At 35.5% G+C, this 144,179-nt stretch overlaps 4 protein-coding genes across 20 annotated transcripts in view; all 4 read left to right on the top strand.

The window, feature by feature from the left end:
• The first annotated feature begins 28,828 nt into the window (after positions 1-28,828).
• On the top strand, positions 28,829-37,521 carry LOC18436737 (ABC transporter B family member 9). Of its 7 annotated transcripts, none has more exons than XM_020668849.2 (13): positions 28,829-29,045; positions 30,280-30,584; positions 31,043-31,097; positions 31,321-31,496; positions 31,801-32,022; positions 32,143-32,381; positions 32,521-33,046; positions 33,562-33,835; positions 34,262-34,940; positions 35,030-35,258; positions 35,419-35,685; positions 35,909-36,172; positions 36,546-37,521. In XM_020668849.2, the coding sequence occupies exons 2-13, from the start codon at positions 30,324-30,326 to the stop codon at positions 37,191-37,193; spliced, it is 3,840 nt and encodes a 1,279-aa protein (XP_020524508.1). In that variant the 5' UTR covers positions 28,829-29,045; positions 30,280-30,323; the 3' UTR covers positions 37,194-37,521. The 7 variants fall into 7 exon arrangements, with proteins under 7 accessions (XP_020524508.1, XP_011624339.1, XP_006847022.1 ...); XM_011626037.3 differs by lacking the exon at positions 28,829-29,045 and adding an exon at positions 29,544-29,630; XM_006846959.4 differs by lacking the exon at positions 28,829-29,045 and adding an exon at positions 29,544-29,919.
• A 17,163-nt stretch (positions 37,522-54,684) lies between these two features.
• LOC18436736 (Cell differentiation, Rcd1-like protein) lies at positions 54,685-117,516 on the top strand. Of its 2 annotated transcripts, none has more exons than XR_016043952.1 (11): positions 54,685-54,893; positions 56,455-56,528; positions 56,906-57,254; positions 79,867-79,938; positions 91,431-91,520; positions 91,758-91,800; positions 103,646-103,752; positions 105,625-105,720; positions 115,897-116,031; positions 116,190-116,259; positions 117,190-117,516. XR_016043952.1 is itself a non-coding variant. In XM_006846958.4 (11 exons), the coding sequence occupies exons 3-11, from the start codon at positions 57,102-57,104 to the stop codon at positions 117,301-117,303; spliced, it is 936 nt and encodes a 311-aa protein (XP_006847021.1). In that variant the 5' UTR covers positions 54,685-54,893; positions 56,455-56,528; positions 56,906-57,101; the 3' UTR covers positions 117,304-117,516. The 2 variants fall into 2 exon arrangements, 1 of the variants encoding a protein (XP_006847021.1); XM_006846958.4 differs by having other exon boundaries at positions 115,897-116,087.
• On the top strand, positions 60,261-66,072 carry LOC110007503 (uncharacterized). Its single transcript, XM_020668871.2, has 3 exons — positions 60,261-64,989; positions 65,109-65,227; positions 65,376-66,072. Exons 1-3 carry the CDS (start codon positions 64,248-64,250, stop codon positions 65,496-65,498), a joined length of 984 nt encoding a protein of 327 aa, XP_020524530.2. The 5' UTR covers positions 60,261-64,247; the 3' UTR covers positions 65,499-66,072.
• A 23,589-nt stretch (positions 117,517-141,105) lies between the features above and the next one.
• SAG18 (senescence associated gene 18) overlaps positions 141,106-144,179 on the top strand; it is a 7,277-nt gene continuing 4,203 nt past the window's right edge. For 4 of the 10 annotated variants that reach the window (XR_016043948.1, XR_016043949.1, XR_016043946.1 and 1 more), the window contains exon 1: positions 141,111-141,268. Coding sequence is in view for 2 of the 10 variants with exons in the window: in XM_088851389.1 (XP_088707515.1) it covers positions 141,133-141,268 (136 nt within the window). In the remaining 8 variants the exon portion in view is untranslated. Of the gene's footprint in view, positions 141,688-144,179 lie in introns of all 10 variants that reach the window. The other 6 variants (XR_016043950.1, XR_016043951.1, XM_088851391.1 and 3 more) reach the window with 5 other exon arrangements.

Here is a 144,179-nt window from a genome sequence, read left to right as displayed (position 1 = left end):
AATCATATCATCATAAATACAATTAAATTCATTAGATGGGATAAGGATCTATATGGTCTAGGAATAAATATTTTGGGGCACTCCACCTTCAACCGTAGACTACGATCCGCACTTGCTTCATCAACAGACCCAATATTTCGCATGACCCACAGTCCATACAAGGGCTCATTAGTGGGTCACCAAAGTTTGGTTGATGAGCCAAGGGGTCGTAATCCCAGTTTATGGATTTCAGGCTCTCCCATATAGATGTGTCAAGGTCACCTAGATCTGATGCGACCACAGCTCATATGACGCATAGGGTTATCTCACGCACAGGCATAAGCTTCACCCTAAAAGGTGGTTCACTTTCTCGAAATAGCTATTATAATGCATGTTGTGTAATGGTACATAAATGAGGCTTTGACCCTGTCTCTGAAGGCCACCATCACACACAAGGGTCACACTGTCTCTCGGCTCACTCATCTGGGCATACTCCGACCTCATCAAGGATGACCTATTAGAACCATTATCGAATAGTTTTCTATGCCAAGGTAACATTGGTTTTTCCCAACCGACTGGCCTAGACCATCAAGCACAGTTCGGTATCAGCAAATGTTATTTGCTTAGTATGGTCTACGAGGGACGACACTCCCACTGAGTTCTTGTTCTATTATATCAAACATTTCATTACAAGCACTAATGGCCACACTCACCCAACAAGGGTGCAGAAGAAACAAAGAGAGAGAGATAGAGGTGTGGAAGACATAGAGAGAGAAAAAGAGGCAGGGGTGTGGAAGAAACAGGAGTGCAAGGGCCTTTCACTCCATTTCATTGGATTGAGCTTGAACATCAAGCCCTTATATTCAAACACTTGATAACAGGAGCTCCAATCCCACCTAATTTGCTGATTTCTCTGAGAAAAACACTCAATCCTGGTTTCCCAAGTTATTCAGCTGGATCTCTGAGACCCAATTCTTGTAAGCTCCTTTCTCTCTATAGAGAGACATTTTTCATAGTCGGATCTATGTTAATTTTGAAAGAATATTTGTCGTTGCTTTCTAAAAAGAGAAATTGGAGGCTTTCTCATTTGTTTTTTTCTGTTTCCACCTTTATTTGTGGATGAGGTTGTTACAAAATTGAGATTTTTTTTTTCTTTGTTTTTTTGTAGTTTATCTTTCTAGTGAGAGACATTGGATAGCTTTCTATTTTATTTTTGTTTGTATTTATTTTATTGTGAAATGGGTGCTTTCAAAATGGGGCAGAATTGTTTTTGTAGTTTTGTGTTTTGAGATGAGTATCTTTCATTTTATTTGTTTCTATTTCGTTTGTGGATAAGTTCATTTCAAAATGTGGAATAATGATGCATGAGGTTTATTAGTTTTTTGCTTCATAACTATTATTTGGTCTTAAGAGATTTATTTTGGCAGACGCAGGGAGGAAATCTCTCTATTTCACCTGCATTTGGAGGAAATTTTTTTCCAAATGGAATTAAATCCGAATCATTCGAATGTTCTATAAAATTTGGATTCAGGGTTTGGATGCGAATATTTAGGATCTGAAATGTACTATTCAGATCCGGATCTGGGATGATCCGGATCTGATCCTGATTATTCTCATCCCTAACGATTGAGCATCAACCATCATGCTCTGATACCATTATTGACACTAAAGCTATTGCACCATATATGCCCGGACTGCCTAATTTCTCTCATGCATGATCAAATTAGATCGTAACAAATATCTAATGTAGAAAAGTCAATTGTTGTCAATAGTTTACAGCACTGATATACAAAAAAATTTATTGAGAGCGTCAATGAATCAGGTGAAAAGACGTTCACCCCAAATTCTAAGATATCGCTTGGAAGAAAAGAGATCAAAGTGCTCCTCAATTCAAGCAATCAACTGCTCCTCAATTCAAGCAATCAAGTTTTAGCCTCTTTTTTGTCTTATTCAATTCAAGCAATCACCCAACAATTCAAGCAATCAACTGCTCCTCAATTCAAGCAATCAAGTTTTAGCCTCTTTTTTGTCTTATTCAATTCAAGCAATCACCCAACGTCCTTTGCTCATTTGAGTTTGACTTGCCCTTCGCAAATGTCCTTCTTTGCTCATTTGAAAGAGAGTTTTGAGTAGTTAACATATCTTTGACTTTTTTTGGTTTGTTGTAAATATTGATTGTAGAGCAATGATCTAATGCAACGGTTGTATCATAGTATAATGCAATGATATTTCTAAAAAATTATGTTTGTGGTATATGTATGATCCCAAATTTTGCACACACACTCTTTTCATCTCAATAATCAATCCCAAAAAAAATAAAATTCAATTTGAACCTTAGATATGGTCAAAATGAGTCCCCTCCAAAAACGAATCTAGACCATTCATTTTGTGAATTTCAAGATCTTAGCCTTTACAAACTAAAAATCATTTTTTTCTTTTTTAACATGGCTCGTCTAATGATAATAAAGCCATTTAAAAAAATTACAAATGAAAAAATCCTTCGAAGGACTAGATCTAAGCCTCTCACCAAAATGAACGGCCTATGTTAATTAGGCTAAAAAATACTTTCTAGGTTGTGTTTTCAAATTTTCCTTTTTTATGATTATTCATTGGAATGAAAATAGTGTATATTTCAAAATTTTGGATTAAAAAAATGGCTATAAGATGGTTTTTTAAGGTTGTTGCATCATATTACTATACAACGGTTGTATGAAATCATTGCCCCTGTAGAGCAATGCCATATCCTTGATTTATTCAGTCAATGATCTTTATCCAGTTGTTCTTGTAAAATGTTATATGTACCCTTGTTGTACCATTCACTCCATGGAAGAATGCGAAGAATTCAACAACTGGGAGTCCTGCTATTGGGCTTGATCCCAATGGATTGGAGCAATTCTTTGTTGGCAAAAGAGAGAGAGAGAGAGAAATAAAGAAAGCTCTCAAGAGACTAGTGTCAATATTCAAATCCGAAGTCTATCATGCTCTGATACCATGAAGAGAATTAATTGAATGTTAACCACTCAAGAATCTCTAAAATTTGATTTAGTTTTTCTATCTAAAATTTTAAGATATTCTCTCCCTAAAACTCAAAATTTGTGGTTGTTTTTCTTTCTATAAATTTTGAGTAAGTTTCTCTTACTAAAAATTTTTGGTACCTTCTTTCACTACAACTTGATATAGTTTGTCCCTCTAACATTTTAAGATACTTTTCTCTTTAGAAATTAAAAATATGAGATAGTTTCTCTCTGTAAAACTTTTCCAGGTAGTTTCTCTCTCTAAATTTTTTAGGTAGTTTTTCTCTCTGAAATTTTAAGATACATTCTCTCTCAAAATTAAAATTTGAAATATTTCTCTCTCTAAAAATTTTGAGATAGTTTATATTTAAAAAAATCCAGGTACTCTCTCCATAGAACTTCAAATTTGATATAGTTTCTCTCTCTAAGAATTTTTAAGTACTTTATTTCCATAGAACTTAAAATTTAAGATAGTTTCTCTCTCTAAAAAAATTTCCAGTACATATTTTCTCTCTCTAAAATTTTTGTAATAGATTTTCTCTCTAAAACTTTTTTGATACTTCTCTCTTTAAATTTTGATATAGTTTCTTTCTTTAAAATTTTAAGATAATTTCTCCCTCTAAAACTTAAAATTAAACAATTTCTCTCAATAAAAACTTTGATTTAATTTTTATCTCAAAAAATATTTGATAATTTCCCTCTCTAAAATTAAAAATAATTTTTCTCTAAAATTTTGAAGGATACTGTCTCTCTCTAAAATGTAATATTTGAGATAGTTTTTCTCTCTAATTTGTGGGGATGTTTGGGTAGAATTAATTGTATTTTATAAAGTAGACGTCTCCGTAATGGGGAAATCTGGCTGGAAATCAATTACGTAGGGTAAAGACAATGATGCAAACATCTTTATTTTTGGCTTGAAATGATGAAAATAATTACGGGCAGAAATACTTTTCATTTCCAAAATTTCAATGCAAATACCAGACATGTGCCATCTCCACTGAAAAACATTTCTAAAAATGTATTTCCAAGTATCTAAACGGCCCCTAAGTTTTGATTGATTGTGGCTACAAAAGCGATAGAGCAAGAGAGAGGGCAGTTGATTGAGTGGCACTCCCAAAAGCTCCGCGGCTAAAGGTACTCGGCTCCCAAACTTGGCTTTTCTTTAGGGTTTAGTAGTACTGTGATTTTCGGTGAAAGCAGCCCCTACAAAGGTACCCCTAAGCGGTAGCTTTCCTTAAAGGGGAGAAGTTGTGTTCTGACTTTTCCCTTTTTTTCCTATTCCCAAACAGGTAAAAATTACAGGTATGGGAAAGTGTCATGTTTTACACGGTTATCAAATGGCGCTTAAAAGTTGGTTCCCACCAAGATGGTGTACATACTAGTTAATATAAAAAATCAACGGGAGTACGAACCATAATATGAGCACGATAAACACACATATTAAAAAAATATAAAAATTTATATCGATAAAAATTACGTCATAGATATTGAGCCTCAGAGTAGCCTTGATAAAATATAGTCAAGCAACCATTTAAACGAGCTCTTCTCGCTATTGTCATCCGCAAAGCTCCTATCTCTATTCTACAGATAGAAAATAACAACAGTTTGAAAGAGGATCGTTGGGACCACAAATTACAGAGACGAGGGAATGCATCATTTTTCTTTTTCATTTATTCATGAAGAAAATCATGACATGTTCAAATATTAAACTAGTGCTATTATATCTTTAGCTTTCCCCCAAAGAAAAGGGGAAAATCCAGGCTCGGTAGGGGCACTTCATGACTAATTTGATTGCCATACCTATACCTTGTAAAAGTTTTCGGTGCTTAGAGGTTGTTTTGATGCTCAAATATCTTCAAATTGATCATCTTGACGTCAAGATGCATGGACTTGAAAAAAAAATGGATTTCAAGTTTTGGAAATAGCGCATCTTATAGCGCATTTTTAGACCGTCAATTTTTAAGTTATTCAAGTTTTCATAGTTCTGTTCGATCTACATAACTTTTTAAGCTTTAAATTTTACAATTACAAATGAAAATATATTTTAAGGCTAGTAAAAGATTTCCAATAAGGAAACTACATTTCTCGATACTATTTGAAGGTGGATTCTAATTTGATTGTTTAGAGACTCGGCTCTATACAAATCGTACCTATTTTTTATGGAAAAAATTTATACACAGCCGAGGCTCTAAACAATCAAATTTGAGCCTACCTCAAAAATTTCACTAGAAGAGGTTGTTTTGATGCCCAAATATATCATCTCGACAACAAGATACATGCACATGAGAAAAAAATCGATTGAGAGTTTTGGAAAAAATATATTTTACAACGCATTTTTAGATTGTCAATTTTCAAAATTTTCGAATTTTCGTAGATATATTGATCTAACTGTTTTTGAAGCATTCAACTTTCTAAATAAATATGAAAACATATTTTAAAGCTATCAAAAAGATTTCCAATATTAAAACTACATTTCTCGATACTATTTGAAGGTATCTAATTTGATTGTTTAGCTCTATACAAACGGCACCCAATTTTTATTGCTTAGTGTGTCAGATCTCTTGATGAGGAAAAGTTTTACATGAGCCAGCGGGCTCAAGAGCGCGCTAACCCATTGTGTAAAGTGCCGCGGACCAAAATGCCACATGGATGATGGCAAAAACTCCCGTAACAAGGTACATTTTGATTATTATTTTCCATAATCATGATTACCTTGGGTAAATCTTGAATGCCTAAAAAAGTAGATAAAAATTAATCTTTAATTTGGACTTTAGAGAGAGAAACCACGTGCACATATGCGTCGGCTCGCTCATAGAAATCCCATCCTATAAAATAAAGACATGGTCTCTATGCGGCCAGCAAGCATATTATAGACATTATGGCTTAGCAATAAATATATTTATTAAATATAATTTAATCTTAAATTTTAGAGAATATATAATCTTTAATATGGACATCATGGATAATGGAAAAAAGAAATTAAAAAATTAGAAATAATAATTATATTAAGAAAGCATGTACACCGTTAGTTACAATTAGATGAGCCACCTATTTGCATCTATCTTTAAGATGGACGCTTTATACGTCCGGACCGCATATTGTAGAAATGCGGTCCAACCCGCATGAGATAATTTTTCATAAAATAACATATATAATAAATAAATTATATATAATGAGACCATTTACCTTTAATACAAGGTGGTCACAATTACTTACAACCTTCCGATGTGAACTTTGATACCTTGGATGTATCATAAAGTTCAAAAAAATTTCTTTTGAAGCTTGAGCTTGGTCAATAGAATAATTACAACCATGATCAAGATTAATGCCTCACCTTGTACTAAAGGTAAATGGTTTCATTCGATACTTTCCCTATAATAAATAGGTTTAGTGGTGCCTTGGTCCTCAGTCTTCTAAGCAGTGGAACACTATTGGCATCCTGTAGTATTTACGAATTCAAGAATGGCGGATCTATTTATTAAGGGAAAAGTTTATATAGAATCAAGGCTCTAAACAATTAAATGAGAGCCCAAATATCATTAAATTGATCATATCGATATCAAGATGCATGGATATGAGAAAAAACTGGATTTCAAATTTTAGAAATAGTGCATCTTGTAACTCATTTTTCAATCGTTAATTTTCAATATTTTCAAATTTTCATAGATCTTTTCAATGTACATTATTTTTTAAGCTTTAAATTTTATAATTAAAGATGAAATTATATTTTAAGGCTATCACAAAGATTTCCAGTATTAAAACCACATTTCTGGACACTATTTGAATGTGTGTTTTACTTTGATTGTTTAAAGCCTCGGCTCTATACAACCCGCACCCATTTATTAATGTACATGAAGACGTTTAAAGGAGCAAAAGTGATTTTTGATACTAAGGAGTCCTTTGGATACCTTTATTTCTATTAACGAGAAATAAATTACAAGGAAATAGACCATTTCAATGTTTGGGTATGTACAAGTGGGTAAGGAATGAAACACATTACCTAAAATTTCCTCAAAAATAGTGAAATCTATTACCGAGCTAAATCAATTACTCGGATGCAATATAAGAGATCTTCAAAGAGAGGGACAGAGACATCGACAACACTTCAATTTTCAATGCGCAGTCCCCTTCACTATTTGTGCTTAGAATTTTGAAGCTTCCATTCTTCACATCTCTAACATTTTCTTCTTCTATCTTCTTTCTCTCTCTACAATTACAGTAGTGTGCACTTCCCTATGTATAAGCTTCTTTCTCTCTCTATGTGCGCTTCTTCCAGTATCGTTACTATTGTCTCTTTACTATTGAGCAAAGGGTTTCTCTCTCCCTTTTCAAAACCCTGATTCCCTTTCTCACTAAAAACCACAGCATAAAAATGGCGTTTCACAATCACACATTTAGAAACCCACCATTTGTTCTCTCTAAAAGTCTGATATCAAAGTATCCACTCTCTCTCTAGAATTCTGCTTTCAAGTTAAAATATTTTCTATCTAAATTTTTAGGCAAGAAAATTGATAAGTGGGATCCCTATTCCTTCTGCCCTAGCTATGTGCAATTCTCTTCCTCCCTTTACATTTCATTAGGATCTTCTGATTTTTTGGACTGCACAACTATGAAATCTTTATCACATTCAAAAACTCTCTCTCTTCCTAAAGTACACAGAACCATGAATATATGTAGTTCTCTTATCAAGTACAATTACTCTTATCAAGTACAAATAATCTTAGGCATCCCTTTAAAATTTAATGGATTGAGTGGGTTACCACATATTCTTTGTATTTCCGGGTTGTATCTAGATGTTATCCAAACAATAACAATTCATTTGCATATAATGTATTTCGTCACGTCAGTAATATATTACGTCAGTAATATATTACGTCAGTAATACATTTCCCAAACAATATATTTCCAAGCACCCAAACGACCCCTAAAGGTCAAGAAAGTTGTTCCCACTTCAAAAATCAGTGACTAAGGTGTCCCCTATGTATATGTGACACCATATATATAAGAAAAAGTTGGGATTAGCCCACTAGCTCATATGAACATAAGAGCCCAACGGCCCAGATTGAATCTGAGCCGATCTATATATATAATGGGCACTCGTAGAAATTCTCGCAATGAGAAACGCTCTCTTGATATAGTACCAGCATTACTTGAAAGTCCATCCATTTCACCTATACATCAAATAACCTATCCAGAATATAATACATCAACCCCAACGTTTACACCTGCTCAATCAAAGCCGTCTCAAAGGCCTAATCAAAATATTCCCCGGTCCACATTCATAGAAAAAACTTTTCTCATGGACATAACTATCAAAGATCAACATACCCAAGTGGATCCTACCAAACTTGCTCCTCTTTATCTGATCAACCATCTCAATCCCACAAATGGAGTTAAAACCCGGGAATACTATGAAGCCATATTAATGGAAACAGGGTCCATTTTCGTGGTCCATTATTATCAACAAAATACAAGAGTGATTGCATACTCTAAAATGCAAATAAAAAAGCTTTTATCTTATGAGGAGTGGGGTTGAGACCCCACCCAGGGAAAAAAATAGAATAATCCAGATTTTTCGTATAAATACTATAAATATGCAGAGTATATTGAAGCATGACATAAAATCTTTTCATATCAAAATCCAAATAATTCTCATAGTTGGTATATCCAATTCTGGATGCCTCTCTATGAACTTTTCCCGAGTTGGTTTAAAAATTGGTTTCTTATATGAGGCTCTACAAGTGCTAGTTTACGTTCTGCTTTTAAGAAAGCACAAGAGCAGTTTGATCTATTTAATAAGATTGATAATCATATTGATCCACACTTATACTTTGTCACTATATATCAACTCCCATGGATTATGAAATGGGAATACTCTGTGTCTTCTAATAATACAACCGACTATACCTATATCCCTCGATTTGGAAAAACCATCCTTGTAAAATACTGCCACTGCCAACACGTCATTTGACTTCCCTACATATCTTAGAAATATGCTCCAAACCAATCCGAGTGCTACCAAAGAAACTCTGGAACAACAAATGAAAGAAATATTTGCTGAAGCAGGTCGCAAACCAGTTTTTTCAGACGAAACAGTGCAATCATCTCCCAACCGTGCCAATAAATATTTTCCATTGGAAGAAACAGACCCAAATGAAGAAGATGAAGAAGAAGACCCTAATGAGTTCAGTCCAAAACCATAAAGAAGCCTGACCCGAAAAGCAGGTTTTCACCGACATAAAGATTCTTCGCCGTACCATGTCACCTCATGTCATCATCAAAATATTGTACCAGGATACTCTTCGTACCTCATGTCACTATCAAGCTACTGTACCAGGATACTCTCCGTACTAGATCACTGTGTTGCCGACATAAAAGACAAACCAGACATTGTGCTACCGACGTGTCAAAACAAATATGCTACTATTACAGATGCTTCTTTAAGTCAGGTCAAGCATCTTTCTTTTTCTTTTTGTCTTTTATTTCTTCTTTAAGTCAGATCAGGCCTCTTTCTTTTACGTTCTTATCCCTATCAATCATTTGCCTTCGTCTATAAAAGGAGGAATAACTCCTCATCATCCTCAAGTCTCAAAGCTCTCTCTCTCTTTCTCTCTCGCAGCCATACCTCTGCTCTCTTCTTCTCTGCTCTCTTTCTGCTCTATTCTTCTAAATCTTTTGTCTTAAGGTCTTTCTTACTAAACCTTCACTTCTGTCGAACTGCTCCACTTTGCTGTCCTAACCTCACAGCTTCCTTTGTTAGTTTGAACACACCTTATGTTCTTCAGGTCTTTTACTTTCCCTTTGCTTCATCAGAACCAGGTTCTCTCTTATTCTCTTTTCTTATATTTCTTTGTTTAATTATGTGTGACTGTAACTTCCACACACTCCCATCGTATTGTCCTCACAAATGGAAGTTGTTCTTCGGTTATTGTATATGTAAACAGTAAGTGTCTGTTTAATTCTGTCTTTATTCCTGTATCACTTATACAGACGGTTTGTACTCTATTATAGTTGGTTTAGTATTGTATACTAATGCAGTTTAAACTTGTCTTCAGTATTAAAGTAAGAAATCACACACACACATCATGGTTTGTAATTGATATCTATGTTGTTCCTTTCATTTAGATAATCTTATTCTGCCTAAATAATCTTCAGAGTTGGGTTTAGGAGGAATCCTAAAACAACAAGTTGATAATCAAACACAACTACTCAGGTATACTTCTAATGCCTGGAATTCTACGCAACAAAACTATTCTACAGTAAAAAAGAACGTCTTGCCACTGTTCATTGTGTAACAAAATTTCAAAGCGATATTCTAAATCAACGATTTCTTATTCGCACTGACTGCAAAGCAGCAAAGATATTATGCAAAGAGATGTTCAAAATCTTGTTTCCAAACAAATATTTGCTCGCTGGCAGGCGATTCTTTCTCCCTTTGATTTTACTATTGAACATCTCCACGGTTCTACCAATTCCTAACCTCTTACTCGTGAATTTTTCCAGGGGGGGCCACACTGACGCCAACGACGAAGAGACACCCCTCTCATTTGCAATACAGCTGTTTGAAGCTAATAAAAATAATACTTTTCCTGATTTATCCACTATAATGGGTACTCGTAGCAATTCTCGCAATGAGAAACGCCCTCTTGATATAGTACCTGCATTACTTGAAAGTCCATCCATTTCACCTATACATCAAATAACCTATCCAGAATATAATACATCAACCCCAACGTTTACACCTGCTCAATCAAAGCCGTCTCAAAGGCCTAATCAAAATATTCCCCGTTCCACATTCATAGAAAAAACTTTTCTCATGGACATAACCATCAAAGATCAACATACCCAAGTGGATCCTACCAAACTTGCTCCTCGTTATCAGATCAACCATCTCAATCCCACAAATGGAGTTAAAACCCGGGAATACTATAAAGCCATATTAATGGAAACAGGGTCCATTTTTGTGGTCCATTATTATCAACAAAATACAAGAGTGATTGCATACTCTATAATGCAAATAAAAAAGCTTTTATCTTATGAGGAGTGGGGTTGAGACCCCACCCAGGGAAAAAAATAGAATAATCCAGATTTTTCGTATAAATACTATAAATATGCAGAGTATATTGAAGCATGACATAAAATCTTTTCATATCAAAATCCAAATAATTCTCATAGTTGGTATATTCAATTCCGGATGCCTCTCTATGAACTTTTCCCGAAATCCAAATAATTCTCATAGTTGGTATATCCAATTCCGGATGCCTCTCTATGAACTTTTCCCGAGTTGGTTTAAAAATTTGTTTCTTATATGAGGCTCTACAAGTGCTAGTTTACGTTCTGCTTTAAGAAAGCACAGGAGCAGTTTGAACTATTTAATAAGATTGATAATCATATTGATCCACACTTATACTTTGTCACTATATATCAACTCCCATGGATTATGAAATGGGAATACTCTGTGTCTTCTAATAATACAACCGACTATACCTATATCCCTCGATTTGGAAAAACCATCCTTGTAAAATACTGCCACTGCCAACACGTCATTTGACTTCCCTACATATCTTAGCAATATGGTCCAAACCAATCCGAATGCTACCAAAGAAACTCTGGAACAACAAATGAAATAAATATTTGCTGAAGCAGGTCGCAAACCAGTTTTTTCAGACGAAACAGTTCAATCATCTCCCAACCGTGCCAATAAATATTTTCCATTGGAAGAAACAGACCCAGATGAAGAAGATGAAGAAGAAGACCCTAATGAGTTCAGTCCAAAACCATAAAGAAGCCTGACCCGAAAAGCAGGTTTTCACCGACATAAAGATTCTTCGCCGTACCATGTCACCTCATGTCATCATCAAAATATTGTACCAGGATACTCTTCGTACCTCATGTCACTATCAAGCTACTGTACCAAGATACTCTCCGTACTAGATCACTGTGTTGCCGACATAAAAGACAAACCAGACACTGTGCTACCGACATGTCAAAACAAATATGCTACTATTACAGATGCTTCTTTAAGTCAGGTCAAGCATCTTTCTTTTTCTTTTTGTCCTTTATTTCTTCTTTAAGTCAGATCAGGCCTCTTTCTTTTACGTTCTTATCCCTATCAATCATCCGCCTTCGTCTATAAAAGGAGGAATAACTCCTCATCATCCTCAAGTCTCAAAGCTCTCTCTCTCTTTCTCTCTCGCAGCCATACCTATGCTCTCTTCTTCTCTGCTCTCTTTCTGCTCTATTCTTCTAAATCTTTTGTCTTAAGGTCTTTCTTACTAAACCTTCACTTCTGTCGAACTGCTCCACTTTGCTGTCCTAACCTCACAGCTTCCTTTGTTAGTTTGAACACACCTTATGTTCTTCAGGTCTTTTACTTTCCCTTTGCTTCATCAGAACCAGGTTCTCTCTTATTCTCTTTTCTTATATTTCTTTGTTTAATTATGTGTGACTGTAACTTCCACACACTCCCATCGTATTGTCCTCACAAATGGAAGTTGTTCTTCGGTTATTGTATATGTAAACAGTAAGTGTCTGTTTAATTCTGTCTTTATTCCTGTATCACTTATACAGACGGTTTGTACTCTATTATAGTTGGTTTAGTATTGTATACTAATGCAGTTTAAACTTGTCTTCAGTATTAAAGTAAGAAATCACACACACACATCATGGTTTGTAATTGATATCTATGTTGTTCCTTTCATTTAGATAATCTTATTCTGCCTAAATAATCTTCAGAGTTGGGTTTAGGAGGAATCCTAAAACAACAAGTTGATAATCAAACACAACTACTCAGGTATACTTTTAATGCCTGGAATTCTACGCAACAAAACTATTCTACAGTAAAAAAGAACGTCTTGCCACTGTTCATTGTGTAACAAAATTTCAAAGCGATATTCTAAATCAACGATTTCTTATTCGCACTGACTGCAAAGCAGCAAAGATATTATGCAAAGAGATGTTCAAAATCTTGTTTCCAAACAAATATTTGCTCGCTGGCAGGCGATTCTTTCTCCCTTTGATTTTACTATTGAACATCTCCACGGTTCTACCAATTCCTAACCTCTTACTCGTGAATTTTTCCAGGGGGGGCCACACTGACGCCAACGACGAAGAGACACCCCTCTCATTTGCAATACAGCTGTTTGAAGCTAATAAAAATAATACTTTTCCTGATTTATCCACTATAATGGGTACTCGTAGCAATTCTCGCAATGAGAAACGCCCTCTTGATATAGTACCTGCATTACTTGAAAGTCCATCCATTTCACCTATACATCAAATAACCTACCCAAAATATAATACATCAACCCCAGCGTTTACACATGCTCAATCAAAGCCGTCTCAAAGGCTTAATCACCGCTCCACATTCATAGAAACAACTTTTCTCATGAACATAACCATCGAAAATTAACATACCCATATGGATCCTACCAAACTTGCTCCTCTTTATCTGATCAACCATCTCAATCCCACAAATGGAGTTAAAACCCGAAACTACTATGAAGCCATATTAATGGAAACAGGGTTTGTCTCTGTGGTCCATTATTATCAACAAATACAAGAGTGATTGCATACTCTAAAATGCAAATAAAAAAGCTTTTATCTTATGAGGAGTGGAGTTGAAACCCCACCCAGGGAAAAAAATTAAATAATCCAGATTTTCCGTATAAATATTATAAATATGCAAAGTACATTGAAGCATGGCATAAAATCTTTTCACATCAAAATCAAAATCATTCTCATAGTTGGTATATCCAATTCCGGATGCCTCTCTATGAACTTTTCTCGAGTTGGTTTAAAAACTGGTTTCTTAAATGGGGCTCTACAAGTGCTATTTTACCTTCGTCTTTTATGAAAGCATAGAAGCAGTTTGAACTATTTAGTAAGATTGATAGTCATATTGATCCACACTTATACTTTGTCACTATATATCAACTCCCATGGATTATGAAATGGGAATACTCTATGTCTTCTAATAATACAACCGACCATACCTATATCCCTCGATTAGGAAAAACCATCTCTGTAAAATGGTGGGATATTTTCAATATGGACCCCACTACTATTGTGCCCAAAAGAATACCACAAAAAAAACCCATTTATAATCCCAATCCTTCTGCATATAATACTGCCATTGCCAACACGTCATTTGACTTCCCTACATATCTTAGAAATATGCTCCAAACCAATCCGAATGGTACCAAAGAAACTCTGGAACAATAAATGAAAGAAATATTTGCTGAAGCAGATCGCAAACCAGTTTCTTCAAACGAAATAGTTCAATCATCTCCCAACCGTGCCAATAAATATTTCCCATTGGAAGAAACAGACCCAGATGAAGAAGATGAAGAAGAAGACCCTAATGAGTTCAGTCAAAAACCATAAAGAAGACCCGATAAAACACGCTGAAAAAGCCTGACCAGAAAAGCAAATTTTCACCGACATAAAGAATCTTTGTCGTACCATGTCACATCATGTAATCATCAAAATATTGTACCAGGATACTCTTCGTACTTCATGTCACTATCAAGCTACTGTACCGAGATACTCTCCGTACCAGATCACTGTGCTGCCGACATAAAAGACAAACCAGACATTGTGCTACCGACATGTCAAAACAAATATGCTACTATTACAGATGCTTCTTTAAGTCAAATCAAGCATCTTTCTTTTTCTTTGTCTTTTCTTTCTTCTTTAAGTCAGATCAGGCATCCTTCTTTTACGTTCCTATCCCTCTCAATCATTCGCCTTCGTCTATAAAAGGAGGCATAACTCCTCATCCTCCTCAGGTCTCAAAGCTCTCTCTCTCTTTCTCTCTCGCAGCCATGCCTCTGCTCTCTTCTTTTCTGCTCTATTCTTCTAAATCTTTTGTCTTAAGGTCTTTCTTAATAGACCTTCACTTCTGCCGAACTGCTCCACTTTGCTGTCCTAACCTCACAGCTTCCTTTGCTAGTTTGAACACACCTTATGCTCTTCAGGTCTTTTACTTTCCCTTTGCTTCATCAGAACCAGGTTCTCTCTTATCCTCTTTTCTTATATTTCTTTGTTTAATTATGTGTGACTGTAACTTCCACACACTTCTATCGTATTGTCCTCGCAAATGGAAGTTGTTCTCCAGTTATTGTATATGTAAACAGTAAGTGTCTGTTTAATTCTGTCTTTAATTCTGTATCACTTATATATATATATATATGTAGGAAAATTCTTCCCAACACCTATAGGTAAAAATAAATAGTGATTTCGCCTACTCTCATCACCGTCCAAATTTATTCGCTCGGTCACGATTGTCCAGCAATGTTTTATTTTTAATTTTTTTTTTTCTACAAATGGGAATGACCTAAAATTTGGAAAGTATGTACATCTTATTGAGGTGCATCTAATAAAAATATATAAAAAAAAAACATTATCCGTAAAAAACAAATTGACCAAAATATCCCCAAAACTTTTCAGGGGTATTTTGGTCAATGTTTTTCATATAAAATATTTTTTCTATATTTTTCAAAGATTCTCCTATTTTTTATGAATGTACCTTCCAAATTTTAGGTCATTCCAATCTGTTAAAAAAATAAAAAATAAAATACTACTGGACAATCGTGACCGCGTGATGAACTTTGGACAGTGATGAGGGTAAGCGAAAATACTATTCATTTTCGCCTATAGGTGTTGCGTAGTGTTTGTCATATATATATATATATATATATATATATATAGGTGTTGCGTAGTGTTTGTCATATATATATATATATATATATATATATATATATATATATATATATATATATATATATATATATATATATATATATATATCATTTTAAACGGTTTTAAATCAAAGAAACATATGTTTAAATCGAAGAAGAACAAAAAAGTGAGAAGGGAAAAACAACCTAGCTTAATTTTCTTCAATTTGGACACTTTATTTATAAATGCCTCATATCGATCTAGCAAAGTATTAAGTAAATAATAAAATGGCGTAATATTACAAAAAATAATTGAAAAACAAGATGGATATTAAAAAAAATGGGGGATGGGCATGAAAATTAGGGAGAAAAAATATTCAAATTTATACCTCAAATTTCATCTACTTGGATATTTTTTCTCACAAATCTTATATACATATGTGAGCACATGATTCAAAAATGAGGTGAACCTCTCAAACTTCACCGATGGAGAAATGAAAGATAAATAAGAAAAAATGAGAACTACCCTGATCAATCTAATTTTAAGCCTGGTGCTTTGTCACACCTCAAGAATTTACAATACTGATATTCTTGAGATGTGACAGTCAAAACATATATACAAATATTGATAGGACAAATTTATAGTGGCGAGGTCTTATAAAGTAAATAAAGAAAGTTTAAGCAAAACTACAATATCTTCCCAAAGTTGATGTTGACGAGGACACAAATGAAACCGCAGTCATTCTGAAAAATGTTTACCATAGTTTGATGAGTTTGGCTACTCAGTAAGTGATCATCATAATCCTAAAAATAATCATGGTTGAAAGATATCAATATTTTCCAAAATGAGATCTATTAACAGAAATGCATCAACAGTTTCACTTTCAATAAATGCATAATTAAGTATAATCCGAATAATTGAAATGCACATAACACTTTAACGGGTCAATCCATAATTCAAAGGATTTCACAAAATACCCTACTGGCGTCCCAAGTAGGTCACCTATATACCCCATCAGCGTCCTGATAGGTCCACTTAATTCCTATCGGCGTCCCAGATAGGTCCACTTAATCCCTGCAGGTCCACTTATACCTCACCGGCGAACCGGATGAGTCCACTTAATCCCTACCGGCGTCCCAGATAGGTCCATTTATACCTCACCGGCGAACCGGATGAGTCCACTTGCATACTTAAATTATTTCTAAATCTCTTTAAACATTCGAAAGCAGCAATATCATGTACTCAACATATCACTAACATCATTAATATGAATTTCACTTAAACCATTAATAACAATCACTCTATATAACATTTCAAAAATAACCAATCAGATATTTTGGGCTCAAATTTAGAAAGGTAGCCGTTTGTAAAGGCATTCTAGCATAATTGCCAATTTAATATGTATAGAAAAACTCTTATAAAAATTCAAGAATACGGAATTATCACAATTTATGAAATATCAATCCACAAATAAACATTTCACAACAATACTATAATCAATTGCAAAAATGTCAATTTTTTTAAATAATAAGGCAGTCATTTGCACATGAATTTTACAATGTCTAAATATTCAAAACAGTAGAAAGAAATATCACAATTTTATTAAAAGCAGAAATATCACATTTATTTCTAACAATAAAAAAGAAAAATAAATAAATTTATTTTTCTAATTTACAGCATTCAAAATTTCTAACATAGATAAAATATCACAATTTTTATCAAAAAGATTATTTTTCAAGATAATGAGGTCACGTGCGCATAAAATTTATCGCGCCTAAAATTCATGATAACAAGCAGAAATAATTATTTCATTTTATTTTTAAAAAGAATGAATTATTTTTCGAGACAATGAGGTCACTTACACATAAAACTGATAAAATAAAGATCCTAGACAAAAATATCACTATTTATTAGAAATAGACTATTTTTCAGGAAGACGATGTCACTTACCCACAAATACTTGAGAAGGAGTTTCCGATAAAAATTCGGCTAGAGAGAGGAGTTCACTGTTTTTTGACCAGAGAGAAAAATCTCATAAGTTTTCTAAGGTAGGAGTCCTCATCTCTCTGAATTTAAATTCTACTAATATATTATTTTATTCTTTTATTACGTTACAGGTGTGAACGTTTGCTTACACTTTAAACGACTAAAGCCCACGTCCTTTAGTGGACGTGGCAAGCGTAAAGAAGCAACAAAGCTTTTAAACGAAAAGCTTTGAAAAGTATAGATGGTCCCTAAGGACCATCACGTTCAAACGAATCATCACATATTAAAAGTTTATTTTCTTTTCTTTTCTTTTTTTTTTGTTTTTCAAAAGTTTAGGATTGTTACATTCTTCCCTCCTTAAAGAAATTTAGTCCTCTAAATTTGTGTACCTGATTATTGAAAAATATTTTTAAATTTCCTAAAAATCTTAAACCTGTTGCTCTGATACCATAATTGTCACACCCCAAGAATTTACAATACTGATATTCATGAGATGTGACAGTCAAAACATATATACATCTATTGATAGGACAAATTTACAGTGGCGAGGTCTTACAAAGTAAATAAAGAAAGTTTACGCAAAACTACAATATCTTCCCAAAGTTGATCTTGACGAGGACACAAATGAAACCGCAGTCATCCTGAAAAATGTTTACCATAGTTTGATGAGTTTGGCTACTCAGTAAGTGATCATCATAATCTTAAAAATAATCATAGTTGAAAGATATCAATATTTTCCAAAATGAGATCTATTAACAGAAATGCATCAACAGTTTCACTTTCAATAAATGCATAATTAAGTATAATCTGAATAATTGAAATGCACATAACACTTTAACGCGTCAATGCATAATTCAAAGGATTTCACAAAATACCCTACTGGCGTCCCAAGTAGGTCACCTATATACCCCATCAGCATCCTGATAGGTCCACTTCATTCCTATCGGCGTCCCAGATAGGTCCACTTAATCCCTGCAGGTCCACTTATACCTCACCGGCGAACCGGATGAGTCCACTTAATCCCTACCGGCGTCCCAGATAGGTCCACTTATACCTCACCGGCGAACCGGATGAGTCCACTTGCATACTTAAATTATTTCTAAATCTCTTTAAACATTCGAAAGCAGCAATATCATGTACTCAACATATCACTAAAATCATTAATATGAATTTCACTTAAACCATTAATAACAATCACTCTATATAACATTTCAAAAATAACCAATCAAATATTTTGGGCTCAAATTTAGAAAGGTAGCAGTTTGTAAAGGCATTCTAGCATAATTGCCAATTTAATATGTATAGAAAAACTCTTATAAAAATTCAAGAATACGAAATTATCACAATTTATGGGATATCAATCCACAAATAAACATTTCACAACAATACTATAATCAATTGCAAAAATGTCAATTTTTTTAAATAATAAGGCAGTCATTTGCACATGAATTTTACAATGTCTAAATATTCAAAACAGTAGAAAGAAATATCACAATTTTACTAAAAGCAGAAATATCACATTTATTTCTAACAATAAACAAGAAAAATAAATAAATTTATTTTTTAAATTTACAGCATTCAAAATTTCTAACATAGATAAAATATCACAATTTTTATCAAAAAGATTATTTTTCAAGATAATGAGGTCACGTGCGCATAAAATTTATCGCGCCTAAAATCATGATAATAAGCAGAAATAATTATTTCATTTTATTTTTAAAAAGAATGAATTATTTTTTGAGACAATGAGGTCACTTACACATAAAACTGATAAAATAAAGATCCTAGACGAAAATATCACTATTTATTAGAAATAGACTATTTTTCAGGAAGACGATGTCACTTACCCACAAATACTTGAGAAGGAGTTTCCGATAAAAATTCGGCTAGAGAGAGGAGTTCACTGTGTTTTGACCAGAGAGAAAAATCTCATAAGTTTTCTAAGGTAGGAGTCCTCATCTCTCTGAATTTAAATTCTACTAATATATTATTTTATTATTTTATTACGTTACGGGTGTGAGCGTTTGCTTACACTTTAAACGACTAAAGCCCACGTCCTTTAGTGGACGTGACAAGCGTAAAGAAGCAACAAAGCTTTTAAACGAAAAGCTTTGAAAAGTAGAGATGGTCCCTAAGGACCATCATGTTCAAACGAATCATCACGTATTAAAAGTTCATTTTCTTTTCTTTCTTTTTTTTTTTTTTTTTTTTTTTTCAAAAGTTTAGGATTGCTACATGCTTCAAGCTCGAGCCAAGCCCAAGCTTATCCTCTAATCATGCATGCCAAGATGAACCAAGCTGGACAAAGCTCCTCTCACATCCTTAACCACAGTTATTGCTCCCTCCCAGCTCAATGAAGCTCATTTCACGCTCCTTTATAGAATTTTGGGAAATTTTCAAAAATATACCTTAATCTTTGGATTGGATTATTGAAAATAAATCCAAACTTTCCAAAACTTCATCAATACCTCTTTTTTGGGTGAGTAGATGAAAATAGTCTTCGCGGTAGTCTATAACCATGAAGGCATCACAGTTTATTGAAAACCGTAATGGTCATAGCGGGTTATAAGTCAAATGTAGTTTTGAAGCATCACGTCACTTAAAGAATTGTGATGGTTTATTGGACTATCACGATTTTTATTCAACCGTTATGTTGGATTTAGTGATATCCAAAATCACTCACATAAGGATTGAGATATTCCCATATTATGTGGGACTGAGATATTTCCTTGTTATGTGAGATTGAGATATTTTCTTATTTTGTGATATTGATATTGGTATTTGATAAGTTTTCTAAAGGAAATAGAATTAGAAACTTAAGATATATCTCTTGATCTTTTGATATATATGTAAATCAATAGGAAATTTAGTATGGACTCATAATCTTATATATATGGGATGAAAGTGTAGAGTATATGTGTGCCCTATTTGGGTCACCATATGGGGAAATATAGTTTCTTCTAAAGATAGAGGGGGGTAGGGCCTCCTGTGCATAAGATACAAGGTTTCCTCTTAGAGAGAAGAGAGATTCTTATGGAGAGAAACATTGATGGTACCTCTTGAAAACTCTTACAGAGTAAGAGAAACATTGATTGTGCCTCCTAAAGACTCCGACAAAGTAAGGTTCGTTTCTTGTAAAGAAACGGTTCCCATAGAGATTTTGGGTTTTTTTCCCATTTTAATTAGAGAGAAGGTCAGTTTCTCATTGCTCTTGCGGTTCTATCTAATGTTATTGGAAATGGTCGTTAGAAGTAAAATATTTGATGTTGTTAGTAATGGTTGCCCTAAGTAAAGAGAATGAAGGGAGAGTGATTTAAAAGAGTTTGCTCGACTTATGTTTTTGTCAAGGTTTGTTCCAAAATCTATGATGTAACTTTCATTAGTATATTGGATTTCAGTTTATCGTGCCCGTGGATGTACCCCTTCTAGGGTGAACCACGTAAATCTTTGTGTTCTTGTGATATGTGTTTTATTTTTTATTTCTTCCTGAAGATTGAGAGGCTTGTTTCTTGTAAAGAGGTGATTCCCATAGAGATTTTGGGTTGTTTCTTTTTTTAGTTAGAGAGAAAATCAATTTCCCGTTGCTCCCGCGTTTCTATCTGGTGTTGTCGATATTGGTTGTCAGAAGTAAAGATAAGGAATGGAGAGTGGTTTAAAAGGATTTGCTCGACTGCATTTTTGTCGAAGTTTATTCCAAAATTTTTTATATAACTTTCATTAATATAATGGACTCATGTTTGTCGTGCCCATGGATATATCCCTTCTAAGGTGAACCACGTAAATCTGTGTTATTGTAGATGAGTGTTTCATGCTTTATTTCTCGTATTTTATTTGCAAAAAATCAACCCGTTGGGTTTAGAGCTTCCACGCAAAACAACTGGTATCAGAGCTAGGTTTTGAGGTTTTCGATATGGCAATAAAGGTTTTGAATGCAAGGTTCGAGATGGAGAAATTTAATGGCAAACACTATTTTTCAGCAATAATGATGAAGAAATTTATTTGGCAAAGGATGAAGAATTCATATAGCTACCCAATGGATGTTGGCATGGTGAACAAGTGATTTTAATATTAAGTTGGAGATTGTTGGATTTGGTACTATCCAAAATCACCCGCATAAGAAATTCTCATATTATGTGAAATTGAGATATACTCATATTATGTGGGATTGAGATATTTCCATATTATGTGTGATTGAAATATTTCCTTATTATGTAAGATTGATATTGATATTTGATAAGCTTCTTAAAGGAAATAGAAATCCAAAAGGATTATGAATCTTGGATATTTCTCTTGATCTTTTGAGATATATGTAACAGCAATAGAAAGTTTTCTATTTAGTATAGACTATGGGATGAAAGTGCAGAGAATTTGTCTGCCCTATTTGGGTCATCATATAGGAAAATGTGGTTTCCTCTAAAGATAGAGGAGGGGTAAGGCGTCATGTGCATAAGATGCAAGTTTTGGTTTCCTCTTAGAGAGAAGAGAGCTTTCTATGGAGAGAAACATTTATGGTTTCTATTGTAAACTCTTGAAGATTGGGATATTTTTTTCTTGTAGAGAAGCAATTCTTATAGAGATTTTGGGTTGTTTTTCTTTTTATTTAGAGAGAAAGTCAGTTTTTCATTGCTCTCGTGTCTCTATCTAATGTTGTCGGTAATATTTGCCAGAAGTCAAGAGAATGAAAAGATAATGGTTTAAAAGGGTTTGCTCGACTGCGTTTTTGTTAATGTTTGTTCTAAAATCTTTGATTTAACTTTCATTGGAATAGTGGATTTCTGTTTGTCGTGCCCGTGGATGTAGGTAGCTCTTCTGGGGTGAACTACGTAAATCTGTGTTCTTATATAAGAATGTTTCATGCTTTATTTCTCATACTATATTTTCCAAAACTGAATCCGTTGGGTTTAGAGCTTTGGTGCACAACACGTTATGCCTTCATCATGAGGCTTAAGAACTCCTAACGACTATCACAGCTTTTTAAGAGCCTTGATGCCTCTTAATGACTACCATGGCTATTTAAGTGTCATGATGTCACAAAACATTAAACCGTCTATGACTATCATGGTAGTGAATCTACCATGATGTCTTCATGGTCCTAAGACTATCGAAAAAAGCTATTTTGGTAAAAAAAATGCAAAAAGTGAAAAAAAGGTTATGAATGAGGTTTTGAAAAGTTTAGAGTTTATTTCTAATAATCTAAAAATTGAGGTATATATTTTGTTTATAACTTCCCTAAAATTTTCTATTATTGCTCTCTCTTCCTATTACTATTCCTATTACTACATTGAGTGACAAAATGTTTCGTTATTGCTCTCTCTCCCTACTTGCCTTGGTTTTTCTCTTTGAAACATCCTTTCTGTTAGGTTTGTTATCTAGTTTTTATAGTATATACTGTATATAATTTTCTATTTTTTGTATTAAAACATAGCATAAGATAAATATATCTAAATAGTATATATTGTATGTATTTGTATTATATATACTATTTTTATATTATTAAATTATATATTAGAAGTATAATATAATATATAAATATCATATAGTATATATATAATAGTAAATACTGTATTATAATTATATAGTCCAAATATGTATTAATAATAAAGATATAAAATTTATTATATTATATGTTATATGTTATATATTTACATTTATATTATCAATATATAATAAATAAATATAAAATATATTATATTATATTTATATGATATATAATATATAATATTCATATTATCTTATATTATGTTATAATATATGCAATAGTATAAATTATAATGTAATATATTATTTATAAATAAAAATATATTAGTATTTATAAGAGTAAATGTATAAAATACGTGTTTAATATAATAGTAGTATATACTATATTATATACTTTATGTCAAGGTATGTATTCTATATATAATAAATAGATATATAATATATTATAGAATGTATAATTACAAATGAATATATAAAATATGTATGGAAAAAGTTTACATAAGGTTGCAAACTTAAAATGTAGAATTACAAATGCACATTAAAAATCCATCAGAAAAGGTTGTTTTAAGGTTGAAAAACTTTCTAATTGATCATCTGGACATTGAGATGTATGAATATAAAAGAAGAAATAGATTTTGAGTCCCAGAAATAGTGCATCTTGCAACACATTATCTAGACCGTCCATTTTCAAGAGTTTAAAATTTTATAATTAGATATGAAAATAGATTTTTAGATAATCTTAAGAAAGTTTTAGACCAAAATTACATGTCATGATAAAATTTGGAGGTGTACCTTAATTCGTTAATGGGATTGTTTCAGGTTGCAACCTTATAGAAACCACACCCAATATGTATTTAATATAATAATAGTATATACTATATTATATACTTTATGTCAAGGTATGTATTCTATAAATAATAAAAATATATACTATATTATATTATATATAGCATTATATATATATATATATATATATATATATATATATATATATATATATATATATATATATATATATATAAATATATAATTATATTATATATAATATATATAAATATACATTAATAAAATACATTATATCATATATTATATTATGTTATTTTACATGTTAGTAATATGTGTGTGTGTGTGTTTATAACATATTTACTATATTTATACAATATATTTAAATACCAAACAAGTTACCAAACATATGAAAATGATGACACGATGCTTTTTAAATGTGCTACCAAATATGGTGAAAAGAAAGTTTGCAAAATATTTTGCTGCAAATTGTTTGCATATATAAATACTATACATATGTAAATATTTATGCGCGAACCAAGCGTACTCGTAGGGTTTTAGGACTCAACTGACCTAACTCGTCAAGCCTAGTTTGAGTCTCGACAATAATATTGTGAACTTCAATCCCTCTAGACCATACTCTCACTGGAGTTTATTGTTCCACAATACTCTTGCAATGCCTTTAACGGACCACAAAAACCCAACATGAATCATGGTATGATTATTGATAGAGTTGATTGGCGAAACATGATCCATATAGCCGGATCCCAAATAGTTGGGATAAGGCTTGGATGATGATGATGATCTAGTTTTTATTCTATATGCTTTAACATGACAGAATGTTCGGAGATCAAGAAACAACACATATGTAGAATGAGCATGGTTGAGATGAGAATGTTAAGATGGATAAGTAAGAGTAAAATTCTAAATGAATCCGTCTGAGGGAACTTAGGGGTGACTCCAATAGGCATAAAGAAGAGAGAAAATAGGCTAGATTGTCTGACCATGTGTAGCATCGACCTAGAAAAATATTGATTATGAGGAGCCACTTGGTTCAAGTGGAAAACTCTAAATGAATAAAGGGAAGGAGCAAAAGGACATGGATTGACGTAGTGAGCAAAAGGACATGGATAAGGCTCGAATAATGATGATGATAATCTATTTTTTGTTCTAGAACATGCTCATTTCGATTTTTGCTTACACTTATTTAAAAATGAACACATATAGTATGCTCTTGCAGAAGCATACTATACATTAACTCCTTTGGTTAAAAGAAATATTTTGGAATTTCCAATTTGAATTTTTCGAATCCAACTAGAGATGACTAGATGATTATTTTCAAACAAAATAACAAAGAATTTTGAGTTCTTCACTAACTAGATCTATTCTCCTAAAATTTGGTGTTCCCTATTCAATCTAGCAAAGTTATTTTTTCTTCAAGCTCATAGAACATGAGATTTGGAAAATTTTGGACGCTCATAAGGTCATCCTCGGGATCTGTGGTCGTAATTCCAAGTTTGAGATATATCTCATGGAGCAAATAGACATTATGCTCCCAAGGGAGTAGCATATCTTTTTGCTTTAAAAAATTGCAACATGGTACTTGCTTCTGCGTGTGCATTGCATGAGCCCTGGCCCTGGATTAGACCAAAAGTGTTGTCCTTACACCTCGCTAGGTTTTTCGGAATTTTTTCAGTTATGGTATTTAAACATTTTTATGTTATCATAACATGTGATTCTGATGAAAAAGATTCTTAAGATTATCTCAAAATCTATTTTCATATCTCATCATAAATTTAAAACTCCAAAAATAGTAAAAATCAAGTAGATCTATAAATATATGAATATCTTAAAAAAAGGACGGTCTAGATAATGTCTAGTAAAATGCATTAGTTTTTAGATTCAAAATCTTTTTTTTTGTTTTTTTCATATTCATACATCTCGATGTCTAGATGAGAGCTTTTTTATCATTAAAACGACCTTTTCTTATTGATGTTTTAGGTGCATCTGTAATTCTACATTTTCAGGTTGCAACATTATATAAACTTTTTCATTTTTTAAAATACTTAAATTTTCATACATTTATCAGGTCCTTCTACTCAAATTCCTCCTAATTTTGTAGGATAAGTTGTGATCAAGATTTCTATTTTTTTATTATTATTAAAAAAATTGCATGAGGTGGTACAAATTTTTAATTACAAATTTTTATATTGGAAAATTGTTTCATGCAGGCTGGGCCATTGACTATATATGCGGTCCAAAAAGTGTAAAGTGTCCATTTTAGATGCAAGTAGGTGTTCCATCTAAAAACAATAGAAACTATCGGTCTAAATGTTTTCTTACTAAAATTATTATTTTTAGTTTTTAAAATTTACTTATTTTTTCATATTCATGATCTCCATGTTAGAGATTACATGTCCTTAAAAACTAAGTCAAAAAATCCATCTCAAAAATAGATTTATTAATAGGCCACATTTCTATATATGCAGATTTGGTCGCAAAGAAACCGGTAGAATGAGAATCTCGATGGAAATAGATATCCTAGTGAGAGAATCCAGATGGAAAGAGAATCCATGGAAATAGATGTTCTAGAAAGAGAGTCCAGATAGAAATAGAGTTAATTGTTGATCATCATCCTCTTGGTCCTCCTATGTCGCTTGATTGGAGGGTCCTTAATCTCGGCTATATAATGGCATCAAAGTCTCTATGGCTTAACTTTCTTTTTATTTAAAAAAAGACATTTCTTGGTTTGAGCTTTGATTAATGAAGGTATGTTATAGACTGTATAAATCGGAAATAAAGGGTGATACTGAGTTGAAATTTTTAAATTCTTAATCAAGGAAAGTTAATAAAATAATAATAAATTTTAATAAAAAAATTTACGTGGTTCACCGCAAAAAGGTTACATCCATGGGCATGACAAGTAGAAATATATTATACCAATAAAAGTTATATCACAAATATTAGGACATAGAGTTACATATTTAATCATTGGGCATATAGAGTTACATCTTTAATCATCGACAAAACCTAGTCGAGTAATCGTTTTAGACCCACTCTCTTGAGTTGCATCACCACAGATCTCCTATATCTATTCAACAGCCAAACCATTGTCAAGAAAAGATACATCTTTGTTTTACAGCTAAACCATTATACAAGAAAAAAACTTTGAGAGCAATCGAGTATTTCTCTAATTAGAAAGAGAAACCACCTAAAATCTCTATAGTTCATAAACAAACATAATCGCTTCTCTACAAGAAACCGAACTCTCAGTCGAAAGAAGGCATTATTGTAAGGGCAATCTTTCTATGCTTCCCCTACAACATAAAACTTATTTACTTCTCCTTATCCAATCGTCTATTCTGAATGGAGGGCTAAGATTGCCCCAATCACAATGTCACATCTTTACATCATTTGATTTTTAATTTTTATTTTCTATAAACTATTTTGATACCAAATTTTATATGTCCAATCCTCTATTAAACTCGCACTATTGAAAATATATATATAAAAAAATTTAATAAATAAATGACCAAAATAGCCCTAAAATTTTTAAGGGGTATTTTGGTCATTATATTTTATCTAAAATTTATTTTTAATATTTTTTATAGGTGACCCAATGACAAGATGGTACGTACCAAATTTCATATCCATACAATTTGTATAAAAATAAATGAAAATAAAATATTTTGAGAAGTCGGATCTAAGATCAAACGGTGAATGGCTCTCTTGATCAAAATTAGACGGCTGGATGGTAGAAGCATAGATCTTTTATGTTGTAGGGGAAGTATATAAACCTTTCCCTTATTTGTAATGGCTCTGTCCATAGGAAGCTCTCGTCACTATGAAAGGAGGCATTTCCTCTCATGCACAAGAGGTCTTGACTCTCTGTCTTTAGAGGAAGCTAATCAAAATACGGCACATATATTATTTCTTCATAAGTAAGGCACCTATATTATTTCTTCTATTGTTTTATAGGAAACTTCTCATGGATGTTGTATAGATCTCAAAAATCAAGACATATAACCAATGGGCTAATCTTTTTGGATTTCCAATTTTTTTTAGAGAACTTATCAATATCGATATTGATTTAAATATCATCACAATTCCATATAATATGATATTTCATTATTTTAGGTGATTTTGGATAACACAATACCCAAACAGTTTTATCCTCTTTTTGGATATCTATCTTTTTTAATTGTGAATTGAATAGAAAAGAGCACTTTCAAGTTTGACCAAAAAAAAGACAGTTGAATAGTCGAGATTGAGAATTGGAAGTTTCAAATTCATAGAGTTATAATTTATTTGCTAACTGCATTTCATAGATTAGGACGTGGCGCTTTCTAAGAAAGTACACACGTCTTATATTTGCTCATCTCATCATAAATTATAGGAAATACATCTCCGTATAAATCAGTTTCCGAGGCTAAAAATACATCATGCAGTACAAAAATGTAAAAGAAAAGAAAGATGGGTGCAGTTTGCATGGAGCCGAGGCTCTAAACAATCAAAGTAAAGTGCACCCTCGAATAATGTGGAGAAATGTGGTTTTAATACTGGAAATATTTGTGATAGCCTTAAAATATATTTTCATATTTAATTATAAAATTTAAAGCTTAAAAAATAGTGAAGATGGAGAAGATCTATGAAAATCTTAAAAATTGACCGTCTAAAAATACGTTCCAAGATGCAATATTTCCAAAACTTGAAATCGATTTTTTTATCATGTCCATGCATCTTGAGATCCAGATGATCAATTTGAGGATTTTTTAGCATCAAAACAACCTCTTGTAGTGAAAATTTTGATATAGGCTCTAATTTGATTATTTAGAGCCTCGGTTCTATATAAACTTTTTCCAAGATAAAAAAAAGGATATAAAAAGCAAAAGGAAATTAAAAATTGCAAGGGATGGGTTGTTGATATGTGGACCATCTTCTTTCTCTTTTCCAGAAGGTCAACATTCACATGCTTCGCCCCCAAGCATCTCTCTCCCAAACTGTCTATAAAAACGTGTCATTTCATAGGTGGTGAGAGTCACTTTCCTCATAACATCTGAAAAATAAAAGGAGGTTTTTATTGTTTTTCCAATTATATAGGCAGCAAAGGCAATCAATCTAACGGTTAGTGTCAGTTTTTTTTCTGCAAATTGTTTTTTTTTTGCTATGCTGAATGTGGTTTATTTCTTTTCATATATAATTATGTACGGAAAGACATTTGTTTAAGTACTTTCCATTAAAAGCAATTGTTTGCTGTTTCTCTTATTGGCATACTCACTTATTTTTCTCGATCTACATTAAAGAGATCATTTCACAATTATTTTTATTTTTTAAATTTTAAAATGGGTGGTTGTCGGAGTGTGATCGAATAGACACAAATTTTCAAAATAAAAAAAAAGAATTTCTCGGATTTCATGACTCACCCCAAGCCTTTCAATTTGACATCTAATGGGTGGGAAATGATTGTGGCCATTTATGTATGAAAGATAAATGGTGGAGAATCCCATTTAGGATTAAATACCACTTTTTTTTCGATAAAAAAAAATTTATAAGCAATTCAATGAGAATTACCGCTTTTTTTAAAGTGTTGGCTGTAAGAATAAAAGCATCGAAGTGGTGACCGGGTGTGGGGTGTTCAGGATCATTGACTTAAAACATGGCGACCAGGTGTGGTGTGTTAGGTTCACGACTTGGGCCTTTTCCCATAGGGTAAGATGGTGGGGATTTAGGGTAAATGGAGTTAATCATTGCGCTCGATAGTGCTACCGCACATGCCCCGTCATGGGCGTTAGCTGCGCATTCAAAATGGTTTGCTATGCGTTTATAGAATTTTTGTCATCTACGCTACCAGGAGACTGCATTGCATTCTTTTTTTTCTCTTTTACGTTATTTTCCGGCGATCACGCATGGCTTGATCACCGGTAAAAAGGAGGTGGCGTAAGCAATTCCCGGCGATCACGCAGGCGTTGATCGCCGGTAAAAGGAGGTGGCGTAACAGGTGGCGTAAATACAAATAAAAGGAGTTCCCGTTGATGTGGTTTTCCATTTTTGCTCTGCACATTGTCGCATTTCAATATCACATATAATAGTCTGATTTGTTCTTGTTTAAGTAACCTTCTGAAAAGAAAAAGAAAATAAAATCATCATTTCGACTTAATTCTTCCAGTTGCAAGCGGTTTCAAGAAAAAACTTTGTGTAAATCACCTGAAAGAGCAAGCATTAAAAAAAATATTCAAATGCAGAAAGCAAGTATCTAGAAGAATCATTTTCTAGGTGTAAAGATAAAAATTCGATTGTACTGCAATGATTCGAGGAAGACAGATCCCTGAGACTAACCACCTCTGTTTCATTGAATCAGGCGCAGGAGATCCGTTTCAGAGATTGAGTCTTCAGTAAGCAAACATGAGTAAAGAGCTGCCTGGTGCTTCCGGTGGAGAAAGAGGAGGAGAAGGAGAAGGAGATGATGGGCGCAAGCAGCCATCGGTTGCGTTCTACAAGCTCTTCTCGTTTGCGGACCCTGTCGATATCATTCTAATGGCTGTGGGAACAATTTCAGCCATTGCAAATGGGCTCTCATTGCCCCTCATGATCGTCATATTTGGGCAGCTCATCAACTCCTTTGGAACATCCAACCAGAACAACGTGGTCCATGAAGTGTCCAAGGTCTCTCTCTCGTATTTGTTTTTTAAATGACTACCTTTTTTAAATGCTCTTTAGTTTACATGAATCAGAAAGTAACTCCAAGCCATTGTTTATTTGGGATCTCTTGACAATGTTATTTCGGAATTAGGCTTTGTGATATGATATTTGGAATTATGGGTGATTCTCTCTTTCCTTTTTCCAAACAATCACCACCTCTTCTTTTTTTTTTTGTAAACTGCATCTAGTTAAATCATGGACATGATTACTATGACTTAATTTCCATCCATTTTATTGTGTTGAAATTGCAATTTAGGTTTAACCAGATCCTTAGATTTAATGCAATTAAAGAATATGAACTCGGGGATTTTAAAATTATTTATTATAGTATTTCCTGATTTGGGTTTGTTTGCAATTTTCGTGTTCTGTTTCAACTGGTGCCTGTCAATATTGAAGCTCTATGGGTTCTTTATGTTCTGCAGGTTTCTCTCAACTTCCTGTATTTGGCTGTTGGGGCGGGTGCTGCATCCCTCTTACGTGAGTTCGCGTCTGTCTTTTATAACAGAATCTGGTTCTGCAAATTCCAAAGAACCAGAAACGAGATGGTTGACAGAATCTGGTTCTGCAAATTCCAAAGAACCAGAAATAGGCAATTATGTTTCTTCCGTGCATAATGAATTAGGGAAGAGTAAAACTTGTCTACAAGAAGCTGTGCGGTCTTCATCTGTCTCTTAGTTTCTGATTTGTATTTGTTTTGCAGAGGTGGCTTCTTGGATGATCACTGGAGAGAGACAGGCTGCTCGCATTAGGGGCTTGTACTTGAAGACAATACTAAGGCAGGATATTGCATTCTTCGACAAGGAAACCTCGACAGGGGAAGTTGTTGGGAGAATGTCTGGCGACACCATTCTCATTCAAGATGCCATGGGTGAAAAGGTGACAATTTTTTCCTTCTTAGAACTGTTTTGGCTATTCTTCCAAATCAAATTTAAGGTTACCACTGTTTTGAAGTGAGATAACAATCCTTCAAACACATTAGAGCAATAAGAACAACCACCACCCCCCCTCTCACTCTCTCTCTCTCACAAGTGGCTTGAAACCCATGCTTCCGTTAGGGTTAGTGCTGCAAGAATGAATGTTTGAACAGATTTTGTGACCTCTTTTTTTCATTTCCTTGAAGCTCGGAGTCCATCTTTGTGCTAACCTTTGTGTTCCAACTATTGCTTTAATTTTATATCAGGTTGGAAAGTTTCTACAACTTGTATCCACATTTTTTGGGGGCTTTGCTGTGGCATTTATCAGAGGTTGGCTTCTTGCATTAGTTATGCTGTCCTCTGTTCCTCTTGTGGTGGTTGCTGGTGGATTCATGACTGTCGTAATGTCAAGGATGGCAAACCGTGGACAAAAAGCTTATGCAGAAGCAGGCAACGTTGTAGAGCAGACAATCGGTGCTATTAGAACGGTATGCATCCTATTTTCTGCTACATATTGATGTCCTATATTTGATGAGATGACATTATTAGTCCATGGATCAAGCCTTTGGTAGATTCTTCACTAGTTGGTTTTTTCCTGCCACAATCAGGTTGTGTCATTTACTGGTGAGAAGAAAGCTATTGAGAAATACAAGAAATCTTTGAGAACCGCATATGTCGCCGCTGTTCATCAAGGAATGGCGGCAGGATTAGGCCTCGGTTCTGCGCTGTTGGTCTTATTTTCCAGTTATGCATTGGCTGTTTGGTATGGCTCTAAGTTGGTCCTTCATAAAGGTTATAATGGGGGACAAGTTATCACTGTAATGCTCGCCGTAATGACTGGGGGAATGTAAGTTCAATTTCAATGAAAATGCTCTCACTAAGGTCATACTTAAAATGTTTTTCTGAGAGAGAGAGAGAGAGAGAGAGGGAGAGAGGGAGAGATTATATTCAGCTAATCGGCTACCTTGCATGTTGTATTGAAACAGGTCTCTGGGCCAGGCATCCCCTTGTTTGAACGCCTTTGCTGCAGGTCAAGCTGCCGCATACAAAATGTTTGAGACCATCAAGAGAAAGCCTGAAATTGATGCCTCTGACCCAAGTGGAATGGTGTTGGAGGATCTCAAGGGTGATATTGAACTGAGAGATGTGCACTTCTGCTACCCCGCAAGGCCTGATGTGCAAATATTCTCAGGCTTCTCACTCCACATACCATGTGGTCTTACTGTTGCTCTGGTTGGAGAGAGTGGAAGTGGAAAGTCGACTGTAGTCAGTCTAGTTGAGAGGTTTTATGATCCACAAGCTGGGGAGGTTCTCATAGATGGAATCAATCTCAAGAAGCTGAAGCTTGGATGGATCAGAGAGAAGATTGGGCTTGTAAGTCAAGAGCCTGTTTTATTTGCAACTACTATAAGAGAGAATATTGCGTATGGGAAAGCCGATGCTACACTTGAAGAAATCAAAGTGGCAACAGAGCTTGCAAATGCTGCTAAATTCATAGACAAGTTGCCTCTGGTAAATCCTCTGTTTCTTTTTTCTTATCTTTGCACGGTGGGGATCTCTCTCTTGGCTATTTCCTTCCTGCCATGTTCTTTTCTTTCCTAAATTTATGTTTGTACATGCTTAGTGGCTCTCTCTCTCTCTCGGGATGGTCATCTTCATAGCATCAACTTTCACTCTATTCTCTTGTACAAATCATGAATTACCTCAGAGACTTTACAGTTCAAAGGGTTTGGGTAGTGGATGGCCATCTTTATAGCTTCTATATTCACTCTATTCTCGTTACACAAATCATGAATCAACTCTAAGATCACAGTTTTAGGTTTTTGAACTCATTCTGTGAAACTTGCTTTTTCAAAAGAATAAATATTTTCCTTTTAGTCAGAAAGTAGAGCAAAACTTTGGGTTTCACGTTTCCTAGTATCATGCTATGCATTGGCTAATGATGTCAATTTATTTGGTATTATCTATGGTTGAAAATCAAAATGTGACAAAGTATCAGAAAATTAAGTCATGAATGTATCTTACAGGGACTTGAGACACATGTGGGTGAACATGGAACCCAAATGTCTGGTGGGCAAAAACAGAGGTTGGCTATTGCAAGAGCAATATTGAAGAACCCAAAGGTTTTGCTACTTGATGAAGCCACGAGTGCACTGGATGCTGAATCAGAGCAGATAGTTCAGGAGGCTTTGAACAGGATAATGGTTGACCGGACAACTGTTGTCGTTGCCCATCGGCTAAGTACTGTGAGGACTGCTGACATGATTGCAGTGGTGTACAGAGGAATGATAGTTGAAAAAGGTAATAAACATACTTCTACTTCTTAGTTTCTCTGACTTCAAAGTCAAAAAATAAAGCCTGTATCTATTTCTTAGTTTTTCTCACATCAAGATACAAATTAACATCAACCTGATGTCTATTTCTTAGTTTCTCACTTGAATATCAAAATTACCAAGAGTGAATGTTTGTTTCATTGTTTTTCTCTATTCCTGCTTTGCAGTTTGAACTAATATTTCGTAGTATCCATCACTTCAAGACCAAGTTTATGACCAACCCAGATCTATTTTTCTCTCTTCATCTCCTTTCAACTGTGAATAAGCTGAACATACTTTCCGTACTTATCCTGACTCATTTCTCATGTCCAATTTGCTTTAAATATCATAATTAAACAGCAACCATTTGTCTATTTTCCTGCAAATGCCATAAATTGATTTGGTACTTTACTAGGTCCTCACTCTGAGCTCGTCAAAGACCCCCAAGGACCATACTCCCAGCTTATCCGTCTACAAGAGGCTAATCAAGTAGAAGAGGATTCATCAGTAGATCCCAACAAAGTGGAATCTAGCTTGGATTTGGGTAAGTCATCTACCAGATCAGGAAGCCACAGGTTCTCTCTCAAGCGCTCGGTAAGCAGAGGCTCATCCAGTAGGGGAAGCAGCAGGCATTCCTTCTCTATTTCCCTTGGCTTGCCTGGAGCTGTCAGCTTTCATCAGGAAGCCAATGATGCGGTGGGTGGCAAAGGAGAAGGTGGATCTGAGCATGTTCAAGAGATAGGGAATGAGGTTCCAATCTTAAGGTTGGCATGCCTCAACAAGCCAGAGTTGCCAGTTATTTTCTTGGGTGCGATTGCTGCGGCAATCCATGGAGTTATCTTCCCTGTGTTTGGGGTATTAATTTCAAGTATTATCAAAACCTTCTATGAACCACCCCACAAGCTTCGTAAGGATATTAATTTCTGGTCCCTTATGTACGTGGGACTAGGAGTGGTTTCTTTGCTTGTGGCACCAGCACAGAATTACTTTTTCGGCATTGCCGGGGCTAAATTGGTCCAACGAATCCGAGCATTATCATTTGAGCATTTAGTTCAGCAGGAGATCAGCTGGTTTGATGAGCCTGAAAACTCAAGGTTCTCTCTCTCTCTCTCTCTCTCTCTCTCTCTCTCTCTCTCATTGAAAAATCATTCTCACTGGGATGCATAATTGTCTCAATTTTCAGTGGAATGATAGGGGCAAGGTTATCAGGTGATGCTGCAACCGTGCGCAGCCTTGTGGGAGACGCCTTGGCACTTGCCGTCCAGAACATCTCAAGTATTACTGCTGGTTTGGTCATAGCATTTGTAGCCAACTGGCAGCTGGCTTTTATCATTCTGGCTCTGTTGCCTTTTGTTGGTCTACAAGGATATGTCCAGATGAAGTTCATCACGGGCTTCAGTGCTGATGCTAAGGTTGTTGCATGATCTTTAGCCTTTCTGTAAACACATGCATACACATACACATGTAGTTATTTAGTGAGATAGATGGATAGTTATAAAGAGCGAGAAGGAAAGAGATTGAGTAAAATATTGTGAATGTTTGGATGCTGAAGTTATGGGTATCTGATTGCAGATGATGTATGAAGAAGCAAGTCAAGTGGCAAATGATGCAGTGGGGAGCATCCGTACAGTGGCATCTTTCTGTGCAGAGCAAAGAGTGATGGATCTTTACAAGAAGAAATGTGAGGGCCCGATGAAACAAGGAATCCGTCAAGGTGTCATTAGTGGCGTGGGATTCGGTTTCTCTTTCTTTGTATTGTTCTGCACTTATGCTCTCTGTTTCTATGTTGGTGCTATTTTCGTGAAAGATGGGCGCACTACCTTCAGCCAAGTTTTCAGGGTGATTTACCATTTCCCATTACCATTATCATCATCATCATCAGTTGTAGTAGTAGTATTCCTGTTCTTTCATTTTCATTGACACATTACAAAATTGGTTACCTTCAACTATCCTTGTCACCTTCTTCAATTATTTACTTTTCTATTTTCTTCTTGTTTTTGTTATTGTAATGTTATGTGAATGGGTTTATTATATTCTTTAATTGACAATGTTGCACTTGCAGGTTTTCTTTGCCTTGACAATGGCAGCTATTGGAGTTTCGCAAGCTAGTGCATTAGCTCCAGACTTTGGTAAGGCCAAGGCCTCAACAGCCTCCATCTTTGCGATCCTCGACAGGAAATCAAAGATTGATTCAAGTGATGATTCAGGAGACAAGCTTGCAAGTGTAAAGGGAGATATAGAATTCCACCATGTCAGCTTCAAATACCCAACCCGTCCAGATGTACAGATCTTCCAAGACTTGTGTCTCTCTATTCCCTCGGGAAAGGTACTTTCTCTCTCTCACACACCTACACATAAAGTACAGGCATATATTATGGGTTCAAGAGGATATTAACTACGTACTGACTCATTATAAATATATCATGAACACTTTCAAAGCGTGAGATACTTTCGAGGCAAGCATTTCACGAGCCATTGTAGCCACTTCAGTTGTCTCTTGATCCTAGGGTCGTTATGGTTCTCTATTGTGTTGGAGTGAAAACTATTGATTTTGTTGTATATAAGAAGATTTGTTTTCTCTCTATGGACGACCCTCTTTGCTTTCAAATTTCCAACTAATGTGTAATAAAGAGAGGAAGCCATGATAGTATTTGACCCAAAACTAAGAGACTCTGGGTTGTGCTCGTTTATGAATGCAGACAGTGGCTCTAGTGGGAGAAAGTGGGAGTGGGAAGTCGACAGTGATCTCCCTTTTGGAGAGGTTCTATGACCCTGACTCGGGGCAAATTACGCTTGACGGGGTGGACATCCAGAGGCTCCAGCTAACTTGGTTGAGGCACCAGATGGGCCTTGTGAGCCAGGAGCCCATACTCTTCAATGACACCATTCGCTCCAACATATGTTACGGGCGTGATGGCCCCGTGCCTGAGGATGAGCTTATTCGTGTGGCAGAGTCTGCCAATGCCCACCACTTCATCTCGAGCCTCCCTCAGGGCTATGACACCAAGGTTGGGGAGAGAGGTGTGCAACTCTCTGGGGGCCAAAAACAAAGAATAGCCATTGCAAGGGCCATTTTGAAAGACCCGAAGGTGTTGCTTTTGGACGAGGCCACGAGTGCATTGGATGCGGAGTCGGAGAGGGTGGTGCAGGAGGCATTGGACCGGGTCATGGTGAATCACACGACTGTGGTGGTGGCCCACAGGCTGTCAACAATCAAGGGGGCAGACATGATTGCGGTGGTGAAGAATGGGGTGATTGAAGAGAAGGGGAGGCATGAGACACTCATCGGGTTGAAGGATGGGCTCTATGCATCGCTAGTTGCACTATACATGAGCTCCGCTAACTGATTTGAGGCGAGCGAGGAACTGAATTCCTTTCTTGTTTTATTGTGTTTGGCTTGACAATGGATGGCAAGGATGACAAGCTTTTCATTCATCCTCTCTTTTGTAGAGTAAAGATCAATAGTCTCTTTACCTCTTCTCTCATTACTCTTGGAGCTTTTTCCCTTTTTTCATGCTTTGACTGTAACAAAGACGTTTGTAACTAGTGCAAGTTTCAAAGCGGAAGTGTCTCTGTCCATATCAGGGAGGGACCAGTACTGGTACATGACGTTTGTGGCCAATATATATCAAGTGCGAGATCGAGAAAATAAATTGAATACGATAATTTTTTTCATTGATTACTTTTTTATGCTTTCTAATTGATAGATTTATAGCCTATATGGGTAATGGCTTCAGCAATAAGCTTAAAGGATTCTTAATGCCTGTAAATCTACATTTTTTAGAATAAGAAGTAGTGTGAACTTTGAATTCTACTAAGAATTTGTTTTTTCTTCAAATCTTTTTAAATCGCATGACTCAATTTAGAATTCCTAGTTCATTTCCTTGTTCATCCTTCTCATATTTCATACTCAATCTCCATTTGAAAGCACATTCAATAAATTTCTCTCTATTAATATCTAACTCAATCCGGTCCTTGTTTTCTCTCTTGTGGAAATAGAATTCCATCTCATCTATTTCTTAGAACTTCAAATATCTTATATTGAATTGATTTCAATCATTTTAAAAATAACGATAATCAGTAATTTATAATATTAAATTTTTATTTAAAAATATGTTGATTAAGTATATTTAGTTAAAAATATATTTATCTTATCATGGCTAAACTTTTATAAATAAATCAAAATAATATTTTAAAAATATGAGAAAGGGATATAGTAGAACCCCATTTCATGCGTTTCTTAAAATTTCAATTCTCCTATTTTGAATTATTTTAAAATAAACAATATACGTAATTTAATTTTTTAAAATTATTTTGTATAGTTGATATTCAAGTAGGATATTTTTAAGAATAATTGAAAAATCTACTTGTTTTATTTTGGAGTAAATAAATTAAAAATAAAATAAAATATAAAAAGTTGTTATATAGTATAATATAATGGAAAACGTTTATACATAGTGATGCATCTCTTGATTATGGAATGCATCTCTTGATTATGATAAGATTAGGTGTCCTAAATAAGCATGACAATTATCTATCCATAGTTATATATTTATATTGATCTTATACATTCACGAATATATCAATATAAGAGTTATCTGCATATAATATGAGATTTTATCAATAATATGCATTATTTTTAGGCATTGAAATCATTTATATATATATATATATATATTTAATATTTAATATGAAGATGGTCAATTAGAGGATTCTCCAAAATCAAAACCACCCGAGTTTTTGTAGTGACCATTACTTATAGGGTGCGGTTTGTATACTGTCGAAGCTCTAAACAAACAAAGTAAAGCGCATCTTCAAATAGTGTCGAGAAATGTGGTTTCAATATCGGAAATCTTTTTGATAACCTTAAAATATATTTTCATGTTTAATTATAACATTTAAAGCTTCAAAAATAATGTAGATCGAGCAGATCTATAAAAACTTGAAAATGTTGAAAATTGACGGTCAAAAAATGCATAACAAGATGCAGTATTTCCAAAACTTGAAATCCATTTTTTTCATGTCCATGCATCTTGATGTCAAGATGATCAATTTGAGGATAGTTTGACATAAAAACCTCTTCTAATGAATTTTTTGAGATGGGCTCTAATTTGATTAATTAGAGCTTCAGCTTTATATAAAGCTTTTCCTTACTTATATAATACAAAAGTTGACACCTTATGTAAGCCTTTTCCCTGTAGAAATGTGTGGTATGTTTGCTCTCCAGTAGGGGAAGCATATATCTTCTATGTTGTAAGGGAAGTATAGAAACCTTTCTCATAAATGTGTGAGTGTTGTGAAGTGGGTATGTTGTCCCCAGTGATTTAAAAAACGGATCGGTGCCATGAATCAGGCACCCGAAAAACCTATTTGAATCGGTGTTTCGGATCAGGAATCAGCCGAATCCTTGCTTAAAAAAAATCTAAAAAAATTATAGTGGTTTAACGGATCAGTGCCCCTGGATCAAGCACTCCAAAAACCCATTCGGATCAGTGAATCGGTGTTTCAAATCAGGAATCAGTCGGATTCAGCCTTAAAAAAAATCTAAAAAAATTATTAAAAATCATTATAAATGTTGTTTTTCAGGAATCCAATAAAAAATAAAAGTACTACATTAATAACTTTCATTTTTTTGCATCAACATGTGAATATTGAGATGTTCTTTCCCTGTATGAACTACTGTTAACCATTAAATTTAATACTATAATTTAATTTTGCATCAAAATGATTAAAGTTTTTTAAAAAATTCCATTTTATATGATTAAAAAAATAATACCCTTATTGATTAGTATCACATTAAATATTGATTACTTATTTTTACCCATCTAAAATTATAACAACTAACTAGTTACAATATTATATATAGAAAATTAGAGTTATCAATTTATATTTTATAATTATTTTACTATACAAATTAGAATAAATTTAAATTTTTTCTTGTAATATCATCTAAGTTAAAAAAATTTATTTAAAACCATAACAAAAAATAATATATTACATAACTATAATACAAAGAAAATAATACATTACATAACTATAAATAAGATACACGAGAGAGAGAGATTGTTAATAAAATAGGAGTTTAGTGAGAGACACCAAAGTTTAGAATTAAGATGAGAAAGAGGGAGAGACGGCGAGAGAGGCATTATAACCATAATAATTTTAATATAATAATAACAATTTAAACAAAATTATATTAAATATTTACATAAATTTATCCATTCAACATAATACTGTTTATATGATCATATTTACATAATTAGTATTTCATTGCAGCGAGCCAATCATGTATATATAACGCCGCATCGCGTATAGAAGGAAGGAGATTTTGCCAAAATAAACTGCAACGATGGAGAGCGAAACCCATTGCTTTTTATCTTCCCGTGATAGACCCTCTCTCTCTCTTCTCTGCCTATCTCTCTCCCCCACCACTCTCTCTCCTCCCGTTAGCGATTACCCTCTTTTTCTTTTCTCTCTCCACAAAAAGCATCGCCCTCTCTTGCCACTCCAATGAGAGCTCCCCTCTCTCTCTCTCTACTTTGCCCAACCCTCTCTCTCTCTAGGTTTGGCCAAAGAAGTTGCCGAGTCTCACCCAAACCGGTTGCAGAGCAATATCTATCAAACTGCAATTTCAACTTGCCCTCTCTCTCTCTCTCCAAACAGCAGCACAACAGAGCCCTCTTTTGCACTCTATTTTTCAGCAGCATTCGCTAGAGATGACTCTGCAACCCCTTTGGACGAAATGGAGATAGCAGACTCTGCAACCTCTTTGGGCGAAATGGAGAGAGAGTGGGTTGGGCAAAATGGAGAGAGAGAGATATGGCTGCTATTTTCTGCAACCTCTTTGAGCGTTGGAAGAGGGAGGGAGAGAGAGCAAGACAGGGTTGGGGGAAATAGAGAGAGAGAGGGTTGTTGTTTTATGTGAAGAGAGAGAAGAGAAAGAGGGTAACTACTGCTGGGAAAAGAGAGAGAGAGAGAGAGGGCTGGTGTTTTCTGTGAAAGAGAGAAAATAAAGAGGGTAACTACTGCAGCAAGGACAGAGAGATGGCTGCTGTTTTCTCTGAAGAGAGAGAGAAAAGATAAAGAGGGTAAGAGAGAGATATCGTTGCTTTACTTAGATTGTAAGGGTTGGGAGGAATGGACACGTTGTTCCCCATCGAAGAGGATACTAACTTAAACCAATATAGACACCCACAACAGATGAGTGGAGTGGTTGGCGGTGTGGCCTACCGGGCATCATGAGGTTGTTGGTGATTGATTTGTACGCTTTTTATTTTATATAAATTTTAAAATGATCTTCGTAAATTTCTCATTATATGATATCTTCACGCCATCGTCGAATTAGACTTAAATAATCATGACATCATCAAATTTGACTTACAATAGCCATCGTTCGTGACATTATCAAATCCAACTTATTAGGTTATCAAGTGTTTTTTTTTTGAAAAAAACAGTACCAGATCTAAAATAAGTACCGTACGATTTTAAATCAAATCACCGATTTTTAAAACACTAGTTTTTTTTTTATATTTTTTACTCTTTGGCTCTGAGTTCTCCCTCTCATGCACTCTCTCTACCCGTTTCTCTTGCTCTCCCTCTTTGGCGCTCAGTTCTTTCTCGTGCACTCTCTCTCTACCGGTTTCTCTCACTCTCTCTGCATTTGAACTTTTTACTCAGACGCTCATTTCTCCCTCTCATGCACTCTCTCTCTCTACCCGTCTCTCTCTCTCTAAATTTGAACTTTCTCACTCTATCGTTATTGTACTTTAGTGTAATATATGTGGTTGTTCACTTGAACAATCACTTCCCAAATGCACTTAGGGTATGTTTGGTTCGTGTGAAATAGTTTTCATTTAGTAAATTAATTTTTTAGAAAATAAATTTCGTAGATTTATATTTCACATGCTTTTTTTTTCTCGTGTTTGGTAATGCTGTCTAGATTTCTTATGAAATTGTTTTCCTTTGTTTGATAAACGATTGGGGAATATACCATCCTAGAATTTAGAATGTAAGCTATTTTTAACTTTTAATTGTTATTATAGATATTGTTGAGAAGGCCTTGATAATTATCTAAAAAATACGATATTTTGGAAATTACATATCGATAAGATGACTAACAAATTAGTTGACCATTAGATGCAAACATATTTTAATTTGTATTTCTTTTTTCTTCTCCCTCTGAGGGTATCAAACGTTCATATTTTAATTAGTGATGATTTTCTTTCCTCCCTCCATGTTCATTAGGTATTGATATGACTATTATGTGAACTATTAGTTTTAAAATCCCACACTCTCTTTAAAAACTCATCTCTCTTCCTCGCAACTCATTTTCTCTCTAAATCTCTGTCTATATAAAAACCCATTTTCTCGCTAAAAATCCAATATCTCTTTCTCCCACTAAAAACCTATTGTCTCTTTAGAAACCCAATTTTTTTAAAATGTTCATTTATATAACAAAAAGTAATGATCTTATAGGACCCTCCCCCACCCATATGTGTAGGACCCTAAAAGATCGCCATTAAAGTTGGTACGGATCTCTAGAAAAGTTATCACATCAGTGTGGGACTTGACTTTTCTATAGATCCGTACCAAATTTAATGGTGATCCTTTGGAGTCCTACACACATAGGTGGGGGAGGGTCCTATAGGATCATTTCTCTCTATATATAGGTAGTGATCTAATACAACAATTATATAGTAATATAATGCAACAATTTAGAAAAACCATGTTAGAACAATTAGTTTGATTCAATTTTTTACGTACACTCTTTTCATCGTAATGAACAATCACAAAAAAGAAAAATTTGAAAACGCAATCTAGAAAGTATTTTTTTAGCCTAGTTAATATAGGCCATCCATTTTGGTGAGATGTTTAGATCTAGGCCTTAGAGAGATTTTTTTTTCTTTTCAAATTTTTTAGATAACTTTATTATCGTTAGATTAACAATATTAAAAAATAAAAATATAATTTTGAATTCATAAAGGCCTAGATCTTGAAATTCATCAAATGAATAATCTAGATTTATTGTTGAAGGGGACTAATTTTGACCATATAAAGGGTGAAAATTAGTTTTTTTATTTAGATTATTATTGAGATGAAGAGTTGAGTACTAAATCTTGGGTCATACAAATACCACAAACATGGTTTTCTAAAAAGTGTGGTTGCATTATACTATGATACAATGGTTTAAAAAACAGATCGGTGACCCGGATCGAGCACCCAAGAAACCGATCCGGATCGGCGAATCGGCGATCCTAATCGGGAATCGGGTGAATCGGTCAGAATAAAGCTTCAAAAAAATCCGAAAAAATTATTAAAATTCATTATAAATATTATTTTTTAGGAATTCAATAAGAAATGAGGGTACTCCATTAAGAATTTTCATGTTTTTGAATGAATATGCGAATATTGATATGTTATTTCCCTGCATGAACCGTTATTCAGCATTTAATTTACATCACACAAAAGGATAAACATAGAATTATCATGAAATAAGTATATCAACATACATGGACTAGAATAAAGCATAAAATTAGTAACATACGATCTAAAAATAAAATGATAGACGACGTTGTTGTTCTTCTTGGTCACGCTGGTGCCATTGATTGAATTCGTTTGACAATTCATTAATTCGATCTAAAAACGAATCATCGATATCAGCAGGCGTCTGACTATTCCCAAATCCCTGAGTGTTAGTGTTTTGTTGTGTTCCCAATCCAAAATCCCCGAAGCTTGTCCATCCTTAATGCTCACCTGCACTGTCGTGCTCATCCCTACACTGTTGCTGTTGGGACTCGATATGTGAATAATATGGCTGGGATAGGGTGGCCTCAGAATCATCATCTCTCTCATTTTCTCTTAGACCCCCTTCTCACTCTCCCTCATTAAGTGCAATATCATCGACATCTCCGACGAATTGTGGATACGTTGGTTGGCTGCTTCCTCTTTTATGCTGCTCATCACTTTCTTCAATATCTTCATCACCGATAGCCTCAAGGAACGCTCTCTTGTGCAACACTGGCTCTTCCTCTTCTACTACCCATTGGTCTGCTGTGTCTGTGACAAATATTGTGTCTAAGTCTGTCGGCCCATAGTCTTCAAGCTTCCTTCTTATTTGTCGCTCTCTGATGTTTAAATTATAATGAACGTAGACTAGTTTATGAAGCTTCTCAGAAGCGAGTCGATTCCTCCTAGTAGTGTGCAACCATTGGAACATACTCCAGTTGCGCTCACAGCCAGTAGCAGAACATGTCTGGGAGAGCACCTTGATTGCTCTCCTCTTTAGGTGAGGTGCATCAGTACCATATATCTCCCACCATTCAGCTGGATTAAAATGCAAAAAGCATTGTAAGGGCAAGAACAATTCATAAGATTAAATATATGAATGAACAAAATATTAGCGAGGGGATAACCTGGATCCATCATAGTTCGAGAATTTCTGGCAAGTCTAGTTTCGAAGGATCCTATAGCATCCTTATACATTGCAAGCTAAAACAAATATATTACGTTTTAGTGCATTATTCCTCACAAATATAACAACTCAATGAAGTTTTTACCCAAATATTAAATAATACCTCTTGTATTACTGCTACTTGGTTTCGATGGCTTATCTCCAACCTTGTAATAATGTATCTGACCGCTTCCATAATCTTGTGGGGTTGTTCAGGTGTCAAATAGAAAAATTTTGGATTGAAGTAGTAACCTAAAAAATATATAGGTAGAAAAATGTCATTTACAATTTCATAAAAAATTGATTTAAACTGAAACATTGTAATGATATAAATATATATTTACTAGCATAATGAATTGGACGTCCAAATTTGGTGTTCCACCTCCTTTCTATTATCTCAATCACTTTGCTAGCAAAATTACACTTCTCCCCAATAGCCGATTTCGCCCTCTCAATACCTTCATAAAGGATACCCATGGTAGCTTTCTTTTCAGCATCCACCATTCTTAACACCGTGACCAAAGGGGCAGTGGCCTCTACAACACTGGAACATCGAGACCAGAACTGCCTATTTGAGATTATGTTGTCCACTTTTATACCGGTACTGGACTTCGAGAGGCGGTCATTTAACCACTCTTCATAAGTAAACAATCTCTTTAATGCACCTTCAGATTCTCGAATGGAGTCTACAGCTAAGTAATCGGTCGCAAAGAGGGTTATAACAGGCCTGATTATCTCTTTTTTCTTAGAGTGTTCTCTAAACAGAAATAAAATTTTAGAGTGGTTGTATATAAATCTCGACACCAACCTTGCTTCCTCTAGAGTCTCCTTCACAATTTTGATCTCACCGATCTCCTCTAACATAAGATCGATGCTGTGTGCAGCACACGGGGTCCATACTAGATGCTTCCTCTTATCCATCAACTTGTTGCCCGCAGAAACACATGCACGCGCATTGTCCGTAATAAACTGGACTACATGCTTATCTCCCACCTCCTCCACTATCTGATCATATAGTCGTACGTAGAAGTTTGCATCCTTCTTCATCCCTGATACGTCTTTGCTAGACAAAAAAGCTGTACCTTTTGGGGAATAGGCCAAGAAGTTTAAAAACTCCTTTTTGCTAACTTTATTCAACCAACCATCAATCATGAGAGTAATGTCTGTCCTTGGCCAACTCTGTTTATATTCTTCAATCCACTTTTTAACTTCTTCCACCTCTTCATCTAATATTGGCCCACTGAGCTCATATGCCGTCGGGGGTTTTACCCCGGGCCCGACTCTCTGGATTGCATTGACCATAGGTGGAAAATATAGGCTATTGGTTACATCAAAGGGAATCCCTTTATCGTAGAACCATTTACCAACATATCTCTCTAACATGTTTGTTGTACCTTTAACCATGCCTTTTAGGGTCATCTGTTGTGACTTAGGCTTTGAGAGAAATGGGTCTTTACGACCATGACCTGCAATACTGACACTCCTAGATAACCTAGAAACAATTTCTTCAACAACTGATTCTCCTTGATACATATTGCCACCAACCCCTCCATACATATTTGAGCTGGGCCCGCCATACATGCTCTAGCTGGGCCCGCCATGCATATCTAAACTAGGCCCACCATGCATATCTGAGCTAGGCCCACCATGCATGTCTGAGCTAGACCCACCGGGCATTCTAAACCTACATTCCCTCTGATATTGTTCATGTAAACTCAATCTTGTGGCCATGTCCAGCTCATTATTATATTGCTCTTCTAGGTCATTATTATATTGCTCTTCTGTATCATTCCTGCTTGATGGTGTATATAAACTAGCTATCTCCTCATTCATCCTATGTTTGACAATTTTTTTACCTTTGTTAGCATTAAGAATTGTCGCTATCTATTTTTTTACATTACTAGGGACACTAGTGCATGCAGAAACTTCTCCCTTAACCCCTGCCAAGTGTTGCTTGAACCTATGTACCCCACTACTTATCACTCTTTGACAATAATTACAAATAATTTTGTCTTTCTTGTTGGGATCAAGTCTGACCCCATGTTGCCATGCAGGGTCTTCTGCAGATCTTGACATGATTCAACTTTTTTAAGATGTAAAAAGTATAAAATTAACCTGACAGTTCAAAAAGAAAAATAATCACCATGTGTAGTGATTATATGTTGTGGTAGTTCATGTAGTCATATTTGTTGTTATTTGTTATTGCAAAATACCTTTATTGACAATAATATTTTCGTACATATCAATTATAAACATTCAGAATAATATAATACAAAATGCAAGCTCCAAACATGGCTACAACTCAATTATCAAGAACATACATTTTTTGCATTAAAAAATTAATAATAAAAACAATTCTTCACAGAGCCAGCTAACATCAGTCATTCCAACTAAAAAATCCATGAACAACAGACAAAAAAAATACAGTTTTGCATTAAAAATATAATAACATGCATTTTTTTGCATAAATAATCCATCAACATACAATTTTTTCAACAAAAACTTTAACAATAAAAATTTAAAATATGGTTTAATACCTCATGATAATTAAAACCTTGTCACGATTTTCACATCTTTTCGAAAAATCATCATCTTTCAAAAAATTCGATCATGGAAAAAAAAAAAAAAAAGCATAGCAAACTCAAACAATAAAAATTAAAAATTGGGTTTAATACATCATGATAATCAAAACCTTATCATGATTTTCACATCTTTTCGAAAAATCAGCATTTTTCGAAAAATTTGATCATGGACAAAAAGAAATAAAAAAAAAAAGTACAACAAATTTTCAAAAAATTCGATCATAGATTAAAAAAAAAAATTCGATCATGGATTAAAAAAAAAAATTAACAAATTTTTAAAAAGTTCGATCATGGATTTAAAAAAAAAAATCACAAATTTTCAAAAAATTCGATCATGGATTAAAAAAAAAAATCACAAATTTTCAAAAAATTCAATCATGGATTACAAAAAAATTCGATCATGGATTACAAAAAGTTCGATCATGAATTACAAACAATTCGATCATGGATTACATAAAATTCGATCATGGATTACATAAAATTCGATCATGGATTACAAAAAAAAAAAAACATAAAAAAACAAAAAATTCGATCATGGATTACAAAAACAGAAAAAAACAATTCGGTCATGGATTACAAAAAATTCAATCATGGGTTAAAAAAAAAAAAAAACAAACAAAAAATTCGATCATGGATTACAAGAAAAAAAAACAAACATTTCGATCATGGATTACAAAAAATTCGATCATGGATTACAAAAAGTTCTATCATGGATTACAAAATATTCGATCATGGATTACATAAAATTTGATCATGGATTACAAAAAAAAAAAAAAAACAAAACATTCGATCGTGGATTACAAAAAACGAAAAAAACAATTAGATCATGGATTACAAAAAATTCAATCATGGATTACAAAAAACTCTATCATGGGTTACATAAAAAACAAAAAACAAAAATCAAAAAATTCAATCATGGATTACAAAAAAAAAAACAAACATTTCGATCATGGATTACAAAAAAAAAAAACAAACATTTCGATCATGGATTACAAAACAATCGATCATGGATTACAAAAAATTCTATCCTGGATTACAAAAAAAAAAAAAAAAAAAAAAATTCGATCATGGATTACAAAAAATTCTATCATGGGTTACAAAAAAAAAAAAGGACAAAAAATTCGATCATGGATTACAAAAAAAAAAAACAATTCTATCATGGATTACAAAAAAATCGATCAAGTATTAAAAAAACATTCAATCATGGATTACAAAAAAAAATAAAAATAAAAAAATTCTGTTCTTCATAGAGCCATTTTACATAAGCCATTTTAACTCAAAGATCCACCTCTAAGTGAATAAATTACATCCAATTGAGTATATTTTCTGATAAACAATACTATAAGGAATCAAAACCCTAACTTTTTAACACATTATTTCTAATATATCATGAAAAAAAAAATCAAAAGGCGGAAAAAAAAAAAAAAAACAACGGAATTTTGGTTCCGCAGACATCTCTATGTTCATCTCAAATTTCATGCTGTAATTGACCAAATTACATAAAATTAAAAATTTTAAATCATAATAGACACAATAAAGATTAAAAACCCTAATTATTGAACTCATTATGTTCAAATTATGTCGTGAAGTAAATCATATGGCGGAAAAAAAACCCAAACTTCTTACCTAATTTTGTGAACCGAAGCCTTCAATCTCCAAAAAACTCTGTTTTTCTCAACGATTATCATAAACTAGTAACAAAAGGTTTTGATTCACAGCTTTACGATCAAAATGCCTACAAATTTTGAAAGTTTCATGCCCTATTTGGCATGAAACTTTCAGAAAAGGCGGAAACCCTAAAAATGCAAGTTTCGTGATCCAAAAACACCAAAATTTTCAACCATTTAATTTTTGTAAAAGCTGAATAAAGCTGTTTACAGCTTGCAAATTAGATCACATGCCAACAAAAACAAGAAAAGTGATAAAAAAATGACAAATTTCGAAGAATCCAGTGAAGAACACTGTGCAACCCGTGTTCTTCACGGACTCGCAGATTCCACACAGTGACTCGGCGAGTCACTGTGCAGAATCGTCCGGTTCTCTCTAGAACCGGACGATTCCCGATTTTTTAGCGGATACGATCCCCCCATGGCGAATTCCGAGTCGAACCGGGCGAGTCCGGTTCGACTCGGCGTTTTTTTAAACATTGCTATGATATAACTGCTGCATTAGATCACTGCTCATATATATAAAATATATAACATAATATAATATATAATATAATGTATTATATATATATTTTATTAATGTATATTTGTATTATATATAATATATAATATAATATTTACTATAATATATGATATTGTAGGGTAGTGATCTTATGCAAAGCTTTTATCATAGTATAATGCAACCACACTTCTAAAAAACTATGTTTCTGGTTTTTTATGACCCAAAATTTTGTGTACACACTTTCTTCGGGTCGTTTGGGTACTTGGAAATATATTATCTGGGAAATATATTACTAGCGTAATACAATTGGATTGTTACTGCGTTGGTAGTATCTAGATACAACCTGGGACATACATTGTTATTGTTTGGCTATGTCTAAAAGAAATCTGGAACACACATTATCAATATTTTTGGCTAGAAAATATTGTGTTAATTTTATCTATAGTAAGGAGGTTGCTTTAATATTTTTTTCTTTTTAAGGATAAATAATCAATTAAAACTACTTTGTTTTTTAATATATGAAAGTAATATCCGCGTGGATTAGTTTAATTTCTCTTCTCCCTATAATTATTCTGCTAAAATGCTGTAGTTGTTATTTGGCTATGTTTGAAGGAATCTAAGAAATGTATTACCGTCATTTTGGCTTGGAAATATTGCATAAAATTTGCCTATAGGAATGTAATTTTTTAATATCTCTTAATATTTTTTTTTTATTAAGGAAAATATCAATTAAAAATAAACAAAAAACAATTATAATGCTCATATTAATATAACAACAATATTTTGAAGACGTGAGTACAGTGAAAAAAGTACCAATACATTTAAATTTGCAGAGAACACTTACAGAAAGAAGGGCATTACGTAAAAAAAGGGTGAATATTTTAGAAAGAGAAAAGGGAGAGGAGCACTTAGGTAAAGTTAAAAAGTTATGGTCCTCAAATTTAGGCAAGGCTTTAGAGAGAGAGTCACACTTATATATCGACCTCAAATTTATGAGGTCTATTGTATGTTTTGTAGCAGGTCCATCATGCTCCACATTACCCGTCAACTCCATAATGCATTTTCCAGCTCTTGGGGCGGGTAATTGATTTCACGATTTGAAGGAAATTTTTGGTAATGCGTTTTATTTCCTGCCTACCATGTACATACCCAAACACCAGAATGATAAATTTCTTAATAATCTATTTCCTTGCTATTAATCTAAAAAAGAAGAAGGTAATTTGCACTCTATATATGGTCCAAATAAGTCTATTGATGAATTTCAAGATCTAGGACTTTATAAATTCAAAATCATTTTTTTCTTTTTTAATATTGTTAATCTAATGATAATAAAGTTATCTAAAAAATTTAGAATGGAAAAAGATTATTCTAAAGCCTAGATATAAACATCTCACCAAAATGGACACCCTATGTTAATTGGGCTAAAAAAATACTGTATAGGTTGCGTATTCAAATTTATATTTTTTGTGTTTTTTCATTAGAATGAAAAGATTATATATTTTAGATTTTGAATGAAACAAATGGCCCTAACATTGCTTTTGAAGGTTGTTGCATGATATTACTATTCAACCGTTGCATGAAATCACTACCCTATATATTTAAATTTATATTGTTAATGGGTGCGGTTTCTATAAGGTTGCAACCTTAAACAATCCAAATAAAGCGCACCTCCAAATTTTATCATAACATGTACTTTTTTTGTAAATTTTTTTTATGATTATCTTAAAATCTATTTTTATATCTAATTAGAAAAATTTAAATTCCAAAAATGGTTAAAATCAAGTAGATCTATAAATATATGAAAATCTTGAAAATGGGCGGTCTAGATAATGTGTTGCAAGATACACTATTTATGGGATTTAAAAACTTTTTTTTTCATATTCGTACATCTCGATGTCGAGATGGTCAATTAGCGGATTTCAAAATTAAAACAACATTTTCAATAGATTTTTGAGGTGCATTTGTGATTCTACATTTTAACAGTTCGGAAACCCGAGACTTGATATCGCTCTCTTGGAACCTTGTTTAAGAACAAGGGTAGGTATCCAACTAATGAGAGTGGAATTTTGGATGTGAGGTGGGGACTAACCTCACCTGGGTATGTGACTTACTCGGGCTAACTTGCGTGGGTGCCCTCTTAGATCACGATGGAAAGCCCCCTAGCTGTTTTAGCTGGTTCGGAATCACCTCCATTGACCTGCAATCTTCTTGTCTTTCTGCATAACACTATTATGGTTAATTTGCAAGACAAGTGGGCCGAAGGGCCCACCCTTATCTTAGGGCAATGCACATTCATACGACTAGGAATGTGAGGGGTTAGAGTGATAAAGTGGAAGGTTTGAACGTAGGTGAAGAGAGAAGAAAACTTGATGAAGGGACGAGACCAACTTGATAGTCGAACAGTGACCGACTCGGAGTAGTAGTAAGATGGGCATGGTACTTAGGACTAGCACGATGTCAATACTACTCGAAACCGTGGCTGATATAGTAGTGCTAGGCTAGGTCAACCTTCGATCAAGTGAGAAGAGGAGAGAATGGATAGAAGGCACGCGACGACAAAGGGATAGGGTCCCGTCGCTCGTCTCAATGAGACGAACACACTCCAACAAGTTTGAACGCGATCCGATCTCGGACGAGGGAGATATAAGCAACGCAAGTCATTGTTCGTGTAATATAGGAGATGGTTGCCACTGCCACAGGGGGTATATAAATTAAATTTGATGGCAGCTCGATAGGCAACCCGGGTGTATCTGACTTTGGAGGAGTGATTCGAGATTGGGATGGAAATGTGGTTCTTTCTTGTGCAGGTCCTCTTGGTGTTCGGACTGTTAACGTCGTCGAACTCTCTGCCCTTCTTTTTGGTTTTCGTACTATTGTGGATAGGAAATTGGGCATGAGTTCATTTTAGAGGGGGATTCTCTTAATGTGATATTGTGGTGCAAGAAGGAACTACTTCTCCCGTGGGAACTGAAACCGTTGTGTTGCAAATCTTGGATTTATCTGCTTCTCTCTCTGTTTCTTTTGTTCACGTTTATAAGGAGGAGAATGCCTTGGCAGATTTCCTTGCCAAAGGTGGTACTACTGTTTTTGATATATCCGTTTCAGAATCTGTAATTTCATTAAAGAGCAATAAAATTTAGTGAACTTTCTATCAAATAAAAAAGGTAGCAATTTTATACAAACTTTTTCCATTGTTAATATATGTATATATATTTATATTTATATTGTTAATATATATTTGTTGTTAAACAGAATATCCAAAATTTTCTAGCAAGATATCAAACGCATTACCGAGAACTTATTTAAATCTTCCAAAACGAAACATTCTACTTTCCCAAAAATAAATACGCCCTTAGAGTTATGACATAGTAAGTATAACTTTTAAAATAGAGGTGAGATATTCTACTCTAATTAGGATATTGTAGATATCTCTCTTTCTCTCTCTTATTAGGATATAGAATAGATTGCTCTCTCACTCTTTCCCTAAAATATATGCATACTTTATGTCTCTCTTAGCACGTAGTACTCTCTTCTCTGATCTCTCTCTCTTCTTTTAGTTAGGACTAATAACTTTAGGAGATTTGCTTTCTCTCTCTCTATCTTCCCTTATCACGTAGTACTTTCTTCCCTATATCTCACTTTCTCTTTCTCTTTTTCGTTAGGGTGAGGAATTATCCTAGAACCTCTATAGGAGATTGCTCTCTCTGTCTTTCTTCCTTTAGCACGTAGTACTTTCTTCTCTATATCTCACTTTTTCTTTCTCTTTTTCCTTAGGGTGAGGAATTATCTTAGAACCTCTATAGACTTAGGTCCTTATTTTTGTGAAAGGTGTCTGCCCCTTAACTCTGGCATAATACAAAAAATCTTTTCAACTCATAAATTAATCGCACTAAAATACATTTGTTATATATCTTCTGTGCACTTATTGACTTAAAATGACGAAAAAAAATAGGGCAAGCATTCTATGCTTTCCCTACAACATAAAACTTATATACTTATCCTTATCCAACCGTCCATTTTGAATGGAGGGCTAAGATTGCCCCAATCACAATGGCACATCTTTATACTATTTTATTTTTAATTTTTTTTACAAACTATTTTAACACCAAATTTTGTACGCCCAGTCCTCTATTCAACTCACACTAGCGAAAAATATAAAAACAATATTTTCGATAAAATAAAATGACCAAAATAACCCCTTGAAAGTTTCAATGGGTATTTTGGTCATTATATTTTATTGGAGAATTATTTATAATATTTCTTATAGGTGCACCCCAATGAGAAGAAGGCACACACCAAATTTCATATTCATACAATTTGTATAAAAAAAAACTAAAAATAAAGTACTTTGAGATATCAGATCTGAGATCAAACAATGAGTGGTTCTCTTGATCAAAATTGGACGACTGGATGGTAGGGGATGCATAGCTCTTCTATGCTGTAGGGGAAGTATAGAAACCTTTAATGTATCAAGATTCAAGAGAGACCATTTAATTTTGGAAAAAGTTTATATAATGTTCCAACCTTTAAATGTAAAATTACATATGCACCTTAAAAATCCGTCAGAAAAGATTGTTTTTATTTTGAAAAACCCTGTAATTGATCATCTAGTTATTGAGATGTATGAATATGAAAAAAAAGAAGATTTTGAGTCCCATAAATAGTGCATCGTGCAACACACTATCTAGATTGTCCATTTTCAAGATTTTCAAATGTTTATAGATCATTTTTAGAGTTAAAAATTGTATAATTAAATATGAGAATAAAATTTAGGAAAAATTATATATATATCCGTTATACTTTCCATTATTACCAAAATACCAAATATTTTCCGTTATTATTGGAATGTCCATTTTTTCACTTCATAATGAATTTTTTTTAAACAGACGTTTTTATCCTTTTTCGATTGTTCAACAACCGAAAGGGCTAGAATTTCGGTTGTTCAACAACCGAAAATGGCCCCGATCGTTTTATGGTTAATCTTCTTTGCTCTCTACATCTATGCTATGTGAATGCTTAAAACAGAGAGTTTTGTGAATGCTTAAAAAAGAGAGTTTTACCCATTTTCGATTGTTTAATAATCGAAATTAGGACTGTGTTTTTTAAAAGCTTGCTAGAATACGCAGTCCTAATTTCGGCTGTTCACCATTTCGGTTGTTCAAAAACCAAAAATGGGTAAAACTCTATTTTTTAAGCATTTACATAGCATATACGTAGAGAGCAGAGAAGATGAACCGTAAAACTATCGGGGCCTTTTTCTGTTATTGAGCAACCGAAATTCCAACCATTTCGGTTGTTGAACAACTAAAAAAGTGTAAAAACGTATTTTTTAAATTTTTTTGTTATGAAGTGAAAAAAACGAACATTTCAGTAATATCGGAAAGTATTTGGTATTTTAGTAATAACGAAAGATATAACGGATATATAAGTAATTTTCTCTAAAATTTAAGATGATCCTTAAAATGTTTTACACCAAAATTACATGATAAAATTTGAAAGTGCGCCTTAATAGGATAGTTTAAGGTTGCGGCCTTATAAAAACAATACGCTATAAGTGGTGAGATGTTAGAAAACTACACTCTTTTTTGGTAAGTAAATTTCTATTATCGTATCTGTAAAGGCGGGACTTCTAAGCGTGCAGGTTTAGAGAGAGAGAACTGGGCTACAGAGAGCGAGAGGAGAGATAAAGAGAGAGATTGGTATAACCGCAAATCGTGTAAGGGCAAATCGTGTACGGTTAAAGGGCAAAACGGGTTGAGGTTTTTCGAAGGCACTTGCTCCTCTCGTTTATTCTCTCTCAACAAAGCTGCTTTCAACTGGTTCGATTTGTTTGAGAAACCCTAACGGTAAGCGATGACTCCCTCTATCTCTCTCATTCTCTTTTTACTCTTCTGTTAACCACTATGAGTTCTGGAATCGACAGTATTGTAGTGAGGGAATTTTGATTAATTTTTTTATGGGCAATGGTACTCAGTAGCTTGAGGGATTCATGGTCTTCTTTATGATTTTGATCACCACACCAGGGCAATGGACGAATAATGATTCAAAAAAAGAAAAAGAATGTTGAGTAAGGCAATGATAAAGGTTGCTTTTTGTTTTAGAGGAATAATTTCCATCTTTATTTCTGACATAAATTTCCTGTTATTATTTAATTTGAATATACAAATGCATTTTCTTTGGAAAAATGGAGCACTATACTGAAAAGGAGCGGAGATCTTATCGTCATTGCATGCTTAAATATATTTAGATTTTCTGGTTGAGTGCTCAAATTTCCATATTTGATAATTTTCTTGTTATTAATCAAACAACTATTTTAATATGTTTGATTTCCCTGCAAAACTTAACCGCATTTTCATGCGTTTCTTTTTGCAAATTGGATCTTCTGCATGGACTATCATGAGAAAAATGTTTTTTTGTTGTCAAGTTTTAGTCTCCCTTTTCCAGTTAAATGCTTTCATTTTAGTTTTCTATACGAGAAAAACATTATTGGTTATTTTAGTTCATACATACATATCGATTATTTAACATGATTCATGAATATAACAAATTTGAGGCTACTATGGTGATCTGCTCTTGCACAATTTTTGGTCATGTATACGAACTAGAGGGGCTAGATCTTATGAAGCTAAGTGTATGAATATGTATACTGTTATTGAATAAACAGTAATTTATTGCATTCTCAACATGGGTCGTAAATTAGGTTATAGAAAATGAGGGGATTTGTCCATTCACATGAGGGGCACAATGTGAAGGACATAACCTCAGGCACGATTATATTTTTGATACTGCAAAGCTCGAGCATTTTTTGCATCATGCGTCTCCTTTACCTTGTGCAACCTACTTATGACCCATTTGACCATGAGTTCTCATAAACGTAGAAGAATCTTCCCTTTTGCATTTTATTTCATGTGTGTGTGCGTTCTTGTAGCGTTTGGTAATTGCCTAATCAGACTTTGCTTTGGAGTTCATGCCTTCTGAATGGCTCCTAATGGGTGAATCGCTAGCTTGCCCCAAAGTTGCCTTGTCAACTGTAGCAAACCCGGTGGTTTTCTAGTAAAAATGGGAATTAAATGATTTTGAAAAATGGCCTGATTGTCCCGAGCTCTATTATTTATTGTTGAGTATTTCAAAGTATGAGAAGGAGAATTTAAGATCATATATCTCTAACTAATGATCTAAAGCAAGAACAAACCATAGACATCAAAACCATCTGTCATAAGAACAAAAACTTCAAAATCAGTTGTGGTCTAGATAACATATTGTAATTTATACTACTCTTAGAGCTTGGAATCCTAATTTTTTTCACAACTATAATGGTTAAGGTCAAGATGATCGTTTTGAAGATTTTCGATGCTAACACTGCAATTTTATGAGAGTTTTGAAGTGATGCTTTATTTATTTTGATAGGATGGCATTTTTCATAAGCATAATGGTCAACGTGGAGATGAGGTGACGCTAAACTGCAATTTACGATTTTTGAGGTGAGCTTTTACTTAGTTGATGTGATTTGATAGAGCTGTAGCCCTATTAAAACATTTTTCTTTAGGAAAAGCAACGAGGCTAGATTACCTCTAGCACAAGATAGTCACAATTAATTTTGACTAGTGAATGTAAAATTGGGTGGTTGTATTTATTCCATTGGCTAATCTCAAACTTCAAAAGAAATTTTATTAAACTTTATAATACAAGCTATCAAATTTCATGTCAAATAATTATAATTAATTGCAACCTTCTTATACCAAAGGAAAATGCTATCATGTATATAATCGCTTTTAGGTAAGGAAAACGTTTATGTAATCCCTTTTCGTTATTTAAAAACGAAAACTCTGAGTAACCTTGCCATTTGTAACTTCCGTAGATTTGGAATACCAAGAAGGTGCAAGGGAGAGACCGGAGGCACTAGTCCATCAGGGAGAGAGAGATACTGTCACAGGAGGAAGAGACCGAAAGAGGGGTGACTTATTTTTCTCTTTGCTTTAGAGAGAGAAAGTAGAGAGTATCATTATCATCAGCCATATTGGTGGTTTATCTGTGTTTCTGTTGAAAATTTGATCATGGCTAATCTACCTCAACCGCTTTCCCTCAACCCCCCTTTCCCTTCTGGCCCTGCTGCCACCAAAGATAGGAAGCTGTCCATTCCAGAGCAGCTTGTACTCGAGCTTATTATTCCCGAACAGAGGGAGAATGCACTTTTGGAACTTTCCAAGGTACCCCATTTTCTCTATCTATCTACATTTGGCCTTATAATGATCTCTTCCATTATTTGTTTGGTTATCCTGTGGTTTTATCTCCTTTTATTTATATCAGTATATTGGGGCTTGGTTTTAATACCTGACCTGCCAAAACAGCTAGAAAAGATTTGAACTGGTGCCTTTTATGGTCACTAGAGCATAAATACCAGAGGATTGTGGAACTTATTGTATTGTAGATGACGCCCTATAGCTAGTGTGTATAGCTAGTGTGTCAGCATTTATTCAATTGTAGATTGTTGCGCTAAATATTTGTGATGATTGTTGCACTATCTATTCTTTGAAGACCTTTTAATTGTGAGCTATAGAAGAAGAACCCTCCTTTTTGTTTTGTTTTTTTTCTAATTTTGATTTGGTGGTCACACTGTGTATCTATTATTTGAAAACTTTTAATTGTAAGCTATAGAAGAAGAACCCTCTTTTTTTCTTCTAATTTTGACTTGGTGGTCACCCTGTGTTTCTTTAGCTGGACTACAAGCTGAGTTTAGGTGAATATTGTGGATATTGTTCTTTTGAGTGTTCTCTTATTTGGAAAACTTGTTGGGTTACTGAAACCAATAGAGACAACCATGCTTTGCCTTATTTTGATCTGTCTCCATCATGGACTAGACATGCGTTCTACGTAATTTTGAGGGGCATTTGATGCGCTATTATTGATATTCTCTGGTATGAATATGTATTCCTTTTATATTTTCTTTTTATACATGTAATCTATGAATTTGGTGTTGTTTTTTGAATGGTCGAATAAGATTTTTAGGTTCCATGTTCAAGGATTGCATATAGAACAACTGGTGAATCGTATATAGAATAACTGGTGAGATTCCATGGGTGTAATCACACATTACTTTGTTTCCATGTGTGGTAGTGAAGTTTACACAATTTATTTATGTTCTTTGGAAGCTTTGGGTTGGCCGGCTAGTTGTTGAGAGTGTCAGAATCTGTTACTTTTACATTGACTCTTGTGAGATCTTGGTGAAACAAAAACATTGACATGGATCGTGAAGCTTAGGGATCATTTTAAGAAAGGGCAAGCTTTCTATGCTTTCCCTACATCATAAAACTTGTATACTTCCCCTTATCCAACCATCCATTCTGAATGGATGGCTGAGATGGCCCCAGTCACAATGTCACATCCCTATACTATTTTATTTTTAATTTTTTTTACAAAATATTTGGACACCAATATTTGGGCAACCACTCCTCTCTTAAACTCGCACTTGTAAAAAGTATAACAAAATTATTCCTAATAAAATAAAATAACAAAAATCACTTGTCCTCTGGCCACACTGCTTCAGAAATTGGAGCCAACCATGCTTGAAATAATTTCCAGCGAGGGCCTTGTTGTGAGTTACTTTTGTACCAAAAACTTGTACTCTGGGTGACATAGTTGATAACGAAGCATGAGACTTGAGTGTCTCAATGTGTTCCCCCTTTGCAAAGTATGGATGAAGCCTGTAATAGAAAACCAGCTCACACAGTCTCATATCTGTAGGGATTGGTTCCATGTTCTGACTGTTGGTGAACTTAGAAGTTTGAAAAAAAAATGGAAAAAGGATGAAAAAAGATAAAATTAAGGAAAAGTAGAAAATATCTGAACAATCAGAAAAAAACAGAAAATTATAAAATTATTGAAAACAAAAATAAGCAATAAACATAAGCAATAAATAGTTCACAATCAACAATTCAACATTAGTACAACTTGTAAAAGCCCATAAATTTTAAAACCCATTCGTATCACATATTTTTAATGTACTTATTATACGATTGCTCTATTCTTGTTATTCAAGTATATCTTTCTTTATCATTGATAGTATGGTTCATAGTCCCATTCGTATTACATATTTTTAATGTACTTATTATACGATTACTCTATTCTTTTTATTCGAGTATAACTTTCTTTTTTATTGATAGTATGTTTCATAGCCTGTCTTAGGCTTTGAATATAATTTTCTCTTGGCAGTTTATAGTACTTGCATTGTCCTATAAAAAGCTTTCGGTTATAAAAAATAAACTGAGTTTACTCGATAGTTTGTTGTACTTGAGTCTTTTGTCTTTATTTTTTTGATGTACTTTGTACCAACTGTTTGTGATAAATACTATCTTTATCTTGATAAAAAGCTTGACGAGCAAAAGATTTCAACTTTATTTGAGAATATAGATTGAAATTACACGAAAGTTTCAATATCCATAAATCTATACGTAACACGCACACACATAAACCAATATATTTTATGCATTTGTCATGTCTAGATGACAATTTTCAGGGTTTACATCTTTGAAACTTGCATTTGTGTCACTGATGGACATGCGTGTCCGTTTTTATGTAACATATCACAAAAGAAATTTCTGTTTCATTTGTTTTTGTACTTTTAGTAAGTGCTTTGAAAAGTTTAAAAGTCCTTCAAAAACCAAAATAAAAAATACACCAAAAAATTAACTTGTGGTTTTTCTTTGTATTTTCCCTTTTCTTACAGGTTTTTGCCTCTTTCATTAGAGGCTTTTACAAATTGTAAAATCCTTTCAAATGAAAGCCTTTCAAATATCAAAACTAAAAATATAAAAAATTGTGTAACCACATTTTTTTTTTGAAGAAAGGTTAACTTATATTGAATAGTAGAAAATTACATAAGTAGAGTGAAAGAAGACGACAGCCTACAAGTTAGGTGCTCAGAGAACAAACTAGAGGGAAGAAGAAGTAAAGAAAAAAGAATGGAGGGAGAAAATGAGGACAATTTAAATACAACAAAAAACAATAAAAGGTAAAACATTGTCGGTATACTATCGGACATCCTCAGGGGGGTTTTGGTCGAGTAGCATGCAGATAACCATTGTAGATCTGTTGCACTTTCTGCTACGAGCAGTGGTTAAAAAAACGCCGAGTCGAACCGGACTCGCCCGGTTCGACTTGGGAATCGCCATGGACGGATCGAATTGGCGAATAAAACGGGAATCGTCCGGTTCTAGAGAGAACCGGACGATTCTGCACAGTGACTCGTCGATTCACTGTACGGAATCAGCGAGTCCCGTACGAAATTTTTTTTTTTTTTTTTGTTTTTGTTTTTGTTTTTGTTTTTGTTTTTGTAATCCATGATATATTTTTTTGTAATACTTGATCGATTTTTTTGTAATCCATGATCGAATTGTTTTTTTTTTTTTTTTGTAATCCATGATCGAATTTTTTGTTTTTTGTAACCCATGATAGAATTTTTTGTAATCCATGATCGAATTTTTTGTAATCCATGATCAAATTTTTTGTAATCCATGATCGAAATGTTTGCTTTTTTTTTCTTGTAATCCATGATCGAATTTTTTGTTTGTTTTTTTTTTTTTGTAACCCATGATAGAATTTTTTGTAATCCATGATCGAATGTTTTGTAATCCATGATCGAAATGTTTGTTTTTTTTTTGTAATCCATGATCGAAATGTTTGTTTTTTTTTTTGTAATCCATGATCAAATTTTTTGTTTTTTGTTTTTTTTGTAATCCATGATTGAATTTTTTGTAATCCATGATCGAATTGTTTTTTTCTTTTATTGTAATCCACGATCGAATTTTTTGTTTTTTTTTGTTTGTTTTTTTTTGTAATCCATGATCGAATTTTATGAATCCATGATCAAATTTTATGTAATCCATGATCGTAGTTTTTTGTAATCCATGATAGAATTTTTTGTAATCCATGATCGAATTTTTTGTAATCCATGATCGAAATGTTTGTTTTTTTTTCTTGTAATCCATGATCAAATTTTTTGTTTTTTTTTTTTTTTGTAACCCATGATAGAATTTTTTGTAATCCATGATTGAATTTTTTGTAATCCATGATCGAATTGTTTTTTTCTTTTTTTGTAATCCATGATGGAATTTTTTGTTTTTTTATGTTTTTTTTTTTTTTTGTAATCCATGATCAAATTTTATGTAATCCATGATCGAATTTTTTGTAATCCATGATCGAATTTTTTGTAATCCATGATCGAGTTTTTTGTAATCCATGATTGAATTTTTTGAAAATTTGTGATGTTTTTTTTTTAATCCATGATCAAATTTTTTTTTGTAATCCATGATAGAATTTTTTGAAAATTTGTGATTTTTTTTTTTTAATCCATGATCGAATCTTTTTTGTAATCCATGATAGAATTTTTTGAAAATTTGTGATTTTTTTTTTTTAATCCGTGATCGATTTTTTTGAAAATTTGTTAATTTTTTTTTTTAATCCATATTATTCAAAGAGAAAATGAGAGAGATGATGATTCTGAGGCCACCCTATCCTAGCCATATTATTCACATATCGAGTCCCAACAGCAACAGTGTAGGGATGAGCACGACAATGTAGGTGAGCATGAAGGATGGACAAGCTTCGGGGATTTTAGATTGGGAACACAACAAAATACTAACATTCAGGGATTTGGGAATAGTCAGACGCCTGTTAATATCGATGATTCGTTTTTAGATCGAATCAATGAATTTTTAAACGAATTCAATCAATGGCACCCGCGTGACTAAGAAGAACAATAACGTCGTCTATCATTTTATTTTTAGATCATATGTTACTAATTTTATGCTTTATTGTAGTCCATGTATGTTGATATACTTATTCCATGATATATGTTGATCCTTTTGTGTGATGTAAATTAAATGCTGAATGGCGGTTCATGCAGGGAAAAAACATATCAATATTCACATATTCATTCAAAAACATGAAAATTCTTAATGGAGTACCCTCATTTCTTATTGAATTCCTAAAAAAAAATATTTATAATGAATTTTAATAATTTTTTCGGATTTGTTTTAAGCTTTATTTTGACCGATTCACCCGATTCCCGATCCGGATCGTCGATTCGCCGATCCGGATCGGTTTTTTGGGTGCCCGATCCGGGTCACCAATCCGTTTTTTAAACCATTGGCTACGAGTGTTGGTACATCAGGAGGCAGGCCGACTTTGGTAGAGGCTAGAGTAGTATTGTGGGCCAGTTGCACGTTGGTACCTCAATAGACAAGGTAAATTAGGAAGTAGCTAGCTCCCCTGAGGTCAAGCCTTGTATGCAGTGTGGCAGCCAACAGTGGGTCAGCAGAGGTAAAAGTGACCTTCCAGAGAGGGCTTTCTATTACAACCCCAACTTCAGAAGATAAGAACTTGGGCATGACTATCTTCTGTAGGCACTGCTATTATGAGATGTTGATTGATTATGGAAAAGACTGTAGTGGCCTTCCCTGAGGAGAGAAAGCGTCCGTGAAGGAATTGGCAGCCAAAGAATAGTTGCTGTTAAGTAGAGGTTCTTTAGTGGAAAGGCGAGAGGGTCTTCAAGAGATTAAGTGTTGGGCAGTACTGTCTGCGATGAGTTCTGCATCTTCAAAAGGCTAGCTGCTTTTCAGTGGGTGGACCAAAGGGAAGTTGTAGAGATGATGGGATTGAAGATTTCTTTTGGTAAATGTTGTACTCCTTTTCAATGTTTAAAAAACGGACCGCCCTACACCTAGGCGCCCAAAAAAAATTTTTGCACACTTGGACCTGGACGGCCCAACACGGGCGACTGTACCTGAGTGGGCGCCCAGCATAGTTTACGAATTTTTTTGTTTAACTTCGCCCAAAAGGGCAAAGGGGGTCATTTTGACCCCCAAGTTTGTATAAAATAAGTTTAGGGGTTTATTTTGCATCCCCAAACTGAAAAAAAAACAAGAAACCCTCAATCTTAAACTTATTTATGAGAATCTAAAGCAATTGCGGAGAATCGAAAGTACTTCTTGTGGATTGAAAAAGTTTGTTTCTGATTGAAATTATTTTTAGGGTGCTATTGGTGGTATTAGAAGACTTTTAAGTTGATTTGTAGCTCGACTGAGATAGCCAACATCGAAGATCAGAGATTGGGTAGAAAAGGTCAGTCTGTAATCTTTATTTGAGATTTATTTTTTCAATTTGAGATGTCTTCTGCGGGGTCTACTAGGGGTGGAGATCTGGGATGGAAATATTGTGTTAACCCTGATAAGAATGACAGAAATAAAATTATATGCAATTTCTGTGGACACGTTTGTAATGCCGGCATAAATAGATTTAAGAAACATCTTACCGGTATTAGAGGTGATGTCGCCCCATATAAGAAAGTCCCAGATCTTGTAAAGAAAGTAATTTTGGAGTACATTGAAGCTGTGAAGAGTAAAAAAGGTTGCAAAAAACAAGGATATAATAGAATTGAAGTCAAGGGTTTATATTTTTTATGATAATATTGAAACTGAAGAAGAGGATGATGAAGAGGGGGAACAAGAGGTAGCCATGGTTGGTACTCAGAGCTCTAAGACCTAAGAGGGCTTTTGGGTCTAAGAAGGCTCGTACGAGAGGGCCTATAGATAGTTTCTTTACACTTAACCTTGGGACAGTAATTGAGAAAGGCAAGAGAAAGGGGAAAAAACAGGTGACAATTGAAATAGGTTTAAAAAAGAAGATAGAGCCCTGGTGATTCAGTAAATTGCTCGGTGGTTTTGCCATGCGGGCATTTCTTTTAACACTGCTATTTTGAATAGCTACCATACAATGTTGGAAGCAATTGGGCAATTTGGGCCAGGTTTGAAAGCTCCAATTCCTTATGAGATTGGAGAGCCACTACTGAAGAAAGAAGTCGAGTACACTAATGAATATCTCAAGATTCATAAGGAGGGATGGGCTAAATTTGGGGTTTCTTTGATGACAGATATGTGGAGTGATAGGAGGAAGAGGCGTAACATGAATTTATTAGTAAATTGTCCCACGGGTACAGTTTTTTTACGCTCGTTGCTTCCATTGATGTTCATGATGCGCATTATATATTTTCTTTCATTGATAAGGGTATTGAGGAGGTTGGGGAGGAACATGTAATTCAAGTGGTCACAGATAATGCTGCTCCCAATCTAGCTGCAGGTCATTTCCTTCGACAAAAGAGGGTTCGCATATTTTGGATTCCTTGTGCTGCACATTGCGTAGATCTTATGCTTGAGGCAATTGGTGAATTGCCTCCTATTAAAGGAATTATTTTTAAGGCTAAGGAGATTACAATCTTCATATACAGTCACATAATTACCCTTAGCATGATGCACAAGTTTACAAAAAAGAAAGAGCTGGTGAGGCCTAGGGTCACTAGATTTGCCACTGCCTACCTTAGTCTACAGAGCATGTATAAGAGGAGGATCGCATTAAGGTCTATGTTCGCTTCAGAGGAGTGGAGTAGGTGTAAATGGTTTAGAGATGCCAAGGGAAAGAAGACACGAGATATTATTCTTTCGAAATATTTTTGGCGTGGGGTGAAGCATGCGATATTAGTATTTCTTCCCTTAGTGAAGGTCTTGCGTTTGGTTGATGCTGATAAGCCCTCCATGGGCGTTATATATGATGCAATGGAAAGGTCTAACAATGAGATTGTAGAGAATTTGGGCGATGATGCAGCAAAGTATGCCCCAATTTGGGAGATTATAAATAATAAATGGGATAGGCAGCTCCATAGACCATTGCATGCAGCGGGGTACTACTTGAACCCCAAATTCTTTTATGCAGATGCAGATATTGAGTCAAAAGGGATAATTATGGATGGTTTTAATGAGTGCCTTGAGAAATTAGTTCCTGATCCAAATATCCAGGATAAGATATCAATTGAAGAGTTAATTTCGTACAAGTGTTCTTTGATGTCATTTGGGAAAGATATGGCATTAAGGCAGAGAAACAAAGATGAACCAGGTAATATTCTTTTAACTTATGTACTTTTGTTTTATAAAATATAAATTTATAAATTTTCTTTCAAGTTCTGATAATGTTAAATACCTAAATTAATTATAAAGGTTGCCCTCATATTGCAGCCCAATGGTGGAGACAACATGGGAGTAACGCTCCAAACCTCCAGAAGATGGCTATGCGGATCTTGAGTTTGACAACTACCTCTTCTGGTTATGAGCGCAATTGGAGTTCGTTTGAGATGGTATTTTACTATTTTACTATTTTAAAGGAATAAAATTTTATATGCTTTTTTTGTTTATAAGTTCATATTCATTTTGTAATATAGATTCATAAAAGGTAAGTAGATCATAGACCTATAGTAGTTACTTATGCATTATTTTTTCTTACAGGTGCATACAAAGAGAAGAAATAGGCTTGAGCAAAGGAAGCTCAATGACTTGAGGAGAAGAAAAACCAGCCAAAAAAGGGTCCTGTCTCTTCGAAAGACATGGAGAATGCTTCAAATTGGTTAGTTAGTGACCCTGGTACTGAGGAGGTCTTCCCTGGGGAAGGTTTGGCATGGGAAATGGTCGATGAGGCTTTAGGGCAAGCTTTTGATCCTAGTAGTGCCACTTGAGCAACTTCTTTTGCTGGTACTTCACGGAGGGAGATAGAGGAAGAGGAGGCAGATTCAGAAGGATCTCTGGAAGAAGAGGAATATGTTGAAGAGGGTGATGATTCTGATGATGACAACCTCGATTCTGATGCAGATGAAAGCAATGAAGATGATGATTCTGATTCTTATTGATGTCTTGATTGTCTTATCTCTTCTTTTGAAGTAACTTTAATACTTTATTGTACCATCTTGGTTTGGGCTTTAAACATTTGGAGTTTGAACGATTTTTATTTAGTTATGTGGTTTGTAATTTTTTTGTCTTTTTGGACTATGTCGTTGTGTGGTTTACTGGTTTTTCTATAGTTGTGGAAGTTAGTTTGTTGATGACTTGGAGAGTTGGAGACTTGGAATCTTGGATGTTATTGTGGTTTATTTTATGGATATGTAATATGGCAATATGGACAATTTATGAATTTGAGAGTTGGAGACCTTATAGTAGCCTATTAGACTTTTAAATGTTTTGTATGGTTCAAATTTTGGAATAAATTACAAATTTTGACACAAACATATGCATATCTGTGCATTTGGATAACAAATATATAAAAAAAACTAAGAATTTGCACCGCAGGGCGCTCGAGGTTCTGGGCGCCCGTCTAGGCACTGGGCGCCAGGCAGGTCGCCTAGGGGTCGCCTAGCATTTTTTGAAACCTTGCTCCTTTTTTTTTTGTGGGGGCAGGTAAGGGATAGAAGTTACGAGAGTATGAGTGGATGAAGTATAGAGATAGAGAGGGTGGGGGAAGCTTATAAAGGCAAGAAGAAAGAGAAACTGGGACAATGTTTAGATGGGGGGGAATAGAGGAGATAGGATATGATTGTAAAATAGGATAGGTAAGATGTAGGGATTAGAGAGAAAGAGAATGTGACTGTTGAAAAGAAAGAGAACGAGGAGATGGGGGGATAGGAGAGGAAAGAAAGTGTGGTTGCAAAAAAGAGAGATAGAGAGAGGTGAAGCTAGGTGAGAAAGCAGAGGAGGAAATAGAAACAGAAGAGAGATAGAGAAGGGGGGAGAAAGGGATGGGGGAATTAAGTCACATAATTGCGTACCTTTGTTGTCGTGACCGAACAAGGATCTTCATCTCCTAATAGAACGGAAAGGAATTTTGCAGCAAACTTAATGTTCTTTCTTTGTGATTGAGCAGCCATAGCTACTGTAATGGGCAATGACATCCGCTAGGATGGTGGACATGGGAGGAGGATTGAGAGAGAAAAGTGTATGGGGGGAGATATGAAAAGAACAATGGAAAAGATGTGACAGAGAGAGAAAACCTGGTGGTGAGTTTACCTTGGTTAAAAAAAGGTTCCTTAGGAGATGGTAGAGATGGGTTTAGAGGCTGAGTGTAAAGAAGAATAGCAAGGTCGCTAATGAGAATAGTAAAATGGGGTCCAAGAATATATACTTACAAAAATAACCAAGTCCTTTTTTCTTTTTTTTTTCCTCTTCAACTCCTTTTCCTTCCTTTCCCAGAGAAATCACAGTATGTTTACAAGTCAAGGATTGCTCCCTCCCTGGCCAGTTTGTCTGCCTTCGCGTTAGCCTCTCTATATATGTGGGTGTCAGACACTTGAGGAAGGGAATTACATAAGTAAAAAATATGATAAAAAATGGAAGAAAATCTCCATTGAGGTCATCGTTGTTGTGTGACCCAGCTAATGATGTTGAGAGAATCTGATTCCACTTGAATGCCTTGTGCTGCTGGTGCTAACAGAAGCACCTTGTTGAGGCCCACCAGTAGGGCCTTAGCCTCCGCATAGGTTGAGTGTTGGTGTCCTATAAAGTTTGAGAAGGTCTAGACGGTAGACGAGTGGTCCGACCAGATTCCTCCAATGCCCGAAGGGCCAGGGTTACCTAAAGAGGAATCACCTATATTGAGTTTGAGAAATCCAGGGGGGAGGAGGAGACCAGTGAAGTCTCAGTCTGTTTATTTGGGGTGCTAGGTGTAAAACACTATCCTAGTTGTTAAGGAAGTGAGAAATAGGTAGGGCTACAAATATGGGAATAGACTTCGCCCAGAAAGCTATAACGTGGCCCAGAAAGCTATAAGTGCAGTTAGGGAATAAAAAACAACTGCTATAGTTTTTTGTATGCTTCTGAAGGTTTTGGAATTTCTTTCAAACTACAAACTTCAAAAGAGACCTGCTACAACAATATGCCATAGCTTCCTACCCTTTTGGGGAAAATGGTGGTGCGAAATATATTTGGAAAAACTGGGTCAGGTTACCTGGGGTGACCCATTGAAGGTCAAATAGCTTGAGAAGAGAGGCCAAAAGGCATTAAGCCACTTCATAGTGGAGGAAAAGATGTGGTATAGTTTCCTCTTCTGGAGATAGAGGATGCAGCGATTGGGAAAGGCAAATCCCTTTTTTTGGAGTTGGTCCAGGATAAGGATTCTGCCCTACAGTCACACCCATATGAATGCTTGGACTTTGTGGGGTATGGATAGAGACCAAGAGAGGTTAATTAAGGGCTTGGGGTCTAGGTTGGAAAGAAGAGACTTGTAGAAGGAAGCTACCGAGAATTCACCTGAGGGGGAAGGGGGCCAAATCAGTGAGTTTGGTCTCGAGAGAGTACTATAACAATTTCCTAGAGATTGTAGCATAGAGAGGAGGGTGTTGGCTTCTTGATTGTTAAGATCACGTCTGAAGAGTGGAGTCCAGACCAAATTGGTGCCTGAGAAAGTCGCATAATCTGTGATGGTTTCGAGCTAATGGGAGCAGAGGGGGATAGGTTTGAGCAAGAGGTGAGGATCCAAACTAGGTATTGTTCGAAAATTTAATTCTCAGGCCATTACCCAGGTTGAATCTAGTTATGTTGGTGAAGTGTAATTTAGAGGATGAATTGCTTATCCAAGCACCTGAGGATCTGTGCATGGGGGATCGAGGCAGCCAATCGACCCTGTTCATTCCATATTTGGCTTGAATAACTTCTTTCCAAAGTAGGGGGTGGGGGGAAGAAACTTTCCACCACCATTTACCCAAAAGGGCTCGGTTCATGATAATGAGGTTCTTAATTCCTAGACCCCCTAGATTTTTGAGTTGCAGACTTTATCTCAAGCTACTAGATTAATTTCTTAATGTCATATACCCCTGACCAGAGAAAATCACGCATGAGTTTTTCCAGTGTTTTGAATAACTGAGATGGAGATTTGGAAGAGGGACATGCAATAGATAGGAATGCTAGCTAAGGTTGCACGAATGAGGGTGATTCTACCCCCAAACGAAAGGTGTCTGCCTTTCTAGGGGGCAAATTTCCAAGTGAATCTTTGTATGAGATTATTCCACATGTTTTTCTTCGGTTTTCCTAGGTAAAGAGGGAGGCTCAGATAAGAGGATGGTGTGGTTTCTGTGGAGCAACCTAGGCAAGAGGCCAAGCTAGTAAGAGAGGCGGAGTCAACATGAATTCCCATCATCTTAGTCTTCGAAAGATTTACTTTCATTCCAGTGAGTAACTTAATGGTTCTCAGAGAGGGCTGAGTCAACATGAATTCCCTTCAACTTAGTCTTGGAAAGATTTACTTTCATTCCAGTGAGTAACTTAAAGGTTCTCAATGAACGCCATAGACAATCTACCAGGGTCGAATTGACACCACAGAAGATGAGGGTATCATCTGCATAGAGTAAGTGGGAAATTCTGGGACCTGAGGGGGAGGATCTGAAGCCCAAAAGGGAGCCACTATCATGGCCTCGGTCCCTTCTTCGGAACTCGATCCTGTGGTTCCTCTAAGGGATCTTACAGCAAGTTGGGTTTAGAGAAATAGGGATCTCACTCCTTACAAGATGGGAAATTGATCTACATGCTTGTAGGATCCCTCCAAGGAGAGGACATACTATTAATGTACTCTTTAGAATTATAAATTTATTTCTTCAAAATACGTTGAATTGTGGTGCATATCATATTGTGGTAAGCCACAATTATGGTTTTAAAAAACTGCAATTTCATATTATAGTATGCCAATTTATGATATTATTGAATTGTAGGTTTGTATTGTTCTAGTAAATTGGAATATTATACTATGGCATTGATAACAAGCTAAGGTGTAGAAGATGGATCGAGCGGGCATTGATTTGATCCTAATTGTATTATATACTATTAATTGATTTCGTTTTATGCATAGTTAAGCTAAGATCCTCAAGTCAAAACCTCCATCCCAGTATCTTAGTCTCGGAAAGATTAGTCTAGGAAAGATTTACTTTCATTCCAGTGAGTAACTCAAAGGTTCTCAATGAATTCCATAGACAATCTACCTGCGTTGGATTGGCATCACATAAGATGAGGGTATCATCTGCATAGAGTAAGTGGGAAATCGTGGGACCAGAGGGGGAGGATCTGAAGCCCGAATGGGAGCCACTATCATGGCCTCTGTCCCTTCTTAGGAACTCGATCCTGCGGTTTCTCTAAGGGACCTTAGAGGAAGCTGGGTTTAGAGAAATAGGGATCTCACTCCTTACAAGATGGGAAATTGGTCTACATGCTTGTAGGATCCCTCCAAGGAGAGGACATACTATTAATGTACTCTTTAGTATTATAGATTTATTTCTTCAGAATACGTTAAATTGTGGTGCATATCATATTGTGGCTTACCACAATTATGGCATTAAAAAACTACAATTTAATATCATAGTATGCCAATTTATGATACTATTGAATTGTATGTTTGTATTGTTCTAGCAAATTGGAATATTATACTATGGCATTGATAACAAGCTAAGGTGTAGACGATGGATCAAGCGGGCATTGGCTCGATCCTAATTGTATTATATACTATTAATTGATCTCGTTTTATGCATAATTGAGCTAAGATCATCCAAGTCAAAACCTCCATCCCAGTGGCATGAAGTATCGCATTGAGGTATCCTAGGATCTAGCTTCTTAACTGGTCGAAGTAAGATTATAAAATTTATGGGGATTAAAAAAAAAAAAAAAATGGTCATTTAAAAAATTACAAATAGGTAATGAAGTAAAGATAATTGTTACATTGACTCTTTAATATATGGAGTTCTTATTAAGCGAAAAAATAAATCTAGGTAAATCATACACATCAAATTGCATAGATATAACACAAAATTGAAAAAACATATTAAACATGCAATTATTAAATAAGCAATTGTTAAACTAATTTTTTTTTATGGGGATTAAAGTTATGGTTTATGAATCATACAAGTAAACTCATGTTTAAAATTAAAAACAAGGTACAAAACAATATTCATTCAATTTGGGGGCAATGGACTTTTTATTAAATTATTTTCCAAAAGACCCAAAGTATAGATCAAAATGGAAAAATAATAATCCAAATAGACAAAAACATATCAAATATATATCACAAAGTATCACACAAAAAGTACAAATAGCAAAGAATAACATTATTAGACATTTGTCATCATCATCATAGCCTTTTCCCAATTAATTGGGAACATCATTAGACATTGTGGAAAAAAAATACATAACCTAATAAAAACTATTGAAATATACTAACCTTCTTGAAGTGGATTCGATATCGGGCCAAACTGAAATGTTTGGGTTCCCAAATCTCCTCTTTTACAACCACTATAAGCTTAAAAAGGATTAGGGATGAATATCCTTTAATATCATGACCACTCGAGGAGGTTGAAAAAAATTTCGATCTCGCAACAAATCTTTGAATCCAGTTTTTTTCAAATTGTTTCACTCTAAACTTCACTAAAAATGTTTTTGGGGGCAAGAATGGTCCCAATACCCCTTTCACCCCTTTTAAGGGTGTAAAATTACAAATTTTCACATTTCTTGATTTTTTCTTTCTGCCAAGGGTCGAGGCAGTGCCTAGGCGCCTTCCTTTTAGCCAAGGAATATCAATTGCTATCTATAATTCCACTGTTCCTTGAAGCTCTTTTCATTTATATCTGAGAAGCAATTTTGAAAATCTCGTCGCCTTCTTCATTTGATTGTTTTTAAGAGGAAGAAAAAGGGATCGGTCTCCTTCAGCTTTCTTTTTCTTATAGTTTTCTCTATGTTCAAATAGTTTTAAGTGGTTGGTACAGTGTTGGTGGGCAGTAGGTAGGAAACCCTCAGTCGCTTGGCTTGATTGAAAAGTCTGTTTTGCCTTCTCAGTTCGGAAGTAGAAAGATGTTAGTCCCTTGTCGGTTTCACTTGCTGTGGGATTGAAAACTGTCTGGTCTGGAGGGAAAGCAATATTGTCTGGTTGGATTAGAAGGAGAGTATCTGGTTGGATGTCTAGCCGTCAAGCAGTAAAGATCATGAATACTTATTATCTTTTCATTTTCTTTTAGAGCTTTTTGTTCTTTATGCTAATTAACATTTGACAAAAATTTAAGGTTTTTCTATATTTCTTTCAATTAATTGTCAATGGTAGATATATGTTTTTCAGCAAAAGATGTCCAATGAATTAAATAAACTTCATCTCTTTTGAGCCTTTTGATAATCCATACTGTGTAGCAGAAAATAACTGGCATTAGCTTTTAAATTTGGGGCTTCTTATTCAACATGATCAGGGGTAGTTGTGAAATAGGCCATTTTTAGCAGCCATTCCCCATCTACTATTAGATTTTCTTCGCTACCATTCTCCACTTTTACTGTTCTGAATATAACAGGCTGGATTAGGTAGTATAACTCTAGATGATGGAGGGTGTCAGGCTGGATTAGGTACTATACCTCTGGATGAAATAAGTCTCTATACTATTTTAGAGGATATGGTACTATTTTCTATAGAAGGGGAAAGACAGAGTATTCCAAAAAATATCTCCATCATTAAAAATGAGATAGAACAAAATTCATTGAAACAAACCTTCTATTTCAAAAATTACAAAAAGACCGCTGAAAATGGAAGGATCCCATGAAAAATATGAGCTTGTTAAACAAATAAGATGTTTATCCGTAGAAGTTGGATCTCAGATAACCAGTATTAAGGATATTACAAAAAAATTATGGAAATATTGTGTTGAGCACCCCATAGAAAAATGGGACAAAGATTCGCCGCTATTTTTTAAATAATAATAATAAAAATAAAGAACAAACCCTCAAAGAGACAGAGAGAGAGTGACGCAGGCAGAAGCACACTTAATGGTTTTTTTATCAAGTAGGAGAGATAGAAAGAGAAATAGATGAAACAGGCAAAGCTGTTTTGCAACTTCTTGGAAGAAATATCAGGGAGAGATATAGTTCTTTTTTTTTTTTTTTTTGATAAAGAGAGAGAAGAGACAGGAAGGAGATGAGAGTACAAAACCACCTTATCGTACCCTCCTACACAAGTGATTTTTACACGGAGGAGATTAGAAAGAATCCTATCTGGATGTCTTGGAAACTTACTCAGACTTTCAGGGCTGCTAGGTGTGATGCAATCTACTCCAATGGTCACGCTGAGTAGTTCCTTGCCGTAGTGGACTCACTCCTTTTAGGAACAGGATTAAGGATAATCGGACTCTCAGGTTAACGCACTCAGAAAACGGTGTCACTTAAGTGACAATTTTGTTTTCACAACTCGCTTGCTTCATTAGATGGCAAAGAGTACAATTTATAGGCCTTAGGAGGGAATCTTTCTTTCTCCTCTACATCAAATCGATTAAAGAAAAAGATACACCAAATCCTACTTTACATCCTATAAAATAAAAAGTAAATGAATAGTAACACCTTTATATCACCTCAAAAAAGCTAATGAACAGTAAAAAGCTAATAATAGTAAAACTTTACATCTTTTCAAGAAAAAGTAAATGAACAAGAAAAAGCTTATGAATAATTTCCATTATTCAAAAAGTAAATGTATAGTAAAAAGTCAAGGAATAGTAGAATTATGCAAATAATAAGAGTCACTTCAATGCTTTATGTCTTCTTCAAAGGGAATCTTCTTGCACAACTGTTTTCTTTGAGGACCCGCATATGAAATGTTTTTTTGGCAGCCCGACTTCTTCTGCTTCTCTGAACCATGAAAATTCTATTTGATGTGAAACAGATTCTTCTCGGAAAATTATCATCAATAAGCCCTTTTTCCTTTACCTAGCAAGATTAATTACTTCAGATATGAGCAATAGAATTTATTATATCCTTGACAGATATTGTTTTCAGTATTATTTCTGTCATATCATCTGGTAATGCTGCCAAGTTTGTTGTGTTTTTCAAGGGATTTCTGCGCCTTTTCAGCCTGTGACCATCATAAAAATTTTCAAACTCATCTATATTGATCAATAGTACCAAGTCCAATGCATCTTGGCCTGACTGTTTGGCCCCAAATTCTCCATAGTCATTTTCTCTGAGTTGTTTTAACACTATATTTGTCATAATCTTTCTCAATTTTAGATAAGCCATACCGACTGTATAGGGATTTGTCTTGTGGCATTTCTTGGATTACAACTTCAACATTTTCCTCTTTGCTGATCTTATTTTCAAAAGAACTCCCATGAATTAAGTGATTTAACTGTTGCACTTTATTTCTTTGAGCTTTCTGAAAATCAAGTTTTAAATTCGAGTCTTCCAATTCTAGATGATTCAGATAGAGTTGGTTGAATAGACCATCTTTGGTGACCATTCTCCATCTTCTATCAAATTTTCTTCAATACCAATTTTAGCTTTTACAGTTCTGAACATACTTGTTTGGGCTAAGATTTTATCTGGAGAACTAGTAATTAATTGTTCATTGGGATTCTGCTGAGCAATTTGCAATATGGGAAGGGCACAAGTTAAGAAGAGAGAAGATGAAAAATTTTTTGTGCAGTGAAGGAGTTTTGGAGGAACTAAAGATACTGTAGAAAATAATTTAAGAGGACCTAACTGAACATTAAGCAATTAAAAAAGAGAGAGAGAATGATGAAGAAGTTTCTATAGGACCTAGTTGAACAATAAGTAATAAAAGAGGGAAAATGGATAAAGGCGAATCTATAAAATAAAGGGTGTGGTTTGTATAGAGCCAAGGCTCTAAACAATCAAATTAGAGCCTACCTTCAAATAGTGTCGAGAAATATGGTTTCAATACTGGAAAATTTTGTGATAGCCTTAAATTATATTTTCATATTTAGTTATAAAATTTAAAGCTTCAAAAAGAGTGTAGATCGAAAAAATTTATGAAAACTTGAAAATCTTGAAAATTGACTGTCCAAAAATGCGTTACAAGATGCACTATTTTCGAAACTTGAAATCCATTTTTTTCTTATGTTCATGCATCTTGATGCCAAGATGATCAATTTGATGATATTTGGGCATCAAAACAACCTTTTCTAGTGAGAGTTTTGAGGTAGGCTCTATATAAACTTTTCCCAGAAATAAAAGGTTTTGAAGGAACTAAAGAAATTGTAGAGAACCTAATATCAGATTTATCAGGATCTTTTGAGAAAAATTTAAAGTTAGTTTTTCCTTTTGAAAATGTTTTGTTTTTAATTTTAAGTAAACCATATGTAATTACATAGGTTCCTATTTTATATACATGATATACATTATTTGGATTTTTTGAGAAAAAGGATTCCTTGAGTTATATTTAAAAATTTAATTGCTCTATCTTCTAAATGAAAATTACGCTCATCATAGTAGCATAAGCTGACCCTGGTAACAATTCGATACAGATAGGAAAAGATTTTGTTATAAACTCATTATTTAAACAAAGAGAGAAATTATGATGTATAGAGCATAACCTGTCTTTTTTAAAAAAGCCTATAAATAGACAAAGTAAAACTTTGTAGATATATTCATTATTTAAATAAAGAGTGATATAGGAGAAGTTGATGAATCATAAAAAGTCAGCAAGAAAGCACATTGACACAAGCAATTTTGGAGAACCCTTGGGTTTCCTCCCAGCCTCAAGCTTTAAGCTTCTTTTACAAGACAAAATCTTTCTTTTCTTAAAGAGGAATACATGAATGACTCTCCAGCCGATCTATGCCCTTATTTATATTAAAAATTATTGTTTTGGACAATATTTTGTCCATACAATGACCTTTTGACCAAAAGCTCCTAACCTAAGTATAACTTGAAACTAAACTCCCTGGTTTTAATTAAAATATCTAAAACGTCCCTAGAATTCCTAGAAATTAAAAAACCCTAGAAGTAAACCTTAAAACCTTCACTAAAAAAAAAAGCCCTTAAAACTAAAATTCAAATATACATCCTTTAAAATTGAATTGAAATTAAAAATAAGTATAATTTTCCCTCCATCAATATTTTGTCTATACAATTAACTTTTGACCAAAAGGTCCTAACTTAAGTATAACTTGAAATTAAACTCCCTAGCTTTAATTAAAGGATGCGGTTTGTATAGAGCTTAGGATCTAAACAATCAAATTAGAGCCTACCTTCGAATAGTGTGGAAAAATATGGTTTTGTCGAGATGATAAATTTGAGGATATTTGGGCATCAAAACAACGTCTTTTAGTGAAATTTTTGAGGTAGGCTCAAATTTGATTGTTTAGAGCCTCGGCTCTATATAAACTTCTCCCTTAATTAAATTATCTAAAAAGTCCCTTAAGTATAACTTGAAATTAAACTCCCTAGCTTTAATTAAATTATCTAAAAAGTCCCTTGAATTCCTAGAAACTAAAAGACCCTAGAATTAAACCCTAAAACTAAAATTAAAATATACATCCTTTAAAATTGAATTGAAATTCAAAATAAGTATAATTTTTCCATCCATCAAAGCGGAAAGTTTAAACATAAACCATATTTACCTAATAACCCCTAAATTGACACAGTAAAGCTTTATCCCTAGGGATATACCTAACTTCTAATAAAAACACAAAACACTTTGTGTTTACATTAAAATCAGGATGAGCCGAAATTGATATTTTTTGTTAACCCGCTTTTTAATCTGTTGTTTTTCAAAATTTATTATAAAGACTGGATAATCTTCTTACTCTCTTCGTGGGGACTTATTTCTAACTTGGATATTTTATACTCAAATTAAGGGCTTTTAAACAAATCTGTTTTCTGATCTTCTGGAAATTTGATATTATCATGTTTGTCTACAAAATCTTTTTGTTCCAGAATGAAAGAATGAAGAGAGGGAGTTTTACATAACTGAGAGAAAGAATTTGGAATTTGGGAGAAATTTGGATTTTTTGGGTTTCAGAATTTTTGAGAATTGGATTTTTAGTGGCCGAGGCTGAAGAGTGTCTACGACAGATCATTTTAATTTGAGAAGTAGGACACTTAACAGCTTCACTTTCAAGTTTAGAATTGGGAATAAAATTCAGCCACTATGTTTCTCTATTATCTTCGTATTTATCAAATACTGGAGGTTCTTCCCAAATAATATTTTTTTCCTTCTTCTTTTTCTGTTTTTCCTTTTCTTTCTCTTTAGCATAGTTCTCTAATCCTGGCAGATATGTTAAATCTCTTTTTGAGGACTCATTGTTTTTCTTTTCTTTATTAGCTCTTTGTTCTTCTTGTTTTTTGAGAGCTCGTTTTTCTTGTGCATGCACATATTCAAAATCTTCTGTATAATTTTTCCAACTGGGAAGGGAATTAAATATGCTGATATGTAAAGAGCCCAAAACCAACCATTTCTTTCAAGGGCTTCAAGATAGGCTAGTTTCTAGACTTTTCCACTCTTAGTATCGCCAAGCAAATGTCGCCATTGCATGATTTCATTGATTAGGAATGAATTTGCTTTCCATTTTGATGAATGTTTAAACTCAGATGATGGATACTGGCTCAAAGATTTATCAAGAACAATATATTTAATCCTATGCTCTGAAAGGTCATTGGGCATACAAATCCCAATTGTAAATTTACACTTCCTGGTTCTTCTTCAGAATAGTTCTGTGCTCCCAATGTATCACTCTTTGGTGGAATTTCATTGTGAAAATGGTCTTTAACAGTGATAAACCTGTTGCTTGACCTTATATCCCTTTTTCTCGAGAGGAACAAAGTTGTTGAAGAACTCAGCCATGGTGATACTTTGGATTGTGAGGAGGTGTGAATAGGACACAACACTCTTGATAGAGACTAACACAACTGGACTTAAACACTCTTAGAACACCCTTAAAGAAAACGACATCAAATTCCCACTACGCTTTTGCAGAGCGCATATGAGAGACTCAACGAGCAAACTAACTAGATAAACTGAGAGAGCCTAGGAACGGCCTGGGGTTCTGATACCATTCTTTCTTTTTTGTTTGGAAAAACCCAAAAGGTCAAAAGCGACCTTTTTGGCCCCCTGTTGAGACCTGCTAGTTTGGTCTCGCCAGGCTTGGTTTTATGGACAAGCTGGTCCAAAGGGCCAGACCAGATTGGACAAGCCACGTGTTCCTGGTTTGAAACAACTGATCTGGTCCGGTCTAAATAACATTGATATGGAGCACTTTTTAGGCTTTCGTGAAGAATGATAATGTACAAGGCCACCTGGAACTAAAACATAGATCTCCATCATCAAGCTCCCTTGAAACTCTTAAAGGCAAGAAACCAAACACTCATGGCCTCTGAGGTTTGAACAATCTTGGCTCACTATTGATCGACTTTATTTGTGATAAAATAACCCTGAAGAACCAAATCACCTTACCATACATCTCACCAAACATGAATTGTCACATTATCCACAATTGACAATACTAAACGTAATCATCTTGAAACCCCTCCCTTCCTGATCCACTCTGATATCACTACCTAGATCCTAGAATTCTGACTGAATTTTATGCTACTGTACTTCCCTGCAGTGGCTTTGTACTAAAGGATGTCTCGCTCTCTTTTTGACATAGGGATGCCAATGTAGGATACCTTTAGAAATGGACACATGTTTGATACCTAGCCCTCCATCTCATCTTATTTTGCAGTTCTCTTCACATTCGCACCGACTATGTCTTTCCTACTCCATCACACTGGCACAGAAATTCCCTTTTAAGTCCTCTCAAGTCTGTCGGCCATTCTAGTTGGGAAGTGAAACGAAGATTTTACGAAAACTGGAATGTTATATTGCATAGGCCTTGTCTGTCCATATTTGCCAACAAAGGAAACAAGTTGGCCTTTTCATGGAGCCAACCTCGTCTCCGTGCTCTCTACCCTTGGAACACAGATATTCCTGCTATGCTTCTGATGCAAATGGGAATATGTATATCTTTATCTGGAAAACTCTTCACCCTTAATCCTATCTTCTCTGCCAATCCATCCTATCCTTTCCCTTCTCTTTTATGTTCACTTCTCTTGTCATCTCAACACAAGCCTTAAAAATTTTTCTTGCTTCCTGGATGTCCCACAGATTTTCGATGCATCACTTGCATCTTGAAATTTGAAGGTCAGTGATTAGAACATCCTAGGGTCTTAGCAAAGCTTGATCTACCAACATATTTAATGCTTTTGTCACTAATATGAAAGAGAGAATCTCCTTTCCTAAACATATCTACTCAAATTCTCCAGGGGTTCCACAAACTAAATGTAGTGATGGAAACCATGGAAATACCTTTATCTATCAAGTGCCTTCACTTAGGTTCGAAGCCCATCCTTTCATATGCAGTTTTGCCCATTCTGCTTGTTTAGCATTTTCTGCTTTTGAGTAGTTATTCTTTTCCTATCTTTTTGTTTAGGGCCTCATTATCCTCTTCCTTTTATGTCCCATTGATCAATTCTACCCTTCATCTCTTTCAAGGCTGGACTTTTTTCATTTCTTTGAAGCTAGTGCACCCTTGACACTATCTTAGATTTCCCACCCAGCTACTTAATTTTAGAAACCAAGGTTCGCCAGCCACATATTCAAGAAATGAAATGGGGATGGGACCATAGTCATTCAGATGTATTGAAACAATTAGGCAATTGTTTGAGCCTGATATCTGCAACACCAATCAACCCAGAAAGTAGCCTCTAGTTTAATCAGGATCTTCGTCTGGTAGTGTCATGGATGGGCATCTTAATTATTGGAGCATGCAAAGAATGCACCTTAATGGGTACCTTCACCAGGTTGTGCTGTCCAACAAATTTCAATACTAGTATCATGGAAGTTATCTATGTGCTGCCGCTTTTTTTCTCAATAGGAAAATGAAGAGCATTAAAGTCTACTACATTACACCTGCTTCTGGGCATTTGTTTCTTTTGACATATAACTTTGGCTAGCTCCTCTCTTCGTGGTTGATTCAGACCTCATACACATGTGACTTATCATTGCCCTCACAAGGCCTTCAACATCTCATTCATATCTTTTGCTATGCAATATACTTTCTGGCATTATTGTGTTTTTTTGAAAACTAATATAATTGTTTCTCCCATATATGGTTTTAACATCTGAGATTTTTTTCCAAAGAGATTTAATTCACTTCCTCTTCTTTTGCAGAAACGAGAATTATTTCAAGATTTGGCCCCTATGCTATGGCATTCATTTGGTACTATTGCAGCTCTCTTACAGGTAGAAATTTACCTTTGTGATGTCTTCTATATATGGTCTTCCATTCTTGAGAATTTGATATGCTTATTTGGCATTTCTGTAATTGCTCCGAGGACTTAATCTTTCATTTATTATTGTCATGAAAGTAATTGCGTTATGTTCATGGTTTTATGTTTCTTTTTGATGTGTGTCTACTACAACAATGCTATGATGTCCTGATACCGTGTCAGTATTTGCTCTACTATACTACTTCCGTTGAGTTATTAATTTGTTGTTATATTATACATGTTACATTAGTTGTAGTAGCTGTCTGCTTCTTCTTATTCTTCTTTTTTTTTCTTTTTTTTTTTGGAGAAGATTGTTACTGTCTCGTTGATGATTTATGTGATTTCTTTTTATTGGTAAGTGAGAGCTTTGCACTATTGTTCACATGTGAAAATAAGTAGCTTCAAATGGGTTGGTTTTCTGTTCAGGATATACAACTGTTGCACATTATAAGAATTGGATTTTAATTGTTTGTCTCTTCCTTTTGATTTATATTTAAATTTTAGCGGTAAATGGAAATGACGAAATAAATTGAAATGGAGTGCACCAGAGGGAATACCCAGTTTTCATCTCAATGGACTCTAGAACACTACATGATACATCAAATTTCGTATGGACTGTGCTTGTGTATTGCTACTTAAACATTATACTCTATGTTATATTATATTTAATATGGACCATGCTATGTATTGCTATGTGAAAGGTGACTGTGTAGAATTCCAGGCTATGTATTTAAAACGCTTCTTTTCTTTTCTTTCATTAATTGCTGGAACTTCTACTTACGGATGCCACATATGCAATAGAGAAATGATATCATGTCACCATGCCATTATAATATAATGAAACCACACTTCTAGAAAACTATGTTTGTGGTATTTGTATGACCCAAAATTTTGCACACACAGTCTCTTCATCTCAATAATCAATCTAAAAAAAAACATAAATTTTGCATTCTATATATGGTCAAAATGAATCCCCTCCAACAATGAATCAAGACCGTTCATTTGGTGAATTTCAAGACCTAAGCCTTTATGAATTCAAAATCAATTTTTTCTTTTTTAACGTTGTTAATCAAATGATAATAAAGTTATATAAAAAATTTGGAAAGAAAAAAGATACTTCTAAGACCTAGATCTAAGCATCTCACGAGAATGGATGGCCTATGTTAATAGGGCTAAAAACATTATTTAGGTTGTGTTTTGAAAATTTTATTTTTATTTTGTGATTGTTCATATGAACGAAAAGAGTGCGTATTTTAAAATTCGGGTCAAACAAATGGCCCTAACATGGTTTTTGAAGATTGTTTCATTATATTACTATACAATCGTTGCATGAAATCACTCTCCTATACAGTATAATCAACCCTACTACAATCTAGGATCTTTACGACTTATTGCCAAATAATCTTTTATTTAAACTGAACACAATACTTGGACTTTAGGAAGCAAAATAAAACAAATACAGCAGCAAATAAAATTAAATAAATGAGGAACGACTTACTGGCCTTTGCTTAGGTTTACCCCACTAGGGCATGGCACACTCCCCACCCGATCACCTGACTAATGGTGCACCTGAATTCTGGATCCTGCTGAACTCTCAAATCTGAATTTTGGAAGCACATCTAAGACACCCTTGTTGTATTATTTGGGGCTAGAAAACAACTAGGGTTTCAGTAAGAAGACCCTATAAACTAGGGCAGGCCATAAAGACTCCAATCCTAAGCCTAGGGCTGGACGTGGCCGTCTCTTTCTCACTTCTAGATTTTGGGTGTGCTACCCTAGACACTTATGGAGGTGGCGTGGTCCCCTTAGAGACAGAGAACTAGAGAGAGCTATATAGAGATAGATGAGAGAGATGTTTAGAGAGGGCGTGTGAAGGAGAGAGAGGGAGAAGAGAGATGTGTGTAGAATGAGGGGGAGAACCCCCTATTTATAGACCACTAGCGCTTAGGGTGTCCTTGTCAAATTAAGAGTTCAACTTGATCTAGGATTATTTAGGTGATCTGTCAGGTTAGAGAGAAAATTAATCTGAGCCATTCGTCTCCAAGATTAGCCATTAGGATCTAGAGTGAATATGTAGAAACCTTATTCCTTGAGATTTGATCCAGATCTATTTTTATCCATCTAGAACTTTGACTAGTCAAAACTTTTCTTAGAGCAATCCGAGATAATCTAGGAATCCTATTATCTCACAAAGAGATAATTAGGACCTCTAATTAAATTATACTTGGTCAAGTATTCTTGAAAATACGAAAATAAATAAGATAATCTTATCCAAAATATTTCTACTAAGAAAATATTTTTATCATAATTGAAAACATTATTATTATTATTATTTTGAAAACATGTGGCACATAAAGTGGGCAGCCCTTTGAGTGGGACGTGTGATCCATAGTGGGTCCCATGTGAAGGCCATGTGGGTCCCACACGTGTGGAACTGGATTTGTAGCCTCCCACGTGGGTCCCACACGTGTGGGGCTGGATCCGTAGCCTCCCCACGTGGCTGCCACACAATTTAAAATGTAAAATCCGAAATTCCATAAATATCCCAATTATAAAAAATTATAGAAATACCCTTGGGGGTTTTTACACATTTAAATTCGTTTTAAAAATCTAGGTTCCCAAACAAGATAAAAACATATTATTAAAACCACAACCCCAACCCCAACCCTATGTGAGCAATATACTCCATGCTACAATATATTTAGGCTGGACTGTACTTGTATGTTGCTACACAAGTGATGAAATCCAGAGAGTCATACTCAACATGAAGGTATAGCCTCCTCCAAGTCATCAACGAGTGTTAAAGTGCTTTCTTTATGCTTGGAGTCAAAGGAGTATTGTGTAACAAGAGTGCCACTAAGGAGTTATCCGTGTCTAAGGAGAGCTCCCTAACATGTAAAGCTTCTTAACCCTTTTCTTTTTTGAAAGTTAAAGCCTCTAAGCCCCTAAAGAGCCATCATATAACATGTCTCAATGCTAGGGGAGCTCTCAAGCACATGCTCGACTAGGCCACAAGTCTGATACGACCTAGCAAAAAAATTGGGAGAAGCATACGCAATGTGAATAATGCAAAGCCATCTCCCAGTCAATTATGAGCATTAAAGTGCTTAAAACCTTCCCTCGTTATGCCTGCAATCAGAGGAGTCTTCAGCAACAAGAGTGCCACCAAGGATTTATTCCTATGCGCTTTGGGGAATATCATGTAGTCATCGGTAGGGCCTTTGCTAGGCAATCATACATCTACACGGTTTGAAGTCCTTCACATCCTTAGTTCCTTTGTTCAAAGGGTTGAGGGTAATAAATGCTGCATTAAGCCACATGCTCAACCTGTTGCTATTGTGAAACGCATGGCATATGCGTCTTTGAAGAAGCTACTAGAAAACCATCTTGACATAGTGCCTAGTCCCCACCCGAGGGTGTAGTGCCCTTCTTTGCTTCAACCTCCTTATACATCCTCTTCAACCAAACAACCATTTGAAGAGTGTTCTAGAAAGTGTTGGAAATAATCAAATATTATTGTGTTTGATGGGTATAAATATCTTTTGTTCTGTTTAGGACTTATATGTCCTATTTCATTAAGAAAGGGCAATATTATAATTAGGTCAACATATTAATATAACTACGTGGTCTGTGTTGGTTCTTTTAGACTAATACACCACACTCCTTTCTCTTCCCTGTCTCTCTCTCTCTCTCACGTCTCTCGCTCTCTCTCACTTCTCTTGCTTTCTCTCTGTCTCTTTACAATGTTTCAAAAAGCACTAGGTGGCACCTAGGCGGCCGTGGGGGTCCAGGCCGCCCAACGCCTTGGCGGCCGCCAAGGTGGGCGCCCAGAACTTGGCTGGCCCAGTTGAAAAAAAAAAAAGGAAGAAGATAAAAGTCGAGAAGAAATGGCCACAATCCATATTTTCGTACAATGCAAAAACAGTAAAACCATACATGCATACATTGATAGTCTAATACACGCAAAAGTTAGTACAAACTAGAAAGTAGAAACTAAAAATAAAAAAGAAGAACATATACAGAAATTCAGAAAATATACATCCTAGGACACAATAGTCAACACTCAACAGTCAATAGTCAACACTCAACACCAACAGTCAAGCGCTCAAGCATCTTCAACTCTTCATTCTTCAGTCATCATCATCATTAGAAGGAATAGGGTAAGCCTCATCATATGCATCATATTCGAGGCCATCATAATCATAGTCATCTCTTTCTTCAATGTAACGCTCGTCTTCCTCTGATTCTTCTGAATCTGCATCTTCCTCCTCTTCTTCTACCTCCCTCTAACTATGTGCAGATGAGGCCTTAAGAGTCTTGGCTGCTCTACCCTTTTCTATCTTTTTACGCTTCCCTGAACTCAAATATTGTATAATCTCCTCCCAGGTAGCCTCAAGAACATTTTTACACGGGACAACATCCCCTTTATTACCGGCAAGGTGTTTTTTGAGCCAGTAAATTCCCCCATTAGTACCCTTTCCCCAATAATTACATCTAATACGATTTTTGTCATTCGGATTCGGGTTATAACCATACTTCCAACCTGGATCACCACTTCTAGAAGAATCTGGAGAAAATATTTCCGTAGAACAGGGCTCATTTTCATCCTTTTCTGGTTCTTCTAAATTCAAAAATTGTTAAATCTCATCCTGAATAGCTTCAGGAACCTTCTTACAAGAAGCAACATTCCCTTTAATATTGGCAAGATGTTTCTTGAATCGGTTAATACCCCCATTGGTATCTTTTTCACAAAAATTACACCTTATGCAATTTTTATGGTTTGGTTTTGGGTTATGACCATACTTCCACCCCGTATCAGTTCTTCTAGAAGAACCAAAAATAGATCTATTCAAATGACAAGGATTTTGTTTTGCAAAACTCATATATTGCTTAATCTCCTCTCTGATTGCTTTAGGAACATTTTTACAAGGGGCAACATCCCCTTTAATACTGGCAAGATGTTTCTTAAATTAGTTTATGCCCCCTTTTTGTATCTTTTTCACAATACTTGTATCTAATGCAATTTTTATCATTTGGATTCGGGTTATATCCATATTTCCAACCCGGTTCTCCACTTCGTCTAGATCCTGAAGAAGACATCTAAAAATAAAAAAGGCAATCAAAAAAATAAAGTTTTGCACTTACTTTGATTGCTCGAACTCCAAACTCTTACCTTTGAGATGTTTTCTGGTGTTAAAATATTAAAAAAAACCTCTAATAAAATTAAGAAACTCCAAAACTAACTCTAGTCTACCTGGGTGATGTTTGGATCCATTTTTCGTTACTTTGAGAAGCACTTCGACCCAATGAAATCACAAAATATAGGTTTTTTGAGGTTTCTTTCTCTCTAAAATGGGTTCTTGTGGGTTTAGGTTTCAAATAAACCTAACACCCATCTTTAAAAGCTTTTATTTTAAAAAAAAACTCATTAGAATAAAATAAAAAACCTCATTTCCACCCCTTGGTGGGGCGCTGGCCCCGCCTAGGCGGCTGCCCAGGGACAGCTGCCTAGTTTGGCCGCCTAGGCTTGGGCGATTCACCCAAGCCTTCTGGACTGCCTAAGCGGCCGCCTAGGTGCTGGGCGGTCCGCTTTTTTAAACAATGCTCTCTTACTACTATAACATCTTACTTCTACTCCTCTCCTTTTCTCTTCTTTAATTTGCTCTAGATTGTTTTCAACTTGGTATCAAAGCAGGCTAAGGTTTGAAGAAAATGTGTGTGAGGATATGATTTAGGGCTAACGTGATCCGTATTATTAGATGAAGTTAGCAATGGATGGTTAGGGCTTCTCATCATACCTTAAAACTTAAGTTTGTCCCAGCAATGATTGTCTTGATCAAGGTGAGTTCTCTTGGTGATTTCTTGAGGTAGATCATATGTTTGATAGAAACCTAAATCACAAACAGATTAGGGCACCCTAATCAAGAAAACATTGGTAGTGCTGTTTTAATGTTTTTTAGCATTGACAAGAGGTGTGATTATATTTGAGGGTGTATTAAGATCTATAGATCCTTTTTTCTGAAAGAGATCTGATGAGGGTGTATCTTGATCTCAACTTTTATTAGATCTAAGGGTGTAACCAAATATCAACTACAATGGAAGATGTCTCAACGCACATCAAATACGGAGCATTTTGGACTCCAAATTACCGTAGCTAATTTGATAAGACAAATTACTTAGAATGGGCCAAGTCAGTTAGCTTGTTTCTTGGTGGAAAGAAAAAATTGGGATGCATTGAAGGTCATCTAGAAAAACCAGATCTGAAGGATTCGTAATGTGCAGATTAGGGGGCTGATGATATGGGAATTATCAATTGGTTATTGTATGCTACACGTCCTTCAGTATATCCTTGAGATTTGGTTTTTTTACACGACCTTCATTATATACCAATTTTTATTTCCACCAAAAAATAACCCAACTGACCTAGCCCATTCTAAATAATTTCTGCCATCAAATTTATCTGTGGTAATTTGGAGTCTAGAATGCTCCATATTTGATGTTTCTTGATGCATCTTCTTTTGTAGTTGAGATCTGCTTACACCCTTTGGTCTAATCAACATTAGAAATCTGGTTACACCCTCAGATCTCTTTCAAAAGAAAGATTTACAGATCTGGTGACACCCTTAGATCTAATCTTACCAATTTTCCATTATAAAAAACAACACTACCAATGTTTTTCTTGATTGGGGTTCACAAACCGTAATCCATATGTGACTTAGGTTTTCTATCAAACACATGATCTGCATCAAGAAATCACCAAAAAAATTCACTATAATTAACACAATCTTTGGGATGGGGGGACGGGTGAGGAAAAAAAAATAGTATTTCAGTGCTTGATGAGGAGCCTTAACCATCTATTGCTGACATCTATCCCCATACACCTTTTCTTTGATACTTGACTCTAATACCAAGTTGAAAATAGTATGGGGTAAATTAAAGAAGAGAAAAGGAGAGATGTTAGAGAGTAGTAAGAGAGAGAAGAAAGGAGCAGAACAAAGAGAAAGAGACTTGTGAGGGAAGATAAGAGAAGGAAGAAGAGAAAGAAGGTTGGTGTGTGTTAGTTAAGAGAGACTAGCACAAACCTCTTATTTATATTAATTTGTTGACCTAATTACATTACTGCTTTTTTTTAAAAATGAAATAGGACATTTAATCCCTAAACAAAGTAAAAGACATTTATACCCATTATATACGACCATAGTTAATTATTTCCAACCAGCAAAGAGAGAGGCGATCGAAGGTGTCAATGGGTTTATGCCAATGTAGAAGAAGAGAGACAAATGATCAAAATCTCAAACATTGCTAAAACCCCAAACGCTAAACCCTAAGTACAATAAACATCCATCCTTAACCCATAGAATTAAAAAAGCAAAACCTCAATTTAGCATTGTTTTAGAAAACGTTTCTCTCTCTCTCTCTCTCTCTCTCTCTCTGTCTCTCCCCCTGTCTCCCTCTTCCCCCCTCTATATTGATAGATGTTGTTTGCTGCGGTAAATAAAAATACTATTATACCTTTCGACATTTCATTGGTGATATTGTTGTAGTATGTACGTTGTACACATTTTTATTGCAAAGCCCCTAGAATATCGGGGCCTAACTTGGATTTTAAAAAAAAGGTTATAATTTTGATAGAAATTGATTCATTGTGTATTGTAGTCTAGCAACATATGTTTAATATGTTGTAGCTCTATTCTCATTAATGGACACATGGAGTGTAATGCTTTTATAGCAATATATAATCATGGTGGAACTTTCTCAAAAAAAAAAAAAAAAAAATCATGGTTGATATTGAAATTGTTGAAGAATGGAGTAAATTGTTTGTGCAGCAATGTATGAATATGATCCATGTTAATTATGTTATGGTGCTCCACATTATATGGAGACGTGGAGTAATTTGCATGTGCAACAATATACAGGCATAGGCCATATTAAATCTAATGGAGCATGGAGTATTGCTCATGTAGCAATGTACAAGCATGGCCATGACAAATATTCCGTGGCATAGTTGCATTATATGGACTCATGAAATAAAATGCTTTTGTAGTAGTATACCCAGTGAAAGAAAATTTGGCCTCCTTCTGCCTAGGCGGTCCAGGCAGCTTGTTGAACTGAACATTCTTTAGGTGGGGCCCTATTCGGGGAATTTACTAGGCGCCAGCCTAGGTGCCTAAATCCTGCCTATGTGCTAGGCAGGTGCCTTGGCTTAAAAGCCCCCCCCGGAGAGAGAGAGAGAGAGAGAGAGAGAGAGAGAGAGAGAGAGACCATTGAATTTATTGCAGTCTCCTCTCCATTGCATATTGCATTCTCTCGCACTCTCTTCACATTTATGGCACTCTTGTTATTTCTCTTTATCTCTTTTCTCCACACACCCTTCGCTCTTTTTCTATCTCTCCATCGTGTTTATTTCATTCTCTCCATTACATTAATGACTCTCTTTCCTTCCATCACTTTATGGCATTCTCTCTCTTCATCACATTTATGGCGCTCTCTCTTCATTACATTTCCTCAACAGCTCATGTTCTCTCCCCCCCTATATACTCCTCTCTCTCTCTCTCCCCATCACATTTATTTTTATTGCACTCTCTCCCCCCTCCATCACATTTATGGCACACACTCTCTCTTATGGGGAATGTTACAAGTTAGGAAGGTTATAATAAAACAAAATTTAAAGATTGAAGAAAATAGAAAAGTAAGGGAGAAAGAGAAAAAAGATAAAGAAGGAAGACCCTTGAGGAGTTCAAGGGAGGATTAGAAATAAGAATGGAAAAAATTAAAATAAAAATAAGAAAAGAGGAAAGAAGAGAAAGAAATGAAAGCGAAGAGAGAAGAAAAGAAAAAGAAGCATAGCAGGGAAAAAAATGAAAAAAAAAGAAGAGAAAAGAAATGAGAGGAAATAAAAGAATTAAGATGGAAATGAAAGGAAAGAATGAAGAAAGAAAGTAAGAAGAGAAGAAATTGAAGAGTGCCTTGAAATGGAGGGACCTTGGGGGGCGCAATCAAGCCTTCCCTATGGTCTTCAATCAAAGAGTTTAGAGGCCTTTTCTTTGCCTTTCCTCTTTTATGTTAGAAGCTTTCGGTTAACTCAAGGAGATGTGAGAGTATGATGTTGCACTGAGTTACACTTGATGTTCTTTCTGCTCCCAGAATAATGTTCTGTGCAATCTCTTACAGTGGTTTCTAATGGAAAATCATCTAGTTGCCTAGTTCCACACTAGATGCCAGTGATGCTACCTTGATGCTTTTGATAACTAATACATCTCTCATCTTCATTGTGCAGCCAACACTTGGCATGCAACCAATCCTTGAGTATAGGAATCTTGGGCGTATCTTGTGATGCTATGATATTGAATCTGGGCATTGAGTGAACTTTATCAAGAGCTTAGGAATGACCATTAGCACCACCGACCAATGGAGCTGGCATTCATTATGAGTAGTGAACTGAAGTTATTCCGTTTTGGTGTCCTTTTTCCCCAAATGTTACTGAACATGTGAAAAGTCTATGGGACCCAATATAAAAAATGTTTAGAGCAGAGAATGACTCAGTTGTTAAACTCACCGGAACAGTTACACCTTGTGGGTTGCAAATGTCGTCGAGGAGACATTTGCAACAGGTTGTCCATCGCTTCCAACATCTTCTGGGTAACACTAGTAAGGAGGATATTGCCACATGTCAGGGAAAAAAAAAGGAAGAAGAAAAAGAAAAGACAAGAAAAGAAAGGAAAAGAAAGAATGAGGATATTAAATCCATTATTAGTGATGGAGTGAATACAATATCTCTTTTGTGTCATTTTGTTTGCACATGTTATATGTAACTATGTTTTAAAGGGCCTAGTCAGCCACAGGGACTTGGTGGCCTAGCCACTGTCTCAGCTGCCTAGGTGGACACCTCAAATTTGAGGTTGTTGGAGTTAAAGAAATAATAGTAAAAATTAAAAGATATTCTATAAAATTGGGCTAGGCAGCAAACTAAGACACCTACATGACTGTTTGGGCGGTCAAGGGCAGGCACTCCGGCAGTCGAGGCGCTTGCCTTGGTGGGTGCTTGGATGTGATTAGATCCTGGCAGGCCACTTGGGCATAGCTCGGTGTGATTTGCGCCACTGTGCCTCAAAGCAGTACCAAGGTGGCCTTCTGGGCCTCTTTTCACTAAATTGGTGCTGCTTGATTTATACCATCTTAAATCAAGGAAATTGACAAATTCAGTTATGCATGATATCATGGGGAGATTGGTATTTTTATGAAAGTCTAATTTTAGGCATTTAAATATGTCATGACTGTCTCCTCTATGGAGTGCGATGCATTTTTCACTCAGAATAATCTTGTGTAATCTTACTTGTTTGAATTTGAGATCATTGTCAATGAGTGCTGGATGACCCCCACTAGTGATTCAATTGTTTTAGTTGTGTTTGTACTATCTTGTCCGAAGGTTCAATCTCGATAGTCTCAGGTGCATATGATACATTGCTTTGTCTGTGGTGGCATATTGACAGGGAAAGGTTGGGTATTCTACTAATGTGAAACTTTCGTCTCTTTTTTTTCGGGTGGTTCAGTTGTAACTAGATGTAGAACTGCTGAAACCTTTTGAAATATTGACTTGGTAAGTGTGCCATCAACCATGAATACTTTTTAGATTTAGAATTTGACTTCTTTCTATAATCTTGAGAATGATTAACATTAGTCTTTTTTTTGATAACTGGTAACGTTAGTATTGAGAATAATGATTAACATTAGTTAGTTGTCTGATTTGAGCTTTCTGTATGAACTGGAATGTTTGATCAAAGTTTCTAGTCGGGGTTGTTTTTTCATTAAATACTTCTTGCTATAGTTTTGTCACCTTTAAGAACCATGAAGATGTGGGCATTTTGGATTGAATAAAATGTACTTATCATGATCAAAGTTCTACTTCTGCAGTGATCATTGAATATTTGAAACTACTCAGAGCTGCATGTTAATAGTGAGACACTAGGTTTGTACGAGGGATTTGAACCTACTTTCACAAAACAAATGACCTTCCCATAAGAAAAATAAATATTAAGAGCCACATTTTTTAGTGTAGTCTATATATTTATCATGCTATATATTGGAGGAACTTTATGGTAAGTCCATAAGCTACTGTTTTATTTGAATCTTCACTCTGTTTTCAAAAAGAAATTATTGAACTAAGAATGTGCCAGTGGCGGAATGAGAATCCCTTGACTACAGTAGTGTTTCATTTGTTAGGACAATTTTAAGGCAATATTATAGCTGATCCAATAATCTGTAATGCACTTGGTTTCTAGCTTAACACTTTGAATTTTGGTCTATTGTGTTGTTATTGTGCCTCTCTCAAATCCCATGCCTTAAAGGGCATTGAATATCCCTCTATTAGGATCAGCATAGTGCAAGTTATATGTCCAGTCAAATTTTGTTTTATTTCCATGTAATATAATCTTATTGCTAATGATAGTGCAATGGTCTTGTCTGCAGGAGATCGTTTCGATCTATCCAGTACTTTCTCCGCCTACTCTCACTCCAGCTGCATCTAATCGTGTCTGCAATGCCCTTGCTCTTCTTCAGGTTAGTAATTTGTGGTTAGTCTAATTTTTCTAGGTAGTTCAGCTGTGGGTTTGCGTCAGATTTTTCTTAATCGCTTTGCATTGAACACATGGGGGGATGCATTTTTCAGTTATTAAGTTTTATTTTTTAATGAAAATGAATAATCTGACTTTCTGTTGTCATTGTTCTGCACGTTCTGCCTCTCATATGCGATTTGCCTTTGATCTAATGTTCGTTCCGGTACTTTGTCTTGTACAGTGTGTTGCTTCACATCCAGAAACAAGAACTCTTTTCCTCAGTGGTACCCCCCTACCCCTAAAAGATTCTGCTAGATCTGAAAGTATTAAGTGCTTTGATTGAAGCACTGAACTGCATTTGTTTTTTGAAGTTCAATTAGCTGTCCTCTTGCATAAATGCCACGCGAGATTAGTACACGTATCTTGGGAACCTTTTATAGCAAATATATATTTCTCGAATACGTGTTGCTTAGGAATGAGGGGCTTTTTGTTACACTGCAATTTTGTATTCATTTCTCAATCGTTTTATGCATTACAATGTAAGCTCATTTGACCATCCTGAGCGAGTATGATCGCAAGTTCCCTGTCTATATCTTTCTGATAAATTCATCTGTCTATTTATGTGTATGTATTCGTCTATTGTCTTATGCATGTATGTATGGGAGTACAGTACACTGCATTAAAATATGGAAATAGTATTGTATAATATATTGGTCAATGATGTATACTTGATTTTGCACAGAGATAAAATGCTAGATAGATGTACGTTGCATGGTTATACACGGGGACCTTTTTTTTGTTTTTTGCACAGAGATACAAGTGCGCAGGGACATTATTCTGTTCATACTATGTACAAAAGAGCCTTACTCCTCGCATTGTTAGTGTCCAGCTCATATTTGACTCTTCCATGTCCTAAAGACTGCTGCAATATGTTTTAGTAGTTCTTTACATTATTATACTAGTACTAAAATGTTTTATGAATTTTGTACTGGAGGCCGTTATTTTCACATTGATTGGAGAAGCATCTGAGTTGAGACCTTTGTGAGGTTTTGTTCTACCGTGTTTAATTTGAGATAGGGCTTGGCAGGATGCAATTGGCAATGAGCGATTCTTTTAATTGTTTGTTTCCAGGCGTGTGGATGAAGTCCCAACTGTTCAGTTGTAAGGTTGGCTTTCTTCTCTGCACTTGTTGAAGTGCTTGGAAGGAAATAACCAATCAAATTTTTGGAAATACAGATCATGTTTAATGGGAGTTTGTGCTTCAAAAGAGACATCACTGATGGGGTTATTAGACTATTAATCATGACAGATGTTAGTTTTGGATTTTTAGATGGCTGGTTGGTTATGAAGCGAAAGTTTAGAGTGAGACAAAGGATTACTGAAGTGCAATATCTTCAATAAATTTTACCTAGAGAGGTCTAAAATTCATTTTAGTTGTCTGAAAATTAATTAAAACACATTTAAACATATCTAAGTAGATTTGATGGGAATTGAATCAATATAGTTAGGTTTACGACAAATATACTTTATATTGAGGACTCCATCCTCTCTAGAGATCGTATCTCACTGCAGATTCTCAAACTGACCCAATAGATCCCATGACCCACAGCCTCTCACAGGGGTTCATGATTGGACTATCAAAGTCAACCAATTAAGTACAGGAGATACGATTCTCGACCATGGATTACAGGTCCTTCCTTGAGGACAAGTCTAGGCTCCATTTCAGCAGTAAGCTCTATGGGTCCTTCCAACACAGTCCAGTGTTGCAGGGAGTCATCTCTTCTACATATGTACGCATCACACACCCTTATCCATAAAGGGCGGCTTCTCGGACAGCTATCTAGTATACATGCCGTGTGATGGTAATGATAATGATTTAGGCCCTTGTCCTCTCAGGCCTTCCATCACACACAGGGGTCAAGTCCATGTCCCTTGGCCAACTGTCCTTGGCACAACTTCAACCTCATCAAGGGATCTACATTGAAGCCCTTATTGGTAGTGTTCACACGTGCCCAGGACTGCGGGTTTTTGGACATCACATTTGAGCCATAGCCAGTCAAAGCTCAGGTGTGTTTAGGCATTAGAGATGCCTCAGCGTCCAATGTGGACCATACTTCCACTAGAGCCAACATTTCACTATATGTTTTTCAATACATGCTCTCATAAGTCCTTTAAATCGCCACAAAACCCCAACACATATGGTTTAGAAAGTGAGAGTGGGATACCTGTAGAATTTATCCCTTTCTTTAAGGTTTATCCATTTATACCTATTCTCAACTTGTCTCTCCCGCTTTAGCTTTGTCATCCTCTATCCTTCACGTTCCCATAGTTTTCATGAGCAAACCTTGCACATAATTAGGAGTGCATATAATAACAATTATCTCCAAGTTTCATTAGGAATAGTGGATGCAAGTTGGTGTATCAGTTTCAATAAATGAATTCTCCTAATTGATAAGTTGGCTTAAGTGTGTGTCCATATACATTGAAATACAACATAATATCATATTTAGATGCTTCGGAGTAATAAAAGAATTGACAAATATATGCCTTCAGTAGTGATGACATAAATACTGTGAAATATTACATGCCTTGTGCAACCTGTGTAAAATTAAGGTGCATGAGGTAAGAGCATTGACTCAAAAAGCATTCTGCTCACTGCCTAGGTGGGCAAGGGGCAGACCAACTGGCGCTGGGCGCCCGCCTAGGGACCCTAAGCGCAAGCCTAGTACCTTGCCTAGGCGACGTCAGGCTCTTGGGCTGGTGGTGCCCAAGGGACTGCGCCTGCCTAGGTGCAAAAATACCCACGGGCGGGTCTTTTTGGGGTTTTTTTTGGTGTTTGGATTTAAAAATACATGAATTTTGCTTTTTTATACGAAATTTTTACCTAAAATAGGATTACTGGACACCCCTTGCCCCTTTTTGGACCTTGGCGGCCGCCTAGGCTCTCGTCTAGGCGCTGGGCGGCCTAGCCCCCCATATCATCTAGGCGCGCCTAACATTTTTTGGAACACTGGTTAAGAGGGATCATTCTAGTACTACTAAAGTTTAAAAGAATGAAAAAAATAAAATAATGGACACTCCAATGCTTCAACTGATTCTTGTACAATTTGTGAATTTCTTCTTCACATGCCTATGTTACACCCCTTTAGCCTTGGTTAAATGATTTGAGACCTTTTGATCTCTATCTCTATTTTTATTCACAATATAAGAGGAGCCTTAGTTTCTTTGTTGAATCTTTCCTTCTAAAATCACACCAATGCTTATCTTTGAGGTTTTTAACCGCCTTCCATCGAACCTAGATGGTCTTTCTTTTGTATTATGCTTCCTTGCTGTACGTCAGTGTTCTAATAAGGCGAACCGCCCAGCACTTAGGCAATCCAGAGGGCCTGGGTTCCTCGCCTAGGCGTAGGCGGCCTGCATATAGGCGAGGGCCTAGGCATTAGGGCACAACCCATCACTTAGCCTTGGGCGGCCGCTCAGAGCCTGCATGCTGCTCAGGGGTGGAAATGCCCTTCTTTGAGAGGCATTTTTGGGCTTTTTTTTGAATAAAAGAAGGGGATAAGGGTTGGTTTTAGGTTCATTTAAAACCTAAACCCCATTGGAGCCTATTTTAGAGAGAAAACAACCTTAAAATGCCAATTTTTTGTAATTTTCATAGGATTGAAGGGTTTCTCAAAGTTACGAGAAATCGGTCTACACATCACCCATTGAGATTAGATTTAATTTTGGAGGTTTTATAGGTCTACTAGAGGGTGTTTTAGAAGATTTTGACACTAAAAAACATCTCAGAGGTGGAAGTTTGGAGATCGAGCAATCAAAGTGAGTAAAAAATTTTATTTTTTAGATTGCTTGTATTATTTTGAGATTTTCTCTTCAGGATCTAATCAAAGTGGTGATTCGGGTTGGAAATGTGACTATAACCCGAATCCTTTGGATAAAAATTATGTAAGATGCAATTATTCTGAAAAGGATACAAAATGGAGCATAAACTGGTTTAAGAAACATCTTACCGATATTAGGGGGAATGTTGCCCCTTATAAAAATGTTCCTGAAGCTATCAGAGAGGAGATTAAGAAATATATGAGTTCAATAAAACACAAACAAGAACATATGCTTATCAATTGGATAGGTCAATTTCTGATTCGACTACAAGATGTCATTCAGGTTGGAAGTATGGTTATAACGCGAAACCAAACGATAAATATTCTACAAGGTGTAATTTTTGTGGAAAAGATACTAATAAGGGTATTAACCAATTTAAGAAACGGCTAGCCATTATTAAAGAGAATGTTGCTTCTTATAAAAAGGTTTCTGAAGCTATTAGGGATGGGATTAGGCAATATCTGAGTTTAGTAAAACCAGAAAAGGAAGTAAATAAACTTTGTTATATGGAAATATCTTTCCGAAGTTCTTCTAGAAATGGTGATCCGGGTTGGAAATATGGTCATAACCTGAATCAGAATGACAAATATTGTATAATGTGTAATTATTGTGGAAATGATTCTCGTGGGTGAAAATGATTCTCGTGGGCGTAAATAGCGGTTCATGAAACACCTTGTTAGTATTAAGGGGGATGTTGCGCCGTGTAAGAATGTTCTTGAGGCTACTAGGAGGAGATTAAAAAATATTTGAGTTTAGTGAAACTCGAAAAGCAAGAAAAGGGTGAGGAGGCATCAGGTAGAGGAGTCAAGACTCCTAGAGACTCATCTGTATAGAGTAAGAGTGGGATAGAAGAAGAGGAGGAAAGATGCAGATTCGAAAGAAATAGAGGAGGATGAGTGTTGTGTTGAAGAGGGCAATGACTCTGATGATGATGGCCTCGAATCCGATGCATATGATGGGGCTTACCCTTCTCCTTCTGATGATGATGACGATGATTGAAGACACTTGACTCTTGGTGTTGAGTTTTAGACTGTATATTTATTTTTTCTTGTTTTCTAGTTTCTACTATCTACTCTTGTGCATATGTGTGTGTGGTTGTATCATTGTATGAAAATATGGAATATGTAATGGTATGATTATGAATTATGGAGCATGGAGTATGGTCTATGGAGTATGGATTATGAATTGTGCTGCTTGTATTACTAATTTATTAGTTACTAATTATATTTTATTTTTGTTTGTGCTAGTAGTCTATCTATTACGAACATACAAGGGTTTAGAATTTTTTGGATTTTGAGATTTTTAATATTTATGATGGATACTCATATTCCCCTGCCCCCCATTCCTCTTCTTCAACATAGGTTTCAGGCCCCCCTGCCGCCTAGGCGCTGCCCGGCATTTTTTGGAGCTCTACTATACATTGATGCCGTTCTACATATATTACTTGAACACCTCTCTTGACAAGCATCTTCCTCATTACTCATATGGCAAGGCCACCTAAGCATAACAACATTTTAATGCTATTCTACTGCCCTACTCAAATCTTGAGCCTCCATACCTCTTGCTGTTGAACAAGATAAAAAACTGTTTATATAGGCCCCTCTCTAGAAGTGAAGTCCCATTGCAGATTTTTGAATTTCCTGTTAAAAACTTTCTTTAGGTGACATTGCTAGATCAAAATATCTTCAGGTATACTAAATTGTTTTTTTGAAGAAAGTTACCTTTATATTAATAAAGTAGAATGAACGAAAACTAGAAGTATGCATCCCACAAATTGGGTGCTTAGAATACAAAAGTAATTTCAGAGAGAAGAAAGACGAAGAAGAGGTAGAGGAGAGAGACTTAGAGAATGGAATAATAGAGCCTGAAGCAAATATAAGTAAGAAATACAAAATCATCAATGCTGCTGGACAGTCCTTAGTAAGCTGTGAGTCTTCCATCCTTTGCCCTAGTTGCCATTGGTGAGAAGGCTCAGGAGAAGAGACTGATGATAGATAGATATGAGAGAGAGAGAGAGAGAGAGAGAGAGAGAGAGAGAGAGAGAGAGAGAGAGAGAGAGAGAGAGAGGTTAATGGAGAGCAGCAGAGAGACAAAGAAAAGGAAGTTGAGATGAAAGGAGGGTTTAAAATCTCCATTTTTTTTTAAAAGAAAATGATGAAAAGCGGGGTAAGGAATGATAGATGGGAAAAATAGTAGAAAATAGGATTGAGGCTTCATTATGTAGCTTGATCCACGAAGAAACGAAGATATGCATGCTTAATTTGGATAGAGAGAGGATTGACAGAAGTGAGAGGGGCTTAGAACAGAAAAGAGAGACAAAGCGGCAGAGAGATGAGAAAAAGTTTGAAGAAAAAGGAGGAGACGATACATAGGGTTTAGGGATAGAGACAATGTTAAGAAGAAGAGACAAAGTTATATGTAGAGGGGTGAAGCGAAGAGAAAAAGAGAATAGGTCGGAGACTATATTTAAGGGTGGCAACGGATCGAGTCCTGCTGTACCTGGACTTGGACGTGCCAATTCCAAAATAATCGTACTTGTACCTGTAACTGAGAAAATATTTTGGACCGGGGTCCCTGACCGGTACCCGTACTCGACCCCAAAGCTATTAAACCGCTTTGTGTGCGTTAACCCGACCCGAAACCCGGCCCGAGAATATAGGACCACCCAAAAAAAGGATAAATTTTTTTGTTCTATGGTAAAAATTATAAAAAATTTCTTCACTCATTTTCACCCTCAAATAAAACAAAAAAAACATTCATCATTCAACATCAACAAAATAATATAAAAAAAATAACAAATTAACAATCAAACAATACCAACCTATAACAAAAAAATGAAAAATGTTCATTCATTTTCACTCTCAAATAAAACAAAAAAAACCATACATCATTCACCATCAACAAATTAATATAAAAAATATATAACAATCAAACAATACCAACCTATAGCAAAAATTCTTCATTCATTTTCATCTCTCAAATAAAACAAAAAAAACCATGCTTCTTAAAGATGGATGCAAGTAGGTGTTCCATCTCCCAATGTTTTCTTGCTAGAATTGTTATTTATAGTTTTTAAAATTTACTTATTTTTTCATATTCATGATCTCCATGGTAGAGATTACATGTTCTAAAAAATTAAGTCCAAAGATCCTTCTAAAAAATAGATTTATTAATAGGCCTACATTTTTTGCATATGTTGGCATGGCCACATAGAATATATATATATATATATATATATATATATATATATATATATATATATATATATATATATATATGTTATTGAATTTTAATTTTTTTTTACAAATCCAAATCACTTGAAATTTGGAGCATCTATTTTTCAAAAATAGTGGAATTTAATAAAATATCAAAAAAAAATTCGCATAAAATAAATTGACCAAAATACCTTTGAAAAATTCCAGGGATATTTTGCTCAATTTATTTTATTCGAATTATTTTTTTAATAATTTTATTAGATGCGCCTTGATGAGAATAATTAAGGCTCCAAATTTCATGTTATTTGGATTTATATAAAAAATATTAAAATTATATTACTAAAATACAGTCTTGACTGTCAGATTGGCCTAGATTCAATCTGGGTCGTTGGGCTTATACTATTCCATCAGCTAGTGGGCTGACCCTAGCATCTTCCTATATATATATATATATATATATATATATATAACAATTAAACAATACCAACTTATAACAAAGCTTACACTATTAAACTTCAAAACCTATAACAAAGCTCACACGGCTAACAAAAAAAAAAAAAGTGTTTGCTCATCATCTCTCTTTAATATATTTCTCTATGACTCTCTGTCTCTCTCTCTAAACCAGTTCTCATCTTTGCTCAATATGCATTTCCACATTTTGTATCTCAAAAATAATTTGTTTGCTGTCCACTTGCTATGGTCCCATTCTTCCATTCTTCCACCTCCAATCAAACAATAAGAAAGAGAAAAAACAAACCACCATTAGCAACACTACAGTGTACAGGAAAAAACAAGTATCCTAATTTCTAGATATTTGTAACAACATAAACACAATTGTAATCAAAGATAATCAAGAAACATTTACGGATTATACAATGCATTCTCTTTGAAGCCTGAGGAACAATGGTAAAAGCTGCAAGTATATACGAACTAAAGCTGCAAGTACACCATGGTGGTTACATGGAGAGTAAAGACAGGCCACTTTTTGGTCAGTTTACTAGAAGCTCTGTTAATTAGTGAATAATATCTCTAGAAACCTTGCATATATAAAAATCCAATTCCATAAAGAGCTGTGTTACAAAATACTTCTTTGGACAAGCACTCAAACTGTGCATCCACGGCATATAATACCCAAATCACTAATTTTATGCATCGAAGCTATAGCATGCTGCAGCATCAATTTCACAAAATGTGGAGAAGTTTCCTTAAAAATTGCAGACTCGTATGCAAACACAGTAACATAGTTACTGTGAATACAGTCCACATATGCTTTATCTTAAGCATGGGTATACATACAAGTCACATGTGAAGACAGTCGACTTTTTGGCCTGTTTACTCTTCCTGTTTGTGGACGAGAAGCATGGAAAATAAGCCAAAACCTTTTTGCATAAAGCAATACACAGTTAAGCACACATACACGGTTAACACACAGTTAAGCACGTACACACAGTTAAGCTTAAGCACACAGTTCATAAAACAATACACAATTAACTCACAGTTAAGCACACAGTTCATAAAACAATACACAATTAACACACAGTTAAGTAATCAGTTAAGCACATGCACAGTTAAGCTTTAGCACACAGTTACTGAGTTACACACAGTTAAGCAATCAGTTAAGCACATACACAGTTAAATACAGTTCAGCTTAATCACACAGTTACACACAGTTCATAAAGCAATACACAGTTAACACGCAGTTAAGCACATACACAGTTAACACACAGTTAAGTCTAAGCACACAATTACTGAGTTACACACAGTTGCACACAATTCATAAAGCAATACACAGGTAACCCACAATTAAGCAATCAGTTAAGCACATACACAGTTAACACATAGTTAAGCTTAAGCACACAGTTATACACAATTACACACAATTCATAAAGCAAACACAGTAACATTAAACAGTGAAAAGTATTTGAGAATTGATACCTGCTGAGATGTCGATCGCAGTCCTCAACTTTATCATCAACAAGAGCAGCAGGAGTGTTAAAGATGACGCTTATGCACCCCTTAAGACTGAAACACAATAGTAAGAAAAATTTTAAGTTCTGGAAAGCAACAAATGTGGAAAATAATCAACCAACAACAATTTGGAAATTAAAATTATTTTACTTTTATCATTCTGCAGCCAATTTTGTGTACACATAAATGCTTGCACGGTTGATGGAAGCAAGGAACTGCGATACCGGTCTTAGCCTCCTCCCCCAGTCTTAATGCTGACTCAGATGCTACTGTGGATACATGAATCACCAAAATATCTCTATCCATTTTTGAGAGAATGGGGAACCTTGGTGCATTGGCTCGCCACCAAATTAAGATATTGAAATCTTCAATCTCTTGTGGATAGACAGATTCCTCCATATATATGTCCAATTCTGATCTTCTTTGCATACTAGTGGAATGTTCTGAATCTTTTATATTCCTTCTCTCTCTTGTCGAGATTCATCACCACTGTGGGAAGAAGATTGTACTCCAACTGCACTACGTCCAATATTGGAACTAGATGATTCATTTGATTCAAACTCCTTAAATAGGTCATAAACCTCTTGTCGAACCATCATAATTGCTTGTGCCGCCTCATCACCATATATTTTCGATAGTAGAAACGAACCAATGAAAGTTTATACCGAGGCTCAACACACATGCAATCGCCAAGGTTAAATTAAATATCCTCCTATATTTGTCAAATTTCTTTTTTATGTTGATGGCCATAGAACTAATATACTCAATAGGGCTCAAACATAATTCCATCAAACACAAATGAATCTCTCATACTTCGGGGAAATAGAGATTACAAGTTGGATACTTGGGCCCCGTAAAAACATTTGTAGCATTATATAAAATTTTCAAACATTTACAAATATGTCTTGTTCTCTCGCAATCAGCCTCAGATGTAACCAAATTTGGCATTGATTCCCGTTGAGCAAAGCGATAAATTGCCTCTTTTAGCTCGAAGGCAACCTCTAGCATTTTGTATGTTGAGTTCCATCGAGTTGGAACTTCAAGACATATATTTATTTATTTTTTTTTTTTGGGGATGGGGGGGTGTGGCTCCCACGGAACCCCTCAACCCCAACCGTTCCTTACCATGGGTGGCTCCCATGGGTAGAGGGTTAGTTGGTGCCACACTTGAGAACACGTGCACCTCGTGAACCAAAGATATGTTCAGTCCATTTGTGGATGCTTTAATGGGGGGGGGGAGGGAGGTGGAAGGGATGGCACGTTACCCAAAGGTGGCGACAGTTCAGAAGGATTAAATGCAGGGAATTGCTGAGTACGAGGAAGGCGCCTCAACAAACCTAAGAGTTTACTTTCTACGGTGCACCACTGTCCGGCGATCGTGGTCTGTAGGAGTGGAGCAGTTATGGCAGTTGGAACCTTGGATTGAGGCACTAATGGGGTATGATAGTCTGTTGCAATGGACATTGAGAAGATCTGGGATAAGGTCCAGGTTTTCTGAAGCAACCAAGATAACAAGATTTCCTAAGGGGAGGATTCTAGGGACTTCCAGTGAACCGATAAGAATTCCCCACAGCAGTTTCCTAAGGTTTTGAAAACCTATTGCGTCGAGAGTTGAACTTGGATACCCTATAAGATATCCTGAACTTAACTTTTCGTTGAGCGTCCTCTGATTCGTCCCACCTCTTTAAGGGTAAGAGACCACCATATAAGTTGAGCTTGGACCACGGTTTAAAGGGAAGGGGTGAAATATGGTCAGGTAGGGATATGAGGTGCGAACTGTTATGCAAGGGTCTGCTAATGACTTGGGGGGAGTTGAAAACTCTCTGGAACCATTTGGCAATGGCCTTGGTATCATTTCACTGGGGAGAGAAAGAGTTGATGAAGGAATTTCTCAGAGATAATAGGTGGTCTGAAATTTCAGAGGTTAGGGGGGAGCCAAACGTGGCGGATGGAGTTTAAGTATGAAATGTTGGTTACAAAGCATGGGTAAGAAGGGGAGGAATCGGGGTGAGAGATGGGCTTAGGGGGGGTTGAAGGGGGGCGGGGATACGAGGCAACATCTTGGGCGAAAGATTTCAAGGGTGGTGGAGGTGGAGAATGTTCAGGGTGGATGGAGATTAGGAGGCTAAGGTGAGGGGGGTAGAGGAGGAGGCCTCTGGGTAAATTAACTGTCAGTAATGGCGATACAAGGGAGGGGAGTGGACATGGGTGTGGTTAGGGGGGGATGGGGAGAAGATGCAGGTGGAGGCATAAGATGATGTTCATGAAGTTTAAGCTCAAATTCCGGAGTGCTAACCTCTACGCCATAGAATTCTTGGTTCTGTCATTTCTTCATATCCTCAAGGATGCCCGTGTGGGATTTGCAGAAGCAATTTTGCATAGATAGGGTTCGATCCATATTACCTGGGTTAACCCCTTGTGAATGCTTAGCCTATTGTATCAAATTTCTTGTGAATTAGTTGCTGATAATAGGGGAAAAAAATCACTTAGAAGTGTTCAATCCTTGGGGTTGATAACCTTTATTTCAAATTTGCTCATTCATTCTCTGTCTAATTGGTAAATGCCTTCTTGGGGAAGTATCCTATGAATTTTATACTTGATGTAGTTCCACTTCATCTATTGAGACGGCCACTGGATCAGGTGATGCCTTCTTGGAAGTTTATATGGTATGTCATTAATGCTCTGTGGATGTGATTTGACTTGAGAAACTTGGGTTGGTTTGGATGCAGTCATTTCCAATTTTTATTTTGGATGGATTAAATACTGAATTGAAATATTGACACTTTTAGATCACATTTTTCCCAACTTTGTCAGTAAGTCCCTGTTGATATGAAAATATTCTAGCAGTGAACAAGATCTGTTTTATTTCCTAAGATCACTGCATGATTTTTGTTTGCTCATCATAAACTATTTTAACATCTCCTGAGTATTGTGGTCGTTAACTTCCATGAGATAAACTATTGTTGAGTCTAAGTTTCAGAAAGCAATAAGAATACTTGATGTATTCTGTTTTCTTTTTGGATGGTCAGTAATGCACGTTTTTTGCTATATTTGTTTTTTTTAGCACACATTCCGTTATATCTCTACCCCTTCCTGAATACCACGAGCAAGACAAGGCCATTTGAATATTTGAGACTTACCAGCCTTGGAGTTATTGGTGCACTCGTGAAGGTATTTTGTTCATTATTATTTTTATTGTCTATTTGTTGTTTTAGTCCTTTGTTATCCTGAAGCATGTAAGGATCTCAGGCTGCAGGGGGTTGCTTCCAATTAAGTAATTGTCCAGTAAAAGTAAAACTGTCTTTCACGTTCTTGGGCTTGATTCAGACATTGGAAATATCTTGCTTTCTACCTTACTCTTGCCTATCCTTGTGGGGCTTGATAATCTGTTCTGAGGGCCTTATCACTTGTTCCTTGTGGTAATATAGGTTACCTGATTTAAAATGGGCTCTTGGCAGAGGTGTCAGGATGGCAGGTGCCACAACGTGCCGTCTAGAGTTCCATTCTCTCCATGTCCTGAGTAATAACATTCAGGAAAAAGAAAAGAAAAAAGGAAAAGAAAAGAAAACTAACTTTAGTTTACTTGTTTGTGCCTCAGAACTAAAGAAGGATTTAAATTTCAGGTTTTTACTTCATATCCATGCTATTGGATGATATAATATTCTCTATGTAGAAAGGTGCTTTAACCCAACAAAATTGGGCGTTCAACCTCTATGTGTTGTCATGATTAGCTCAATGAGGGATTGCTGTATGCCCAGATGGTTTTTCAGCAATTAACTGAAAAACCACTTTGCAATGTACTTACATACCTTCTTCCTCTCTTCTTTCTTGTATCAATTTCCAATTTCGGTTTGTTTGGTTTTATTCCTCCTCTCCTGAACCATAATTTTGGGGTCAGGGGTGCAACATGTATCGATTGGCCCCGTAGAGGCGTTTTATCTCCAACACTACGACCTATATTTATATCCCTCTCTCTTGACCTTGGAGTACCCCTTTGCCTCATACCAACTTTTGACATATCCTCATCGTCTTCATCATCATCAAATAATTGAATTTCATCAATTAATTCTTTTCATTGGATTCTCTTCTTTTCTTTTTGTTTTTTCAAGCCATCCATATATTCTCTTATTTCCTTTTTGATACCTTCGGTAGCTTGTGGGCATGTTCTTTCATTCCTAGAAATACCGGCTAAGAGTTATTTGTTTTAAAAAATACACCGGCCATATAAGTGTATTTCCATAAAGAGTACAAATAACACAATTTTGGCCTTTCGGATTTTTTAGTTTTACATATTTCCAAAGCAGATCCTTGTTACTAGAAGATTGTGAAGAAGACATTGCGCGCCCCCCCCCCCAAAATAAAATAAAATAAAATGAAATAAAGTGTACTAGAAAATAAGAACTTACCGATTACTTGAAGACAATATCAATATCTTCTCGGCCCCTAAGACCCTCGATTTGTTGTTAAAACTTTGCTAAAACTTCCTTAAATGAACACTCAAAATAAACCAATCGACAACCATTGATCATCCAAGACAAAAATCCAAGATTTTCAAAAAAAAAAAATTTCCGCCACTTTTTTATTTTTTTTGCTTGTTTTGATATCCTAAAGGCCACATATGTGGCTGATTTTGGTGGTTGTGGGGTTTAGTAACCCCCAAACCCTCCCCCTTCCTTTTTCGGGGGTTAAAAAGACAAAAATACCCCTTTTCAAGGGGTATTTATCATTTTGCATGCGGGGCGCATATGCGCCCTATGTGGCTGCATATGTGGGCGCATCCCAACAAAGTTCATATGCGCTGTTTGGAGATGCAGTTGCCAATGCATGATGCGGCCGCATTTAAAAGCACTCATGTCATCTATTAAATTTTTTTTTTGGTCTATTTTCTAAGAAAGAAGCTGGCATAAAAGGATTATTTTACTGTATTTGCATCGACGCAGTGAAAAGAATGCAAATAAATATGTTATCATGTTAGTAATAATAACGATGCTCCCTGTAATTTGATTTGCTTAAACTCATGTCGTTATGTCTTTTTCTTCCCAGGTGGATGATACCGATGTTATTAATTTTCTTCTTTCAACAGAAATAATTCCTCTTTGTCTCCGCACCATGGAGATGGGTAGCGAACTCTCAAAAACCGTGAGTTGTCACTCGCTTCTCCCTTAGATAATTTTTATGGGGAAAGTTACCATGTTAATTTTTATGTGGAAGTTACCATGTGATCTATCTAAAAAAAAATGCTTCTTGTCTTTTTATCACATGATCGTGGGGAAAGAAAAAGAAACTTTATTGCATATGAACGATTGTTGATTTTGTAGTTTTTGTAGGCTCTTGTTATGCCCATAGTTGCCGCAATCTCTCACCCTAGGTGGGAATTCTGCTTTAGAATCCTAATTCCCTGATTCTTTCAACAATCCATTTTCCATGAATCTCGATTACAGATTTTCAGAATCTCGATTCCACTTTTTTCGAATCTTGATTCCAACATTTATCGAATCTTGATTCCACATTTGTTGAATCTCGAGTTCACATTCTTTGGATCTCGATTCAATCTTTGTGGAATACAGATTTCATAATGGTAATTTTTTTAATTACATGTAATATTGTGTTATTTTGAAATGTCAAAACCTCTATTACCCTCTTCCTATGAGTGTGTGTGTGTGATGTCTAGACTATGTTGCACTTTTTCTCTACAACACAATGTGAATGTAAACGAAAAAAGTTGTTTTATTTCTCTCAATTAATGTGCTCACTCTCATTTCATCATGTCAAGCAAATGGTATTTTTGGAAGATGAGGCTAGGGATTCTTTCACAATTGCTTTTTGAATAGTGGTAGAACTTGTTGGCTATTTTTTAGAGATAAGCAGGAAAGATATTTGGGTTCGATATGGATTACATTTCTGATAGTGTTAGAATTGGTGGTTATTTTTTAATCATAATTGGGAAAGAAATTTCGGTTCAATTGAATTTTTGGATTGCAATACAGAGTAACTTAATGGCATAAACAAATTCCCATTTTCAACTATAAATATGGAATCAAAATCTCAGTATGAAGTATTCGTGAGATAGTATTTGTATGTTTTGTAAACACTATCACAAATTCTCTAGTTGACTATGGGCATCTGTTAATTGTACTTAACCGAAATCTAATATTACAACCAGTCGACCGTAATACATAGAGGCTCAATACACATCTTGTAAAAAAAAAGGCTCAATACATTGCTCCTTGGCTAAGAATATTCAATACATAGAAGTTGGAATTTCGATTCCATTTGGTTTGAAACTCAATTCCATAGATGTAGGAATCTTGATTCCATTTAGGTCAAACTGCATTATGATAAAGTAGGAATATCATTTTCTGCAATTCCCCATGTACGGACAATGATTCCGCAACATGAATCTTTTAGCCACTTGCAACTCCCCAATTTCAATTCCTAAAGCGATTTGTAAACTCTGGCGTTTCCAGACAACTATGGCTATGCCAATGCAACATTGTACCTGTTAATCTGTTAAGTTCTCCAATTTGACAAATGGATCTTTCCCAGTCCTCTCAACGTCTAGGTTTGAGTAGGAGCTAGCTTTGGTTTGGACTCAAGGGGTCTCGCTTGAAGTCTCGACAAGTTAGGATTCCAGCAAGGTTTTTTCACTGGGGAAACTTTCTACACTTAACCTATTGTATGGAAGTTGTATACCCCCTCTAGTTCTAGTCGTCCAATTAGATCAAGTGAGCCACTGACTGTTTGATCTAGATCTGACTCCTCAGAGTATTTTTAATTTTTTTCTATGAATCATATGTATACGAAATTTGGTACCTAAAAAAATATTAAATTTTTTTTGATAAAATAAAATAACCAAAATACCTCTGAAAGTTTTAGGGGTATTTTGGTCATTTTATTTTATTGGGAATATGTTTTAGGTTTGAGTTTAAGAGAGGAGTAGATGGCCAAAATTTGGTGCCAAAATGTTTTGTAAAAAAAATTAAATATAAAACAATGTAGAGGCGTGACATTGTGATCGGGTCCATCTTAGCCGTCTATTCAGATTTGACAGTTGGATAGGGGGAGGATATAATTGTACTGTAGAGGGAGTATAGAGAGCTTGCCATTTTTGACCGCATCAGTTAGTTCTCTGCTAGAATGCTAAATCTTTGATTCTTGACCTTGTCCACTTAGTGCTCAACATTTTTTTGGCCGGGCTAGTCTAGCTGATATTGTGTTTGGAATATTGATTATTATGATCATGTCATCGAACCAAGACTTGCAAGAGAGCTTTACTTCTCACATCTTCTCTGCTTCTCTTCACATTTTGTTTGTGTTCACCCGTACCAAGAAGAAGATGCTGAACCAAATCTTGGGAGGGTCTATTTATCAATCATCTACTTTGTTACTTGGGGATTTATTTTACCTATAACCGCCTTTGTTTTTATGTCTCCTTCTGTGTAGAGCTAGAAGGCCCCACGAATATTGAATTAACATAGAACAACCTAAGTATCCTTTAAGGACTTTAAACATGGTACTGGGCCCTACTACCTAGTATTAATAATTTTCAATGTGTTCCCCCTTGCACATGAACTAAACTTACCCAAGAAAGGTTCGAGTTGTCTTGGACTGACACACATAATTATGCCATGGACACGATATGTGTGTTTGATGCTAATGTTATTTATTTTTTTGTTTTAAAAGAAATATTTTATTTGAATACTTTTGAAGGACCATTTTTCTATAGGTGGTACATAGGGACCACATAAATCCTTTTAAATTACTGTTGGTTGAACCTGTATACATTTTCATATAATTTTATTGCTATGGGTGACAAGTGGCTTCTTTTTATCTCTCCTTATTTAAGTTAATTGTACTCTGACATATTATTAATGGTGTTACCATCACATGAACATCATCTTTTTGCATGTGGTGATGTGTTGCATCAACATAAAATAGACCTTCTTCCACCGAGAAGACCATCCGGACCTTACTTTCTCTTTCAAAAATAATTTCTTCTTCTATTACATCTATATTGATGCCAAAAAATCTTGTCAAGACCTCATGGTGTTTGCCATGAGGATGTTATGTTGATTATTTGCTAAACGAGTCCATTGCACCCATCATTGGTTTTTATTAAGTCATTGTTTTGAAGATAGAGTTTCACTATGATTACACATAGAGGATGTGCCGGCTTTCGTAAAGTGTAAAAATTTTCGAAATAGTTTTTTGCAGTCTTCAGTCACTATGTCTTTTTAATTTCAGAACATGTTAGTTTGAGCATGCAACTCAGAGATGCAGGAAGAGTTTCCTAATCTGGCTGTATTGTGGGGGTGTTCTCACCGGTACCATTTGCATCTCAGTTTCCAGTTGAATCGAGGGCTTTAAAACACTTCGAAGAAAGTGAACTCCACTAGTGCCTTTAGATCCCCGCTACTTTCATCATCCTATAACATCCGAAACATGATCTAATTCCTACGGAGTCTAACTGCTACTAGGAGTGTTTTTGTTATCATAAACTCTCAAACCAGATTTAATCCTTAGAGGGTCAACTGGTAGTAAAGTTTTAAGAGATCTGTACAGTCATTAACTCCATTCAGGGGAGGTTTTGGGAAATTACGGGGCAGGGGTGTCACTAAAACTAAGTGTTTAAGTTTACTAGATGGCTACTGGAAGCTCACTGAAATCCATGACCCAAGAGGCTTGATTGTTTTGAAGGAATTCATTTTAGAAGGTGGTAGTGGAAGCTCTAGTTTTTGCTGAGGAGCTTAGAAGTGGACTCTGTATTGATGAAACCACGACTCTTTGCTTTAAGAACAATCCTAGAATCCACTGTTGATCAGACCTCAAGTGATCTGATTACCGAAGAAACGTAACAATAACAATGGGCTGAAGGTGACTACATATGTAAAGGGCATATCATGAATGCTTTAAGTGATATGTTTGATCTATACTCAGGGATTCTGGTAGCAAAGGATTTGTTGGATGCTCTTTAAGCAAAATACAAAAAGGAAGATGCTAGAAGGAAGAAGTATATCATCGGTTGATACTTAAATTTTAAGAAGGAAAATTGATGCAGTCTCAAATTCATGATTTTCGGATAAATGCGAATGAATTAGAATTACATGGTATTAAATCTGATTAGTACTTTCATGTTAGTGTAATAATAGATAAATTGCTACCCTCTTGGAACGACTATAGGCATAAATTGATGCACAAGTCGGAAGATTTGAGTCTAGAACAATTGATGACTGATTTGAGAATTGAAGAGGAGACTAGACTTAGAGATATGAAAGAGTACAATTCTCAGATGGTCGTCAAAGTCATGTAGTTGAAGGTCCAAAAAATAAAAAGGCACAGACAAAACAAGAAAATCAAGATTCCAGAGAAGAATGAAGAGAAGAAGGAAGAAAACGACAATAAAGACAAAGATAAGAAACCATGGAACGCTACTTTTGTGGCAGACCATGTATAGAAATTTTGTAGAATTTGAAAGAGGTAGCTGGCACAAGCCAAAGTGGCTGAAGAAAGATTTATTGCCATGATATCCGAAGTTAATGCAGTAGTAGGCAACTACAAAGTGGTGGGTGGACACTGGAGACACTAGACATGTCTATAATAATAGAAACATATTTAGGACTTATGACATGGTGTGGGAGGACACTGTCCTTTATATGGGCAATTCTTCCTCCTCTACAATACTTGGTAAAGAGACAATTGAATTGAAATTCACATCCAGTAAAGTTCTCACCCTTTTGGATGTTTATCGTGCCCTTGAAGTCCGAAGAGATCTGGTGTCTGTCTGCATACCTTTTTGAGTAAGTGGGGTTTCAAACTTGTCTTTGAGTCCAACAAGTTTATCTCGTCGAAGAATGGAGTCTTTGTAAGAATGGGATACGCCTTTGAAGGCATGTTCAAGCTCGGTGTACGTAATGAAACATGTACATCTTCTGTGTATTGCTTAAATCTTCCTCCTCGTGGCATGGTAGGTTAGGTCATGCTAATTATCATGCTTTAAAGAAAATGAGTACTTTTGACCTTGTTCCCAAGTGCGGAAATTTGCAAAATACTTTATGTTATGTATGTGTATGATCAAAGATCACAAGGAGACCCTTTCCCAAAGCAGAAAGAAGTTCCAGGTTACTAGGATTAATACATAGTGATGGCTGTAATCTGAGAGAAGTAGAAAATCATGTTGGGAAGAAAGACTTTGTCACTTGCATTAGTGATTTCTCAAAATTAACTTATGTTTATTTGATTAGAAGCAAAAATTAAGTATTTGTGAAATTCAAAGTTTATAAAACTGAAGTCGAAAACCAATTGAATTTTAAAATTAAGACTTTAAGAAATGACCGAGGTGGTGAATATTGATCCACCGACTTCACTTAATATTGTGAAGAAAATGGAATAATTCACTATGTTACTGCCCCATATACAACACTACAGAACGGTTTAGCTGAAAAGAAAAATTATATATTAGTGGATATGGTGAGTGCCATGCTTATCAATTCAAACCGCCATGCTAATTTATGGCGACAAACTTTAATGTCAGCTTGTTTCATTTTAATTGGATACCATTTTCAAAATCCATTGCTACACCATATGAACTTTGGAAAGGAAGGGAACCTCATTTAAGATTCCTCAAGGTTTGGGGTTGCATAACCTTGATAAGCTCCCTGACCTTAAAGAGGCCCAAACTTGGACTTAGATATGTAAAGTGTATTTTTGTGGGCTATGCTGAACGTAACAAAGTATATAAATTTTTGAATTTGGAATCTAATGTGATTATAGAGTCTAGAGATGCAGAATTTTTTGAACACACATTTATTGGTGAGCAACATAATAAATGTGAAGAGCGACAAGGTAAACGTAAATTGATGAGCATGAGAGTCCTAAGGATTTAAAACCTAGAAGAAGCAAAAGAATCAAGAAACCAACTAATTTAGTCCTGATTTTCATATATCTCTCTTGGAAGATCCTAAAAATTTCCAAGATGCCATGTCCTAACCATGGTTTTAAAATGTGGCCGCATCGCCGCATATGCGGCTGCATCATGCGGTGTGCGGTGGGCTCCTCATCAGAACTAACCGCATATGCGCTTTTGACCTATGCGGCCGCATATGCGTCGCATCAGGCCGCATCCCGCATCGCATCGCATCCCCATCTGCAAATTTTTTTTCGATTTTGCCCCTCGGGAACGGGTAAAATGGTATTTTTGACCAAAAATGGGGGAAACTGTGTGGGGGGTATTAAACCCCCTAAACGATGATTTCCAGCCACTTTTGTAGCTTTTTTTGCATCAAATTGAGGGGAACAAAAATTTGGCGGAAATTTGTTTTTCATTCAAATCTTCGATTTGACAGTTGTTTGATACATGGGGGCCGTCGATGATGATATTGATGATGCACATGATGACTCTCAAGATGACTTTTCTGATTGGTATTTGAAAAATTGACTCTCAACCATAAGCCCTTAGGATGTAAGTAGATTTTCAAAAAGGAAGTTAATAGGGATGGTACCATTGGGAGATATAAAGCGCAACTGGTTGCAGAAGGATTTAAACAAAAGGAAGGTGTTGATATCTTTGACAATTATGCTCTAATCACTCAAGTAGCTATCATTCGAGTACTCATCACCTTGGTTTCTTATACCATCAAGAGATTCATCAATTGGATGTCAAAACAACTTCTTTCATGATGAGCTAGATTAAGAAGTTTATATTGAGCAACCTGCGGGATTTGTCCTTAAGGGACAAAAGCATAAGGATTGTAAATTGTGAAATCCTTGTATGGTTTGATGCAAACACCCAAACATTGGCGTGAAAAATTAAATAGAATTTTTTTATCACACAGATTTCAGATTAGTGTCGTTGCTACATGTGTATACACCACAATTTGTGATGGTGCAGTAATTATTTGCATGCATGCACGATTTAAAAATAAAAATAACAATCGCATGTATGTAAATTATATGCTCATACTAGGTAGCAATACTATATGCAAGGAGACCAAGAAACATTATCTTCTAGTTCAATATGAAGGACATGGGGCAAACTAACTTGATTCTTGGAATTCAGATAGGACTACAACTGGATATTTCTTTGACCCAGGACCACTATAGAGAACAAGTGCGCAAAAGATTTGATCACTTTGAATGTAAACCAGTTTCGACCCTTATGATAACATTAAACTTAGAAAGAACTGTGGTGCTCCTATGCTCCTATTTCCCAATTGGACAATGCAGAGGATGTACAATGTATGCAAAGTTTTTTGCCTGATGTAGCCTTTATTGTGGGTAAGCTGAGTAGATATACACCAATAACCTAGGCCGAGAGCGTTATAATGGAGTCTATAGGGTCTTGAGATATCTCAAAAGAGCCATAAACGATGGACTACATTATGTGGGTGAGCCCGCTGTATTAGAAAGATATAGAGGCGCAAATGGGGTTATGGAGTCTGATAAATCCATGTCTACTAGCGGATGTATCTTCACTTGTGGCGAGAGTGCCATTTTTGGGGGTTCCAAGAAGAAAACTTGTATATCCAAATCTACGATGGAATCATAGTTAATAGCCTTGGAAATTGCTAGTAAAGAGGTTGAGTGGTTGAGGAACTTGTTGGTAGACATACCACTTGTTTTTGGGCCCATGCCTGCAGTTTCAATCCTGAGTGACTGCGAAGCTGCAGTATACCAATCCCGGTGATTGCGAAGCTGCAGTATACCAAGCGAAAAGTAAAATTTATTATAGAAAATCCAGATATATTCTCTTTAGGCACAACCAGTTGAAAGTTTTGTTGGAAGATGGAGTCATATTAGTACTCCATTTTTCCTCTAATCAGATCACTGTGGATCCACTAACGAAAGGCCTTACAAGGGACTAAGTGACAGCTAGAGGAATGAGATTGAAGCCCATCTGTATTTTTCCATAGAGTGATGGAATCCTACCTAAGGACAAGGAGACCCCATGTCCAAGGTTCAAATAGAAAAACAAGTCACTTATGTAATGTCTGATGCTATATGTACCAAAATATATTTAATGTCGTCCCTGCTTTATGGTACTACTAATTGCAACAAATGGAGAGTTTGAGCATTACTTTTAATGATTCCATTTACCTAGATGATGTAAGTCCTAGTTTGGGATGTTGCATTGTAGAACATCCTCCATTGACTCACCTATATGAGTGTGGAAGTGGTGGTCGCTTTCTATGAGAACTGGGCATTTCCATAGAGCGCTTATGAGAACTAGGAATGGCGCAGGGCCTTAAATGCGCAAGCCTTTAAGACAATCCAACATTTGAAGGAAAATTTGCGGTATGTGAGAGACTTATCAATAATGGACATAGTGTCCACTAACTGTCCTGGTAAGCATTCTGTATAGCACTAGTTGGAGCTTCAAGTCCATAGACACCTTCACTTATGCGTTCTCTTTCTTGATTTTTTTTTTGAGAGGGTCTTTTTGTTTTGAAGCAAGTGGGGGATTGCTAATTTTATTTATTTTGTTATTTTAAAATAAGTATTTTGTTTAAATACTTCTCAAGGAACATTTTGCTATAGGGTACCCAGGGAACACACAAGAATCCTTTTACATTACTTTATTGTTGACGGAACCTATTTACATTTTCATATTATTTTATTAAAATGGCTGACTAGTGGCACCTTTTTATCTCTCCTTATTCAAGGTATTTGTACTTCGACGTATTGTTAATGATGTGTTACCATCACATGAACATCACTTTTCTCATGTGATGATGTGTTGCATTCATCCACATGACATATAAAAACCCTATTTTTCAATGAGACTTCCACCGAGATGACCATCCAGCCCTTACGTTTTTTTCTCAAAAATCATTGTTCTTCCCTTACACCGTAAAAATGTAATCAAGACCCTGTGATGCTTGTCATGAGGATGTTATATTGATGATTATTTACTAAATGAGCCGATTGCTTGTCATGAGTCCCTGTTTTGAAGATAGAGTTTTACTGTGATTACACAAAGAGGTTTTACCTTCTTTGCAAAGCAAATATATTTTTAAAATAGCTTTTTGCAGTCGTCAGTTGCAATTTCTTGTTAATTTGAGAACACAACAATACTTTTATGCTGTGATTTTCAGCGAGTCTTTGAGTGTACAACTTATAGACTCAGGAAGAGTTTCCTGATGTGGTTGTATCTTAGGGGTGCTCTGGCCTGTACTGTTTGCATCTCAGTTTCCAGCTGAGTGGGGGGTCTTCACTCGTGCCTCCAAATCCCAGACTAATTCCTATGGGAATTTAACTGGGACTAGGAGCGTTGTTGTTATCATGAACTCTCGAAGCAGCTTTAATCCTTACATGCTTAACTGGTATAAGAGTTTTAAGAGATTTCTATAGACATTGGCTTCGTTTAAGGGTAGGTTCTGCCAAAATTATGGGATGAGTGTGTCAGTAAAACTAACATTTGAAACTGTAGGAAACTTGGAAATTTTTGTTTAGGTTTCAGCAATCTGATGTGGGAGGCCGTGCTTTTGAACTGTTAGATACTTGGATGTAAAATGTCTCAAGTGTATACCTTGGAATTGCCTAGAGTTGAGGCGAGATCATGGTGCTTCGAGTGGTGAATCTGGTCCCTCGGTTCACGCGGTGTTATCTTGAATACTTGATAACGTTTCAGAACATAACAGTTATTATATTACGCTGTATATATTTGTTAAAAAAAGTTAATGTGGGAGAACTTTTGGTTTCCAACCGGAGCATCATCATCTCAAAAACCACTTTTCGCTGTGATTGAGGGACCTAGAACAGCTGCTAATAAGTTCTTCTTTACAAGAACAATCTCCTCAAAATCTATTTGATTTGGAGTTCCAAAAACGCTCCAAACTCTATTGCTTCCCCGAAATCAGATTTGGGCAGTCCATTTGAATGGACAGTGTATCTAATGGATTTGGAGCTTTTTGGTGCTCCCAGTCAACTCTTATTTGAAAAAGAACGGTTTGAGTGAAATGATACTTTTCTGGGTCAGTCATCCACCTCAAAGGTGGTTATGATTTGCAGTTAACAGCGTCCATAAAGAAAAAAGGTGGTTATGATTTGTTGTTTCTGAGTGCTCCTGTTGGAGCACTATGAGTTTTTCGTTTGTGTTATTTGTGAAGTTTGGAAGAGACGAAGTCGTTAATATCAGACAAAAAAGGTTCTATTATTTTACCATATTCATTTATGCATATTTAGGTCATGTTTTTATGTGCTTATTTTCCAACACCATCCAGTTAACGGTTAGTTTTAAAGATTTCAAACAGTTCATATGGACAGAGATGGGAAGATATTGATGTGTATTGTTTTATATTTTTTCTCATTTTATTGTAGGTTGCTACTTTCATTGTTCAAAAAATTCTCTTGGATGATGTTGGGCTGGCATATATTTGTGCTACTGCTGAGCGTTTCTACGCCGTGGGTCGTGTTCTGGGGACAATGGTTGCTTCACTTGCAGAACAGCCCTCTGTACGATTGCTAAAACATATAATTCGTTGTTACCTTAGGCTTTCAGACAATCAAAGGTTTATTCTTGAACATACCTATGACATATGTGACAGGTTATTATTTGCTGTGTCAGATCCTACCATATCTTGATCGTCCTTTCTTCTTTTCCATGTTCACAGGGCTTGTGAAGCTTTAAAAAATTGCCTTCCTACCATGTTGAGGGATACAACCTTTCATGCCGTTTTGAGGGTGAGTCTCTACTTATTGAATCTTTTTGATATATTAGAAATACTAGTCTCTGTATTATTTAAGGGAGTATTTCTTAATATCTCATTTTCAGTGGCTCATAGTTAGGTTTTCTGAGCTAGAACTTCCAATTGCAGGTTTTGTATTCCATTAATTCTTTACAAGTTTGTCACTAGCTTAGATTGGATGCTTTTATTGGTTCTTTTTATTTGTATGTTTCCTATATATCATAATACATCAGAGATGTGTAGTGTATTCTCATCCTACTTGGAGGAATCTTGTATATTAATATTTGTCCTGCTCCAAAAAAATAATGCTCCTCGGGACTCCTCAGCAATTCCTTAAAAAAGAAGGGAGAATGATTCCCATTTCCACCCACGGATGTTCCCGAGTCGTTTTTGCTTATTTTGTATCAAGTTGACAGTATTGAGTCTAATCCAATTAGTGGTGGAAAAAAATATAATGGAGAACAATTTCTTCATTGGATCAATATAATGTATACTTAAATAATTAAATAGAGAACGCAGACCGTCATTTTGGTTTCTATTGGTCATTTCATGCAAAAACAATTAGACTAAACCTAGTAGCTTGAGTAGTGGTGGAAACTTCTAAACATCAGTTCTTACAAAAAAAGCAAAAAGAAGAAAAAAGGGGAGAGGGGGGGGGGGGGGGGGGTGTTAAAATTCTGGTAAATGTGAAACCAGTTTCAACAAGTGAGCCATGCAGGAAACTGTGAATAGGCATGCTGACGGAGGCACATGCTCTTTTTAAGAAGAAATGGTTTAACCTTCCTGGGAAGACTCTTGCAGAGCCTTCCTATTTAGATGCTGCAAAGCTGTATGGATATGATTTGCTGTACTTGAAGTTGAATCGACTATGTTATGCTATTCTGGGATGGTTATGACATTTGTTTTGATCTTTCACTGTTAATAGGATGACCAGACGACAAAAAGATGGCTTGTACAACTCATACATAATGTGAGCAATGCAGGAAACCGTTTGCAGACACTTCAGCCTGGGCATCTTGATCCTCTCTTGACTGGCTGAGACTTGGCTCTCAATAAGTATCTACTGTGATCTGTAATTATCTGCATCATTTATAATTATCACAGCCATATTACTTTTGTTTATAAATTTTGCAATCCTTGAGATGGTTCAAGCTGTTTATGCCATTGTAAAGTTTAGTGTTGTTGTTATCAGTCTTGTGGTCTGTAGTCATAATTGGTGAAGGAAAATTTCATTAACTTTTTTTCGCATAAACTTATGCTGAATCACCCTGGGCTTGGCCGAAATGCCTACCATTGTCCCATCACGAATGGTGTTGGTTAACGCAACATTGATGAGCCTAGTACAAATTCTGTTTTGAGTTTTGAGTTTTGAGCTTGGGTATTTGCATCTGATTTAGGAGGACGCTGTTCTATTGTCTCAAACGTTACAGAGTGAATGTATGACTCCTCTCATTTTTATGGAGCACCATATTTTTATAAGAATTTCAGGGTGCCTTTGATAATTGGGGTTTAAATCAGCGTAAGAAAGTCCCTAAAGACCGAAGACTGAATGTTGGTTATTGGGGCTTATTATAGGGGGATTTTGGCGCTAAACTTGCATTTTCAAACAAGATTTAGAGGTGTCTTACTTGTTCAAAGTTGGCACCTTATATAAAAGGCAACCATTATATAAATATAGATTGGTACAAACACGTGGCTTAATTTAGTAAAGAAATTCAACTTTCCTGAATGGTAATAACTATGGCGTTTTGTTTACATTGGACATCATCTTTAAACAATCAAAGTAGGTGTAGCTCCGAACCATGTTAGAAGAGGTATTGAAAGCTTTATAATAGCATGAGCATTTTATTCTCACCCTAATTATGGAATTTAAAGTTTTGAAAATGGCGTTGATGGAATAGATCTTTAGATCTTGCCATCATCATCAAAACATTTTTCTAATTAATTGGTTTATGTTTTATTAGAGGTTAGAAAAATTACGAAAGAAAATATACTTTAATTTTTGGATTATTAAAAAAGCTTCAAACTTTTTAAAACCTCTTCCATACTTTTTTGATGTGTGAGTAGACGAAAATAGTTTTCACGGTAGTTTTAGAACTGTGAAGGCATTACGATATACTGAAAACTGTGATGGTCATGGTGGGTTGCAAGTCAAATGCAGTTTTGAAGTATTGTGACACTTAAACAATTGTGATGGTTTATTGGACTATCATGGTTCAAATCTAACCGTTATATTTTCATCACGGGGCATAAGAGCCCTTAACGACCATCATGGCTTTTTAAGTATCGTGATGCCTCTTTAACGACTATCAAAGTTGTTTAAATGCTGGGATGTCTCAAAACATTAAATCGTCCATAACCATTACTGTAGTGAGTTTACCATGATGTCTTTACTGTCTTAAGACTACTGTGAAGGCTATTTTACTAAAAAAAATATAAAAATTGACGAAAAAAAGTGTGGATGAAGTTTTGGAAAATTTGAGGTTTATTTTTAATAATACAAAAAGGGTGAAATTTGTATAAAGTGTCAACTTTAAACAATCACGGTAAGGTGCACCTCAAAATCTAATTAAAAGATATATTTTTGGTGTCAAAACTCTTATCAGGGCCTAAAAGTTTATTTTTTGCTTCTATAATGAAATTAAAAGCTCAAAAAATGAAGTTTATTTTTTGCTTCTATAATGAAATTAAAAGCTCAAAAAATGGTGCAAATCTAGCATTTCTGAGTACTAAAAAATCTTAAAAATAGATGGTCTAGATAATATATTACGAGATGCACAATTTTTAGGACTTGAAATTCACTTTTTCTTTCATATTCATGTATATCAAGGCTAAGATGATAAAGTGGAGGATTTTCTAGTGACGAAACAACTTGTTTTGATGGGTACTTGAAGTGTACCTTACCTCTACAGTATAAGGTTGGTACCTTATATAGACTTTTTCCATACAAAAATTAAAGTATATTTTCGATAATTGACACTTTATATAAACGTTTTCCATATAAACTTTCAGCATGTTCTTTTGGCTTTTTCCCTTGCCATTTTTTAGCTTTCTATGTGAATTGACTCGCATATCCCAATAGGTGTTGTACTGGGTATGTGTTACATATTTCCAACCTATCTAAGTTTACTTTCTCTCATTTTATCATCTGTTGGTACTATACCTAAATTCTTTTGAATATATTCATTTCGAATTCTATCCTTGCTTGACTTGCCACTCATTTATCTCGACATCTTTATCTTAGGTATATTCATTCTATGGGAATATTTCTCGACTGTCCAACTTTCTGCATATAATTGATGGTCTAGATAAAGAATACTTAATAATTTTAGAAATGGATGGTCCAAGATGCATTGATTTAAGACTTAAATATATTTTATTTTCATATCAATAAATCTTGAACTCAAGATATCAGTTGGAAAGTTTTTCCATAAATAGAACAACTCTTTTGGTGTCCTTCACATGCGCCTTGCCTTCCTTGCATAAGATATTTCCATAACTATTTTCAAGATTTTTTATTGAGAGAATTTCCTTTCTACTTTCTCTCATTAGACCTTCTCCCTGTCTCCCTTTTTCTTCTTTCTAATGGAACACACTACCCCGTCCATTACCGGCGATGTGATTTTGGGCGGTGGTGCGTCAGACGGTCGACGACACCAGTGGCAGCATTGGGCATTCCCACTAGTAGCTCCCGTTCAAATTTGGCCTGGGTGTTACCAATTGTAACGCCAACATTTGCACCCCTATCGTCAAAACAATGGTGGTTACTTTCCGCCTCAATCCTAACATTCCAAAATCTGACGTCTACCGATTGTTTGGGCCATGAGAGATCGACGTTGCTAGTCCTAGCACTCAACATGGCTACCCCCATCGTTGGGCTAATCATGAACTTCTGCAATCGCATTCCAAGGCATGATGTCCGGCTTGCAAGCTTGTAACTTGAGCCACTGTTTTTTTGACGTTGCTCCTCATGTCGCTAGCGTTGTTACCCCCGGTACTTGTTTGTGTCTTGGCATGGACACCCGCAACTCCGGCGTTGCTACCCCTGAAGCTATTGCTAGCAGGCTTGTAATTTGAGCCATTGTTTTTCTAATGTTGCTCCTCATGTCGCTGGCATCACTACCCTAATGCCTAATTTTGTGTTGACATGACTATCCCTAGCTCTAACGGTTGATTTTTTGTTGACGTGGCCATCCCTAGCTCTAACATTGCTGCCCCTAGAGCTAGCACTGCGGGTCATGGTGTTGGTTTCTGGAGGCTCAATTTGTAGGCTTTTGACTTGAGCTAATGATTTTGATACGTTGCTCCTCTAAACTTTGGTGTTGGTAATCCCATTGTCTGTTTTTATACTGACGTGGTCATCGACAACTCTGACATTGCTACTTGTTTTTATGCTGATGTGGTCACCAACAACTCTGACATTGGTGCCCGGAGAGCTTCAAATTGTTTCTTCCAGATTGTTGGTTGCCATGTGGTAGTTTTTAACCTGTTGGGGGTCCTTGATGAAGTTCCTGATTTGATTTCGGGCAGACGGTAAGGGGTTCTATATTTTTGGGTCCTGATTTTTGGGGTTTTGGGTGATCCTAGGGTTCGTAGTGGCTAGCCTGGGAGCCTCCAGTTTTTTGGAATTCCCTCAGCTGGGAATGGGGTGTCTGCAACGGTATATTTATGTGATGGTATAAAAAGAATTTAGTAAAGAGAACAACATAAATTTTATTTAACGCATATCCTACTTGCAATAGGAAATAACTATTCCCATGTCGTAAAGAGAACAACATATATTTTATTTAGCGCCCATCCTACTTGCAATAGGAGAATAGTATTCCTTTGTCAAGATCGGATTGCCTATAGAAATAGTAAGGGGTTTGGTTCAGTTAAAATTGGTTCAGTCACTAGTCATCTACTAGTCAAACGAGTTTAATTAGTTTGACCAAATTTTTGGAAAAAAAGAAAAAAGAAAAAAAAGATAGATACAATAGTTGAAAACTATAGAATGTATTAAAAAAATTGGTCAAACTTCATTTGGTTGGTCAAACCGATTAAGATCAGTTGGTCTGCCTTAACAAAATAGGTCAAACATTGGTTGGTATCGATTTTCAACCAAATATAATTTTTCCCTTAGACCAAACCGGTAAAAGTACCTGTCAACAAATCAACCGGTCGAATGACGCTTCAGTCCAACCGGTCGAAGGACGCTTCAATCCAATCTTGATAACTATGGTTGTAAGAAGAGAAGTATTACCTCTTTTCAAGAGAATTCAAATTGATTTTTAGCTTATGCGAGGGGTGAAAGAACAAACTGCAACAAATCACGCACCTGAAAAAAGTAATATGCAAGAGCTTGAGAGAGGCAGCCTATATATAAGACCAGTGTTAAAAAATGCCGAGTCGAACCGGACTCGCCCGGTTTGATTCGGAATTCGCCATGGGCGGATCGTATCGGTTAAAAAACCGGGAATCGTCCGATTCTAGAGAGAACCGGACGAGTCACTGTGCGGAATCGGCGAGTCCGTGAAGAACACGGGTTGCACAGTGTTCTTCACGGGATTCTTTAAAATTTGTCATTTTTTGATCATTTTTCTTGTTTTTTTTGGCATGTGATCTAATTTGCAAGCTGTAAACAGCTTTATTCAGCTTTTACAAGAATTAAATGGTTGAAAAATTTAGTGTTTTTGGATCACGAAACTTGCATTTTTAGGGTTTCCGCCTTTTCTGAAAGTTTCATGCCAAATAAGGCATGAATCTTTCAAAATTTGTAGGCATTTTGATCGTAAAGCTGTGAATCAAAACCTTTTGTTACTAATTTGTGATAATCGTTGAGAAAAACAGAGTTTTTTGGAGATTGAAAGCTTCGGTTCACAAAATCAGATAAGAAGTTTGGGTTTTTTTGTTTTTCCGCCGTATGATTTATTTCACGACATATTTTGAACATAATGAGTTCAATAATTAGGGTTTTTAATCTTTATTGTGTCTATTATGATTTAAAATTTTCAATTTTATGTAATTTGGTCAATTACAACATGAAATTTGAGATAACACAGAGATGTCTGCGGAACCAAAATTCCGCTGTTTTTTTTTTGTAACCCATGATAGAATTTTTTGTAATCCATGATCGAATGTTTGTAATCCATGATCGAAATGTTTGGTTTTTTTTTTTGTAATCCATGATCGAAATGTTTGTTTTTTTTTTTGTAATCCACGATCGAATTTTTTATGTAACCCATGATAGAGTTTTTTGTAATCCATGATTGAATTTTTTGTAATCCATGATCTAATTGTTTTTTTCTTTTTTTGTAATCTACGATCGAATTTTTTGTTTTTTTTTGTTTTTTTTGTTTTGTAATCCATGATCGAATTTTATGTAATCCATGATCGAATTTTTTGTAATCCATGATAGAATTTTCTGTAATCCATGATCGAATTTTTTGTAATCCTTGATCGAAATGTTTGTTTTTTTTTCTTGTAATCCATGATCAAATTTTTTGGTTTTTTTTTTTTTTTGTAACCCATGATTGAATTTTTTGTAATCCATGATCGAATTGTTTTTTTCTGTTTTTGTAATCCACGATCGAATTTTTTGTTTTTTTTGTTTTTTGTAATCCATGATCGAATTTTATGTAATCCATGATCGAATTTTATGTAATTCATGATCGAATTTTTTGTAATCCATGATCGAATTTTTTGTAATCCATGATCGAATTTTTTGTAATCCATGATTGAATTTTTTGAAAATTTATAATTTTTTTTTTTAATCCATGAAGGAATTTTTTTTTGTAATCCATGATCGAATTTTTTGAAAATTTGTGATTTTTTTTTTTAATCCATGATCGAACTTTTTGAAAATTTGTTAAATTTTTTTTTTAATCCAAGATCGAATTTTTTTTTGTAATCCATGATCGAATTTTTTGAAAATTTGCTGTACTTTTTTTTTTTTTTTTTATTTCTTTTTATCCGTGATCGAATTTTTTGAAAAATGATGATTTTCCGAAAAGATGTGAAAATCGTGATAAGGTTTTGATTATCATGATGTATTAAACCCAATTTTTAATTTTTTATTGTTTGAGTTTGCTGTACTTTTTTTTTTTTTTTTTTCTATGATCGATTTTTTTGAAAAATGATGATTTTCCGAAAAGATGTGAAAATCGTGACAAGGTTTTAATTATCATGAGGTATTAAACCATATTTTAAATTTTTATTGTTAAAGTTTTTGTTGAAAAAATTGTATGGTGATAGATTATTTATGCAAAAAAATGCATGTTATTATATTTTTAATGTAAAACTGTATTTTTTTTGTCTGTTGTTCATGGATTTTTTAGTTGGAATGACTGATGTTAACTGGCTCTGTGAAGAATTGTTTTTATTATTAATTTTTTAATGCAAAAAATGTATGTTCTTGATAATTGAGTTGTAGCCATGTTTGGAGCTTGCATTTTGTATTATATTATTCTGAATGTTTGTAATTGATATGTACGAAAATATTATTGTCAATAAAGGTATTTTGCAATAACAAATAACAACAAATATGACTACATGAACTACCGCAACATATTATCACTACACATGGTGATTATTTTTCTTTTTGAACTGTCAGGTTAATTTTATACTTTTTACATCTTAAAACAATTGAATCATGTCAAGATCTGCAGAAGACCCTGCATGGCAACATGGGGTCAGACTTGATCCCAACAAGAAAGACAAAATTATTTGTAATTACTGTCAAAGAGTGATAAGTGGTGGGGTACATAGGTTCAAGCAACACTTGGCAGGGGTTAAGGGAGAAGTTTCTGCATGCACTAGTGTCCCTAGTAATGTAAAAAAACAGATGGCGGCAATTCTTAATCCAAACAAAGGTAAAAAAAAAATTGACAAACATAGGATGAATGAGGAGATAGCTAGTTTATATACACCATCAAGCAGGAATGATACAGAAGAGCAATATAATAATGACCTAGAAGAGCAATATAATAATGAGCTGGACATGGCCACAAGATTGAGTTTACATGAACAATATCAGAGGGAATGTGGGTTTAGAATGCCCGGTGGGTCTAGCTCAGACATGCATGGTGGGCTTAGCTCAGATATGCATGGTGGGCCTAGTTCAAATATGCATGGCGGGCCCAGCTCGAGCATGTATGGCAGGCCCAGCTGAAATATGTATGGAGGGGTTGGTGGCAATATATATCAAGGACAATCAGTTGTTGAAGAAATTGTTTCTAGGTTACCTAGGAGTGCCAGTATTGCAGGTCATGGTCGTAAATACCCATTTCTCTCAAAGCCTAAGTCACAACAGATGACCCTAAAAGGCATGGTTAAAGGTACAAGAAACATGTTAGGGAGATATGTTGGTAAATGGTTCTACGATAAAGGGATTCCCTTTGATGCAGCCAATAGCCCATATTTTCCACCTATGGTCAGTGCAATCCAGAGAGTCGGGCCAGGGATAAAACCCCCGACGGCATATAAACTCAGTGGGCCAATATTAGATGAAGAGGTGGAGGAAGTTAAAAAGTGGATTGAAGAATATAAACAGAGTTGGCCAAGGACAGGCATTACTCTCATGAGTGATGGTTGGTTGAATAAAGTTAGCAAAAAGGAGTTTTTAAACTTCTTGGCATATTCCCCAAAAGGTGTAACTTTTTTATCTAGCAAAGACGTATCAGGGACGAAGAAGGATGCAAACTTCTACGTACGACTATATGATCAGATAGTAGAGGAGGTGTGAGATAAGCATGTAGTCCAGTTTATTACGGACAATGCGCGTGCATGTGTTTCTGCGGGCAGCAAGTTGATGGATAAGAAAAAGCATTGACCCCGTGTGCTGCACACAACATCGATCTTATGTTAGAGGAGATCGGTGAGATCAAAATTGTGAAGGAGACTCTAGAAGAAGCAAGGTTAGTTTCGAGATTTATATACAACCACTCTAAAATTTTATTTCTGTTTAGAGAACACTCTAAGAAAAAAGAGATAATCAGGCCTGCCATAACCCGCTTTGCGACCGATTACTTAGCTGTGGACTCCATTCGAGAATCTGAAGGTGCATTAAAGAGATTGTTTACTTGTGAAGAGTGGTTAAATGACTGCCTCTCGAAGTCCAGTACCGGTATAAAAGTGGACAACATAATCTCAAATAGGCAGTTCTGGTCTCGATGTTCCAGTGTTGTAGAGGCCACTGCCCCTTTGGTCACGGTGTTAAGAATGGTGGATGCTGACAAGAAAGCTACCATGGGTATCCTTTATGAAGGTATTGAGAGGGCGAAATCAGCTAATGGGGAGAAGTGTAATTTTTCTAGCAAAGTGATCGAGATAATAGAAAGGAGGTGGAACACCAAATTTGGACGTCCAATTCATTATGCTGGTAAATATATATTTATAGATCATTACAATGTTTCAGTTTAAATCATTTTTTTATGAAATTGTAAATGACATTTTTCTACCTATATATTTTTTAGGTTACTACTTCAACCCAAAATTTTTCTATTTGACACCTGAACAACCCCACAAGATTATGGAAGGGGTCAGATACTTTACTGCAAGGTTGGAGAGAAGCCATCGAAACCAAGTAGCAGCAATACAAGAGGTATTATTTAATGTTTGGATAAGAACTTCATTGAGTTGTTATATTTGTGAGGAATAATGCACTAAAACGTAATATATTTGTTTTAGCTTGCTATGTATAGGAATGTTATAGGATCCTTCGGAACTAGACTTGCCAAAAATTCTCGAACTATGATGGATCCAGGTTATCCCCTCGCTAATATTTTGTTCATTCATATATTTAATCTTATGAATTGTTCTTGCCCTTACAATGCTTTTTGCATTTTAATCCAGCTGAATGGTGGGAGATATATGGTATTGATGCACCTCACCTAAAGAGGATAGCAATCAAGGTGCTCTCCCAGACATGTTCTGCTACTGGCTGTGAGCGCAACTGGAGTATGTTCCAATGGTTGCACACTACTAGGAGGAATCGACTCGCTTCTGAGAAGCTTCATAAACTAGTCTACGTTCATTATAATTTAAACATCAGAGAGCGACAAATAAGAAGGAAGCTTGAAGACTATGGGCCGATAGACTTAGACACAATATTTGTTACAGACACAGCAGACCAATGGGTAGTAGAAGAGGAGGAGCTAGTGTTACAGAAGAGAGCGTTTCTTGAGGCTATCGGTGATGAAGATATTGAAGAAAGTGATGAGTAGCATGAAAGAGGAAGCAGCCAGCCAACGTATCCACAATTCGTTGGAGATGTCGGTGATATTGCACCTAATGAGGGAGAGTGGGAAGGGGGTCTAAGAGAAAATGAGAGAGATGATGATTCTGAGGCCACCTTATCCCAGCCATATTATTCACATATCGAGTCCCAACAGCAACAGTGTAGGGATGAGCACGACAGTGCTGGTGAGCATGAAGGATGGACAAGCTTGGGGGATTTTGGATTGGGAACACAACAAAACACTAACACTCAGGGATTTGGAAATAGTCAGACGCCTGCTAATATCGATGATTCGTTTTAAGATCGAATCAATGAATTGTCAAACGAATTCAATCAATGGCACCAGCGTGACCAAGAAGAACAACAACGTCGTCTATCATTTTATTTTTAGATCGTATATTACTAATTTTATGCTTTATTGTAGTCCATGTATGTTGATATACTTATTCCATGATAATTCTATGTTTATCCTTTTGTGTGATGTAAAATGCTGAATAGCGGTTCATGCAGGGAAAGAACATATCAATATTCGCATATTCATTCAAAAACATGAAAATTCTTAATGGAGTACCCTCATTTCTTATTGAATTCCTAAAAAACAATATTTATAATGAATTTTAATAAATTTTTCGGATTTTTTTGAAGCTTTATTCTGACCGATTCATCCGATTCCCGATCCGGATCCCCGATTCATCGATCCAAATCGGTTTCTTGGGTGCCTGATCCGGATCACCGATCCGTTTTTTAAACCATTGTATAAGACCATAAAAGAGGCGCACATTCTCTTCTTTCCCTCTCCAAGTTGAATTTTTTAATATATTTATTTATGGGGATAGACTCCCACACGTCAATCTCGATTTGTGCATCTAAACTTATCAAAAAAAAAAAAACGAGAGAAAAACATTGGAAATATTATCTCTCTCTTGACTCCGATCTCTTCCTATAAAATTCCTAAAATCTCTTTCCAACCTAAAAAGATTCCTAAAATCTCTAACTCAATAGATTTCTAAAATCTCTAAACCTAAAAGATTTCCTATAGTGTCTATCCCTAAAATCTCCCACTAAAACATGATAAGATAATTTAACAGGCCAATTTCATTTTTAGCATAAGAATATTTATGAGGAGAAGCAAAAAAGAAAATTGAAAGAGAGATGGGTGCTCTAAACTCTTTTCTTTAAAGATCATGTATCCTGCATCTACTCTAGGGACAAGGTCCCCTTTTTTTTTTTTTTGTGAAGGTGTCTACGCCTTAAATGTGGCTTAATAATGAAGTATACGTAGGTAATAAGAAACATTTGGCCGCGTAAAAAGATGGGAAAAGAGAAAAAAATAATACAAAATGACCATTCAAACTGGGAATGTATGGCATGCGACAAGTTATCTTTGAAATAAAGTGGTCACAAAAAACATTGACCATTTATCTTGAGAAATCCTCGAGATTGAAACCCAAACAACGGACTCTCCGGGTTGGGGGAGCCTGTTGCTTTTTCTTTAAAAACATATTTCACCAACCATATTGCAAGTGTTCTTTTTTTTCGTTTTCGCCCCACTGTTAGTCGCACAATTCAAAATTATTTTTCACCCTTCTTTTAGTCACAAAGCCATTCAAAATTATTTTTCACCCATCCTTTAGTCACAAAGCCATCCAAAATTATTTTTCACCCATCCTTTAGCCATCTTAAAGATGAAAGGGCCCCACACAAAAATAATATTTAAGCTAAAGCCATTCAAGGACTTGACTCTAATAAATCAATAATCCACTAGAAAAAAAAAAAAAAAAAGAATCTAACGATGAAAGGGCTCTACACATAAAAAAATCAGTTGAAACTGTTGAAAGATAATATCTTTGAGCATGAAGAGAGATTCTTTGACCTGTTTTCTTATTTTGAATTCTTGTTAAGATATAATTGTAACTTATTCAAATATTGTTGTACAAAATATATATCTCACCCACGACTCATTAAATGGTGTGTGTAAATGTTTACTCAATTGTGTTTTCTTAAAATCTCACCCAGCTAAGAAAATCTTCCATTAAACAATGCCATTTCTTTTACTTCCCTAAATAAGCCAGAGAGTTCCTTTCCAATACAAAGGGCAAAGGGCAAGGCGGAAAGGAACCTTGGTGGTGATTAACTTTCTGCCATGGCCACTCTAGAGAGAGTTGAGAGTAATGGCAAAGCTATTAACAAGACCTGCTGCTCTTGCTCTAAGGCACTTTTTTGTTTCCCTTCCTCTGCTGTGAGCACCTATGGTCACACCAAATCAAACTGTGCAGCACCTGCGGCCACACCACACCAAACAACAAAGAACCTACCTGAGATCCTAGAGAGAGGGCATCGATTATCACCAAAGAACCCACTTGAAAAAGAATTTAATCTCTCTCTACAATCCACATAAGCTTCTCATAAACCAGATTAGGGCCCATTCACTCTTCTACCCTATTGCGAATGGCCACAAATATACCCTCATCTTATTCTATTGTGGAAGAGTCAACTGGTGTGAATATTTTACAATACTGATATGCTTTCCATTTTATATGGAACTTCCCTTCTTCCAAAGGAGTATACTCAGAGCGTCAATAAATAGGGTGAAAGACGCTCGCTCTAAATCCTAAGTATGTATATTGCTTGGAAAAAATTCCTAAGTGTATTGCTTGGAAAAAGTTAAAGACGCTCGCTCTAAATCCTAAGTATATTTCTGGAAAAAAAAGGAATCAATTGCTCAGTTGACTTCATACGACTCTTACTCCAGCCATCTTAATCAAGTTGTTGGGTATATTATTGCATGTAATACATGACAGGCCTTCGAAAGAGCTTCTACCTCTCAAAACCAATGCACGACTTTATCAGGTCAGAACTCTTATCCTCGAAAAAGATTGTTGACCATATATGAGTATATGGAGAAAATAAAAGCTCTTGCAGGTGAATTGGTTGCCCTACAACAACCAGTGACCTTAATTTCTATGCATTGGATGGTCTAGGGAATGATGATTTTTTTATTACATTAGTTACCACTAATCCCAAATTCCCTTCCTTTGAAGGCCTGTACAGTATGCTTCTCAACTGTGAAAAACATTCAATAAATGAAACTTTTGGACCATCTTTCTTTATTTTTTATGGTTTTTGTGGTCGCGGCCATGGTCATAGCAATAGAGACCGTGGTCTTGGTTGAGGAGGTGCTTGTGGTAATCAGAATCGCTCAACTGGTTAAAACGAAGTCCCTGGTGGTTGAGGGACACTGACCCTTGCCAAAAATTCCTCCATTGTCTATCAAATTTGTGGTCCATTGTCTATCAAATTTGTGGCAAGGTTGGTAGTGCCTTACATCGCCGACATCATCATAATTACAGCCATCAACCAAATGATCTCCAGCAGCTTTCTTTATAACGAACATCTCCACAAATCCATATGAAACCACTTGGTACCCAAATACATGAGCAACAAATCGCATAACAGCAAATGCCGGTAGCATGACCAATTCATCTCATTACAATGGTCACGAGCAAATTATGATGGCAAATGTTAGTACCCATCCTATTAACAACATTGGTAGTGCATACCTTTATACACCATTGTCTAGTTTCGTTTCACTTTAAAAGATACATTACATGCGCCACGTATTCAAGCAAATCTTATTTCTATCTTTTGGTTTACCAAAAGACAATGATTGTATATTTATCTTTTCATCCATCTAGCTATTGCATCAAGGTTCGGCATACAAGGAAGATCTTGCATGAAGGACTGAATCAAAGTGACCTTTTTTCAATAGAGGCTGAAGGACATCTTCCTAAGGATCATGGAAGCTTCGTTGGATTTGTTCAAAGAAACTCTACTAATGATATTTGGCACAAGCGGTTGGGCCACCCTAGCTCATGCAATTTCGATTGCTTTCTCAAAAATAAGTGAACGTGATTGGTAGACAAACTCATTGGATTATTTAGACTATGATGTTAATTAAAGTTATCGTTTAAAATTTCATGTTTCAAACTTTGTTTCTCCTACTCCTTTGCATTTAATTTATACAGATCTATGAGGGCCAGCCCCAAAGATCTATTGTGGAGGTTATAGATATTATCTAATATTGGTAGATGATTATTCAAAAGTTAGAGACTGTTGGCTATTTTTAAGTTTTAAAAAATATGGTTGAAAACCTATTTGGCAATGAAATCAATTTTCTACAGTCAAATAGTGGTAGTGAATACGTTAATAAATTATTCTCCCAATTGTGCCAAGTAGTGGGATTCAACACAGATTGTCTTGCCCACATAAGCTGCAAATCATAAACATCGTCATGTAGTAGAAATAGGCCTTACGTTTCTACATCATGCTCACATCCGTCGGCATTTTTGGATGAAGGCCTTCTCCAAAAGTGTCTTCTTAGTTAATCACCTCCCAACACTAACTTTAAGGTACAAGTCTTCATATGAGTCTTATTTGGCACTCCACCTTACTGAGGTATTTTATGAAATTTTGGTTGCCAGTGTTATCCATTTCTTGGTTCTTATCACAATGATAAGATGGACTCCAAATCATTCCCTTGTGTTTTTCCTAGCTATGGTTCTCAACGCAAGGGATATTGACGTCTTGATCCGATCATTGGTCACATTTATTTCTCACATGATGTTCAATTTAATGAATCCATCTATCCTTTCGCAAGACCACTATGGTTGATACATCACTTAATAATAGTATCGTCCACAATTGGACTAACACACCAAGCATAACTCCTTACTATCATGACAACTTCCTTATGCCGCCCTCAAGCGCAATAACCCCTGCCCCCCAAGTGTCTCAATACCTCTATCATCATCATCATACCTTTTTTCCAATTAATTGGGGTCTGCTTCACGAATCATGGTCAGCCATTCTAGTCTATTTAAGGCCATATCCTCAGTGACACCATAAGTGCCTATATCTTTTCGGACTATTTTCAACCACATCTTTTTGGGCTTACCCCTTTCCCTTTTCAATCCTTCTACTTGAACTAACTCTCACCTCCTAATATGTATTGTATTGGAGACTACCCCTTGTCCTTTTTAATCCTTCTACTTGAACTAACTCGCACCTCCTAACAAGTATTATATTAGGTCAACAGCACATATGCCCAGCCCACCTAAGTCTACTATCTCGCATTTTATCGCCTATTGTTGCCACACCTAAACTTTCTCGAATGGATTCATTTCTCATCCATCTCAACATCCTCATCTCCATTAAACTCATTTTATGGGTATATTGTTTTTTGTCTGTCCAGCATTTTGCCCTATAAAGCAAAGCTGGTCTCAATCAGATCCTCATCACGTGATATTAGTCCGATTCAACATCCTCATCTCAATCACTCCTCATCACATGATATTAGCCTGGTTCCCATTCACCGTCATTGCCTACATTCCTTGAAGACAACACTGCCCAACATAATGGACCATTTCCTACATCAACTATGCCACCAGCCTGTGCCCTCACTCCTTTCGTTTATCCATGACTACTTGCACTAGGGATAGGACCCGTCGTCCAAAATTGAGTATTACCTATAATGTTACTCGGCATCCCCGTCCCCTATGTTTGAAAACCTCCCTTGCCTGCTTTTTTACTCTTGACCCAACTTATTATACAAATGTAGCCGAAGATCCTAATTGGAAGGCAGCAATGGTTGATGGGTTCAATGCCCTATTGAAAAACGACATGTGGTCGTTGGTTCCCTCCTCATTGGCATCTAATATTGCTGGTTGCGATTGGGTGTATAAGATAAAACAATGGGATGATGGATCTATTGAATGGTATAAGGCTCCCTTAGTCGCCAATAGTTTAATCAAAGGTAGGGCCTGGATTATGAGAAGACATTCAATCCTATGGTCAAACACCCTACAACTCGTCTAGTACTCTTAGTTGCCGTAAATCATGGATGGCCTATTAAACAACTTGATGTCAAGAATGTGTTTCTTCATGGTATGTTTCATGTATATACATCAACCCCCATGGTTTGTTGATCCTAGTCAACCTAGTCATGTTTGTTGCTTGCATAAGGATGTATATAGTCTTAAACATGCCCTTCGTGCATGTTTCATTGGTTTCAGCTCAGACGTACTAGAGCTTGGTTTCGTATGCAGCTCATTCAATGCTTTTATTTTTAGACATTATGGCTCTCATAGAATCACTATCCTCCTCTTTTATATTGATGACTTCATAATCACAGGAGCTAATCCATGTTTTCTTTCTTTCTTACTGAAAAACTCTAGACAATATTTGAGATCAAAGATTTGTGATATCTCCACTTCTTTCTTAGTATAGAGGTCCATGTCTCTTTTTTGGACATCATATTAAGCCATCACACCAAACACCTAGCCGTCATTAAATGAATTCTTTTCTACATCAAGGGCACTTCTCAGCTTGGCGTCACTCTACGACATTCATCTAATAAGATGATTCGAGCATACTCTGATGTTGATGGGGTTAGTTGTCTTGACGGTGGTCGTTCCACTTCAAAACTTTGTGTTTTCTTTATGCCCAACCTCTAGACTTGGAACACCAAAAAGGAACGCACAATGTCTTGATCCAGTGCTGCGGTAGAGTAGCATGCACTCACAACCACTGCTGACTTTATTTAATGGATTCTACTTCTTTTTTGAGATTTGGATATTTTCCTCTCATCTCCTACGGTTCTTCATTATGATAATGTTAGTGCCATATAACTCGCATCTAACCTGGTTCTACATGCTCGCATTGTTGGGTTTATGTGGCCTTTAAAAGCCTTATGAGCGATTGTAACAAAATATTTGATATAGTGGATCTTAAACTCAATGAGAGTGTGGTCTCTCGTGGACCATACTATGCAAACGATGTTTGTAGATATCGGACTGTGCTTGTTGGTCTAGGCCAGTCGGTTGGGAAAAACCCATATTACTTGGGCATAGTGAATAAACCGAGAGGGGTTCTAGTGGGTTATCCCTTAATGAGATCAGAGTATATGCCCAGATGACTGAGCCGAGGGACTGTGTGACCCTTGTGTGTGATGGTGGTGTACAGAGTCGAGGGCCAAAGCATCATCCACCTACCATCACACGGCATGCATATTGATAGACCGTTCGAGAAAGTAAGCAAGCTACCTTTTAGGGTGAAGTGTATGCATGTGCGAGAGATACCCTTATGTGCCATAGAGCTGTGGTCGAATTAGGTCATGATGACCTTGACTTATCTCTAAGGGAGAACTTGAAATCCACAGACTGGGATTACGACCTTTAGGCTCATCGGCCAAACTTTAGTAACCCATTAATGAGCCCCTGCTTGGACTGTGGGTTATGGACAACACTGGATCGGTATAATAAAGCAAGCGTGGTCTGTAGTCTACAGTTGAAGGTGGAGTGCCCCATTATTGATATGATTCCTTGACTATATAGATTATTTTCCCATCAAATTAATTTAATTATATTTCTTTCATAGTAGATATTATTTTAGAATTGATATTTGAATTTTTATAAATCACAGAATATTTTATCTGTAAAATTTGGATTTATAAAAATAAAGATATTGTTTTTTAATGATTTAAAAATTCAAATAATATTCTAAAATTTATTTTATTATTATTTTTAAATATATGAAATTTTATGGGAGCCTATTGTGTATGTGGGTCCACCATATTCTAAAAAGTGGGGCCCATAAGTTTCTGTCTTGGGTGGCAAGTTACCACTTTATGGGATTTGTTGATATTTTATCTTAAATTGGTTTGAGTTGATAAAGTGTTTTATCTTTAAGAGATTTGAGTAAAATTTTCTAGAATGCCTGATAAGGTTTATGGATATATTTTAATTACTTAATTTTTATTTTTGGGATAATGGTCAAAAGAAATGGGGATAATGGTTCGACACATTCTGTAATGTTGATGGCCCATCTACGGACTGAATGACTCAGATCTCTCACCCCACAAGTTACCCTTGATCGACAGTTAAAAATTTAATCCTCTGAGGCAAACAATGGAAATCTAGATCCAATATTATATCTCTCTTCACTCTCTATCTTTTATTTTTCACGTAACTCACCGAACTCCCTATTTATCTCATTTGTCTCGCTACCTTTTTTTCTCTCCCTCCACATCATCATTGCAAAACTTTCTCCTTACGTCATTCTTGTACTTCATCATATACTCTATCTCTCATGCTTTATCCTCACGTGGATTATCCCCTCCTCTCTCTACCATGTTACTTTATCTCCTCTCTCATTAAAGATAAAGGAAACGGGGGGCCACGCCCCATTATAAAAAAGGGGGGCCACACCCCATTCAAGGACACACTTCCTCCCATAGTCTTGGGGTTGAAAAATTAGAAAGGATAATTCTTCCTTGAAGTTATTTTGGGGATTGATCCTGAAGAGTTCTGGGTGAGCATAAAGGTCTCATTGAAGATCTTCCATTGTGCTTAACCGAAATCAGCTTTTCTAGTTGAGATTGAAAGAAGACTATCGATCCCACACCATCAGATGGTGGTGACTCGACGTGGAGTGTAATAAGCCCGATTGAGGTAATCCCCAGCACTCTCTAATTTTATTTTTCAGCTTAATATTTATATTCTCAAGCATATATTGTTATTGTAAGTTATCTCTTGCCAAAAAAAAAAAAAAAAACAAGACGGAGTATTATTATTGAAAAAAATAAATAAATTTCCCCAGCAAAAGATTACATTAGTCGCACTTTCATTGGTATCAGAGCTAGGTTATTATGAATCTTTTCTCTTTTATTGAGTATAGTTTTTGCTTGAGAATATAACATATGGCTGCTTGTACTTTCATCTCTGAGATCCTTAGAATCGAGAGGTTTGATGAAACCAATTATGCTTCATGGAGAAGAAAGATTCTATGTATTTTTTATGAGGAAAACTTGCACAAGATGCTCTATGAGCGTCGTCTAAGTGACAACTCATCTCAAGAAATCAAATATGAGTATGCCACTTGGAAGCGGAAGAACATGAGATGCTAGAACATGCTTTTATGCGCCATGACTGACTCGTATGCTTCAGAGCATGAGTCAATTTTTATCGCAAGAGCATTCTTTGATAGACTTGAGATGGAGTATGATGAACCCTCTTTAATAAAGCAAGCCATGGCTATGAAGAAGTACAATGACTTAATGGCAGAGGGTACTAAGTTCGCAGATCATGTATATATCTTTCGTGTACTAGTCAGAGACACCGACATGAAACCGTCTGAACCCATGCAAGTGATTCTTCTCATGAATTTACTTCCTAAATCATGAGAAACTTTTGTATCTTTCCTTTCAGCAATAAGGAAAGCACCAAGGCTGGAGGAGCTCATCACGACGATCAAAGAAGAAGAAGAAAGGAGGAACTCAAGGCAAGAGCTGACTGCAACTCCTAGAGAAGTCGTACATGTGGTAAAATCTAATCCCACTTTTAAACCTAAGAGAGCAAGGGGTAAAACTTATTTTTGAAAGTGAGGAGACTTTTAAAGGAGAGATTTTCAAACTAAAAGAGAAAAGAGACAGACCAAGACTTGCTTTATTTGCAAGAAAATAGGTCACATAGCCAAGAATTGTTGGTCCAACAAAATTCATAGGACCAACAAGGAATTAGCTTGTGTGGTCTTTGAGACATTACTAGCCGACCTCAAGGGAACCTCTTGGTGTCTTGACTAAGGTGCTACAGCTCATGTCACAAACACCAATAAAGGCTTACGTTCTTTTACTCAAATGGGACCGGGGAAGCAACATATCTACATGAGAGGAAACCAGAAGACTGATGTACTTGGAGTAAGAGCTTTTGAGCTAAAATTGAAAAATGGGAGTATCTTGATATTAAAGCAAGCACTTTATGCTCTTGATATGAGGAAGTGTTTGGTTTCAGTTCCCAAGATATCCATGGCTGGATTAATGAGCACTTTTATTAGAGAGAAAGTGGTAGTCAAGAAGGAGAATGATATTGTCATAATTGGACTCCTTATAGATGGATTATTTGCTTTTGAAATAAAAGAGAACATTGCTTATGTCTTGTCTGCTACTGAATTGGATACAACGCTTTGGCATAAGAGGTTATGACACATTAATTTTAAAAGAATGGAAAGATTGAAAAATGAGGGCCTTCTACAAAATTATAAGGGCGATTTATCAAAAGTGTGTGAGTCTTGTGTGCAAGAAAAACTAATAAGAAAAAATACTACCGGGGAAAAAAAGAGCTACTGACATTTTAGTAGTCATTCATAGTGACATATGTGAACTTATGAATGTGGCAACTAAAAGTAACAATAAATATTTCATCACTTTTATAGATGATCACTCACGATATGGCCATGTATATCTTATCCACACCAATTCTGAAGCCTTAGAAAAATTCAAAATATACAAAGCTGAAGTAGAAAATCAAACCAACCTGAAAATCAAAGTCGTTAGAATTGATAGAGGGGGAGAATATTCATCTGAACTTTTTAAAGAACTCTGTGCTGAATACGAAATTATATACCAGTACATTATGCCTTATACTCCCGAACAAAATGGTATTGCCGAGAGACAGAATAGGACTTTCCCTAGACTTTCCCTAGATTTTTGGGGAGAAGCCATGGTAAGGGGTATCGATTCCATAGCCTTGAAACAGTGGTGGTCATTGAGAGTAGTGATGGTCACTTCTTCAAGGAAGAATTCCTTGAAGCAAGATTGAGTAACAAATAAGCTGACTTCTTTGAAGAGGCAAGAAACAAGGTTGTGCTTCAAGAACCCGAACCTGAAACTTACAATAGACTTGACCTTGAAACCGAACCATCAAAACAAAATGGACCTGAACTTGATTTCAGACGAAGTAACCGAATCAGTAGACCTCCTCTTTACATAAAACAATTTGTTTACCTGGGAGAACAATTTAATAGAAATGGGTAAGATCCAGATTCTGAACCTAAAACCTACCATGAAGTATTGTCCTATTCTGAAAGGAAATACTAGGTGGAAGCCATGAAAGATAAATATGCTTCTATTAACTAAAACCATGTATGGAAATTAATACCTCTACCTTGGAAATGTAAGGCCATTGCATGTAAGTGGATTTTCAAGAAAAAGTTGAACTCAGAAGGGAAAATAGAAAAATATAAAGCTGGGTTGATTACAAAAGGGGCTTACCAAAAAAGAAAGGATAGATTATGAAGAAATTTTTTCTCATGTTGCCAAATTCCCATCTATCCGAATCTTGATAGCCATAGCAGCCCATTTTGATTTTGAGGTTCATCAGATGAATGTCAAAACAACTTTTCTGTATGGTGACTTGGAAGAAGAGATTTGCATGACTCAACCTGAGGGATTTGAGGAAAAAAGAAAGGAGAATCTGGTGTGTAAGTTTAATAAATCCCTCTATGGTCTAAAACAAGCATCACGACAGTGGTACATAAAATTTCAAGAGACCCTTGCTCTTGCAAGGTTCTCTACAAATAATGAAGACTACTGTATCTATCAAGAGGTTAGTAGGAATGATGTTGTTTTTATCTCATTATATATAGATGACATGCTAATTGTCAGTAGCTCGATTGCTCAAGTTTTCTTGCACAACATTTCGACATGAAGGATCTTGGCGAAGCTTCTTATGTGTTGGGCATCAAGATAATAAGAAATAGAAACAAGACGACTATCCAACTTTCCCAAGCAACCTACTATAAGAAGATACAAGAAAAATTTGATATGAATAAGTGTAAGCCTATATCTATTCAAATAGAAAAACAGATAACGCTCAGTAATAAAATGTGTCCTACCGAAGAAGTTGATAAAAGAGTTATAGAGAGAGTACCTTATATGAGCGCAGTTGGGTCTCTTAAGTATGTTATGATGGGAACAAGGCCCAACTTGTCTTTCTTCATGAGCTTGATTAGTCGATTCCAAAGCAATCCCAAAGGGGAACATTGAAAAGCCGTTAAGAGAATCATCAGGTTCTTAAAAAGGATCATGAACTATGTGCTCACATATAAAGAGGGAGCTGAAAAAGCAATAAAAGGATATTCAGATCCCAGCTATCTTGCAGATCCGGATGATGCGAAGTGTACGTCAAGATATTTGTTTATGTTTAGAGGGAGTGCGGTTTATTGGAAGTCAAAGAAACATGATATAGTGGCGTTATCCACCATGGAAGCTGAATACATGACGTGCTATTTTGCGACCATGGAGGTCGTATGGATTAAGAAATTTCTTAATCAGCTCAGCTTTCATCCCATAAGTTGTAAGGCAATGCGTATTTTCTGTGACAACACAACGACAATTTGTGTATCTAAGGAGCCACGATTTCACAAGAACTCCAAGCACATCAAACCATATTTCTATTACTTGAGCATTGAGGTGAGACTGAAAGAGATCGAGATTAGCTGCATACCCACTAATCTGATGATTGCATGTCCTCTAACTAAGAAGGTTGCCCCTAATATGTTTGTGAGACATGTGAGAGAGATGGGGATGAGAGAAAGTGAGGAAGAAAGAGTGTAATGGCTTCAAAGACCAAGTGGGAGATATTGGATATATGTGGCATTTAAAGGCCTTATGAGCGATTGTAACAAAATAGTTGATATAGTGCATCTTGAACTCAGTGGGAGTGTGGTCTCTCGTGGACCATACTATGCAAATGATGTTTGCAGATACATGACTGTGCTTGTCGATCTAGGCTAGTCGGTTGGAAAAAATCTATGTTACCTATGCATAGTGAAGTTCTAGTGGGTTATCCCTTGATGAGGTCGAAGAATATGCCTAGATGAGTGAGCCGAGGGACTGTGTAACCCTTATGTGTGATGGTGGCCTACAGAGATGGGGGCCAAAGCCTCATATTTATGTACCATCACACGATATGCATGTTGATAGACCGTTCGGAAAAACAAGCAAGCCACCTTTAGGGTGAAACATATGTATGTGCGAGAGATACCCTTATACGTCATTCAATTGTCGTCGCATCAGATTTTGGTGATATTGACTCGTATCTAAAGGAGAGTCTGAAATCCACATACTGGGATTGCGACCCCTTGGCTCATCTACCAGACTTTAGTGACCTGCTAATGAGGCCCTGTTTGAAGTGTGGGTCATGGGCAACACTGGTTTGTAGTTCACAGTTGAAGGTAGAGTGCCCCATTATTGATTTGATTCTGACCATATAGATCATTTTCCTATCAAATTAATTTAATTATCTTTCTTTTATGATAGATATTATTTTAGAATTGATATTTGAATTTTTATAAATACCTAGATATTTTATTTATAAAATTAGGATTTAGAAAAATAAAGATATTATTTTTTTAATACTTTAAAAATTCAAATCATATTCTAAAATTTATTTTTAAATATATGAAATTTTATGGGGGCCCATTGTGCACGTGGGTCCACCATATTCTTGAAGGTGACCCCCATAAGTCCCTGTCTTTGGTGACAAGTCACCTATTTATGGAATTTGTTGATATTTTATCTCAATTTGATTTGAGTTGATAAAATATTTTATCTTTAAGAGATTTGAATAAAATTTTATAGAACGTTTGATAAGGTTTATGAATATATTTTAGATAAACATAATATTTTAATTACTTAATTTTTATTTGATGGGATAATGGTCAAAGGAAAATGAGATAATGGTTCGGCACATCCGTAATATTGAGAGCCCACCTATGAAATGAATAGTTTAAATCTCGCACCCCATAAGTCATCCAACGGTTAAAAATTCAATCTTGTGAAGCAAACAATGAAAATCTAAACCTAATATTATATATCTTTTCACTCTCTATCTTTTATTTTTACGTAACTCACCCAACTTCCTATTTATCTCATTTTCTCTCTCTACGTTTTTTTTCACTCCTTTACGTCATCATTACAAAACTTTCTCCTCATGTCATTGCTTTACTTCATCCTATACTCTCTCTCTCTCTTGTACTTTATCCTCCTCATGTGGGTTTATCCCCTCCTCTCTCTACCACGTATATTTTTCTCCTCTCTTAGGAAAGGGGGCCACGCCCTATTCAAGGACACACTTCTTCTCATAGTTTTGGGTTTTGAAAAATTAGAAGGGAGAATTTTTTGTTGAAGTAATTTTTTGGGGGATGGGCCTTGAAAAATTAGAATGGAGAATTTTTTTCTTGAAGTAATGTTTTAGGGGATTGATTCTAAAGAGTTTTGGGTGAGCATAAGGGTCCCATTGAAGAGCTTTCATTGTGTTTGGCCGAAATTAATTTTTTCGGTTGAGATTGAAAGGAGACTGTCGATCCCGCTCCATCGGTTGATAGTGACTCGATATGGGATGTAATAAGTCCGGTTGAGATAATATCTAGAACTCTCCAATTTTATTTTGTAGATTAGTATTTATATTTTCAAGCATAGTAAACGGTATTCTTATTGAAAATTCTGAAGCGTTCTGGGTGAGCATAAGGGTCCCATTGAAGAGTTTCTATTGTGTTTGGCCGAAATCAACTTTTCCGGTTGAGATTGAAAGGAGACTGTCGATCCGACGCCATCGGATGGTGGTGACTCGATATGGGATGTAATAAGTCTAGTTGAAATAATATCTGGAACTCTCCAATTTTATTTTGTAGATTAGTATTTATATTTTCAAGCATAGTAAACGGTATTATTATTGAAAAAAAAATTCCCCGACAAAAGATTACATTAATCAGCACTTTCACGCGTTAAGCACATCAAAGTCGATAACCATTTCATACATGAACATGTTGCTTTATTCCCAGTTTTGTACAAATCGCTTATATTTTCACCAAGGGGCTACCTCCTACCAGATTTTTTTCTTTATGAGACAAGCTGACCCTTCAACCGAATGGTATGATCAGCTTGAATCGAGAGGTATTTGATTATATCTTTGACTATGAAGAAAAATTCTAGAAGATATCTTTGATCATATCTTCACTATTTTCTTATTTTGAATTCTTGTTAAGAATTGATTGTAATTTATCTCGATATTGTTAACACGAGGGAGCATGTTCACAGTATGCTCTCGCCTGAACAGTAAATCATTTAACACATTTTTAATTTTGTGCTTCTGCTCAAACCATATAATTTCTCAGAATCTCTCTTATGCACTCTTTGATTTAGAGAGAGAAAAAGTGAGAGATTTCGAACTCGAGAGGAGAGAGAGATGGAGTATCGGAGGGTGTATGTATGGGGAGGTGCCATATTCTGCTTTGTAGTTTTGATGGTCGTCACCCCCTCCATCCCCCAATCCCAAGAATACCACAATTTCGCTGATCAAAGAGAATTTTTCGGTACTCTCTCTTCCCCCCCCCCACCCTCTGTGATTCTTACATGCAGTTACTGTTTTTAAACCTATGGGGAATCAATTAGGTTCTATGGTTCTTTGCGTGATTCTGAATTTGTTACTTGTCATTGAAGGATGTTGATTTTCATGGTTTTCGATTATATTGGTTTCTGGTTATTCATATGAAAAACCATATTGATTTCCAGTTATGTTTATCACAATTTTTGGTTTTGTTTCTTGGTTACTCATATGAAAAAACATATTGATTTCCAGTTATGTTTATCACAAGTTTTGGTTTTGTTTCTTTTAGGTTGGCTTGCCTTATTGTTTAGAGATTATTTTATAGTGGAATTTTGGTCTGGTTCAATTAGAGTTCAAATGGGTAAGTGAAATTAGTTGTGTATGTGGTTTTTGTAAGTGTGTTTTTGAATATTCTTTAGTGGCTGAAGCTTTGAAAATGAAACCTATATTATAGGGATGAGATGAATGCTGCACTTTATAGGTTATTGTAGATTAGATGTTCGAAATTACAAAGCTAATGGGCGAAACGTAGTTTCCAGTTCTTTTGTTTAATGAGTAATATAACATTGGATTCATTTGTCATGGGTATAAGTTTATTTTTTCTTTTTTTTTGATATTTCAGAGTAATTGTCTATAATTTATCCATTCCTTTAAAATTGTGATCTAATAACTGGCATTTGTGAGAATGGCCTTTATATATTTAAAATTACGAAAATGTCTCTGGAATTTGTGAGAATGGCCTAGGTGGTCCGGACCCCTGGCCGCTTAGGCAGCTGCCTCTGCCTGTTTTGAACACTGCTATCATTTGAAATTGTATCGGGGTACGTATTAGAGAATACCTTTTCTTATTGATGTCTAAATTTGTGTAGAAGTTTCAGCTGTTACTCTCTACCATGAGTGCAAAGATTGATGGGAAATTGTAGTACCATGTCCCCATATTACCAATAAAGAACATGAATAATTAAAATGCACCATAATGGAAAATTCAACCATTTTTTGGTGATGTGAACCATCCATCTTGTTGGTTGGTCCTACTATGGATTGGATATGATTTTTAAAATTTCATTTATTGAACAAATATGAACCTCTTATTATATGGAAATGTATCAACATTTGACGGCACTGCTACAGTAATTGATATGGTGCTGCTATAGTGATTGCTAGAACATGGCTACAGTGATCACTAAGCATGCTACAGTGCTTCTGATGACAAATTAAGGTTTTGAACTGTAAACAGATTAGATGTTTTTTATCCAAACTCAAAGATTGATTTCCTATAGAGCATTAACCTATTTTTGTATGCCGGATTGATTTTCATTACATTTTTGAAAAACTTTCATGAAAGATTTTCACTACAGATTCAAATTGATTAGGGTTTTTCATTCAAGACTTGCTTTGGTACCATGTTAAAAGCAATAAAATTTGGACTGATTTCTCATAGATTAGAATTAGGGAGTAATCCTTATGTTCAGATGGCTGGGTTGTACAAAGTACATGAATGCCTCTATAAAGACCAAATCTAAAACTAAATAGAAATTACATACTAAAAGCATAGGACGAATAACATATATTAAATAGCACGTTCCACATGGTTATCTGCTTGTTTACTAGTGTTTGTAATTTGTTGATCTGAACACCATAAATGATATCAGATTCTTAAGATCTAAATAAAAGTGATTTATATGCTTTATATTGTCTGGATTGATTTATTAAGCATACCTATGATAAAAATCTCCTATAACTCCTTCAAAACATGAGATTAGTAAGTGGGATAAGTTGCTTTATCAAGAAAGAGCTTCTGATTCAATTTTTTTCTAATGCTGCTGTGCTCTTTTTAAGCAAGGTTTGAGTAACTCGGACGAGACTCACCCGAGTCCTGTATTGGGGGGGAAAAAAACCTAGAAAAACTAAAAAAAAGATATAAAAAATATGAAAAAATAAAATAAAGGTTAGACTGTAAAATAAAACTAAAAGCAACCTTAGAAAGTCTAAATACGCTTAAAAAAGTTTAGAGAACATGGATCTAAAAAGAAGTGATTTATGGATGGGAAGATTTTAAAAATTCCAAAAAAAGGAAATATAAAAATAGAGATTATGGCAAAAAAACCCGCAGAAATCATTTCCAAAAACCCCAAATCATGTACTAAAAATTTATTGACTATTCCTATATTTTTAACAATTTCTTTGAATTTTTTAAATTGTTTTGTGTACGTTGACTTGTACACACAACTAAGGGATACTCAGACTTGACTATAGTGAGTTACATGCCTGAGCCTGATTGGTCAGGGAACCCTGGTTTTAAAATCATCCACAATAATGAGGGGCAATGCTATCTTTTTTCTTCGATGTATCATTGCAAGTGAAATTAGGGTATGATATGAATAATGCAATCTCTTTCTGTTTGGTGATATGCCATCTTGTATTTCAGATTGATGGCAGGCACAGTGGTTTTGATTAGTGAGCTCAGTGAGTTCGTAG

This window comes from Amborella trichopoda, chromosome 11 (assembly GCF_054954075.1).
Source record: "Amborella trichopoda isolate Santa Cruz 75 chromosome 11, AtrichopodaSantaCruz75HAP2 v2.0, whole genome shotgun sequence".
Lineage (NCBI taxonomy): Eukaryota > Viridiplantae > Streptophyta > Magnoliopsida > Amborellales > Amborellaceae > Amborella > Amborella trichopoda.
Note: the sequence above shows the minus strand (reverse complement) of the source record. Positions and strands in the feature narration are given on the sequence as shown.

Excerpts from the sequence above, each read along its gene's own strand:
- LOC18436737 (XM_020668849.2), top strand. The coding sequence starts at position 30,324 with ATGAGTAAAGAGCTGCCTGGTGCTTCCGGTGGAGAAAGAGGAGGAGAA. Across the intron at positions 33,047-33,561 it reads TCATAGACAAGTTGCCTCTG|GGACTTGAGACACATGTGGG; the intron begins GTAAATCCTCTG and ends TGTATCTTACAG. Across the intron at positions 35,686-35,908 it reads CCTTCAGCCAAGTTTTCAGG|GTTTTCTTTGCCTTGACAAT; the intron begins GTGATTTACCAT and ends TTGCACTTGCAG.
- LOC18436736 (XM_006846958.4), top strand. The coding sequence starts at position 57,102 with ATGGCTAATCTACCTCAACCGCTTTCCCTCAACCCCCCTTTCCCTTCT. Across the intron at positions 79,939-91,430 it reads CTATTGCAGCTCTCTTACAG|GAGATCGTTTCGATCTATCC; the intron begins GTAGAAATTTAC and ends TCTTGTCTGCAG. Across the intron at positions 105,721-115,896 it reads GTAGCGAACTCTCAAAAACC|GTTGCTACTTTCATTGTTCA; the intron begins GTGAGTTGTCAC and ends ATTTTATTGTAG.
- LOC110007503 (XM_020668871.2), top strand. The coding sequence starts at position 64,248 with ATGCTTGAGGCAATTGGTGAATTGCCTCCTATTAAAGGAATTATTTTT. Across the intron at positions 64,990-65,108 it reads GAGAAACAAAGATGAACCAG|CCCAATGGTGGAGACAACAT; the intron begins GTAATATTCTTT and ends CTCATATTGCAG. Across the intron at positions 65,228-65,375 it reads ATTGGAGTTCGTTTGAGATG|GTGCATACAAAGAGAAGAAA; the intron begins GTATTTTACTAT and ends TTTTTCTTACAG.